This window comes from Rhamphochromis longiceps, linkage group LG15, assembly GCF_057381845.1.
Source record: "Rhamphochromis longiceps isolate RC_006_pf linkage group LG15, R_longiceps_female_GT1.1, whole genome shotgun sequence".
Taxonomy (NCBI): Eukaryota; Metazoa; Chordata; class Actinopteri; order Cichliformes; family Cichlidae; genus Rhamphochromis; species Rhamphochromis longiceps.
The window spans coordinates 26635325-26778803 of record NC_140571.1 but is presented as its reverse complement, the minus strand read 5'-3'; the positions used below and the strand labels follow the sequence as shown (position 1 = coordinate 26778803).

At 42.3% G+C, this 143479-nt stretch overlaps 5 protein-coding genes and 1 pseudogene across 16 annotated transcripts; 3 read left to right on the top strand and 3 right to left on the bottom strand.

Moving 5' to 3' along the window:
• Positions 1–44218: 44218 nt before the first annotated feature.
• Positions 44219–53394, top strand: hey2 (hes-related family bHLH transcription factor with YRPW motif 2). Its single transcript, XM_085382798.1, has 5 exons — positions 44219–44742; positions 46721–46799; positions 46884–46967; positions 48368–48449; positions 51490–53394. The coding sequence occupies exons 1-5, from the start codon at positions 44657–44659 to the stop codon at positions 52125–52127; spliced, it is 969 nt and encodes a 322-aa protein (XP_085238924.1). The 5' UTR covers positions 44219–44656; the 3' UTR covers positions 52128–53394.
• A 2213-nt stretch (positions 53395–55607) lies between these two features.
• LOC146652798 (lactoylglutathione lyase-like) lies at positions 55608–58851 on the bottom strand (annotated as a pseudogene).
• Positions 58852–59061: 210 nt separating this feature from the next.
• Positions 59062–75651, bottom strand: bub1 (BUB1 mitotic checkpoint serine/threonine kinase). 2 transcript variants are annotated; one of them, XM_085383140.1, is made up of 24 exons: positions 75577–75651; positions 73952–74011; positions 73322–73463; positions 73015–73211; positions 71453–71493; positions 71264–71340; positions 71128–71177; positions 70380–70564; positions 70196–70287; positions 69605–69969; positions 69113–69153; positions 68917–69036; positions 68610–68720; positions 68354–68435; positions 67569–67653; positions 67288–67465; positions 67106–67169; positions 66235–67022; positions 66022–66122; positions 65696–65857; positions 62511–62668; positions 62184–62361; positions 61239–61345; positions 59062–61149 (listed from the first exon to the last, which is right to left on the bottom strand). In XM_085383140.1, exons 3-24 carry the CDS (start codon positions 73412–73414, stop codon positions 60951–60953), a joined length of 3474 nt encoding a protein of 1157 aa, XP_085239266.1. In that variant the 5' UTR covers positions 73415–73463; positions 73952–74011; positions 75577–75651; the 3' UTR covers positions 59062–60950. The 2 variants fall into 2 exon arrangements, with proteins under 2 accessions (XP_085239266.1, XP_085239265.1); XM_085383139.1 differs by lacking the exon at positions 75577–75651 and adding an exon at positions 74165–74368.
• On the top strand, positions 74931–86177 carry LOC146652796 (heterogeneous nuclear ribonucleoprotein Q-like). 7 transcript variants are annotated; one of them, XM_085383148.1, is made up of 12 exons: positions 74931–75087; positions 75690–75849; positions 76874–76992; positions 77105–77326; positions 79637–79813; positions 80201–80336; positions 80461–80666; positions 81825–81974; positions 82051–82172; positions 82265–82646; positions 84350–84431; positions 84610–86177. In XM_085383148.1, exons 1-11 carry the CDS (start codon positions 75085–75087, stop codon positions 84386–84388), a joined length of 1716 nt encoding a protein of 571 aa, XP_085239274.1. In that variant the 5' UTR covers positions 74931–75084; the 3' UTR covers positions 84389–84431; positions 84610–86177. The 7 variants fall into 7 exon arrangements, with proteins under 7 accessions (XP_085239274.1, XP_085239272.1, XP_085239270.1 ...); XM_085383146.1 differs by having other exon boundaries at positions 84571–86177; XM_085383144.1 differs by having other exon boundaries at positions 84347–84431.
• Positions 86178–90852: 4675 nt separating this feature from the next.
• LOC146652795 (sorting nexin-14-like) lies at positions 90853–116202 on the top strand. 5 transcript variants are annotated; one of them, XM_085381436.1, is made up of 29 exons: positions 90856–91391; positions 93061–93181; positions 93300–93373; positions 95568–95646; positions 95743–95786; positions 95882–95969; positions 96611–96695; positions 96836–96992; positions 97386–97461; positions 97760–97804; positions 100193–100282; positions 100771–100885; positions 101121–101276; positions 102823–102947; positions 103642–103700; positions 104001–104042; positions 105045–105177; positions 105269–105455; positions 105660–105743; positions 106034–106134; positions 106322–106430; positions 107338–107378; positions 108703–108819; positions 109495–109609; positions 110165–110329; positions 111229–111324; positions 112332–112423; positions 113933–113989; positions 116048–116202. In XM_085381436.1, exons 1-29 carry the CDS (start codon positions 91255–91257, stop codon positions 116072–116074), a joined length of 2817 nt encoding a protein of 938 aa, XP_085237562.1. In that variant the 5' UTR covers positions 90856–91254; the 3' UTR covers positions 116075–116202. The 5 variants fall into 5 exon arrangements, with proteins under 5 accessions (XP_085237565.1, XP_085237562.1, XP_085237563.1 ...); XM_085381437.1 differs by having other exon boundaries at positions 104019–104042; positions 116045–116201; XM_085381435.1 differs by having other exon boundaries at positions 116045–116201.
• Positions 116203–122778: 6576 nt separating this feature from the next.
• Positions 122779–133539, bottom strand: nt5e (5'-nucleotidase, ecto (CD73)). The gene is made up of 9 exons (XM_085382766.1): positions 132814–133539; positions 130648–130870; positions 129452–129640; positions 127753–127950; positions 126223–126377; positions 125821–125929; positions 125519–125668; positions 123895–124095; positions 122779–123816 (listed from the first exon to the last, which is right to left on the bottom strand). Exons 1-9 carry the CDS (start codon positions 133138–133140, stop codon positions 123641–123643), a joined length of 1728 nt encoding a protein of 575 aa, XP_085238892.1. The 5' UTR covers positions 133141–133539; the 3' UTR covers positions 122779–123640.
• Between the last annotated feature and the right edge of the window lie 9940 nt (positions 133540–143479).

Genomic DNA, 143479 nt, shown 5'->3' with positions numbered 1-143479 from the left:
CAGTGGAACATGAGTCTGATCATTCGGATGAAGAGGAAGGGTACACATACAGCCTGAGAACTATACCTGTGTATCAGTGGAGGAGAGTTAACCCCAAAAGGCCTCAGCCGAGACCACACAGTGAACTGAGAGCTGTAGCTCCTGAGTTTCAGCCAATAAGACACGAAATGGAATCAGTGGAAGTGCAGCAGGGAAGTGCAGTCCCACCAGCTGTATCTACAGAACCAGCAGATTTCCCAATGCCTGTTGTTTCATCACCAACTGTGGAAACCCAGGAGGAACCTGCAACTGAGGATCTTATGGAGGACACAGGGTCGGAGAGCTGTGTGGATAACAGGGACCCTGCCCCAGAGACACCAGAATGGGATGTGCCACCAATACGGAGGTCGACCAGAGCTGTGAAACCGAGAGAGGTTTTTACATATAGCCAAATGGGACAGCCTTCATATCAGCTCTGGAGACCTGGAGCAAACATGATGCTTGCATATGTTCCCTGCCACATGCCACTTTACCCAGCTGTTCCTGACTGTTATTACCCCACACCAGTATGGACATGTTAGACTGGTGACCAAAAGACCTTTTGACATTACTCCTGGAACTGTAATAGTTTTGACTATTAGACTTTAAAGACTTTGGGCAAACGCCATGAAGTGTGTTAGTTTGGTTCCAGATGTCCGGAGCCATCTCTTAAAGCAGGGGAGAGTGTAGCAGGTTGAAAAAAGCTACATGTTTATTTTTGTAAGAAAACCAATTACCCCCTTATTTTTTGTTTATTATTGTGACTTATTTTGACATTGTTATGTGTTGTTATATTGGTTATATTTCATTATGCCAGTAGATGGTGCTCTTGCACTGCTGTGGAACTACCAGAGAGACTCTAGCTATAGGCTCTGCGCATGCGCAGCTCAGAAATAAATGAGCTCCGGCCTGAGCAAGACGCTAACTTCGGTGTCCTCTCTATTAATCCACAGGTACTGACAAACAAACTTTTATGTTACCGAACTGGTTCTAAATGTCATGTAAGTTGAGTAACAACTGTTCGGCTATATTTTGAGATGAGAGTGATGATGTTGTTTTGTGGTATTTTGTTGTAATGAGTATTAGTGTATCATCGGCATAATGCTATAATGCTACGTAGCACTATAAGTATATGCTATGACAGTGGCAACCTGCGACTTCCGAAAATGTGTTGTAGTGTTTGTTTTAGTGTTAGCCAAGCAGTACTGAGTACATGTATTAAGAGGAAAGCTTTTTGTTGGTGAAACAACGTTGCAGTCGTCTGCCGCCATGTTGTGTTGCGTTCAAGGGACGCCATGTTCAAAAGTAATAGCGTATATGGCGCGAATGTGGGGAAAGGTTGTGTGAATGTGAGATGGGTTATTTTGGTATGTTGTTATGCTTTAACTGTGAGTGTTTTGTTTAAGTTGTGAGTATGTAAAGTCATTTTGAATTAGTTTGTATTTATTTTGCTTTTGAGAGAATGCTTTTTGTAACTTTATTTTTGTTTATGAACTCTGTTATTTTATGGGAAGAATGCATGGTCTAGTGTGATTTGTATTGTGTATATGTGCAGAAATAAATGAGCTCCGGCCTGAGCAAGACGCTAACTTCGGTGTCCTCTCTATTAATCCACAGTTTGCTCATATTTGGCTACGCAGTGCTCTCTAGCCTGTGTGCCACTTGCTGCCGGTCCAGATTCCCCTAGGTCTGGTGCCGGTAACACTAACATGGATATGATTGGAATCTGGGCCTGTTCAACCGGTGCTGGTATCATTGTTGTTTCTGAGACTTTCCGAATCTTTACTGGATAAAAACGTAGCAACTGATGGATTTAACATTTAGCGCTCAGACTGTCCCAGAAAATCCATCTTTCAGATGGATGATTTTCATTGGGACTGGCTTTCTTCTGTATCTGATGATTTTAAGGCACGCTGCTTGTTTTTAAAACTAACTCAAATTATTTAAAGCAGGGGTGCCCAATCCCGGTCCTCGAGAGCTACCGTCCTGCAGCTTTTAGATGCATCCCTACTCCAACACAGCTGAATCAAATGGTTTGATTACCTCTTCAGCATGCCATCGTGTTTGGCAAAGGCCTGATAACAAGCCATTCATTTGATTCAGCTGTGTTGGAGTAGGGATGCATCTAAAAGCTGCAGGACGGTAGCTCTCGAGGACTGGGATTGGGCAGCCCTGATTTAAAGCCTCACACGCCTTGATCCTAAACACCCAGATAAATCTTCTCTTATTGACCTTTTTTTAACTAATATGCTGCATAAGTTTTCCACATCTGCAGTTTTTGCCAACGACCTGAATGATCACTGCATAGTTGGTGCTGTGAGAAACACTAAAATCTCACGCTCCGAGCCCCGCATCAGTTTTAACTGGGGTCGTATTAAACAGGCTGACAATGTCAGTTTGGGAATATTTACAGGAGAGTTGTATCTACTTTGTGGACAGACACGCCCCTTTTTGCCAGGTCAGGGTGAAAGGTCGGGACAGGCCCGGTTTGGTTCAGTACCGGCTGACCTCCTACATGAGAGAAACCAGGCCTGGGCAGGAAGTCTGGCTCTGATGCTGATTGGCTACGTTTTCATTAGCTGTGTAATCGGATTACTGCCTCCATCATCAAGATCCAATGTGACTATTTTTTACTTTAACGAGTGACAGTACAAACGACCGTAGGAGGTTTTGGCAAACTATAAAGTGTCTCTGCCAGCTGTGACTCCTCAGAGCTACCTCCACACTTAAATATCGACTCCACTCCTGTGTCAGACAAAACTGAAATGTTGCTTTAACAAACACTTTGTTGCTTCTTGTTCTTTGTTCAGCACAGTATCTGATGGTAAACCTCTTGCACACAGCTCTGCTCGTAGTTCCTCGTTACTGATACCTTTTCCTTCACACCTGTCACAGTAGAAGAGGTTTGTAAGGCTTTGAATAGCCCCAACACCAGAAACACGGTGTGGAGCAGGGAAATTATTTTACTGCTATTGGTACATAATCATCATCATTACTATTGCATTAATAATATAATCTGCAGCATTGATATTGTATTCAGAGGTTTAAACAGTGTGTGTCTTTCAGAAAGACTAAGTTGCAGGAGTTGACAGGAAGTTGCAGAGAGTTTGCAGAAGTGAAAGCAGAGTCTAAGTTATTCTGAGGAGCAGGTTAGACGAGGCTATTTGAATTACTAGGTTATTCAAATTGTCTGTTATACTTTTATATTCTTTTATTAAGCTTTTAGTAGAAGTTCTTGATTAAAACATTTATTCAACATAGTACACATAGTTTCAGTTAGGTTATTACACATAAGGATGAGCCTCTGGTCTGGTAAGAGGTCAGAAGTGCAACGGGTGAATTGAGAGAGCATTTGAGGACGACATAGACACACACACACACACACACACACACACACACACACACACACACTCAGAGAGAATCATTTATAGGTGGAAGTTTAATCATGTTTTGCTTGGGGTTGCAAAAGAGCAGTTTGTCGCAGAACTGCTGCTGATGTGTCAAGATGACAAGAGAGCATCCGGCAGTGACAGGATGTACCAGCCATGAAGATAGAAGACAACGTTCTTTTAAACTGTGTTAAAAGTCATTGTGGTTTTGATTTGACGTATGTATATATTCTGTCTGTGACGTATGAAGGGGCGTCGTTAATTCAAACCCTGATGCTATAAAAATCTGTGTATGCTTTGATTAAGTCGAAGATTAATTCCTGTCTGCGTACAGACTGGTCTTCCCACGCGTGTATTTATTAAAATCAATTGTTTGACCAAGATCTTCTGGACCTGGTTGTTTGTACTCTCCTTCCTCAATTATGTGAACCTTAACAACGGCCTGTCCTCACAATCGTTCTCCTTCCTTCTTGCACTTGGCTGCAAATATCATAGCTGAGCCAGTGTCTTATATTTTTAATCTTTCTCTACAACAGAAGGCTTTACCACAGATGTGGAAGTGTGCCTCTGTACTCCCCCACTGACAGCTGGTGATTCTTCAACAGTTATTAATTACAGGCCAATTTCCAAACTCTGTCTTATCTAAGGTTCTTCAGAGGCTGGTAAATAATCAACTTCAAAGTTATCTGGATGAAAATATGATTTTATCTCACTTCCAGTCTGGTTTTAGGAAACTGCACAGTACTGGAACTGCTTCGATAAAAGTTTTCAAAGACATCTATGAAGCGCTGGATGCAAAGAACGACTATGCAGCTCTTTTTATTGATCTATCAAAAGCCTTTGACACTGTTGACCACAAAAAAAATCTTCTGGCACAACTTCACCTACTTCCAAGGTGCGTGGAGAGGATGAGGATCTAACAGCACAGGAACTCCAGCAACACTCAGTAGCAGCTGCTCCCAGTCCCTTGGTTTATGAGCTGAGCTGCTGACCACAGCATTTTATGTCATAGATTACTGGAAATAGGCCTTTCAGACCGAGCAGCTGGCTGGTTCTTTAATGTTCTTTTGGATATTAGCAGTGCGTTCAGCTCAATGGTCTCTCTTCCAGCTTTTTAAATGTCACTAAACGAGTGCACAGGGTTCTGTCCTGGGCTACTTATGTCAACGGTGTGGCACAAAATCTAGATTCATCTGTTCATTTTATACCATCAACATAGTTTTCAAACCATTACAGCAGCTGTTGATAGTATTCAGTCTCAGCTGGCTCAGACTGGCTTTAAAAATACCAAAGTCATGTTGTTCACAAACAGAAAGAGGGTCCGGCTTTATTTCCTTCTCCTGTATCTGCTCAAAGTATTTCTATTGAAACTGTGGCCTCGTACACATACCTCAGTACTGTGATTGATGACAGTCTTTCCTATAAGCCACACATTGAACATCTAATAAAGACACTGAGGCTGAAGTTGGGCTTCTCTTCCAGGAACAGATCATGTTTCACAGGAAAAAGCTTGTTGCTGCCACCTTTTTTTTACCTGCCCTGGATTACAGTGACATGATTTATATGAATGACTCTGCTCGCTCTCTTCATCTGTTGGATTTTGTCCATCATGGGGCATTAAGATTTATAACTGTCTGTAAACCTTTAACACACCACTGTACTCTGTGTTCTCTGGTTAACTGGTCCTCATTGGTCTTACACACGATGGTCCATTAGTATCGTTTTATCTATAAATCTGTTTATCTATTTATCAGAGTACATGTTAGGCAAACAGTTTAGTCATAGCCTGCAGTCTCAGGACATCATTACATTCACTGTTCCATCAGTTCGTGCAGAGCTTGGGAAGAAGGCGTTCTCCTTTTCTGCTCCGTCTTCATGGAAAACATAACCGAAGGATTTAAGGCTCTCTCAGTTGATTTCACTTGCAGACTTCAAAAGACGTACACATGTTTTTGTGAAACCATCTCTGGGAACTTGTTCTCGTTATTAATATGACTGAGTACATTACACAAACTTTTCTTTTATTGTTGTAATTTTAATATGTTTGTCTGGAACAGGTCTCTCTTGTAAATGAGACATTGAGTCTCAATGAGCCTACCTGTATAAATAAAGATTAAATTACAAAGTCCTTTGTTTAAAAGTTCCTTCAGCTGCCAGTGGGACGTGCTGTGGCACTATCGGTTGCTGAGCCTTTATATTGTTTGTTAGACTACAAATATAATGGCTCACTGTATTTCAGAATCAGAAAAACTTTATTAATCCAGGAGGGAAACTGAGTTGTCATAGCACCAAATATACAAGAAACAACAAGCACTCATATAAAGTGAGTGTAGAAACAAAGTTATGATAGATAAATATTCAGATAAATAGGGAAATATAGGTATAAATATACATACCAGTATAAAAGGACAAGTATGTGTGCAAATATATTGTGGTGTACAAAGTGACAGGCTGCACTGAGGTGTGATTATTTCTGTTCCACATGTGTGGATCTGACCAAGTGGATGAATTGAAGAGTCTGAAGGCAGCAGAAGGAACGATCTCCTGTAACGTTCCCTCAGACAGCGGGGTTGAAGGAACCTGTTGCTGAAACTGCTGTGCAGAGTGTCCAGTGTATCATGGAGGGGGTGAGAGTCATTGTCCATGATTGACAGCAGTCTGTCACAGATCACCTCCTCCAGGGTGGAGAGCTTCATGCCAACAACAGACTGATAAAACATATAGAGCAGCTGCTGCATATGTTGAAGGACCTCCCTGGGGGTGGCTGTAGCTCAGGTTGTAGAGCAGGTCACCTACTCACCGGAAGATTAGTGGTTTCATCCCAGGATCCTTCAGTCTACATGCCAAATATCCTTGGGAAAGATACTAACCCCATGTTGCCCTCCGATGCATCCATCGGAGTGTGAATGCAAGTGAATGCAAGTGTGAAGCACTAAAAACCTTAGATAAAGTGCTTGTGTGAATGGGTATGATTGGGTGAATGCACAAGTTGTATAAAGTGCTTTGAGTGCTCAATGAGAGTAGAAAAGCACTATATAAGAACCAGCCCATTTACCATCTGAGCCTTCATTGAAAGTAAAGCTGGCTCAGACCCTTTTTTGTAGGCAGCGTCCATGTTGGCAGACCACTCCAACTTGTGATCCAGATGAACTCCCAGATACTTAAAAGGATGTGACTATTTCAACATAATTCCCACCAGTGCAGACAGGGGAGGGATCTGTTTCTGCCAAAGTCCACCACCAGCACCTTTGTTTTGGCCACAGTCAGCTTCAGATGATTCTCCTCACACCACCTCACGAACCGACCAATCAGTCCTCTGTACTCCTCTTCTCTTCCCATTCCCTCTTTAATCCAGGATCTCAACCAGTTTGTTATGTTCTCTCTTATAACTTAACTGGTAAAGTAACAACACCTGTTTGGTTGTTAGTAACTTACTTTATTAACAATGTTGTGGAAAGGCACAGGCATATCAACGCGCACATACACCACACTTGGTGTTCTCTACTTTACACAGAAAGTAGTACCACAAAATTATAAACTGATTTTACTAAATGCATAACAGTTTATTTTTAAGGAGGTCAAAGTAAACAGCTTTCAGTCCATTTTTTAGTATATTGGATCAAATGTTTCTTTTTCATGTAGTGAGGTTTATTTCTCCAGATAAAATGAAAGTTTATTTGATTAATAGCTTTTGTTCATTTATCTGGAATGACATTAGTGTGCGTTGGATTGATACATCTTGGTAAACTTTCCATTTTTGTTAGATAAATTCGAGAGCACAGGAAAACACAGGGCCTATATACACAGGGAAGTAATCAGGGAAAGAGAAACGGGAGGGAGACACAGCTGGGAGGTAGGGATGTGTGATATGACCAAAATCTCATATCCCGATATAAAACATCTATCGTCCGATAACGATATAAATCACAAAAAATGTTATATTTTCTGTAAATTCTGTGAATCTCGGGTAGGTGAAGTGTTTCCAGCTGGGCGTCGTGTACCTGGAGTCGAGTGTTTTAACCGATGCATGAAACTACACATTTTTAGACATAGGTTGTAACAGCCGCTGTTTTCTTTGTGAGTATTTATTACACGGCGTGCTGCGGAGAAAAGCCTGTTCTAACGTTTGAGTCTAAGGTTTATTTTTTAGCACCTGACGACTCTTTTTTTTTGCTTCTCATCCGTCAATACTCTGCATACTTTTTCACGTGATTCAGTTTAAGACTGTTGAAAAGTCTCAACAGGATCTTGAGCTTTATTGTGAAAGGTTTATGTGGAAAATAAACAAGCGGACATGCAATGGTTTTACCGTCGTTGTTGCTAACGACAACCCATAAAAACAGGCGCTTGTCCGTCCGTAGTGTGGTTATATTAAATATAAGAGAAAGAGAGAACTTTAAGAAATGAATATAGCCACTACAGTGACCATAAAAAAAACGCTGAAAAAATATTGCCGTAAACAGTTTATTTTCCGACACCATGAAACAAATGATAGCGTAAAATGAAACGATAGATGTTTTTATATCGTCATCTGATATATATCGTTATATCGAACAGCCCTACTGGGAGGGTTTGGGCTAACGAGACACGGGGGAGCAAAGCTAGACACACTGACATGAGACAACCCTTCACAATAAAACAGGAAACAAGAAACAGACGCAGACTTGACACTGAACCTATACTAAACACGAGACACAACCTAAGAACTAATCCCTCACTAAGAATAACAGAAACATAGAATACCAATAAACAAAGCATAACAAAAGCATCGGGATACAAACCATAATGCAAAGTAATATAAGAACTGAAAATGCTGGGTCAAAATGACCCAGAACCGTGACAAAAGCCCAGAGTTCAGTTTGGTCTTGAATTCTTTTAGTTTCTTCTCCACGTTCAATGACCGATTTACTTTTTGGTCCTTTGTGAGATGAATTTCCAAATATCTTATTTCTGATTTAACAGGAATGTTACAGAAATCTTTTTCTAGTTTATCATTTATGGAAAAGAGTTTATAGTTATTAGGATTTAATGTTAATGAAGCTGTCTTGAAGAGTTTTTACATTTTTCACTAGTTATTGGAACTTGATTTTTTTTATCTTGAAGATGACTGTTATAAAGAGTGTGTGTGTGTGTGTGTGTGTGTGTGTGTGTGTGTGTGTGTGTGTGTGTGTGTGTGTGTGTGTGTGTGAGAGAGAGAGAGAGAGAAAGCGCGAGAGGTTGCGTCTTGATTGAAATCGAGTAGTTAATAGTAAGTGACTGGCTGTTCCCGTATGGGATTAGAACGATGCCACCTTATCCCATAGTCCATGATGCGATTCCCATTCGTATATACGCAGCTAATCAACGTGGTTGACAGGCTATGACAGCGTCCTTAGGTGCCGACACCGGTGTTTTAGCTAGCAAAGCGGCGTGGCTGATGTGGAGTGATACATCTCCTGTTGTCAGGCCTGCAGGTATCAGGCTGTTGTTCTCCTTTATCTCATAGTGGACAGAAATTATTTTTTGCAGTGGCACAAATAATTTGTGTGGCATCAGATTTGATGCAGAACAGCCGATTGTTCTGTAAATAGTTTGAAATGTTTATTTTAAAAACGCCTTGACTGCATTTTTAGGTAAACAGCTGCAAAAAACTTTGTTGTTTGCATAACTCACATATCTCATAACTCAAACATCACAAAATCCAAACACTGAACTGCACCTATGCCACAGAGCTTCATTCCAACACATCAAATTAATGACGTTCCTTTCAATAAACCTCGGACACACACAATTAACAGGAGTAACATCCCCCACTAATCTGCCTGTTAAACCTAAATAACTCAGCCTAGTCTTCCGTACATACTGGCGATGGGTATTTATGTATGTTAGATTTGTATTGTTGATTGTCATTTATGCTTAGAAACATTTACCCACATATGCTTAGAAGTGTATAACCATTTGTAGATTGAAAGAATGTCTCATCCTAGGAGGTCTGTAACAGCTCTGTGTAGCATGAAGGGGGAGTGCGTTCACTCCCTCTACAGAGTGTTCCGGCGTAGATCACACCTCCTAGGAGAGGTCGTATCTTTTCTTATTGATTTATGGTATAGCAAGCACACGTATATCTGTTTAAGTATAAGAGCCTTTTGTTCAGATGGACCGCTAGACTCCTGGCACCAGCTTTGGGGAGTCTTCACAGGGTCACATCTGGACACCACACACACACACACACACACACACGCACACACACACACACACACACACACACACACACACACACACACACACACAGTATTCTTTGTTCACATGTATACCTATGTAAGATGTCATATGTTAATGACCCTATGCATATTCATGTAACCACAATAAAAGGAGTGCTATGGGGAGCCTGGCTGAGAGTCTGACGGAGGTCAAGTGGTGGAACGACACTCGGTTCCAGCCAGGTTTCCCTCATGCATGAGTAAAACCAGCCTGCTTGTGTCTTGCTTTGCAGTGTAACTATATTGTCTTCAACGTTCCAGCGGATAGGTACAAGCTACAAACCTATCAATGTACCTCCATACCGTTAGGTGTGAGGAAGACAAACTGTCTTAAACACAAACTGCAGCGGTACTCCCAAGCCAATGGCTTCAGCCGCCTGATGCACAATAACTAGAAAGCAAATCAGTACAAAGCCTAATGCAGGTGAAACTGCTGAAACCTAACAGGGGAATAAGACTCCTGATTGAAACCAGCTGTGTGAAGCCACAGGCTTACTCTAAAAGGCAACAGCGAACCATAAAACTCTCACCAATAAAACTATATATAAATAATCCAATAAAACCTACAAACTCTTCTGTTGACAAGTTGTTGTGGCTCCTCCAGCAAATGGCCGCAGCAGGCTAAACATGAGGACGCTGATGATGACAACAATAAACACATGAGATGGACTTCTGCACTATTTGCTCCTTTAATTCCACATGTTACTGTCCACTATACAAATCAGCACATCGAACTATTAAACAAATGCACAGACTGCACAAACAAAATGACTGCAACTCACAAAAAATTACACCAATTACTACACCAAACTACAACATTGGCCTATGGCATCAATTAGTGCATAAAACATACATCAAGTTACAGTCAAAAATGCATCAAAATGACTCAAGCTGGGGTCAACAGGTTTCCCCTCATGCTCACTCTACCTTTCTGCTCAACACGCCCACGAGTCACGCCCCACACCTGTGCACCAATACAAGGTGTGCATTTAAACCAACCCTCTTAATCCAAAGCAAAAAGGAACAACTCATATGGCTCCTACACTTGTGCTAAAGAACTCAGTCCTATATTTTAGGTTATTCTGAATAAATCGTTCATGCCCTCTCTTTGGAAAGAAGCTGTCGTGGTTCCTGGTCCTAAATCTAGTCATCCAAAAGTTCTAAACAACTTCAGGCCTGCTGCCCTCACCTCAGTCTTTGAAAAAAATCATCAGAAATGTGATTATGGAAGACACCGAACTTCAGCTTGATTCAATGCAGATTGTACATAAGCCCAATAGAGGAGTGATTCTACTTCACCTGACTGTCAAACATGTAGAGAGTAAAGGACTTCAGTTCATCAATTTCTCTTCTGCTTTCAATAACACAGCCCCATATTTCAATCAAAAGACTTTTAGAACAGTTTGAAATCCGGACAAACCTGAGCAAGTGCAGTCATATAAATATCTTGCGGCCATTGAGTCTGTTTTATCATGAGAATGATGCAGGACAAAGTCTTATAAAAGCAGCTTTGTCCCTGCTGCCGTCACTAAACTTAATAACTAATAACTGTTTTTCTGATTTGATTCATCTCGTCTAATTTCCAAATATGTGTCTGTCAGGTTTAAATCGATGTGTGTGTTTGTGAAGGGATGACAAATGCTATTATTTTTCTGTGAAGCAAATTTACCTAAAAGTAAAGTAACCTTGATATCTCAGGATGTAGATGTCCCACCCAAAAACGTCATCCAGCCCTGAAACATCGGTACTGTTCAAGGCAGCATTGCTGTCCACACGTCCATCAGATTGTTAGAGGTGGCTGTCACGGATGTTGCAGTCTGCTCTCTGTTTCCATGAAACAACCACACTTGAAAGGATCATTAAAGCTACCTGTACTAAAGGAAGCTGAGAACATGGCAGATGTGGGACTGACTGTCATCAGACTGACGATTGTTCTTGAGCAGATCTACAGGTCAGCTGTTCCACATCATGTTTCTAGGATGGAGCCGTTTGGAATAATGCCGCCCTCTGCTGGACAGATACCATGTTGTCCCTGAGTCCTTCTGATCCTCAGCACTTTCTATCAGGAGACAACGCACTTTTGACGTTGACCCATTTGACGTTGTTCACTTGATGTTCTGAAGCCCAGTACGGACCTTAACACGGGCTCCATTTGGACATATTAGATTAACTGTTTTTTAAGACCAGTTTCTTAAATTACATGACGGTGTGATTTTTATTTTGTGCTTTTAGTGCAGAGAGAGTCTCTGTGGAGGTTGGATGTTCTCCCCGTGTTTGTGTGGGTCCTCTCAGGGGACTCTGGCTTCCTCCCACAGTTCACAGACATTCAGGTAGTGGGGTTAGGTTAACTGGTGAATAAGTGTGAGTGTGAACGGTCATCTGTCTCCTCACCCTGTGTTAGCTGGGATCGACTCCAGCTCGTACATGCCCATCAGGCACCATCCTCATACCTGTTCTGGTAAATCCAGTCCTGGAAGACACAGCTCACCTGGAATCTGTGTTCATGTTATAAAATGTTACATTTCATTAGAAGTTGGTTGTATTCCAGTTTTATGTTGCAGTTTTCACTTTTGAAAGGGAAGGTTAGTCCTGCTCAGTCAGATGCTGAATGCTCTCTTTCAGTACGTTGTTGTATTAAACGATGACTCAGCAGACGACACATTGTAGCCATGTTAAAAATCATGCAACAGACCCTTGGTCACGATGTCATTGTGGGGATGTCTAAAGGCTGGCTTCCTTCTAATAACCGTAACAAGTGTGATGCTGGGTCAAAGTTCAGCCTCTGAAGACCTCGACGTGTTTGAAGTTATCGACAGGGTGCGAGGTCCACTTCAAAGGTGTTCTATGTTATATGTTGGTCAGGTTAATCAAAATGGAAACTGTTGAACATTTCAGAAGTTTACACAAACTTTCGTCTTTGCCAAAAGCACAGCATTACAAACAAGAGCGGAACTTAAAGTAAAGAATCCATCTCAGCAGCCTAGTATTGATTCGATACCGATGCCAACTTGGTATCGATACAATCGATATTTGGATCGATCTGCCCACCACTATTGTTCACTCCATCAAAGAAAATCACAATAAACAGGATAAATAATTTGTATTTGTTTGTTTGTTTACTGACATACTTCTTTGGCCAGCCTGCCCTCGAGTATGTGTCACACACCTGTTTACAGCCAGCATGGCGCCTGATGTGAAATCACTGAAAGAAAAGAAAACCTACAGCGTCCTCCTTAGGAGCCATTTGGCTCACAAATGGGACAACGACCTAAAAAAAGTGTGGTTGCCCAGTGACGGCACGGTGAGTTTTTTCTCATTTGGGGACCAATTGGAATTAGTTGCAGCGACCAGCTCATTACGTTGCTGGATGGGAGGCAACCTGTCTCCACGCAGTTGCAGGTTGATTGGCAAAGGTTTGCAAATAATCATTACCACTTACAAACGCAGACAGAATGGACGAAAGCAGTACGCAGTGCAGCACATCAGACAAGTGCAGCTCATCTGCAACTTATCTCTCTAAAGTAGGGGACTCCACTCAACTGGTTATAGTTATAGTTAGAGTCCTGTATCAAAGGAGGCTGCCGAGCATCAGTGTTGTTTGTGGAGGAATTTCAGTTTCAGGCCTATGAGTTTCTGGCTGAATGAAAGTGGTTAATGTGAATATCTGTGTATGTAGACAGCAACAGATAATCAGGTATATAACCTGAGATGATTAGTTAACAGGTGATTTTCAGGCAGTCGCCACAAAAGTGCCATCTTTAGTCAGGTCTACACACCATAGAGCAATTCTCTGTGTGAGAAAGAAAACATATATTTCATCTGCACATACATAATCATATACATGACATGACAGTCTGTCTTCTGTCTATGTATCTTCATAATTTTAACTTACAGTCGTGATTTTTCTGGACTTAAAGGAAGAGAGAGTCACATGTTTTTTCTGCTGATCAGGAACAGTTCCACTGTGACGTCAAGTCGGTGTTAATAATGAGAAACAAAGCCTTCAGTCCTCGAGCTACAGTACACGGAGTCAACATCACGGTTTCGCCTTCCAGAGTCTTTCTAGCTTGACGTGGTCTCCTTTGGTTTCTTCGGTGAGCTGTTGAAAATAAGTCATGTTAAACTTTCAAAGATAACCCTGAAGCATCATGTGAACTGGAAAGTAAATGTCATTTGTACAATAAAGCTGTGTGACTGCACTTGCATGTGAGTACTGCTGCTCAGGAAATAAAACATGAAAGAGTCCTTTGAAGACGCAGCAGATACAGAGAGGCAGGGTGTGTCTATATCTCTGTAGTTACATGTAAGGCTTTGACTGACAACCTGACAGCTTTTGTTCTTTTGTTGTTTGCGTGAGTCGTGGCGTATGTTTAAACGAGTCTCCCGCTCGCACAGTCGGCCGCAGAGCTGCAAGAAGCAGCAGGACGCAAAGGTGAGCTCTGAGTCCTCCTGCGGCTCAACCCCAAGCAGGAGATCTGCCGTCTGTTTCCTGTTAAATGATTGTGTTTCTTTGACCACCACAGAAAGGGTCATCATCACTGCAGTTAGACCGACATGTACCTCCAGGAGGCAGCATCCCTCCCAAATTGAAGCCCTGTACTCTTCGAGACCCAAACATCAGAGTTTAATGAAGCATCACATGTTCCATGTGACGCAAAGTTAACATAAAACATGTTTGGCCTCTTAAACAGTCCAGCAGAATAATGTTTTCTTATTCTAACACTGCAACAGAGGCGACTCACAGCTATTGGTCCGATGGATCATTGTAGAAAGTTTCATTTAAAATAAAGAATATTGTGTTTTGTTCTTATGCTTTGCAGAATGTCCACATGAACACAACAACTCAAAGGTTTTATTACAAAGAGGAAAGTACTTTATGAGTGTGCAGGCTGGTTTTCTGGTGAGAAACCGGCTGAACGTTAAACCTGAGAGCTCAGAGTCTCGCGCTGTGCTGCAGTTACGTTCAGCTCTCCACACCGCCGGCTAACGTCTCTGAGCACTGGCTGATCTCATAGCTCTGCTGGTTTGTGGATTCAAACATCACAGTGATGATACAGAGTGTTTTCTTTTGAAGCGTCCTCATGAAAAATAGACCCACATCCCTTTATACTGTCCATCTTCAGGATGAACTTTTTTTTTTCTCTCATGTTGTTCTGTTTAGTTTGGACAGAGCAAAGCCAGGAGGCCAAAATTTACTAGGATTAGATTCATTAGTTAATATTTATAAGCAAATGAAATTCTGATAAAGTTCTATGTGAGCTGTGTTATGATTTTGCAGTGGGCCAGATTTGGTCTGTGTGCCTTGATTTAGAGAAGACCTGCATACAACATTGGATAAGATGCTACACTATTACATTGACACTGTTAGCTCCTTATCCGCTAGGATGTCCTCCAGCGCTCCATAAAGTGAACAACACACCTGCCATGTGCAGCGAAACTCAGTCAGATGTGGGTCATAATAGGGCCAAACACATGTGGCCCTCAGAACATTTTACAGGGGCCATAAATGAGCTGTAAATACCAAAAGCAGCCCAGTTAGACCCAGATTTTTCTGCGATCTGGAGACTATTGTGATCTCATGAACAGTAAGTTCACAGATGGTTAAATTCTGTGTTAATTATGGTAAATCACAGAAACAGGACAAAGCAGGCTGCAGACCACCCGTGACCCCAGAAGTCAGTGATTTTCCCAGCTGGTAATCGACTTTTAAGCTGCTTTTATGTGAGCGACCGTATGAACATGATCAGGCCAAAATCGAATTTTTATATTTAAAGGTCAGCAGCGTGTTCCCTCACAGTGGACGATAGCTTCAGTGTTCTGCATGTGTGTTTTGTTTCCTATGAGAAGCTTGCACGCTGCACCCACAGAAAAACATAAAATAACCTACTGAAGTTATGCTCGGGTTACAGACAGCGTAGCACACACAGTGAGCTGGGGAAATCCCTATCAGTTTCTCAGACTATTAAATAAAGCAGCAGGGGTCAAAGGTCACCAAGGACTAAAAATAGACCCAGAGGTCACACAGGCAAACTGGGTAGCAGCAGGAAATCCCGAAAACATGGACAAACACAGGGATGTAGAGTCAGCTATGTACAAGCTGAGCTGAGATCGGTGAGCAGAGGTGCAGCGAGCAGGCAGCAGAGCAGGCGTGAGAGGCCAAGATTCATTTTAAGCCATTATGAGAAATATGATTCGTCAGTGAGAAGTTATTTAGAATTAAATAAAGAAGTGTAAATAAAAATAGAACCAGAACCTTTAAAAACTCACGCTGAACTCTTTTTATAGCCCCCCAGTGAATTTTATTTTATCGCCATAGTGTTAAAGGGAAAAGGAAAAAAATATTTTAACTGCTAACAATTAAGCTTCCTGGTGGACGTGTGTGTGTGTGTGTGTGTGTGTGTGTGTGTGTGTGTGTGTGTGTGTGTGTGTGTGTGTGTGTGTGTGTGTGTGTGTGCGCGACATGTCTGTGCGATGTGAGCAACCCAGGATGTTGGCAGTGTCCTGGGAGTAAGGTGATGAGGGGGAGCAGACGCACACACCTGTATGTAACGCAGCCCCAGACAAGGCTGAGAAATGGGTCACCTTTTGCCAGAAGAGATGTGATTACACCCACACACACACTGACACACACACACAGTATGTGTAGTATTCTTTTAAAGGGGTTACTTCCTTTAGAAGACAAAATACTGCATATTTACAACATTTGAGGAAAAGTCCACACTCTGCAGTAACACGCCCTGTGACTCACATGCATGCTGTTATCGTGCATGAATCAGCTGTGTGGTTTACAGAGAACGTGGATGCAGCTATGAGGAAAGAGTGACAGAGTTACAGGGGTAAAGGTAAAGGAGACCGGTGACCTGTTTATTCCAGCCATTGCATCAGGTTGGAGCAGAGAGTCGAAGCGGATGCTGGAGCCGGTTCGTGTCCCATAGTCGTCCCCAGTGGCTTAACTGTTTGCATGTTACTAATTAAATCACATGATTATAATAACAGGCTGAAGGTGAAACTGAAGAGAATTGAAAGTGAAGACAGTTGAACGAAAACAGGATGACACAGAGACACCTGAAACATCTGATGGACTCTGAACTCTGAGTTTTAACAACTTGATCGATAACGTTTCAAAGATTCAAATATTTCACTATTAATATCCTGTAAAAGTGTCACTACGTAGTGATACATCCAATATGCTCTATACTGTTGTTAGCTTAAACACTGATGTATATAATGTACAAGTTTCATCAGCTTATGACTGCTGATTGAACTTGAGTGTTGATGTTATGAGCACAGGTGTGACAGTGGGTAACGGCAAAAAATCTAAAAACCTCCTACAAATTCTGGAATTCTTAGAATGATGCGGACTATTATTGAGTCTTCAGATGCAATAATGTCACGTAAGCTGATCTTTGCTGATTGGCTGGTTCTTCACGCTCACAGTGAGTCACGGGGAGGCCAAATCTGGGGCCTATTTAAGTTACTAAATATGGTTCCTGACCCAGAAGTTCCAGAGGAGACTGAAGAGGTGAGAAAGGAAAGTGTTAAAATGTACTTTAAAGTTAATTAAAGAGATTAAAGTGGCGATGAAAGACAAGTAGACACACTCACACACTCGCAGTGCTGACTAGACACACACTCACGCACGCAGTCAGGTGTCCACATGACTGTCCCACAGAGATTAAAAGCAGGGAACGTGAGGAACGCCGGGAATGTGGCAGGTGACAGTCTACAGTGGATACGTCAGCCTATGTGCGCACGTGTGTGTGTGTGTGACAAACATTGAACAGAAACATCCTGAAACACCCACAGACTGTATATCAAAGATGGATGCAGCGTGTGAGTCCTTGGTCGGTAAACCAATCAGAAGTCGAGCCTCTCTGCGTGTATTTAAAGCACTTTGGAACTCTGAGCCTGAGAATCTGACTTCAGGGACTGAAAAAAAACAATTAATGTCGAGCCGCTCGCTGCCTGAGTCAACAAACACGCCAACGGCAGCACATGAACACAAACACACTCCAGACGCCGTGCACCACTTCCTCGCTTTCTGCCTCTCCAGGATCCTCGCAGCGCCCTCGGTCCCGGCTTCTCGGCCTCTCGCTCTCTGATTAATTACCAATAAATCACCAACAGTCACGACACGACGGGCAGTCTTTCTTTCTACGAGTCCTTCACTCTCTTCCTCCTTTTCTCCGACTTCCCTCCTTCTTCTGTGCCATTTCAGATGACCCTCCTCCTCCTCCTCCTGCTCTCATTGTTCTGGACTAAAGTGGAGGATTGCTCACTCACTGGCGCTCAACTTGTTTTTCTCCAAATTTTATTAATCCAGGGCACCGACGGCCTTCTTGTCTTTGCAGTCATGCTGCCTGACACGGCTCAGGGTTTAGCCCTGAGCTACAACACAGGAAAATACCAGCACAAATAAATAAAGGTGCAGTAAAGGTAAATAATGGGAACCGTCCCCCTGGGTGGGATTGGGCAGTTATTCCGAGAAACAATGAAAACCTGTGAGCCCATAAATGTTTTTAAATGAGCAGTTTTCCTGGAGAAAAACGCCTTATCATCTGTTTGTCCGTGTGACCTCTGCTAAAGAATTCCACCCTGAACTCTAGTGACTGTCCTCTTCCTACTCCTTTAGTTTGGGGTGTCAGTTATGAAATGGATGCTGTTACTTTCAGTGGGTCACAAAGTCAAGCTCAGTCTCAGTCACAGTCACAGCGAAACATGTGATGTTACAGCTGACCCCCTTCTGTACAGTTCCAAACTGCAACTCTAATTTCAAGTGCAAAATTTTAGCTTCATACAGCTACTACATGTGTGCAAGCTGCTTTGCAACCCACTCCACTCCAGCTCCTCCTTTTCATGCAGGCTCTGACTCAGTCGCTGGGGCCTCTCAGGGGGTCTTACTTCTGTTTTACCCACCACTAATTTCTATGTGCGCACATGGACTAACAGGGAGGTGGCAGAGCAAACTGCCATCGTGCCAAATAAAAACGGCTGCAGACGGAAACGTCGGTCTTTTATACGATAATGTCGCTGCTGGAAAGTTGCTGGTATTTGTTCAGTCTTATGCAAACAACCAAGAAACTTTTGGAGGTTTCTATCTGAAGCTGGTGATTTTATTTGCAACCAAAATGTTTACATGAGTGACAAAACAGGGGCAACTTCAGTTTTTTCTTCTTCTTTGACTTTTCAAACTAGCTTTCAATAAGCCAAGCATGGTGACAGAGGATGATCAATAAAAGTGTAAATCATTCTTGAATAACGGCACAAACATTTTAATATCAGAGTATCTAAAGTATTGCACAAAGGCTGTAAACCATTAGTCATGACAGCCTTGTGGGCTTTCCTCTCATGCCCATCTTTACATTCATGAAGTCAGAGTAAAGTTTAACACAACACCTCATTACACCGTGTGTGCGGTGATCCAGGTGAGGACGAGTGTGTGTTCACGGCAGTGTGTGACTCTGTTCTGCTGGTTTTCCCCTTCAGTCACCACAGAGGCCTGAGAGGAAGGGTGTGTGTGTGTGTGTGTGTGCGTGTGTGTGTGTGTGTGTGTGTGTGTGTGCGTGCGTGCGTGCGTGCGTGCGTGCGTGCGTGCGTGCGTGTGCGGCGGGGTGTAGCAGTGTCTGCAGACTGTCGAGGATGTGTGTGAGTGTGTGTGTGATGGTGGGAAACACGGGAGTGCTTTCTTATCTTGATAGTGTTTAACAAGGGTGGAGGGGTTAAAGCGTATCGCTGCTGTGTGTGTGTGTGTGTGTGTGTGTGTGTGTGTGTGTGTGTGTGTGTGTGTGTGTGTGTGTGTGTGTGTGTGTGTGTGTGTGTGGCAGGCCTATCGTTGTGCCCATCGCCTACAACAACAGTGGGAAGTGGTTCAGAGCAAAGGCCATTGTAGCTGCAGTGCTGTGTGTGTCCTTTATACTTGAAATGCAGCAAACTTGAGGAGAACAGAAGAAGAACGCAGCATGCAACCTACGAGCACACACTGGTACACGGGTGTGGTCACATGGTCATGCAGCGTCCACGCCACGTGCGCAGACTAGTATAGTAAGAAAGACTGTTTTAAAAATGACCAACACTTTTATGCCAGTTCAGCTCCGTTTGCTTGACTGTGATCAAATTTATAACAACATTAGAAACTTTTGTGTCTGCAGATGTTTAGGATGAGGTGTGACGGCCCTCCTGCATTCACTTTACCTGTGGAGTCTTTCAGAGCTGGTCGACTGAAGCTTTGCTCTCTCCATCCCAGCACCACGTTTGGTCTCCCCCCAGCAGGGACGTGCAGAGAGGTTTAAAGGGGCGGGTGCTCAAAGTTAAAAAGGGGCACATTGAACCATGCTGAATAACAACAACACACATTCATCAAGAATCTAATATGGGAAGGGCAGGGCTGTGTTGATCTGAGACTGTAGACATTAAAAAGTCCACAGGAGAGATGGTAGCTGATTAAACAAGTGTCATGAGATAATAACAAAATGCAAAGATTGGTGACAGCGCTTGGAACCATAAGGCAACAATAAACTGTGAGAAATAATTCAGGCTCTGCCTGTGAATCACTCTTTGCTTCTCTTCTTCCATCCCATCATTTCATATATCACTCTCCACTTGCTGTCTATCTGAGAACAAGGCACAACTTGCTATTGCAATAAACTATAATCTAATTATCCACACCTAACAACTCTTGCACTTAATCTATAATAAAATGATGACAGAAAAATGTTATAGCACTGCATTTAGTAGCCTCATACAGCTCCTACTGTTTCCTCCTCATGTCCTTACAAGCCATGTCTGCACAATGTTATATCATGAGTAATATTTTTTTAAATCCAGCTAAATAAAACACACACATGCACACACAGTGACATTTTAGACCTTCTTCAGAATACCGTATATACCATGGGCATCCTTACATTATTATTTATTACTAGAGCTACAATAATAAAGCAATGAGGAGGGGGAAGTAATAAATATGAAATAATGTATTTATGATGATTCCATTTGTTTCACTATCCACTCTGTGCAGGGCAAAGCTTATTACATTTTTAAACTGTAGAGATACAATCATTTTACTGCTGTAAAATCCAACTTTTGTCTTATTTAAAATATAAATCTAATATAATCTGCTTCTTAATGTATGTTCTTTAAAATACAGCGTGTGTTTTTTAATATATTATAATTATAATAATTATTATGTGGACATGCATATTAGATCGTTTTTTAGTGAAATATAATCCCTCCAGAAAGGCAGGAAATGCCCAGAAACTTACTTTAAAACTAAATATGTTCCCTAAAACGGTGACAGAGCTACAGACCCATGACAGCCTTACACAGGTAGCCAGCAGCTATGACCAGCACTACCTGTGCAGTTAATAAAAGGACAGGTAATGTTTGTCGCGCTGTTGCACACACAGCACGCTCGTTTGTTTCAGTTCGTCAGTTGCAACAAGACAACTTACCAACGTGTACGTAATAAGCTAATACTCCAGTGTGCTACACACTACAGTGTACGCTGTACACCTACTTACTGGTTTTGTCGCATCAGTCTGTGTCTCTGAGTTAACTTGTGTTTCTCCTACAGCTCCGGACCGCAAAAAATGCGCGTGCTCTTTGTGAGCTCGTTCCCGGCTCGTAACCAGCGCGTTCTGCCGTCGAGGGCGATCATTGGTTAAATGTGATCATGTGACTGATGCAAGCCAGATCCTTTTATTTAGCAAAACTATGATTAATAGTTAAATATTATTGTTGAGGGGCACAGACAGGACTCCGCACGCACACACACATAAAAAGAATAAATAAATAAATAAAAAAAATTTAAAAGTTGCCTCAACAAAAGGGCACTTTGGGCACTCATCAGGAAAGGGGCGGGTGCTCAAGCCCCTCTAGCCCCCCCCCCCCCCTCTGCACGTCCCTGCCCCCCAGTGTTTGTCACAGTTGAAATGTGGAGTTTGCATTAAACAGGCTGAATTTTCTCAGTGCCTCAAAACTCTAAAGCACAGCTGCTGCCTGGGTTCATTTCGAGTACTCTTTATTTTATTGCATGTTTGTTTCATGTAGCATGCTTTCATGTTCCGTGAATATGAATATTCGTGATTATTTCAATTTGTTGTGTTTTCAGCTGCACACCTCAGATCAGTTTGTTGGTGTTCTGGTTCAGCTGCTGGCAAACATTCTCCTCTTCAGGAACGTGACCCAGCTCAGCATGACCTCCCGACCCCACACGTTCCACTGAAATTGGCCGCGCTCTGTGTGTGTGTGTGTGTGTGTGTGTGTGTGTGTGTGTGTGTGTGTGTGTGTGTGTGTGTGTGCGTGTTTTGACATTTGTGGCACTTTCTAAAGAGAGAAAGTGGGTGTGGGAAAGACCTGCTCGCCCATCTCAGACTGTCCAGGACGCACACACTCTCACACATGGTCAGCTGATCCCTGACTCCCCCAACTCTCCCAGCACTTTATCTGTGTGTGTGTGTGTGTGTGTGTGTGTGTGTGTGTGTGTGTGTGTGTGTGTGTGTGTGTGTGTGTGTGTGTGAGAGTGTGAGTGTGTGTGCGTGTGTGTGTGTGTGTGTGTGTGTGTGTGAGAGAGTGTGTGTGTGAGAGAGTGTGTGTGTGTGTGTTGCCTTGTAGCAGAGCTGCTGGGAAAGTCCCCTCGTCTACAATAATATTTTAATGTGAGCAGATTCTCAGAAACATCACATGCATTCATGTTTGAAATTCTTTCTAGATTGGTAAAAATTCTAACTGTAGAAGTATTTTATTCTGAAAGTCTTTCTGGTGATTTTATTTCCTGTGTTTTATAACTTCCATTCACGGGTATAAATTATTAATATGAACTTGGATCACTGTGTGTGAGCTGTAGTAATTATGTTATTAATGCTTGTCTCGGTATGGAGCTAATTTGTGGTGTCTGGAGCAGTTTATTATTATTTTATATGTTCATGTGTTGTTTTACTGCAGGGTCGACATGTAAAGTTTTGTGACCCCAGGAAGAATCACTCACTCTGGACTATGAATCTGCTGCTTTGCTTTGAAAGTTGAGAAATATTCAACATCATCAGTGTTCATCCAATCAAATCACTCTGCAATACTTAGAAATGGATCATTTGAGTGAAAAATCATCAGGGTTTGGAATCAGGCTTTTATCAGAGCTTGCACAATCATCAGTATCCGGTTGTTAAGTGATGACGTATGAACCCTGCTTCCTACTCTGCGTTTATTAAAGTTGTTGTGTTTAAAACATGTTTTAATGCTTCGTATCCAGTTCCATTTAATCTGAACAAGCCCCTAAAAAAAGTCAGTGATCACTGTTGGCCTCTCTCGGTTTTTATTACCACTATTCATTTTAAAGCTCTGTTTTTAAAACCTTACGATGTAGTTACAGCCCAGCCCATGCAGCAGTATATTAATGACGAACCTCATATTGTGGATGGATTATCTTAGTTGTTCTCCTGACTAAAGTTTGGTCCATTTAGCATCCTACCATCCGATTGCATTTGTCCCTAACCATCGGGAAACCTCACATTAACTTTTATTGAGTGGAAAAAGGTTAGCGTTCATCCTCCAGCTTCAATGTGTTTATATTATGCTAACTATAGCTGTGTAGCTAGCCTCCACGTAGCACATAATTATATACCAGCCAGCCCAACTTCAGTAACCCTACAAATGTCATTACTGTTTAGTTTTGTCTTCATTTATGTCAGAAGTGATAGCAGAGCTGTACATTTTAATTTTTCAGAAATCCCTCCATCAAAACATGGTATATCATCTTTAGATGAAAACTAGCGAGCTAACTCTCTGCTAACTTCTAACTCTGTTAAATATCATAAATTCTCTTTTCATGGATGCCTGGATGTTAAACTTAATCGTTACACCTGGTAGAGCAGCCACACTGATCATTTTATTAACGATGAAAGCATTTAGACAGTCTGTAACTCTCAGTGATGCTGCACGTCACACTTAAAAGACTGAATTCAACGTGTCATGATGACTGATCAGAGGCAGCATGGTGGCACGGTGGTTAGCACTGTTGCCGCACAGCAAGAAGGTCCTGTGCGGCAACAGGACCACCTGATGGTGGAATTGAACTCAGGACCTGAGTTCAGAAAGTTCAGGTCTTTGAGTTCAGGTCTTTCTGTGTTCAGAAAGACCTGAACACAGGTCTTTCTGTGTGGATATTGCATGTTCTCCCTGTGTTTGCGTGGGTTCTCTCCGGGTACTCTGGCTTCCTCCCACTGTCCAAAGACATGCACTTAGTGGGGATAGGTTAATTGGTTAATCCAAATTGCCCATAGGTGTGAATGTGCAAGTGAATGTGAGTGCAAATGGTTGTCTGTCTCTGTGTGTTGGCCCTGCGACAGACTGGCGACCTGTCCAGGGTGTACCCCGCCTCTCGCCCTATGACAGCTGGGATAGGCTCCAGCGCCCCCCGCAACCCTGAAAAGGATAAGCGGAAGCGAATGGATGGATGGATGGATGATCACTGATCAGTAGCCACGAGTGCTTTTCACAGTGAGCTGAATAACACCTGCAAAATGACAGGCTATTTTACTCAGACTGAAACCTCCATCAGTCATGGAGGATATTTGAAAGAGAGGTGTACTTTACTTGCGACATGGATGAGCGCGCATAAGGCATACATGCCAACCCTCCCGATTTTTCCAGGAGAATCCCGAATTTCAGTGCCCCTCCCGAAAATCTCCCTGAGCCACCATTCTCCCAAATTTCTCCCGATTTTCCACCCGGACAACAAAATTTAAAAACCATATCCCAGATTTCATATCGCAGCCCAGCCAATTTCAAACAATGGTGGCAGCTACTTAGTTTCAATATTACTCTTATTACTCTTTCTGGGTCGTAAAACAAACTTTTAACAGATTTTCAGTCAAGAATGTAGCTGTGTAACCTTCAAATATCTGAGCCAGCAAGAACAGCGAACTCCCAGCTAGGGATGGGTATTGATAAGATTTTCACGATTCCGATTCCCTTTTCGATTCTGTTTAACGATTCGATTCTTTATCGATTCTCTTATCGATTCTTTTTAAAAAAGGAGAACACTAAGGTCGATTAGCTTAGAACTTTGTTTTATATCTTCTCGCTGAACAAGATAGAAATTTAGGAGTTATCTTAACCTTCCTGCCTTCTTGGGACCTTTTTGTGCCACTGCTATGTGTTAAATGGCTGCCATTTCCACTGTGTTCAGTGGAATATAACCAAACTTGCCACAGGATAGTTTTTACCTGTCAATGTTAATATTCCAGTGTGAATTCCTTAAATCAGCCTAAAATGGCTGAGCAGCAGAAATCCCCACACCCATCACCCTGGGGACCATTTTCTGCCCATTGACTTCCATTATAAACGCTATTTTTCAACCCCAAATTATCATCATATGATTTTATTTTTTCTTCTTTTCTTGGATGTCAATGAAGACTCAGGGCCTTGAAGTTTTAATTTTTAAATTGCAAAAAAAATAATGGCAGGTCAAAATGTATGTTGGTGCCAATCTTTGGTCCATCTAAAGGCCTACTTATAATGACAATCACATATTACTTCAACTGGTTTTTTGTGGAAATATTTAGTTTCGTTTTTTGGTTTTTGGGGCTTATAACACAGGGCGCTCATGTAATAACACTGGGATTTGAAGGGTTAAAACAACGAAAATATAATTAAAACTTTACATGAATATTTCAGGGAGAAGTAGTTTTACAAGGTTGGCTAATTTAAAGTGGAATAAAATATGGATATATGGTCTTTTTATGGCGTGGCTGAGAATGGTCCCTAGGGTGATGGGTGTGAGTTTTTTAAAGGATGGCAGGAGGGTTAAGTGACTTATATATAGACGCTACCGGTAGACTGCAGCAACAACTGCCAGCATCTGAGCCAGACTCTGTCTGTCTCATCATGGTCACCTAAATGCACAGTAATGGCAGGTTTTGTAATAAGGCAGATCGCACTAACATAATATGCACTGTTAGTTGATTATTTACCTGCCGCGTTAACGGGAGAGGACTTTCAAACGTTACCGTTGCTGCTGGGTGAGATTCACGAGTCCGGAGCGGAATTAAAAACACGACATTCAGTTAAGGTCATCGCGTGTTTTGTGAGCAAATGCTTTTGCATATTCATAGTGTTTCCTCCCTTAAATGAAATAGCTACTTTGCAAGTATTGCAAGTTGCCCTGTTGTCATCCATTCTCGTAAAGTATAGCCAAACTTTTTAGCGTTTGAGCCGCTTACACGCCGTGTTTCCTGCCAGGTAAATGACGCTCCGCAACGTGGTGACGTCATTCGGGGCGACTGGAATCGATAAAGGAATCGTTTGCAAAAATGGCAAACAATTCCAAGGAACTGAAACAGTGGGAACCGGTTCTCAACAAGAACCGGGTTTCCATACCCATCCCTACTCCCGGCACATCGTTTGCAGACCGCCCGCGGTCTTTAACTAGTCAGATTAAACATGATATATAAGTCACTTAAGATAACTTAAAAATGTTATTGTTTGGCTTTTTTCAGTGTTTTATTTGTTCGTGAGTAAATCGGTTTGGCTAAGATTAAAGTTAGTAGATTAGATTAGATTAAATATAACTGTTTTAATCCCTTGGGAGGATTACTCTGGGGTTTTCACACAGCTGAATAAACATGGATGGATGGAGGGATGAATAAACATCAAACAGAAAACTGATTAAACAGAAGTGTGAGATGGTCGAGAATTTACGGCAGCGTACGGTCATATTTTAGATAGCAAGGAGCAGACGGCAGAGTTTCACTCCACCGAGAGAGCTTGTGACGTAATTCTGAAGGGTAGACGGTCAAATTTCACAGTCGCTCACTTCCGGCCTACCCGGCTTTCGGAGGACCTGGCCCACGTAGACCACAAAGGCCAGGTCCTCAGGAGGATGCAGCCTGAATTTGGACATCCCCGCTGTTTCCGGCTGGACAGTAATAACGGCGACATTAAGCTTATTTTATCTGATAAATAAACACTGTAAAATTAACGTTACTAACAGGCTAATGCTAACAGCTAACCAAGGTTCAACTTGCTTGTGCTGTGATGATGGGTTATTATTGATGATGTCATCAGCAATTGTAACAACCCTTTTGGGTTATAGCACCACTGGGGGGGGGGGTTGCCCTACTATTGTAATAGCTTTGGGAGTCTCCTAGTGGGTGTGTGTTGTTAGTGGCAGCCACTCCATGCTGCTCGTGTTCCATTCTCAAAGAAAACCTTACTGTTGTAACAGGCTGGCGCCGGCAATACGGACGTCCTGAATATATGATACCATACAGCTCTGGGTCCTTTCTGCTTACAGTACTATTTTGGTGGTTAACAAATAAATAAATAGTAGAACTTCAGAAACCTTTGTGGGAAGTATTGTAATGCTTCAGTAAATTCTGTTTTGTCAGTTTGAATTATTAATTACAGTATAAATATGTAAAATTGGCAGCTTTGGGTTGAGCAACATGTGGTTAGCTTCTAGTTTGGAACTCGGCGAGGGAAAAAGGTCTTCTGAGAAAGAAAGAACAACAAAAAAGAACTTTTACATTAGAAAACGTCCCATTTCTTCCTTTTTCCCATCCATTTCTATAAATACTGAACATGAGAACAGCTTTGATGGTGACTAACACTCACATAGAGAACAGAGGAGGTTTCTTTGTGCGAAAAGTTGTTCTTTAAGTGAATTAACATCTTGACCGATGAAAGAAAGACTGAGAGAGTTTGAGGGAGCTAGTGCGGTGGATGAAGAGAGAAAAGGATAATTGTGTGTCCCTGCAGTGAAAGACTGTTATTCTTTGGTGCTGCTGAGAGGCGGTCATTGTTTAGTGGAGTTTACAAGTGGGACCGGTCATGAGAGATCACACATCCCGATAGTCGCCCTCAGACCTGACATCCACGAGCTGCCGGAGGAGGCTTACCCAAGATTATCTCCCGGATTCGACAGGAAACTGCAGAGAGATGAAGCCCATCTGGTCGCTGTGTCTTTATCTGTTCATTTATCATCTGTAATAGCCCAAAACATCCGAACCATTATATAAAATTCCAGGTTTGTGCTTTTTGTTGTTTGGCCTGGTCCAGTAAAAGGAATCTAGAGAATTAAAAAGCTTTTTCCTAAAATCTGCCTCAAGGTTTGTTGATGTTTTATTTGTACACTTGGTCTCAGAAATCTGATTGAGACTAAACAGAACATGAAGGAAACTTGCAGTCAGCTCCAAACGTATTTGTATAACCAAATTTAAACCATTTTAAACCAAACAATCCAGACGTAACTCCAGTTCAGTCACCAGATTGCTCCAAATGTTCCAGCCTTCGTTCGTGCTTCCAGGGGTTATTTGTGTATGGCTACTGCCCATTCTTGACCCGTGATGTTGTCTGCAGCTTGACTTCTAATGCATTGTGTATTTTTGGATTCTGTCCTTTGCTTCCCCGGTTGCCTGCGTGCGTGTCGACTCACTGTTTGCTTATTGAACTAAAAATGCTGGACTTCAGTTTGTTGTTTTGATCCCTGCTTCCAAGTCCAGTTTGGTCCACGGCCATTACAGTGTTTACGAAGTGGCTGAAAGGAAGGAGTGGTTGGCTTAATCTCCGCTTACAGCGCCTCATTTTGTGTGGTTGCTGGTGTTGTTGACTTGATTTAAAACATGTTGCATACATGTGTATGTAACATACATAAATGGCTGATATGATGCTGGTGTTAATGCTCGAGCTGGTGCATTATGTGATATTTACTGTGTGATCGTATCCCAGTGTTTCATGCGTGGTGCCAGCTGACAAAAATACATTTTTCTGCATAGCTGGTTACTGTGGAGTTAGGTATGTGGTCCCATGAGGCTGGGGCCTAACTGGGGATTTATGCTTCAGATAAGTACCTACACGCCAGGTCAACGCTGCCTCTAGCTGGCCTGTTCCCTACCATTGATTCCTCCTGTTCATTTCTGGCTACGTTTTCATTCAGGAAATAACAATACATGTGTCACTATATTAAAATAATAATAACTTCAGTATAAGGACTCACAAATGTGGCACTGTCACTTGGTTTTTGCTCTCTCTGTAGTAGAGTATCACTTCCTCTTCCTGTTCCAACACACAGTGCTGTTTTTCTAGCAATTAAATTAAAACCCTTTAGATAAATTCTTATTTCATAGTGTAATCCTCACGTGCTTCATCAGAAGCACACTTTTCATGTACTCACTCGCTAATTTACAGCCAAAGTATTCACTCACCGTGTCTTTATTGTTTTGCTAGCTTAGCTTAGCTCATAGCCGACTCGCTAGCAGCATGGCCTCTTCACCTGTACCCCCTGCACTTTCCTTCTCATTGTGTGAGATGTTTAGTTACTCCTCAGCCTCCTTTAGCAGTAATGATACTTATTGCAGGGTTTACCATACAATATAAAGCACCTTGAGGTGACTGTTGTTGTGATTTGGTCCTGTATATATAAAATTTAATTGAATTGAATTGTTGTCGGACATCTCAGGATACATTACAAAAAAACATGAAAATATTTTTTAATTTACTAAAATCAAAAAATTTCAACCAATTGAAACGATTCTGTGAACTTGAAAAACTGAAATAAAATGAACAGAGGAAATGTCCTTAGTTGTAGTTAATTTTATTACAGCTTGGCTTACGAGTCAGTGATGGACATGTCTGACTCTACACGACTGTGACTGACGGCTTTCAACAAGTTCACCTTAGAATCTAAATCAGCCCTTGAAGGATGCGATTGGAACGGATGGTTAATATAAATAATGCGCAGCACATAATCTAATGTTACTGAAACATCAAACATGATGCTGGATTTTATTACATTGGCAGTGCAAGCAGGGATGGTCAGCCTGTGGTGACTTCAAGGTTTTTCTCAAAAAATAGGCGAGCGACTTGGCGCTGATATTTGGAAATATCAGCACTGAATCATACTTTGAGACGTGACTCCCCAGCCTTCTTCAAGTTCTATTAAATCCCCCTCTCTCTCCTCCGTTGCCCCTTCCCTTCCCTGTTCCCATGGTTTTCCCAGGCCTGCTCTCCCAGGGTGTTTGACCTGACTTCGTGCCCCTCTATGCCCTCTTTCTGCCCCTTTTGGTGCTTCCTGCCCCCTGCTACTGCTACACAGGCTCTTATTGTAACAGAGCCTACGCTGTCACTGCCCATCGCACATCAGCACAAAAAATAAATGCACACGACACATACAACGCACACATGCACACCACAGCAGAGAAACAGAAGAGGAGAATCCCGATCACCTGGAGCTCCACGGCCTGTCTGATTTATCGGACAAAGGTGCTGCTGAACTTCATTTCCCACACATTCCAGTTGTGAACACTGTGTGTGAATGTGTTCTTATACGCATGCATGTGTGTGGTGTGTGTCGTGTCAGTCTGATGGAAGTGCCCGAGCCTCCCGAGGTGAGACTAATGCTGAACAGGACGTCGGAGAGAACAGAGCAGCTCTTGCTACAAACATCAGCTCTCACACCTCCCGACATGAAGACAGGAGGGTTTTGTTTCAGTGATGGGGGGCGAGGTTGATGGACAGCATTTTACTCTTTAAATGTTGACTGAGGGAAAATAAAATAGTTACCAGAAGAAGAAAAGGTGCCGAAACTTTGAGCTTTCAGCAGGCTTGTCACGTTTCTTTCTTTTGTAAATACATTTAAATGTAAATCAAATTAATTAATTAATCAGTAAAACGATTAAATTGTACTTCATGTAAGTGGAAACATACTTATGTTTCATCTTCATGTCTATATTTTATTTCTTTTGTACTTAAAATAAGAAAAAAAATGGATTTGGATGCAGCTCTGTCCCTAAAGATCGAAGGAAGAAATGACCCAAACACCAGCCACAGAAGTTCAAATATTCTCACGAGGATGGAGGATGATGATGGTGTGAAGCACGCTAAAGTCTCAGCAGGCCTGCGCTGGACTAATAAAGAGTTTATAAAAGCACTTCAGTGTGTGTGAATTTCCAGACTGGGTGTTGCCTCTGATAAGTTCAAAACCAGACGAGTTGTATCAGTGCAGAAGGGACGACTGTGGGCGAGAGAGATAAGGAAAGAATGGGAGAAATCTACACCAGCTCTCTCTTTCTTTTCCCAACATGTGATGATGGTTTAATTAAACTTCACACAGAATTACCGTCATTAGAGAAAGAACACGTCCGCTGAAGGCTCTGCAGACACGTTTATCCACACAGCAATACTCACCTCCAGGTGTGTACAGTATAAATCACCTGGTTATATTAATAGACTATGTTCAGTTTAAACCAGTTTAGTTTAAATCATACAGCAGCACTCCTTCAGGTGATTTATGTTGTAAATCTGTTCAAAGCAAAACTGACTTGAGTCCTTTTTTATTTAGATTGGTTATTATTTCCAATGTTCTAAACACAATTAGATAACTAAATTTTATATATATGTATATATATATATATATATATATATATATATATATATATATATATATATATATATATTAGGGGTGCAACGATACACAAAATTCACGGTTCGGTTCGATACTTTGGTGTCACGGTTCGATATTTTTTCGATACAAAAAAAATGTTCATGCCTTTTTAATTTGTCATTTATTAAAATTATAAATATATATTTTAACACAAAAGTACAGTTTTTAAATTTAACCCTAACCCTTGTGCGTGTTGTTTTTTAGCTCGTCATATTGCAGCCACAGAAATTCTTTTGTCCATGAAACCATAAAGCTGCACTTTCTTTTTGCCTTATAGTCTGATTTGTCATAACTTCTCCGTTTTGTGGTAAGCTTTTCTTTGGCTGTCACTTCTTCACCCTGACCTGTCTTATTTGGCTCAGCAGAACTAAAATATATATCTGTCTGTGAAGGTTCTCAATCATCCAGGTCATCGTAGTGAAATATATATCCTGCCGCACTCACATAAGCTCAGCGATTCTCTGCGCGATCAACCTCTCACATGTTTAAGCTGCGGGAGATTTCACTTGTCATGTTTGCATAGTAAGCTAACAATTAATAAGACGATGTCAGAGGAATTGGTGCACAAATTATCATCACTCACAGATCAGTGCTGTCGCTCTCTATACACAGTTCGCGCGATTGCAAAGTGAAAGCAAAAAAACAAGCGCAAATTCAAACACGATTTCAATATGTCACATATTGACAGTGGCTCACCCAATGACATAATTACCCAGCTACATTTCTGAAAGAATGCAAAAGCATTGACATATATTTTTCCTTCCTACAATAGCCCGACAGGCAGGGGAGAGATAGCCCCGGGACGTCGGGCTAGCGATATTGCGAGCCCTGTATCTGATTGAGGAATCACTCATCTTTGGAAAAGAGAGTTTATTACAGAGAAATGTCTCTTTCCAAAATAAAAGCTATACTATCCGCTTCTTCTGGGCTATATTCTCAGCAGCATATTAAACATATCAGGTCTCCATAAGGAGAATCCTGTGCTAACAGCTGTCTAAATGACTCGGCTAAAGTTTGTAGCATGCATGCTTGTTGTTTTTATCTTTGCACTAGGATGATGTCGGCGTAAATGTGCAGTCATATTCGTTGTGTTCCCACTAGTGCTTTCAGGTTAATCTCGTTGAAATAACCTTAACGCCACAACACGGCAAATCTCCGTTAACGAGCTACCCTATACAGAGGGGCTAGACGGCCAACACGTTAACGAGCTAACTGCGCTAACACACTAGCTCCCACCCATGTAATTGAGCATTGCATGGCACATCCAACATACTGTTTTACTTTAGTCCATGACTCGCTTACCTTCAGGGTCATACGTCACATGAAAACCAAAATAATTCCAAACGCCAGATCTGAATGAGGGTGGGGAGGTCCACTTCTGTCTCGCTAGCTTGCCCTGCGCTCTTCCTTCTGACCATGCTGTCTGTGTTGAGTGCTCAGTGAATCTGCGTTCGACTACTCCGCCTAGGCTGCACTCTCGAGCCTAGGCGGAGTAGTCAAATGCAGATTCACTGAGCGCTCAACACAGACAGCATCGTCAGAAGGAAAGTTGATAAAATAAATTACAAATTTTGTATTGTTCTTTTTTTTTCTCCCCTTTGGTTTTCTTTCTTTCTCTCCCCCTCTTTCTTTCATTCTTTCCCCCTGTCCTATCCCACAGTCATGTCTGTCCCGTTTGCAACTGAAAATAAAATAAATTCATAATTATAATAAAGGTCAATCAAATGGACCAATATGATGATCCACTTAAAATAAATCCTCTTGGCATCTTTCTTGGCCTCAAGACAACAATTCTGATGGCTATAGATCCAAACGGGACACAAAAAAAAAATTGAAAAAAAAAAAAAATTGAAAAAAAAAAAATTGAAAAAAATTGTATTGTTCGATACATATGCGTACCGAACCGAAAGCACTGTATCGAACGGTTCAATATCGATACGAATATCGTTGCACCCCTAATATATATATATATATATATATATATATATATATATATATATATATATATATATATATATATACACAGTGTTGGGGGTAACGCGTTACAGTAACTACGTTATTATTGTGGTAACGAGCACGGTAACTAGTTATTATGCCAAAATCAGGAACGCGTTAATCATTACTGGGATTTAGATAGGCTCCTTATTCGTTACTTCGTGTGGTGGCTATGGCGGAGCTTCCACAGATTCAGTAACATTAGCAAGTGGTGGAGGCCAGCAGGTGGATGAGGGAAAGGGGAGGCAGGAGGAGGAGAGACCCGAAGCGGCTGAACTTCAGGTAAGAAGTTATGACCTGCAGTCTATCTGGGTCAGATATAAACCAAGTTTAGGTGGAGTTTATTTTCGTTGTGCTGACTTTTTATAGTCAGTTACATTAACTCGTACTGCGTACTAGCTAGCATGACAGAGTTTCTATACAGCTGGGTGGGTGCTATGATGTTACTGATACTGAACTTTGTTTTATTCATAAGGTTAATTATTAGAGTTGCCAACCGTCCCGTAAAAAATGGAATCGTTCTGTATTCAGAGAAAATATTACGCGTTTTGTAATATTTTCGTTTCGTATTGAGGTGAAAAGGAACACAGTTTGTCCCGGACTTCAGCTAGAATGAAAAAGACACAAAGCTGTATTTATTCTGTGTCTTTGCTGCACAGCTGCCTCCTCTCCTCTTATTCTCTCTCTCCCCCGTTTCTACTTCAATCATGAAACTGATCAATGATCAGCTGATCAGCTTTTCTCTCTTGTTTGTTTATCGCCCACTTCGCGCCAGAAAGAAGAAACCAATGTCGCGCTAAACAACAGCAGCACGTTTAAGCTGTTGTTAGAATTTATTTAATATTAATTTCTAGTATCAGCTGATGTTTGCTGGAGCCACAGCTGTAAAAGCTGCTGGTCATGATATGGTTTGGTTATGTGGTGAGAGGGAAACATGAAGATGAAACCAGGAGATGTCCTTACTGAATCATCAGAGCTGAACAGGTGATGGAGAAACAGGTTTACCTTTTAGGTGACATGAATGAGGTGAAGGGAAGTTATGAACTGTTTCTGAGAGACAAATAACCCCAGGATCCTTTTCTATGTAGCTGACAGCTGGTAACTGTGCAGGGGCGGGTCTAGCAAAGTGTTGCCAGGAGGCCAGTTAGGGCGTTAACAGGGAAAGGGGGGCACAAAGAAATACTTTTTTCTTATTCTCATTTAAAATGTCTAGCTTTTAAAAAGTAATTATCTGAATCTTACAACAAACGATTGATACATATATACCATCAGAACAGTGTACATCACTGTCACAACAGTGTTTGTTTTCATTCAAAGGCTTTATGATTTTTCCTATAATGGAGGACCGGTCAGTCAAAACGCCCGGGCCGATTTTTTTGTCCCAGTCCAGCCCTGTATGCAGCTCATCTGCAGTCTGGTGTTACCTACATCTTCCTATTCAGAAGGAAGAATTTCCGAGCTCTGAGTACAATCGAAAGCACCACGACTGCAGTTTTCGTGTTGGTAGAAGTAACTAGTAATGTAACTAAGTTACTATTTTAAAGTAACTTCACCTTCAAGTGCGGGATCTACCAAGGAGATGCTCTGTCCCCACTGCTGTTCTGCATAGGCCTGAACCCCCTCAGTGAGATATTTGACAAGACTGGCTACGGATACTGGCTACGGATACTGGCTACGGATACCGACTACGCAACCGAGCTTTTGTCAGCCACCTCCTGTACATGGATGACATCAAACTGTATGCCAAGAGTGAACGAGACATCGATTCACTGATCCACATCACCAGGATATACAGCAATGACATCGGGATGTCATTCGGGCTGGAGAAGTGTAGTCGGATAATAACAAAGAGAGGGAAGTCAGAGCGGAGGGGATCAAACTGCCAGAAGGCAACATTGCAGACATAGAGGACAGTTACAAGTACCTGGGGATCCCGCAGGCGAATGGGAACCATGAAGAGGCCGCTAGAAAAGCTGCAACCACCAAGTACCTGCAGAGGGTCAGGCAAGTCCTGAGGAGTCAGCTGAACTGTAAGAACAAGATCCGGGCTATCAACACCCACGCCCTGCCCGTGATCAGGTACCCTGCTGGTATAATAAGTTGGCCAAAGGAGGAGATAGAAGCCACTGACATAAAGACAAGAAAGCTCCTTACCATGCATGGAGGGTTCCACCCCAAGTCCAGCACCCAGAAACCCAAGAAAGAGGAGGGAGACGAGGAACCATCATGGAAGGACAGGCCCCTGCACAGTATGTACCACCGGCAGATAGAGGAGGTGGCTGATATCCAGAAATCCTACCAGTGGCTGGACAAAGCTGGACTGAAAGACAGCACGGAGGCACTAATCATGGCAGCACAAGAACAAGCTCTGAGTACAAGATCCATAGAGGCTGGGGTCTATCACACCAGGCAAGACCCCAGGTGCAGGCTGTGTAAAGATGCCCCAGAGACAATCCAGCACATAACAGCAGGGTGCAAGATGCTAGCTGGCAGGGCATACATGGAACGCCATAACCAAGTGGCCGGCATAGTGTACAGAAACATCTGTGCCGAGTATAACCTGGAAGTCCTGAGGTCAAAATGGGAGATGCCCCCAAGGGTGGTGGAGAATGACCGAGCTAAGATCCTGTGGGACTTCCAGATACAGACGGACAAAATGGTGGTGGCTAACCAACCGGACATAGTGGTGGTAGACAAACATGAGAAGACGGCCGTAGTGACCGATGTAGCGGTTCCGAATGACAGCAACATCAGGAAGAAGGAACACGAGAAGCTGGAGAAATACCAAGGGCTCAGAGAAGAGCTCGAGAGGATGTGGAGGGTGAAGGTAACGGTGGTCCCCGTGGTAATCGGAGCACTAGGTGACTCCCAAGCTAGGCGAGTGGCTCCAGCAGATCCCGGGAACAACATAGGAGATCTCTGTCCAGAAGAGCGCAGTCCTGGGAACAGCTAAGATACTGCGCAGGACCCTCAAGCTCCCAGGCCTCTGGTAGAGGACCCGAGCTTGAAGGATAAACCGCCCGCAGGGGCGTGCTGGGTGGTTTTTTTTTTATATACATATGTGTGTGTGCGTGTGTGTGTGTGTGTGTGTGTGTGTGGGGGGGGGGGGGGGGGGGGGGTATAAACATGCAATAATATAAGCATATAGTATTTATATCAATAGATCTGGTTTTAAAGTGCTTGATAAGTGTGTCATTTTGCTGCATGTAGCAGAGTAACACAATGAAAAGCACAATTTAGCTAAATTAAAAAAATGAAAGTCTCAAATTATATACCTATAAAAATATTTTATAATATTTTGTATTGCATATCAACAGTGACGGCTAGGCAGTGTGAGAGTTAGAAAATATGTGTTCAAATTCTGAAAACACTGAAATATGGAAATATTGCATAGTAACTGTTGAAGGAAAGAAACATTTATTTATTCTCATTGCAATTTACTGAAACAGACATTTAAATAAAACAAAATCATAATTATCCAGTTTTAGAAGTTTTATCAGAGCATTGAGTTTGTTTGCATTGTTGTAAACGTCTTTTCTTTGTTTCAGAGCTTAAATCCTAGTAAAAAGATTTTAACCCCGCGAAGCCTGAGCCGTCAAATAACTGCCAGAAAACTATAATTTTGTCTGGCAAATAAAAAAAATTACATTTAAATGTCGGTTTATATTTATAAAATACCTTTGAATTTAAATATGTTTTTGTACAATTTATTGCTTAAAATTGTATGCAAACATGCAAATATGCAGTTTATTCAAGGGAAAACACACACTGATGATGATGACTAAAAAAAACCCATTAAATTTGATGCACTTGGATTAATTACTGCTTTCTATCATTCTCACTTTTTAAAATGATGAGACATGAAAGTCCAGGTACGTGTTGGCAATATAGGAAGGTGTGTGTGTGTGTGTGTGTGTGTGTGTGTGTGTGTGTGTGTGTGTGTGTGTGTGTGTGTGTGTGTGTGTGTGTGATGGAGCTGCTGACAGGTATTTTCTCCAGCCTGGACTGTAACAACCTCACCTCTCACATATTTACTGCAGATTTTCCGGAGAGTTCCTGAGTGTGTGATGAGGTGTTTGGAGATTAGAGGCTTAAACTCCTTCAACACTCTTCCACCTTCATCTCTGCTGGGAACTTCTCATCTTCTCCTCTCAGTTCTCCTCCTCTGCTGATAAAGTGAAGGGTCTTCAAGGGTTCTTCGCTGAGCTGGGAGGTTATATTTACTGACTTATTCCAAGTGCATGCGCATATCTGACAAGGTATAAAAGTTCCAAAATGAACTACAAAAAAAATCCACAGGACTAAACTGGACTGTTACTACACTCGTGCTTCTGAGAGGAAGTCCAGTTCTGCTACAATTCCTGCTCATAGTGCATAGTGCTAATGATTGTTGTTGGGGGGTTTTTGAGCGTCTTAAGGCGACTGCTGTTGTGATTTGGCGCTGTGCTTCTCTCCTTCTGTTTCTGTTCTTGATGAGACAGCTTCTGCTTAACTTAGCTTTTCTTTTCTTAGAGGGGAGGTGGAGGAAAGGTCAGTGGTCAAGTGAGTGTTAAAATGACCCTAAGAGTCAATAACGGTCAGCGTTTACATCTCAGTCGCTCTTCAAACACTCTCTGTCATGTTTTAATACCACAATCTCTGCGAGACATTTAAACACAGCTGATTCACACACATACACACACGCACACACACACATCTGCATCGTGTCCCGATGAGAAACACAGGTCAGGTGACAGGAAGGAAGCGGGGTAGTGCTGCACCTGCAGGTTATTCGTACCGCACGGCTCCCAGAGGACGCGTCTGTGAGCTTCCTTCATCACAACAATGGAGCATTCTGTCCTCAGACAGCAGACATTCATACAGTCTGTGGGAGTGCATTAAAGCTGCTGATAAACACCCCTCAGCCCCACCTCCACCGGCATGCAGACGTCCTGTAAAGGTGTTAAGAACGCGCTTCAGTTTTTCGCTTTGAAAATAAAGAGCTCTCACATATAAAGTGGTCAGATGTCGTTTCTGCATCTACTCTTTGGTTTAAAGTTTCGCCATCGATGTGCTGATGTTTTAATATCTGGTACTGCTGGTGAGCATTTTCAATTAAATCTACTTCCTATCTGAGTGTCGGCAACACAGCACACGATCATCAGCAATACAAGACACATGTAGAGGTTTAAATAATTAAATAAATTGTAATTTTATTGTTGTTTTGGGGGAAAGCAGAACAAATGTGTCAGACTGTTTTAATGCAAGTACAGAATTCACATCTATCCATTTTTCTGAATGCTTATTCTACTCAGGGTCAAGGAGGCTGGCTGGAGGTTGGGTGCGCTCAGAACGGGTCACCAGTCTGTCCCCGGGCTAATTCACAGCAGGAATGTGAAATAATCCAACCACCGCAAAGAATAAAAACATGAATACGCCCTCTAAAGTGTCAGCATATTCATTCCACACCAAACAGAATGTGGTTGGTGCTGTATCGTGTTCTTTTACACATCGGCCATATGTATATGTATTTATAGAGAGTATTCAGGACTTGGAGAATTCAGGACTCGGAGGTGTTTCAAGAGATGGTATCTGGGCAGGATGTGTCTGGCTTGGCTTTGTCCAAACACCAAATCACAGGAAGCTGCTAATAAAAACATGTCAGGCATCAATCACTCAATGTGTGTATTCACAGAGAAGCTGATTTCCTTTTACCAGAAGAATCCACAGATCTGCTGTTTCAGAGAGCATCCTCAGACAGCAGGCAAGTTATTTACTGTGCACGTTCCACCACTGTCATGATGCTGTTTAAGATCTAAATATAAATACAATGCAATGCTAATCTCATGAATCCAAATTTCATAGACAATAGAACACAGAAACACGTCCACATCCAGACGTGCATTTCATGGAAGGCCTGCATATTTCAGCAGGAGGATGCTAAACCACAGACTGCATCTACTCCAGCAGCACGGCTTTGTAACAGAAGAGTCCGGGTGCTGAACTGATCTGCTTGCAGTCCAGACCTTTGACCAGCTGAGAACATCTGGAGCATCATGAAACCCACAACAGGACAAAGCAGTGGCAGGACTGCTGAGCAGCTAGAATCCTCCATCAGACCAGAACGGGGCAACGCTCCTCTGTTAAAGTTTACAGCTACTCTCCTCAGCTCACAGATGTAGACAGAAGAAGACGGGATGCTGTGCAGTGGCAACAAGGAGCTGCACAGTTCCTACAGAACAGCGCATCAGCGTTCCAACTGGTTCCACGTTCAAATTCTGTCTGTGAACTGATGCAGACTCAGTGTCTAGGTGTGGTTGTGTATCATTGGTCTGTAGATTTTATATATGTGTACATGCTGCAGGTTTGTAAGGTCACCAGGAGGCAGGCTAACAGCAGTGATGAGCTGTTTTTGGTACTTTGTCTCCTGCGGATGAGACAGACGTGTGAGGATACCAAGAGTGTCTCTGTGCTGAAAGTGAAACTAAGGAAATCGGTGAACACTGCCCACTGCATCAGTCATCATCTGAGCTTTTAACGTGTGTTTGATTTGTTTTTAGCTTCTTTGTCTTGATGAACTTTTCGAGCAGTTAGCATTCGATGTACACGGCTACATGCTGTTAGCTATGTGGTGCGGATGGATGGATGGATGGATGGATGGATGGATGGATGGATGGATGGATGGATGGATGGATGGATGGATGGATGGATGGATGGATGGATGGATGGATGGATGGATGAACAAAAGTCCCACAATCTCTGCAAATTCAACGACCCACATTCTACGTAAAGGGTCAGGCAGCAAAACTCAAGGATTTCTGTACCAGTCGTGGGAGTGCTCCAACGCCACCATCTTCATCTGGAGCTGATGAACATCGTCCCCATACTGCTCCGCATCCATTATAAGATTTGCACTAATGGACCCCAGCAGCAGAGGAAATGCCATGTAACTGTGGAAAACTCAGCTCTGCAAACAAAACGGTCCTGCTGTGGAGGAGACAAAGGAGAGCGACACAAAACTGAAAGAAAAAGGATCAAACTCCAGACAGCTGCAGATGCAACACCCTGAAAACAGGCAGAGAGGCTGAAAGGGTTTCTGCTGCATGATTTGCATGTCCATGGTGCTGCTTGAGTCTCACAGGTCCTCCCAAAATTCAAAGGAGTTGTGAGGTGAAACAGCATGAGCTGAAACTGCACAGAGGACTCTGAAGCCTCTGCGGGAGGCGCATACAGCAGCAGTTATCTGCTCAGACACGAGCCGTGCTCCATGTTGTTTCTGAGCACACTGCCTTACTATAAAAAGTGATGTGTCCAAAGCAGTGCTTAAAGCCTGAAGGAGTCTGAAACCATATAACGTCTGTGATTCAGCCCAAGGAAAAGATGTTTAACTAACTGTGTGAGGGTTCATTGAACAGTCTGTAAGGACACTGTAACATGATAAGCCTGATAAACATAAAAAAGGAAGACAGAAAAGAAAAAAACGTATTATAATCACTTTAACAAGTTATTGCAATAAAAATTGAGTTTCTTCTTATTTTCTGGAAAAAAGATGACAATTATGGTGTGTGTGTGTGTGTGTGTGTGTGTGTGTGTGTGTGTGTGTGTGTGTGTGTGTGTGTGTGTGTGTGTGTGTGTGTGTGTGTGTGTAATGGATGTCCTGTGGGAACGAGGGGTCGAGTGGTGTGAGGTCCGAGGCGTCGTAACGACGGACGGGCGGCGAGCACCATTTAACTGAGAATAATACACCATTTCCTCCCATTCTCTCTCTCTCTCACACACACACAGTGTATAAACAGACACACACACACACCTCCCAGTCATGTTCCCTTATTCCAAAAGGATTTCCGACTCACGGCCCAGCACTCTGGCTCAGCGCTCCCTGAGATATTACCCTCTACACACAGAGATATTCCTCCCTTGACACGCTGCGTTTCCTGCTATAGGATGGCCCTGCTTGTCCTCTGTGACCCCCGACACCAATAAACCTCTGATATCATCAACACACACAGAACCGGGAGTGCGTTGGCAGCAGCTTCTCTTGTAAAACAACTTTAACTGAAACTAACTGTGTTTAATTGACATCTGAGTTTCTGCTCATTTATTTTCGTTTGTTCGTTTGTTCCTTTGTTTTCCGTCTCAGCTCAGAAGCAGAGGTTTTCTGACTGACGCCGTGTGAGGCTGCATGAACTGAGCTGTGTTAGTTTGTCCCAGATGCAGTCCACAGCTGAACTCTGGGATAGTTTCACCTGAGCTCCACAGCTGCAAGGCAACACCTTGGAGTGAGACTTTTCAGTCCAGCAGAAACCCAAGCTTCTGTTTCTGTCAGTGTTTGGTGCCACTCTAACTAATATAACAGTTATTGTACTTTGTTTATCTCCATGATGGGTGGATGGACAGTCAAATATTCCATTTCCTGTGTGCTGTCTCACACGTCATTCATGTGGGAGATGGAACTAAAACAGCAGCTTGAGCTAAAACTTCTGGACCATGCTCAGTGCCACAAAGTGACAAGAATGTGACGATGAAGCGCAAACTCAGCACAACCCCAAAGCTGGCACTTTATCTGAGCTCCTCTGTGAGCTTGGCTCTCAGCTTTGTGGTAATAAAGAAAGATTTTCCTATTATGGTACGGGTTTGTGTAGATACACTGTGGACTTCATATGAATAATGCTTAAGTGATGTAATGAGTGTAGCTCTTCTTAGAGCTTCACAGAGGTCTTCTTGGAGAGGTTCATCATCCCTCTGTGCTTACTGCAGCTCTGCACATCAGCCTCATTCTTGAAAACATGCAGCAACAAGTGAAATAATGCATTACTTTTTCTTTTTCTTTCTTAAAAGTACAGAGTAATGCGTATTACTTTAAGTCACAACTCCCAAGTTAGAGGGCGAATACGAGCCTCATAAAATGAGTCAGAGTTGTTCCAAACTTTAGCTTTACCAAATTTAAAACAACAGAAATGAAGCACAACAACAGCAAAAATCATAACTACGGTTTCACCGGGCGGCCTCATCAGCGGTGCAATGAGAGAGACCTGCAGGATGGATATATGAAGGACCATCACAATCCTAAAGCATTTTATTTTGAAAGTTGATGGGTTTAGTTCACCTCCTCTCCTGTAAGTCTTTTGTCCCTTAGACTTGACCTTCCAGGAGAGCGAAACCTGAGGACAGCTGACTGCTTCATTTTTGAAGTGATGAAATAAAAATTCTGATGTTCTCGGAATGTGTACGGACTATTTGACTCCAGCTAAATTAAAGTTGTTACTCGACTGGTAATTTGTTAGAAGTGCAGTACTGTCATTTCATGACTTCGTGCAGGCACGCATAAAGTAAGCAGACCTTTTAAGATTCAAAAATGTAATTACTGATTTTTAAACTGAGTCAGGATTCATCACTCATGTCTTGGATAACACCTGGAGTTCTTGCTGTCTTCATTAACTGACCCGCAGCAGAGGTTTCCATCCCGCAGGAAAAATCTGAGATTTCATTGCATTTCAGATTTGAGCTTTAATGAAGGCCTTGCTGTGTAGATGTGTAGACAGACTCACTGTTACAGTAATTACCCGGACAGAAAGAGGAGGAGCTCAGCCAATGAGAGGGTGCTGACAAGCCCACTTGAAGTTATCAGAACGAACGGAGAAACGGTGGGGGTGGGGGTCCTGTGTGAGTCTGTGTGCTTGTGTCTGCGTCAATGTGAGGACCAGTTTGGTTTTAGTCAGTCCTCGCAGTGAGACCAGTCTGTGTATCAGTGTGTGTATCAGTGTGTGTGTTGGTACAGTATAATTCCTGCATTAAATCCTTGTTGCACCGCTAACAGATTAGCAGGTGTGAAAAGACAGATGCTTCTGTGTGTGTGTGTGTGTGTGTGTGTGTGTGTGTGTGTGTGTGTGTGTGTGTGATATTCCCACAGCTCCTGGCTGTGTTCACTGAAACCCAATCATCGTGTGAGAGAGACCAGACACACACACACACACACACACACACTAGCCTTTTTCTGACATGTCATACGTAATGTTTCTGGCTAAAGCATCTTTCCGGCATGGCAGCAAAGGATTGGTGGATGCAGGTCCAGTGGGTCAGAGCCTCATTTTAAAGTGAAGATTGAATCTGGTGTAAAAATCAATAAATGGTAAATGGCCTGCATTTGTATAGCGCTTTTCTAGTCCCTAAGGACCCCAAAGCGCTTCACACTACATTCAGTCATTCACCCATTCACACACACATTCACACACTGGCGATGGCAAGCTACATTGTAGCCACAGCTGCCCTGGGGCGCAAAAGCAAAGTAACATCACATACACAAAACACAGTTCAGACTCACAGACAAGAACTTGAAGTAACGATTTGGTGAGTGACTTCTCTCGGTCAGGACGTTTGGCCCTCTCTGCTTCATGTCCGTCAGCTGACTGTGGGTGTTTCGTGCTCATCTCTCCTAGCATTTATGTCAAGCTGAGGTCCAACATCTTACTGTGTCTTGAGATACAACTCACCCCTCTTTACTGCACGATGGTAACCGCTGATGTCTGTGCATCAGTCTCTTTCATCCTGCACAAATCCGGCCAACGCTTCCAAGTTCATGTCGTTTTTCCTACTGACCACATTCAGCTTCCTGACCATCTCTCCAATGTCCTTCTAGGATGGAGTGTTAGAGTTAAATGGAGTGTTAAAGAAAATGTTATTATTGTTTTGAGGGAAAAAAAAGATATTTGGACCAAAATATTTGATGTATCTCTAATTCCATCACACCACAGAGACCAACGCTCAAGCTGCAGGTTTTCACTGTTAAGACGTGCCTGAGGACGCTTGGTCACCACCTTCACTGACCTCCTGGCTCCAGTGGGCTGAAGCTGAATGTACCCAAAACCTTCATGATGCCATTTCAGCCTTCTGCTCTATCAGCCTCTTGCTAAAGTGCTCTGAGCAGTCAGTAAGACGAGAAAAGTACTTTATAAACTTTTTTAAAAGTATTTTATACTATGGAATAAAGCATCAGTGGGGTGAGCTGCTGGAAATAAAAGGACCTCAGAGCTTCAGAGGACCTCAGGTTTGCGGTGCAGCAGTCACTCTCAGACCTGCTGCCTGATATAATCGTTGTTTTCTGATGGCCTCGTTCCCATACATGCACGCATGCGCACGCTCGTGTACGTGCGTACTGCCTCCGAACCAGACGCACCTCACAGTGTGTGTGTGTGTGTGTGTGATTCCCAGGCTTCGTGGGAAAGCTCCAGCGGCAGAGGAGGAGGAGGAGAAGGAGGAGAAGGACTCACCGGTCAACAGTCCAGTCTGCAGCCGACACCCAGGCCACCTGTCCCGGACTTCTGGCCGGACACGCACCGCTGAGAGAAACCGGAACCCTGTGAAACTAACGTGACTTTTATTTGGAGAAAACGTTTTTTGTCTCAGGAACCTGACCCCGTGGATTAACCGCATACGCTCTTAGGGCACATTAACACCAGATCATCAGGACCCACCGGGTTTCGATCATTCATTCACTCCGGTCTGATCTCCGGTCAGCAAATTCGCAGGAGTAAAAGAAGTCTTTGAAACCTTCGCGTCTCCTCCCGGGACAGACGGCCACATTTCCCCGCCAACAACGCGCTATGAAGCGGCCGTGCGAGGACAGCAGCTCCGCGGAGAGCGAGGTAGAGGAGACCATCGACGTGGGCAGCGAGAACATTTATCCGGGGTGAGATTTCACACACGTTTCTCTTTTTCTTATGACAGAAATGAAAACATCGCAGTTCGTTTAGCTTATGTCTTTATATTTCACATCGTTTCAACCTAAATGTTGACGCTCACGGAGCTCTTTATTACTGATGTGTCTAAACAAACATTAATCGCCCTAAAAATAAATGTGAGGAATTTTAGCGGTTCATAAAATGTCACAAAAGATTATTGGCAAACCTTTCATTTCTAATCAGATTTTCCAGTGAATGAGACAAAAAAGGAACATAAATAAGACATGTAAATACAGGGACTTTGTGCTTCAAAAATGAGTCAAACAAAAACGTTTGCTAATTCAGCAGATCTCCTAAAAACCGAGATGGGCACAAGCTTTTAATTATTCCTGAAAGAAAAGGCAAAGGAGAATAAACATGATGAAAACTGCGCTCGTTTTTACCGAGTGACGTCACTGAACCTTAAAATCCGCTCAAAGCTGGAAAAAGTTCAAAACAATAAAATTTTACTTTCAGCTAATTTTCCCTCCAAATTACTTTTCATGGTTTGTTTGTTTTGGTTTTGTTCAGTTTTGTATTTCTGAATTTAAAAGTGAATTTAAAGGGCTCGGTTTATTCCACATGTTCTACTATTTATATTTTACTTTATTCCTGCACAGCTGGAGTGGAGCACCCACAATTTCGTTGTACATGTATAATGGAAATAACGGGCTATTCTATTCTATTCTATTCTATTCTATTCTATTCTATTCTATGTTCACTGTTGGTGAAATGCTCAAATACTTCAGTAAAATAAAGGTACTGCAGATTCTAAATACACCCTTATAAATACCTTTAAAGTGAACTGGTGCAGTCAAATGCATGCATTTAATAGAAATCCATCAGCGTGTAATCAGCTGCTTTTATCTGCTTTTAATACGATCAGTTTAGTTGAGCGGTTCCCAAGTTAAGGGTTACTCCCCATTCAAAGGATCGCCTGATAAACCTTCGGTGTCAGAAGAAGATGAGAGGAAAGGAAATCAAAACCAGCTTCGTCTCTCCGAAATCTTGTGTAGTAATTTGCAGAGTTTAAAGGAGCTGCTTTTTCACCGGAACAGTTCAAAGACCACTGTATAAAGAAATCACGGCATACATTTTATTAAATGTGTTACAAAATTGTTACAAGACTATTTCTGTAAAACTGAACAATCTTTGTCGTTATCTAAATTTAATTGTCGCAGTATTAATATCTTAAAGGTGGTGAAACGAACAAAGCATGAAATGGAAACAGTGAAGTTAAATACGTCAGACTTACACTCTAGTAAATGTCTTCTGTAAGAAGTAGATGCGGTGCTCGTTTATTATATGTTAATATAAAATTGGGCAGTTTAGTCTAATAAAATCTACTATATTTTATCCAAGCATGCAGTGTTATTAATATTCTACACTAAGTGGGGTGATCTGCAGAGGAGTGAGTGGATGATGGGTTAGAGATAAGAAATGAAGACAAACACATGATGAAATATAAATAAATATAAAAAATCTGTCACACAGATTTTTGCAGCGTTTACTCTTCTCTCTCTAACCTTCATCTCTCATAAATAAGCAGAGGAATAAACTTTGCAGTCCCGGTGTTCACATGTTTATGTCGACACAGCGGCGCTCAAACTCTGGGGCGGGTCCCCCTGGTGGGGCACAAAGACACTGCAGGGATCTTTGTGCACCACCAGGAAAATTATGCAGAGAGACTGAGGTGATAATTTGTGTGTGTGTGTGTGTGTGTGTGTGTGTGTGTGTGTGTGTGTGTGTGTGTGTGTGTGTGTGTGTGAGAGGGGGGGGGGGGGGGTCACTGATGATTTCCTGACATTATTTTAATAAAATCTAACTTTTTATTTTTAGTTATTCATAAAAAATTTCTTGTGTGCATCATGGGCTTCTTTTCTTCTTCTGAGCATGCCTGAAAAGGTCTGAGAAAACCAAATTCCACAGTTCGTTTATTTTCCACAGACACATGAAAGAATCTTTGGTAAGATGTGGCTCTCCAACCACGACGACGCAAGTGATGGCGAGGAAGAAACGCAGAGGGGTAAGGTCACTGTTTCTGTCAGCGGATGTGTACAGGAGTATCCAACGGTGATGATTTCAACTGATTTTAATATTTTTTCTTAAGATTATCGAGAAGAGACGCAGAGACAGAATCAATAACAGCCTGTCGGAGTTACGGAGACTTGTCCCAACAGCGTTTGAGAAACAGGTACCGACTGACAGTCTCCTGTTTACCTGCTGCGTGCTCAGTGGGTGTGTCTCAATTCAGGGGCTGTATAAACCAAATAAAAACCAAAAAAAATCCAAACAATAACATTTTTAAGTTATCTAAGTGACTTATATATCATGTTTAACCTGAGTAGTGAAAGACCACGCGGGGTCTGAAAACGATGCGCCGGGAGTTTGCTGTTCTTGCCGGGCTCTAGTGAGCCTTCATCACCCAGTCAGCTATCAAGTTGGCGGGTAACAGACTTCTCCGAAAACGACAGAGCACTTTTGGCGATATGTGATGTCTTGATAAACCGAGCAGATATTTGAAGTTTACACACCTACTTTCTCGCCTGAAAATATGTTAAAACTTTATATTGTGACCCAGAAAGAGCAATATTTCAAACTCTTTAGCTGCGCTCCTCCACCATTGCCACATTTGACAAGAATTTTATATCATTATGAAAATACTAGTATTGAAAAGAGTAATAAGAGTAATATTACAACTAAGTAGCTGCCGCCATTGTTGGAAACTGGAAATGGCTGGGCCACACTATGAATCCTGGGATAGGTTGGGCCACTAAGGATACATCGACCCATCTTTCAAATTCGGGGAAATGAAGGACGCATTTGTCAGCCTAATTTGGAGCAGCCTTCTAATAGGGACATCCTTTGTCACGTCGCTTTGACGTAATCAGCCTTCAAATGCGGCCTCCGAAGGATGCAGTCCCTGAATTGAGACACAGCCACGTGTCTGTGCAGCGCTTCCTCTCCACTCCAAAATACATTTGAGTGTCATCTGCAAAGAAATGTTTTCTTATATGGGAAATTTCAAGATTTGACCTTAGAAGTAGCAGACAGATGGATTAATAAATCATGAGGTCTAAAACTAAACACTAGACAGGTGAAGTAGGCAGTGAGGAGTTTCACGTACATGCGAGAAGAAACCTGAAATAATCAGCGTAGTTGTCTTGAAAACATTTATCGCAGCGTGCATGTGGGCTTGTTTACAAATTGTTGCTCAGTGCATTAAACTATCGCAGTCTTAATGGATTTTACAAAAACACAGATATAATCTACAGCAGTTTGTATTTTTAGATTACTAAGCATTAATCACTTGGATGTTACGCTCCAAGTGGAAGATTTTACAGATGATGCATTACATGACTTTTGTTTGCTTAGCAGTTACATTTTAATCGGACTTTTGATCAGAAGCTTTTGTGCATGGACAGCTGCAATAAACTCACTCCAAGTGTGCTGCAAACATGGTTTTTATTTCATGTAAAACTTCAGTACTTGGTGAAAGTGGATCAACCCGCAGGCCTGGTTTGGAGTCACCCTCAAAAGAGGATGTTTTACTGGAATCGGTGTGAACTGTTATCTGTCGTCCCTCTCTGTCAGAGTTCAGCTAAACTGGAGAAGGCAGAAATCCTCCAGATGACTGTGGATCACCTGAAGATGCTGCAGGCCACAGGAGGAAAAGGTACCCACATTACTCCATACTACCACAATATGATTTTCTACGCTATGGTAACAACAGCTGATTGGTAGCTAGGCCATGACTGATCAGGGTTTGGATTTTGTTCTGCTGACCTCGCATAAAAACAGAGTTTGGGTATGTACTGGGAGGTCGTCAGTGTGGAAGTGATGCACAGTCAGGTTTTGGAATATTCTAAGTTAAGTAGGCAGAAAGTGACTGAATGTACGTCAGTGTGATGTCCTCTGAAGTGATACAAACAGGACTGTGTGTGTGTGTGTGTGTGTGTGTGTGTGTGTGTGTGTGTGTTATTGAGAGAGAGAGAGAGAGAGAGAGAGAGAGAGGGCGGTGGTGAGTCCATGGGAAAACGCTGGAGGGATAAAAGTAGTACTTGACCCTGAGCAGCGCTGTTTGCTTTCATAAAGCGGATTGGTGGAGGTGGGGGGCGGGCAGTGTTGGCTGCGTTCACAGGCGGTCTGTGCAGCATTTGTTTGGGTTTACAGCAGCAGAGACGGAGCTGAGAGTACGTCTGGCTCTCACAAACTGAAATCTTAGTGCAAACGTTTCTCTGGAAGTGTTTGGGAAGCAATGACGGCCGTTTGTCACGCACAGTGAAGCTGAGCGTCACTTGAAAGTGTTGAATATTGTCACTCCACAGGCTTACATCACTTCCGATCTTCACTCCACTGCAGACCTTTTCAGTAATGAGATGCGTCACAAAAAGAACGTGTCGGGTTTCTGGGATTCAGACTCAGGCCACTTTTGTTTTAATGCTCCTCAGAGCTTCAGACAAACATAAATGAACCAAGCCACAGTAAACGCAAAACTTATGCACAGTACTTTTTATGTTACATCTGAAGGGATCATGCCTGCCTCCATGGTCAACATTTTTTTAAAGAAATTTAGGCATCTCTGCTGTACTGCATGCTTCAAAGTGTGCAGCGCTGATTTTGGAAAGTGCCTGCAGCCAGTTACCTTCCAGTCCGCTCCTGAAGAAAAGCCAAGGTAAATAGAAGATGAGACTTATTTTCCTGAATTACTGCAAAAACAAAGAAACAAAATACAGCTCAGGCATAAAGACGTCTACAAATAAATCAATAAATAAGAAAGAATGAGGCGGAAAAGTCAAACAAAAAGAGGGAGCATGGCAGGGAATACAGGGGAAGGACTATTTATACACACTAGCCTGAACATCCAGCAGCAGTGCAACAAGACAAAAGTAAAAGCAGTCACACACACACACGGGAGCAAAGGTAACACAAGACATGAACAAGAAATAACCAAAGGAAACTGAAACAGACACAAGAAGACCCGCAGTGAACACAGAGACAGTGACAGAAAAACAGGACTGACAACCTTAACATCATCATTAGACTCCAAAGAGAATGGAAACAGAGGACCGAGACAGAGAAGAACACGAAAGCTCAGATTATTGGTTAATCCAGAGCACAGGTGTTGAACTCCAGGCCTCGAGGGCTGGTGTCCTGCAGGTTTTAGACACGTCCAGCTGATTTAAATGGCTAAATTACCTCCTCAACATGTCTTGAAGTTCTCCAAAGGCCTGGTAATGAACTAATCATTTGATTCAGGTGTGTTGACCCAGGGTGAGATCTAAAACCTGCAGGACACCGGCCCTCGAGGCCTGGAGTTTGACACCCCAGATCCAGAGGTTCCCAAAGAGGGACAAACAGTATCCCACATTGTGGAATTTTAGTTCACAAACACTTCTTATAATGACTAACTACTCCTGTCATTTTGGAGATGTCAGCTCTTTAAACAGTAAAGTTACAGTGGGATACAAATAATATCAGGGTGATCCTGCCACGATTTGTTCCCCCGGTTCAAATCACAGACAAACAGTATCCCACAGCTGTTTATGTTTTTGCACAGAGAGGCATTTTAAAAAAAATGTATTGATAGCGATGTTTAATATTATTACACAGGAAAAAAAACAACTACACATAAAATAATTACACCATGACGCCTCTGCCTCTCTAAATAGAGGGACAGTAACTGCGTGTGTATATGTAAGCGTGTAAAAATTGCAGATAGTCAGAGTAACAGTAACAGTATTTTATCTCTATCCGCCATTGTAGAAATTCGTCTCATGTAAACAATAACGTGGCGCACAGCGTGACGTGAAAACGGGCACATACCTTTGACGTTGCGTGACGAACTCCGTATTCCTGGTCCACAGTTAAACGCAAAAATCTCCAACCTGACAGGAGTTTTAAAAAAGTCTCAGTTTTCGGTGATTCGAAACGCTGTTTACGTGTGGACGAAAGGGCCAAACGCATAGAAACGGCTGCGTTTTCAAAAATACCTGTGTAGGTGTGGACGAGGCGTAAAAGAGTCAGTAGTTTATTTTATTGCTACCTGTAATTTCTTGCAGTTTACTTTTATTTGTTTAATTGTTTACTAAATGTTTGAGGTATGAAATGAACCGCACGGGATTTTGAAAACAAAATATGTCTGTTGTGGTTGGAGGTTGTGATTGTGCGGGGGGGGGGGGGGTTATTCTGTGCGGTCACATACATGCTCAATGAAGACATGAGCAGACTTTTATTTCATAGACATTTTAATGTGTAACTGATGTCAGCACTGCTCTGTGTGTCCCAACATGACACACAGGCACAGTGTTTGCATCACCTGCTCAGGTGATCGACTCTTCTTTGTTGTCTTCTACTCTTTTTTAAAAAATTATTATTCTAATTTTACTGGCCAATTAACAAACCAGTTTACAGGTGCACTACTGCTACATTGCATAGATCCCAGCATGGTGCATAAATAGGAGACTGATCAGACACTGAACCCTGAACCTTCAGCTTCACCTGTGCTCACCTGTCCTCCCACAGCTGAGCTTAAACCAACACCCCGTCACCCCAAAGTGACTGAGGGAAACCTGTTTAGTGTTTCTGGTGACGTTTGTGTTTCTGGTGGAGTTTGTAATGACTGGCTGCCCTCATAATTTTTCAATTTGATTTAGAATCTGATTTTAAGCCCCGCCTCCCTCCATGATGTTAACCCCACCCTTTTCTGCCTGCAGGTTATTTCGACGCCCACGCTCTCGCCCTGGACTTCCTGTCTCTGGGCTTCAGGGAGTGCGTGACTGAGGTTTCCCGCTACCTGAGCGCTGTGGAGGGGCTCGACTCCGGCGACCCACTGCGCTCCCGTCTTCTCTCCCACCTTGCCTCCTGTGCCTCCCAGCGTGACGCCGCCGCCCTTACAACTGCCTCCCATTCGTCACACCACCCCCAGCAGCCCCACCCCCTGCCTCACCCGTTCCACCACCCGCACCATTGGGCGGCTGCTTTGGCCGCCTTTCGTCCTTTGCCCTACAGACTTAGCGGGCTGGTTTCTCCAGACGTTGGAGGGGGCGGAGGCTCCCAGCGCGGTGTTGTCTCCTCCTCCTTTTCTTCCCATGCAGACTCCACCTCCTCCTCGCCTTCTTCCTCCTCTTCCTCATCCCTCTTGCTCCCCTGCACCCCCACCCCTCTCTCCACCTCCCTGCTTTCCCTCTCAGCGTCGTTTCCCATCGCCCTCCACGGAGGCATTCCCATCCTCCCTCACTCCTCCTTCACCTCCTCTGCTGCCAGTCCCCCCGTCTCCTCTTCCTCGCAGACTCCACACAGCAGCAGCGGTAAACCCTACAGGCCGTGGGGAACCGAGGTCGGAGCTTTCTGACTGTGTGCTGCTCACTAACCTCTGCTGACAGTTTAACAGCCTGGAAATGTTTGAGCTCCACGGCTGGTGTTAGCATCTCGTTATTAACTTCTTGGGGATGTTTGTGACTGACTTCCACCTGCTGCTTTCACACACTGGCTCGATTCAGAACAGGAACGTGTGGTTTGTCTCCTCTGAGCATAGTTTTCATGTTTCAGCTGCTTCAAACTCACAAAAACTTTGTTGTTTAACCGAGATAAGTCAGGTTAAATATTGTTTATTACTAATTTACCTCAACCCCACATATACAATGCTACTTGCCCAAATGCTCACTAAAAGGTGAGATGTGAATGAGTCTGCCACTGAAAATAGGTCCCAACAGATGCCCAGTTTCCTCCTGTTTGTTAAAAACTAGCCTATTGTTCCAGTTTTTAAAACTGAGAAGCTACCGACAAGACGCCAGGTAATGCTGCTTATCACATCCCATTGCACCGCCACACACCAGGTGTTTTTTCACTTTGATGCACCTGCTGTGCGGTCCACATCAGGGGGCAGCAGGGCCGGGGTAGGCACTGGTCTCATGTGTCAGGTTTAACAGCCAGCAGGCTGTGGTTGGTGTTTCTACTTCTGCTTCCTGTATTTAAAATACAGCCCTTCACAGCAGAAACCCTGTACGCTGAAAAACGGCTGTCAGCGTGAGGGACACATAACCAAGCCGCACCACCAGCTTACTGTGCACCCAGCCGGGACGCTTGAGTTTGACTCTTTGACTCTCTCAGCTGCAGTTTGATGGTGTTAAAGAAATCTGTCCACACAGGTATGAAGCTCCATCTACAGGTGATTAACCACAGACTCCAGCACACCAGCGTCTTTTAAAGCAAACCTGACACAAACTCACGTTCACGTTTAACCTGACTAACACAAACAGACTTCTGTCGTATTTGATCGTTTTGATGGAGAATCTATGAAGTGACAGAAAAGTGTTCCCCAGCAGACTTCAGAAAGCTCAATATTAAATAAATAATATTGCTATTTGATTATATGAAATCTTCTTTAAAGGTTAAAGGTGAACTGTCACTGAACTTTGAGCCAAATGTCTCTGATACCTTGTGTGCCTTGTACAAATAAAGACGACTAAACAGATTGCTGCTGTAGTGAAAGCTCGAGTCGTGACATCTTTTTCTTATTTTACTTATTTATTTTTTTTATATCTATAATTAAATTATGAACCGGGCTCTTTACCTGTTGCTCTACTGCAACCCGAAACAGCAGCTCTGCCGCTGTTTTTGACTCTGACGTGTCAGGCAGCGTTGAAGATTTTTCTGCTTCATAAAAGGTGTTTTTTTGTGTACTGACAAGCGTCTCCGATATTTTTCCACCATCATGTGTGTTAATATGGTGGACAGAATATTCAGAAATGTGTTTGCAGTAAAGAGTTTATGACTATTTTTTAACAAAAAAATAAGAAACAACTCTCAGCAGTTACTGAGGGTTAGTGTTCAGAGAGAGATCTCAGGTAAGGCATGAGATCTCTCACAATGTAAATGCCACCTCATAACGTCATAATTACCACAGTAATGAGGTGGCAATTACATGCATGTTTCATCATTGTGTTTCACTGAACCATAAAGAGACTTACTGACAATAAAAAGACCAGACAAAATTAAAAACGATCACAAAATGTAAAAAAGTAACAGAAAAATGTCCTTAAATAGACACAATGACAAACACGTAAGCTACCATGAGAGAAATAATATCCTTAGTTATTTGACAGAAAAAGGCACAAAGACAAAAGAAAATGACCACAAAAAGACACAATGACTATAAAATGACCAGAAAGTAGCAAAAACAATACAAAAAGACGCTTTAAAAATTCCAGAAACAAATCAAAAAAATTGGCCATAAAGGGCAAAGTACAAAGAGACCGAGCTGCAAATATACACCAGAAAAACAGCAAAATGACAGAAAAATGCAACGACAAAAACAACACTTCTACCAGGAGTCACAAAATGATGGTAACCAAAAACAAAGAGAAAATTACTCCTTTCACAACATGAGATGAAAAAGTTCAGAGAAACCAGAAAGACACGAGGAAAGGACCGTAACAAAACAATCCTGAGACAAAGTGACATGAATACAAAGACGCACAAAAATGAGACAGACTATCTTGCAGAGACAACACTACAGTGAGGGGGGAGGGGCTTTTACATGTGTGAGACCAGGTGAGCTGACTTCACCTATTCAGTCAGGTCACGTGATCTTCCTCAGGGCTGGACAAAACAGCAGGTCGTCCACCACAAGGCAAACGTTTTTACCTCAGTATGATGGCATGTGTGACCAACCACACTGTACACACATGCACGCACACACACACACACACTTGTCTTTGCCTTCGTCTTGTGGCTCAATCGCCGTTACAGCCGGTAAATCCTCCCAGAGTACAAAACAGTGTCACTTCCAGCTCAGTGGAGGATTAAAGGCCGACAGCCCTGGGAACGACGCTGCGGGCCGTAAATCTGCTCCGGTCAGCCGACATGGTTCTCACGCTGCGACGCGGCTTTGAATCAAGCGGCAGTAAATTAGGTGACATGATTCATGCTTTATATCCTCACAGAGGGAGAGGACGGATTACAGCGAGGAGGACGTGAGCTGGGCACTGTAGTGAGTACTTACAAACTGATGACACATTTTCATCTCTTAAATTCATCAGATTCCATTTACTGCTCGGCTGTTTGACTTCAGTTAAAAGTGCAAATACCTCACAATAAAAATACTCCATTACAAGTAAAAGTACTGATAACTGTATAAAATACACAGTGACAGTTTCGGAAGTCTCAAGCTGAACATGGTCTCCGTCTACCATCTTTAAACCCTCCCTCAGATCAGAGCTGAGACCTGTTTGCTGACGCAGGAGTCGCCCTCTGCTGGCCAAGACAAAGAACACAGGTTTAAGGTGCTTCAGCCTTATTTTTCAGAGCAGGAAATCTTCCATCTTTTATATACAGACAGTGTGTGCTGCAAACATAATTCTGAAAACTGAATTTGTGCAAAAACAAGTAATTTGATCAGAAATAAATACAGTAAGCAGGATGTCTATGTGCGTGCAGCTCTGTGCACTCATACAGATGTCTGACATGAAAAAACACAGCTTAATATATGTATATCACTCTTACTACATACCATTTCAAATAAATGTCATGAAGTAAAAAGTATGACAGTTACACCCAACATATAGTGGAATTCAAGTAGAAAGCAGCATGACATAGAAACACTCAAAGTCAAGTGAGTTTATTTCTATGGCACATTTAAAAACAGCTGTTCAGCGAAGTGCTGCACATCTGGAATAATGAAAAAAACAGCACAAACAGTGAGCAGGTTTGACCATCTGTGCTTTTATCCATTTAAAGCGTAAATGTGCCACATTACTTTATTATATCCTTTACTGTTAACATGACATAACGTTCATAACGTACAGTCCTCCTCTGTTTCAGTGATGTGACTCTAAGACGACATGAGGGAGAACGTGTTGTTTGGACTTAAGATCTCGATCCTGAACAAAGGCCAGACCCTTCCTTCTACCTGCGACAGCAGAAACAGACTGTCATCAGTGAAGTTCAAGGATAGAAGCTGACTTCCATCCACTCCTTGCAAAGTACAGGCCTCAACTTAAACAGGCGACCTGACCAGCTGTGTCTGTGCGCCCCCTGCTGGTACAGATGTGTCAGCAGCAGAGCGCAGACGAGGTTCTTCAAGACTGAGGAAGATTTTTTTACTTTTTCAAACTTCACAATGTTTAATCTAATCACCAGTCACAGAGGCTCAAAAGCTTTTTCAGTTTTAAAAAAATCAGTTAATGAAAGGCCACCTGCAGGACAGGTAGGGGCTGATTGATGAACAGTGGAGTTTGGCTTCACTATGGTGGTGTTTTGAGGCTGGACCGCTGACTGAAAAACTCACCTGTCTCTGGTTTCTTGACAAACCTCACTCCTTGCTCTTCAAATAACTTGCAGGCAGCGTAAACATCAGGAACAGCAATGCCGATGTGACCTGCGTGGAAGCAGGACAGCAGTGACAACCACAACAAGTCAAGCATTGAGAAGCAAACGAAACGGTCTGAACGTTGAACAAACAAGTTCTCACCAAATCCTCACGGCTCATTGTTCCCGTTGTGGTACGACAGATCTGCATCAGACTCCGTGCCCCAGTTACTGACAGGTGGAGGAATATTATTTATTATAAATAATACTCATATCGAGTTTAACTGTTGAACTGGTTGTTTCCATACGTACTGCGTGAGCTCCAGGGTGGCTCTGCGGGAAAATGTCCACACTGTCCTCTCCTTGACATCTGCCGGGGTGTCCACCTTGTCCTCGTAACCCAGGGAGTAGAAGGTGAAGGCAGAGCAGCACGGGAGAAGTTTGGGATCAGACTGAGGAATTACATCATTCCCAGGATTCGAGTGTAGAAGTCCAGTGAGCGAGCCGGATCTTTGACCCTCAGCATCGTCTGCTGCAGCATGTAGTCCTGCAGAGAGCAGGTGGGGGAGACCAAAGCAGAGCTGAAAGAAGGGTAAACACTGGACTCCTCTGTGCCTGTGCACTTCAAAATAAGAGCAGGAAACACAAACCAGAATCCTTCACATGAAATTTGTCATTTCGTGTCATCCAGACGTCGTTTTATGTCACTTTGTATCACTTTTGTGTGTTTCAGTGTAACACATAGGAGGACACGGAAAATGAACTTTAACATGAATGCAGTGAGATTCAGGATAACACGACGGGCGAGTCAGGAGCAGCGCCCTGACTCGCTCTGACCAATTCAGTTCAATTCAATTTTTATTTAGCAGCGCCAAATCACAACAACAGTCAACTTATATTGTAAGGTAGACCCATACATATGAGAAAAACCCAACAATGTCCCACTATGAACAAGCACTTTGGCGACAGTGGGAAGGAAAAACTCCCTTTGAACAGGAAGAAACCTCCCACAGTACCAGGCTCGGGGAGTGGTGGCCGGTTGGGGAGAGTCACACACAGTGACTGGCTTACAGCTCCCAGAACAGGCTGTGAATGTGCTGTGGCATCAGTCTGTAAGTCTGCGTACTCAGGTACATTCCACAGGTGCTGGTTGGGGATGGGCAGGACGCCTTCAGTCTGATGGTGGAACGATAACAACATTTTCACATAAAACTGCAGCTTCACATAAAGCCCTTAAGATAATTTGCGATTATGGCTTTTATACTCATTATTTTAACAAACCTCTCAACTTTACCTGAGTTTCAGGTGTTTAGCCTGCCTGTGAGTGTTGCTGTGGTCTCCTGCATGTTTACACACAGCCATTCAGCGATCAGTCCTGACTTTTGACCCTGTGCCCGAGCTATAGAATCAAATCTGAGCTGTGAGGTTTGAAGCACTGACTTTAGTAAGGGCGTGTCCCTCTGAGCAGGCGGTAGACGCAGCCTCGTCCATTTCTCAGATTCCACTGATGAACGCCATCGGCGGAGCGGGGGGGTAGCTTACTGGGCTAAACAAACACTGATCGGTTTCAGTTATTTACTGATGAACACAACAATGGACATAAGGGGCTTCTTTCAAAGAAAAAAACTCAAGTAGATGTTATTTTATATATTATGCTTTGTATGTTGTTCAGTATATTTCTATGCAAAACAAGAGGAACTTCAATACACAGCAGTATATTCACAGTTGAAACCAGATATTTACATACACTTTAGGGAAAAACATAAAAACCTTTTTTTTTGGTAAACACCAATTTAGAGTAAACTTGTTTTGGATAAATAAATATTGAAAGATCTTTTGAATTAGTTAAATGTCGGAATAAAGAGAGACAGAGCTGTCTATTTTTTATCACTTTCATCAAATGTAGGAGCACATATACACTAAGTTTATTGTTAATTAATAAGAAAACTGCAGACGATTCCATTCTGAGCTGAAGAAGCTTCTGATGGGTTAGTAGAGTCCATGTGAGTAAATTGGTGGCACAGCTGTGGATGCATATAAGGCAAAACACAGAGCCTGTTTCTGTGACATGGGAAAATCAAGAGATGTCAACCAAAACACCAGGAACAGAACTGTGGAGCTCCATAAGTGTGGCTCAGTTTTGAATACAATTTGGTGCCATTTACAATTAAGAAAACAGATAGTTTCTCTCTTTACTCTTAAAGTTAACAAATATGTTTTTATATTTATCAATCTAAAAAAATAAACATTTAGTCTGATTTGATGTTACAATTAAAAAAGTGTTTTTATCTGAAGAGTAAATATCTGGTTTCCACTGTATGTTTGATGATGTTGATGTTTGGCTTGATTGTCAGCATAAAGAGGGAGAGAGAGCAGGTGAGACACACATGTTAGTCAAACGGTTGTTTGCCAAAACTCATCAGAACATGTATCTCGTACCTAGTGTAACTTTTTAAATACCATTTGTTACTTTTCAAATTCTGTATTTATTAAGTTCTGCAGGCTTGTTTGCACAACAAGGCTAAATAATTATATAAACTTTTCTCAATCTAAATAGTGGACTTTGGTAGAATTAAAAAATAAGTGTAGTGCAGGTCTATGATGATTTTTAGTGCTACTATCATCTAGTTCTGATTCTGGTTCTGTCTTGGTTAAATCCTAAGTAGTTCTGATTTTGAACTGTTGTGTCCTGTTTTAATTCCGGATCAGTTCTGGGTCTGGTTGATTTGGGGTTTAGTCCTCGTGTCGTGATGCAGCCCTGATTTTGTTCTGCCTTGCTGCTTAATTAAAAAACTAGTTTAAGGTGTCCTGCATATGTGATATATATTTTTTCCTATATGAAGTCATTCTTTTTTGAACAAAACTCAAAACACTTCACTTCAACAAATCTTTCAGTCATTTCTAAACATGAAACACACACGCTGGGTAAGTTTTGGGGTTTTTTTGTTGAAGTTGAGACTTTAAAAAAGAGAAAAAAGTTGTTTTAAAATTTATTTTAAAAGATGAAATCATGATGTCTCTATAAATAAACATGCAGGTGGTGAACTGGGGGTGTGATTAAAAAGCCATTTAAAGTAAAATGCATAGTTTGAGATTATACAGTACACATTAGTCTCTTTAAAGTCTTCATTATCTGATGATAATCCGAGCTGAAATCACCAGATTCTAAAAAGCTGGGACGCTGTGAAAAATATCCATAAAAACAGAATGTAAAGATTTGTAACTATTCATCATAAAAAGGCAGCGACACGTCTCAACGGGGCAGCAAAAGTAACATGACTGGACAGAAAAACAAAAAAAGACTTTAAATATGGAATCATCTACAGTAAACACACTCCTGATCAAAAGTCTAAGACCACTTGAAAAATGGCAAAAAAAATCATATTTTGCATGGTTGGATCTTAACAAGTTCCAAGTACAGCTTCAACATGCAGCAAGAAGAAATGGGAGTGAGACAAAACATTTAATGAGCATGCAATTTACTGAAAACAAAGCTTAAACTGAAACAGGCTGTTTTACAGCTGATAAATTTAGGAACACACCTCCAAAAAAAGAGTAATGAGTAGCTCCACCGTTATTGTTGATCACTTTAAAAATTCATTGCGGCATGCTTGATGCATGAGGTGAGTGGGAATATTTTTCCAAGTGGTGAAGATGGCCACACGAGGGGCATCTACTGTCTGGAACTGTTGTCCATTTTTGTAAACTTCCCCAAAGGTTCTCAATTCAGTTATTACTGAATCATCAATATCATCATCACCATCCTTTAGTTATGCTGCCAGACTCAGGCTGCTGCAAGACTTCCCATGATGCACTGGGAATTTTATACGTCACCACTCCCTTTCATTAACTTGATTTCTCTCTTCTCAGGTTTGTTTCGTTCTCATCTCTGCTCCTATCAGAAGATTGCTGCTTGTCTGTGATGCTGGTTCTGTCTCGTTCTGCTAAAAGGGAGTTTTTCCTTCCCACTGTTGCTGATAGGGGATCATCTGATCAGAAAAGTCCCCTTATCTTTCATTTAAATGTAAAAATATAGACAAAAAATGAAGCTTTATATATGAAATCCATTTTCGTTCAACATAACTTTGACACAATTCTCCTTCTCAGTGAGGCATGCTTGTTATTATTATTAAAATTATTATTACACCTGCGTCAATGACAGAAAGATAAAAATAAACGCCGTTTAACAGAACATGAAACATTACAACTTGTGTACAGTGAACATAAAACACTCACAGGTACAAATATCTTTACATGTGACTGATAATCCAGAAATAAACCCATGAACTACGACCATCTTTCCACTAAAATCACACAAAAACATTTTGATGTTTAATGTTTCTCATCATAAGATGAATGAAAGAAGCTGAATTCAATGCTGTTTTTAAAATTTAGAATAAAAGCAGGTCAACATTTATGCTTTATCAGTTTATGTTTGTCTCCTGCCATCTTAATCCCTGTTTTCAGGCTGGGACATTTACCAAAGTCCCTGCCTCACTTACTTCCTGAGATTGTCAGTGAGACAACAACATCAAATTTTTATATGTTTTGATTTGTCCGGTTGTTTTAATGAGAGAAGAAAAAGGTCAAAAACAAAACACTGAAAAACGTGTTACAGTGAAGCTTCAAACAGACTATCGTTTGTTTTTCAAGGGAAAAAAAAACAAAATAAAATTGTTTCACAAAATGGGAACAAATTCAATTTAAAAAGTGACCTAAGAGAAATATACATTTATGCATTTGTACGAGCTGAAATGCTTCACTCCTCCCGCGATGCGTTCACAGTCCGATGTGTCAAAGAGTGTGCGCTTAAACGAGTGCAAACGGAGGATAAACAGCAGCCTTTTTTCAGAGCGAGGCATATCCGTTATCTCCGCACCGTCTTGCGGTTCTCCAGCAGCAGCACCACCAGCCGGCTCTTAAGCGTGGGTAGTTTGTTGCCATAGTTCTCCTGCAGAACCGTGTTCATCCGGCAGCGGAGGCTCCGCAGGCTCGGCAGCGAGCCGGAGTCTGGAATGTTCAGCAGCGTGTGAAACAAGTCCAGCCACAGGTCGCTGTGAGGGTTTCTGGGGGGGGGGGGGTTTACCATCAGCACACATATGCACAAAAAACGAGGTCAAATAAAGACAAATGGGAGCTTCCTTTGAGCACTCACCTTCTAAACACGCCGTTCGTCTTCCACACGCCTCCTTCGTTGGTCACCTGCATGTACGTCCCAAACAGCATGCAGTACACGGTCCCCGCAATGCCAAAGTAGTCGGTCTGAAACCCAAACAACAGTCAGACCTTCAGAATAAAACTCGTTTTCCATCTTTAAAAGGAGTCTTCAACAAAATCTCCAGATGTTTCTTTCTATAAAACATGTGGGGCTCCAGATGTCGTGGTTCACACATCGGGTGACATGCAAAAGCTCTCTGTTTGAGAACAGAAGGCGACAAGCCTTTTGGCTTTGTGTCAGGAAATGATCGGCTATATGAAGGCACAGCTGAAAATAGCCTCCTATTAACCATCAAAAACAGTCATCAGGTCATGAAATGTGTTCATGACACTTCCCGGTGTTCCTCTGAGTGTCTGAGGGACGCCTGAGAGTGATGATCAGCTGAACCCTATAATCCCCTTTAAATCGAGAGAACTCGGCTCATACAAGATCTACAAGAGCTACAAGATCATTTCCCATAACATCATGCTCTTTTCATTCAGCCAGCTGACTGAGTGACCTGCAGAGATGAAACTCATCATACAAAGACACAGGCTACCATCACAAACTATCAGCTGTGCAAATCTAAATATGAATTATCGCGAGGAAAATGAGACCAGCAAGACCTTTTTAATGAACCTGGAAACTTGATAAGCTGAGTTTTGGACTTTCCATTAGATTAACAACACTACAAAGTTTCCCGTACACAACTCCAGGGACAGAAACAACAAACACTGGGCGCTAACCCACAGAGACATTACTCTTAGCTCTCAAACACATACAGAGTATGAGAGAAGCTGCAGCTCAGGAAAAACCGCACTACTGTCCAATGCTGCTGAAACGTGGCAGTGTTCGACCCTCCCTGTGTATGTTAATGCCTCTTCTTGTCCTTGCTGTGCTCACCTGGTAGTTCCACGGTTTTCCACTCAGCATCTCTGTGCACTGGAAGCCCGACGTCAGGCACTTGGCAGTGAATGCAGTGCCTGCTGGGAAGAGCTCCATGTCGATGCTCTGCCCGAGGTCGACAAGGACCAGGCCGTGGTCCGTGCTCTCTGAATCAAAACGCTTGTTCTCCAAGAACCTGAAGGACACGAGTGATGACGAGGCGTTTCAACAGAGCCTGAAACTGAAGTGTCGCGAGGGGAGGACCGGGCCTGCCCGCCTCACCTCTGACACTTTTAAGCTGCAAATACGAGCAGCACAGAGATAAAAGCAGCGTGTGATTGGTACCTCTCTCCCAGCAGGAAGTTGTCAGGTTTGATGTCGGCGTGGATGATGTGGATCCTGTGCAGCAGCTCCACCATGTGGAGGATGCAGACGGTGAAGTACATGACGAGGGGCTGAGGCATCACTTTGTCACTGAGGGTTCTGTACATGTTCACAGCGTTCTGCAGGTGGAGCAACAGCATTACAGTGAAACAGAGAAGCTTTAAACCGACCGAATAGTCTCTGCAGACTCCACAACAATGGTTTAAACCCTCATAACAACTTATGGGGGGGAAACTGTTTTTATTATTAAGGCTTGTATTTGTAAAATTTGATACCAAATAGGCTGCTTGGCTTCAATTCCACTAATTAGAGCCCCTGAACTGGACGTCTGGACTGTGTACTGTTTTAGCCTTTTTGGAGCATTTTTAATGACATCATCTGACGAATAACAAGGCTGCTGTGAGGTTACCGTGCCAACAGACCGACCCACATGTCCAAGCTCAGCTGTGGCAAGCAAAACTCTTTGAAAGTAAAATCTCAGCCCACACAAATATATCAACAACAGTGATCACAAAACGGTGTATAACTGAACACAGTAGTGCAATTTTTAACCAGGTCTTCCCATTAACACCTGACCTGCCCAGAGGGTCAGTCAATGAGCTCGTCAATAGCTTCAATGCTAACATGTTAAATGTAATGGACACTATTGCTCCCATTAAGGTGAAGGTTATCTCTGGAAGGAAAAAGTCTCCATGGAGAAACTCCACACTGGTGAAAAATGAAAAAAGAGAGTGTAGGAAAGCTGAGCGCAGATGGAGAAAAACAAACCTCCAGGTTCATTATGACATTTATAAAGAGAAACTTCACAATTATAATTTACAACTGAGGAATGCAAGGAGGTCCTACTTCTCTGACATCATCACTAAAAACAGCCATAATGCTCGGGTCTTATTTTCTACAGTTGACAGGCTAACAAACCCTCCTGTGTCAGTGGCAGCTGAACTTCATTCGACCATGGCCTGCAATGACTTTGCCAAATTCTTCACTGAAAAAATCCAAAAAATTAGACAAGCAATTGGTACATCAACAGCAGATCCAGGATATGTACTGTGTCCACCAAAAAACTGTTTAAACACCATGAAACAGTTTCAACCTATTAACAGCAAAGACCTGGAGGACATCTTAGGTCAACTGAACTCCTCCTCCTGCTGTTTAGATGTCCTGCCAACAAGTTTTTTCAAAAAGGTCTCAAAGACTTTAGAGTCAGACCTGTTACAGATCGTCAACTTTTCTTTATTATCAGGTGTGTTTCCAGAATCACTAAAAACTGCTGTAATCAAACCTATACTGAAAAAGGACAATCTTGACAAGACACAAATGAACAACTACAGGCCGATCTCAAATCTCCCGTTTTTAAGTAAGATCATTGAAAAAGCAGTTTCTCAACAGCTCAGTTACTTCTTAAAACAGAATAATTGCTATGATGCCTTCCAGTCAGGTTTTAGACAGAACCACAGCACTGAAACCACTCTGACCAAAGTGTTTAATGACATATGTCTGAATACAGACAGTGGAAAAATGTCAGTCCTAGTTTTACTGGATCTCAGTGCAGCATTTGATACAGTTGACCACAACATATTACTCAAACGACTGGAGAACTGGACAGGTCTTTCAGGAACTGTACTAAACTGGTTCAAAACATACGTAGAAAACAGGAAATACTTTGTATCAATAGGTAACTTCACATCTGAGCAGACAAGTATCACATGTGGAGTTCCCCAAGGTTCCATCTTGGGACCCCTTCTGTTTAACATCTACATGCTCCCACTGGCACAGATTATAAACAACAACAAAATAAACTATCACAGCTATGCAGATGACACACAAATATATATCACAATGTCACCAGGAGACCGAGGCCCTGTACAGGCTCTTGGTAAATGCATTGAGGAAATCAATGACTGGTTGTGCCACAATTTTCTCCAGCTAAACAAAAACAAAACTGAGGTAATAGTCTTTGGCGCCAAAGAAAAACGATTACAGGTCACCAGAGAACTTCAATCTATACATCTAAAAACCACAAACCAGGCGAGAAATTTGGGTGTAGTGATGGATGCAGACCTAAACTTAGAAAAACACATTAAGACAATAACAAAGTCAGCTTACTATCACCTCAAGAATATATCAAGGATAAAAGATCTGATGTCTCAACAGGACCTGGAAAAACTAGTCCATGCATTCATCTTTAGTAGGCTTGATTACTGTAACAGCATCTTTACAGGTCTACCTAAAAAATCAGTCAGACAACTACAGCTCATTCAGAACTCTGCTGCTCGAGTCCTCACTAAGACCAAAAAAGTGGACCACATCAGTCCAGCTCTGAGGTCTTTACACTGGCTGCCTGTCCGTCAGAGGATAGACTGATAGTTCTGATGCTGGCCTATAAAGCTCTGAATGGTTTAGGACCAAAATACATCAATGACCTCCTGACCCAGTATGAACCTTCCAGATCCCTCAGGTCATCTGGATCCGGTCTTTTATCAGTTCCCAGAGTCAGAACCAGACACGGAGAAGCTGCATTCAGCTTTTATGCTCCTTATATCTGGAACAAACTCCCAGAAAGCCTCAGATCAGCTGAAACACTCAGTTTATTTAAATCCAGGTTGAAGACTCACCTATTCTCAGCTGCATTTGAATAAAGCACCAAATCCACACTTTAAGCTTAAATTTCAAAACTTACATTTAACTACTGATTTTATCTACTGTTCTGATTTTATCTGTTTTGATTTTATATACTGTTTTGTTTGTTTGTTTGTTAATTAGTTAGTTTATTTGCTTGTTTTAATCAATTTTAAATCATGCTTTTTATTTGTTCTTGTTTCTAATGTCTCTGTAAAGCACTTTGAATCACCTTGTTGTTGAATTGTGCTATACAAATAAACTTGCCTTGCCTAAAGTTTCTCTTCCTTCATACTGATTAACAGTCTTTGTCATCCATGTTATGGATTCATTATGTGCTCAACTTATTGTTTAATTCACTGAAAAGTGACCACTAGAAAATTCTGTAACAAAAGTCAAGTTACGTAAACACAGATCAAATCCGAAATTATGGCGCAAAAACTAAGAAACCAACAAATTACTGGATTTTAAAAACATATATACAAAAGTAAATTCATATCCATAAATCCACACTGACGGTAACTGACCAGTAGGGTGCCGTAGCTGTGAAGCTCACCGAGCAGCACGCTCCCGTTATGGAAGAGGTGAGCTGAGTGCATACTGCTGTAGAGGTGACGGACGTCGGGCCTCAGCCGAGCGTCGAGCTGGGTGTTGATGTAAAACTCCCAGGGATTGGCCGGCTTCTGAACCTGCAGCGAGGACACATGTGAATCCTGCGGTCATGTCCAAATGTCTCTGAGAACACGGTTCATTTCTGAGATGATTCAATAAGATTTGTTTCACCACTACATTAAAAAAAAGGAGCTGAGTAACACAGAGACAGGGACGCGGCACTCTTCATCCGCAGCCTCACCTTTAAAACGGTCTTCTCTAAGGTCACGGGGTTCGTGGCCTGGTAAACTGTCGCAAAGGCTCCCTCTCCAAGAACGCAGTCCACTCTGAGGGACTCCTTTCCTGTCACGACACAAACATTCATCGTTTCAATCAACACAGCGTACAGTTTTTCTCTGCAGCTGGATCAAAGCCAGACTTCCACACCTAACGGAGCAGGCGCTGCAGATCTTACCCATGCTGATGGTCATTTTTGGAGTGATGTTCGGTATGTTGCACTGCCAGGTGGTGCAGCGCGGATGTGTGGCGAGAGGCGGGCTGAGTCCAGACAGCAGGCTGGAGATCAGTTCGGTGTCCCAGGGATCCGACATCAGCTGGACTGCCCCCGTCTGGGCTTTCTGCGGCGTGTCACTGTTCATTGAGATGTCAGCGCTCAGCCTCAGCCCCCTCTCTGGACTCATGGGTTCATCCTCCCTGCTGATTGATGTCGGGCTCATGGGCACGTCAGCACAGAGCTGTGGGTGCCCTGGACTCATGGGGAAGTCCAGATTCTTGGGCTGATGGGGACTCAGGAAGGCATCCAGGTCTGGCTCGGCCATGGCCTCTGGGCTCCTGATGGCTAGCCAGTCTGGTTTGAGAGCACCCTCGGGGTTCATGGGAACGTCACAGACCTGATTCTGGGCTTGCTGGGGGCTGCTGGGGGTCTCTAGGTCCTCCATGATCTGAAAAGGTTCGCTCATGGGTCTGCCTGAGATGAAGGAGGCCTGTTTGGGTGGCTGCTCGGGGCTTGCATACACCTCCCAGCCGGGCCCCGCTGTCCTAGAGGAGTCGGCAGGACAGAGCGTCTGGTCCCTGAAGGAGAGCACGCCGGGAGGAGGAGGCTGCACCATGGTGAGTGAGGACGCAGTAAGGCAGTGCTGGGCCGCTGCAAACTCCTCTCCCACGATGGTGCCCTGCCTGGCAGAGGAGGGCACCGTCTGGCCGACGGTGCTTTCGTCGGTCGGACTCTGCTCCAGGATGGGGCTAACAGAGGAGAGGACACATCTGTGACATCTGCACTGATAACAGTGACACGAATGGGCAGTGGATACCTGAAGACTGATTACCTCAGCTTTTTGGTCTGACGCCTCAGGTAAGCTTCTTCATCAGCTTCCCCCTCACATTTATTCTCTGTGGGGCAGAAACATTTATTATTTAGGGAAACTTTAAATTACTTTCAGCTTGTTGTTAAAATGAGACAGGTGCGGAGGCTGCGGGAGGAATAAGCCGCAGGTTTGGCTCCTCTTACCTCGGTCCTCGAGGAAGTCGCTGCTGATAAAGGTTTTGCAAGTGAATGGCGTGGAGACGAACTGAGCCAGCATGGCGAAGTCTGTGGTGCTGTTGGGACAGGCGGCGAGCGAGTTGAGCGAGTTGTAGCGAGCTCCCCACATGGTGCTCTCATCTGGGATCAGATCTGAAGGAGTCTCCTGATGAGGATAAGAAAAACACGAGGATGTGAACCTGAAACAAACACACCAAACACTCGTCCAGAAATCTGGAATTTAGCTTAACATGAGTAAATTCACTCACGTTGGGTTTGTCTGCCTTTGACACCGGGATTTCAGCCAGAGCTCTGACTCCTTTAGGCTTCTCGGCATCAGCAGGAGCAGCGGCACTAAACAGCACAGAGACAAAAATAACAGGAACACTTGGCTGTCATGAAGATGCACTTCATTTTATCCTCAAGGTTTCACGGCAGCACAAACATTAAGATGAACTGATCTACAAAAAACATACGACAGAATGAAATGTGTGCCGTTCTGCACCTTGACCCCAGCAGCTGAAAGAGTCCACGACAAACAGGAATTATTTAAAAACGGGGGTTTGTGGGTTTTTCTCATAAAATAAATGAAAAATATGTCTGTGTTTGTTTTAGCAGCCTTTAGCAAACACCATTTCCCAGAAGCCTTGAGTGTTTGTGAACTAGGTCTTTCCTAGTAATGACATTTAAATCTCAGTGTGAGTTCAGTGAGACCTGAAGCTGGAGATCACATCAACATCTGAGTGGAAATCAAAAGTTAAATCCTCCTGAAAGCTCTTTTATTGCATTCACTACACGAGCTAACAGAGTAAACAACTGTTAAAAAAAAAAGTCTATAAATTACCACCTTTATTATTCATATTCAAAATTAAAAGCACTAAAGTGTCCCCGAGTCTTCTCAGGCTGAAGCACAAAATTCTCTTATCCTGGATAAGCAGAAGAAGATGGATGGATACAGGACATCCAGCACAGACAAGAATATCACACAGGTTACATGGGAGTGTAACATCACAGCTGGGGTTTAGGGTGTCCACAGTGTGGGGGCCATATTTACCTGCCGTTTTCTTTGTTGTCGTCATCCTGAAAGATGGTGAATGGAGTCGTGGTGGGAGGCTTAGATAATGAGGCTCCTCCTGCTAATCATCAGAGACAGAATAATTAGGTTATCTGGAGCGAGACCAAGAATCAGTCTCAGAGGTTCAGGCCTGAGTTTGCTTTGACTCAAACAGGAGGAACATTAATTTTAAGCACTGGTGACCGGATCCAGTTAGATTCTGTTATTATCCCGACTGTGTTCAGAGCCTATTTACCGCCTATCCAGAATCCGGCTTCAGACTCCTTCTCGGCAGCGTGGAGGACTGATGTGCTGCTGAACGGTTCCTCGAGTAAGGTCGGAGCCTGGAACATGTCCATGATCACGCCTGAGTCGACACAAAGAAGAAAAGAACTCAGTGAAGGAGTTTTTACCACAGCCGCCAAAGCCTGAGCAGCAGTGAAGAGCAGTTTGATTAAAGGACAGAGACATAACATGAAAGTAACTCTTTGAATCCAAAAACATTAAATTTGATATAAAAACACCTCTGACGTGACCGCAAAGAGACAAACTGTCGTGCTCACCCAGCGCCTCTCGTGTGTTGACAGTAGGTGATGGCAGCACCCGCGACGGCGTGGCCTGAACGAAGCCGAGCGAGTTATTAGGAGTGACGTGAGACAGGTTAGCTGTGGCTCCCTGCGACACTGAGAGGGACAGAGAGGGCTGTGACTACATCTACCAGAGACACGCAACAGCTCGACAAAATAAAAGCACACTTACCATCAAGCTTGTCCTCAGGCTCTGCAGGCAGACCCACATCCCTGAGAGAAAGACAAGATCAGTAACGCATCTAAAATCATTTCAATCAGCCATCGAAATCATCATCATGTGTGCAGGAGAATTTCTAATAAAATCGGAATACAATTCATACACTAACTGACTAAAGAGAAAGCTGCTTATTACTCCATTACTTATTGTCACAAACTTTATGGCACAGGCATCATGTAGTGATGAGCCCATCAGCAGGGCTTGAACTTTAACAGAAATCAGACTGTCCAATAATAAAACGATGAGGGACAGAAAAATAAAAATAAACTTGTGTGGGAAACACGGGGGGGGGGGTGTGTTTCCTAAAAAACGTCTCTGTAGCTGTTCTTACATCTCGCATTTTCATGATATTAAATATTAGGTTCAATGTTTTCCTTGCACAACCAGAAACCTATGCTCCACAGAGTATCAGAAGCAGTGTCGAGGGAGTTAGAAGGTACCCACGTTGCATTGTTCTCTGGGGGTGGGAGCCTGTCTGTGCTCTCAAAGCTCACAGGCTGATGAAGTGGCGTATGTGGGACCGCTGAGGCCCAGGGGAGCGGCTCCCGATCTGCAGACTTCTGCAAACCCATGTCCCGCTCAGCTGGGACAGAGGGATGATGGGATGCCACCGAACTTAGCGTGTCAATGTTCTGCTGGTGAGGAGGTTCGGGAATGCTGGCGGCGGCCTCTTGGATGAAGGTCGGCTCGGTGTTTAATCTCAAGCCAAGAGAGCGCCGGCTGCTCAGACGGTTTGAGGGCGGAGGTTGCTTGAAGGAGGGTTGGGTAAGACTCGGGTTTACATCGGCAGCAGTTTCTGCTGCAGGCGGCTGAAATAAAGAAGAAGAAAAGCCTCTCAGACTGACGCAGTGAACCCGATGTGCTTATCACTCACTGTTTTCATTCTTGGATGCTGCTAGAGCAACTTTGCATGATTCGCAGCTCAGACTAATCCTTATTTGTCTATTTTTGCTGGCACTTTGGCTTTGAGCCTGAAGCTTAGGGCTCTGATGCACATTCAGCACAGCCTATTGCATCAGGATGCTTTTGTCTTACCTTTTGAGATGAAGTCTGTCTGATTTCAAGATCGCAGAAAACTTTCTCCAGCAACCATTTATTCCTCTCCTCACCCTCGCTCAGTGTCAGCGCTGACATGAAAACAATAAAAAGGACATTTACTAGAAATCCAGACAAGTGTTCGCAGCACGGATTTATTTTAGCTGCAGAATTAAAAACTCACTGAAGTCTGTCTCGTCTTTCTCCTCCTGCTCAGGGAGCTTGCGGAAGTAATTCTGAGCTCGGGCCTCTTCGAAGCATAGCTCAGATTCGTCGCAGACGAGATCTTCTACCGTGTACTCGGACACGGTCTGAATGCCAGAGCCCTGACTGGTGGGAATTGTCCCGGAAGTCTCAGAGCGAGAGACTCTGTGAGCGACAGAAGAAATCAGGTGACATCATGCTGTTAAGATCCTCGAAACTGTGCGAGTGTAGATGAATGTAAAGTGAAGCTCTTCTGCTTCTATTCTCTGTCACAGAAAGCCCATCCCAGTACACGAATTTTTACATTAACTGGAAGAAATTCCACATGAATCAATCCCTGTGAGCCCAAAGCCATCATCAGGCAAAGCTACTCTAGGATCAACAGCTGACATTTGCCACATTATGAATTTCTAAGATGCTTATTCCACCTTTGATTAGATAAAGGAAGACAGATTTAAAAAACAGAAGATCTTTTTCCAAAAAATTCCAAATAAAACAAACAAACCCTCCTAAGACACTTTTATTTACTGTTCCTGTGGTTAATGTAAATCTAATTTGCTTCCAGAAACACAGTTAAAGGGTGACTTAAACTCTTTTCCCCCCCCTATTTCTGTCTTTGAGCCTCTTCCTTTTTCATCTCATGGCTGTAACATGTTGTGTTGGTACGAGCGCACTCTGCTGACATCAGAAACAGGAACCCCAAAAACTGAGTTCAGTGTTTCACTTACATGTCGATGAATTTACTCGCAGGTGGTTTGGAGGGACAGTCCACAGACATCTGTGACAGAGGACGCACAGTGTGAATGGAAAAGCAGAAAATGGCATTCATGCACAATTAGGATGAAAAACCAGAGATAAACACACCTTGTTCTGAGTGACAGGCTCTCTGTGGGGCACCTGATTGGTTAAATTGGAGTTCTGCAAAGGGTTTCGACTTCCTCCTTCATAAAATAGACATATAAAAATAGTCAGACAGTAGAGCAACAATAAAAATTTCTAAAGAAAGAAATCCAACATTATATAATAAAGGAACTTTTAAATAAACCATCTTACCGGACACTGCCGTCTCACTTCTGGTTCTGGTCTGAAACTGCCTGCAGATCAGAGTTTCTGTTAGCCCACAGTATATAACATGCAGCACAGTAACATACCGCTGTCACTGCATGTGTAGAGTGACTACACACAGCCAGATATCATTCACATTAGAAGGCCAGATTAATATCCAGGCTTCAGTTGTTAACACAGACTTTAAATTCTTTCACTTCTTAATTGCACCATCCCTAAAAGATTACAGCAATATTAGAGTTTCCATACCCCAGATTATGTGAACGTCCTGCCCAGACGAGAGTGACGTAAATGCCATCATCAGAGGGTGAACGCGAGGCTCAGAGCAGATGCTCACACTTTATTACTGCTGGGGCTTTCCATCACGCTTCCTTTAGACCAGGAGTCTCAAACTTAAATGAGCTGTGGGCCACTGCTGGCACGGTCACCTCATGCAGGGCTCTAGACCAGGGGTGGGCAACTCCAGGTCTCGAGAGTCAGTGTCCCTGCAGGTTTTAGATGTGTCCTTGAACCAACACAGCTGATTTAAATGGCTAAATTAGCTCCTCAACATGTCTTTAAGTTCTCCAGAGGCCTGGTAACGAACTAATCATGTGATTCAGGTGTGTTGACCCAAGGTGAGATCTAAAACCTGCAGGACACTGGACCTCGAGGCCTGGAGTTGCCCACCCCTGCTCTAGACTAACTTTTTGCCGTGGTTGCACTGGTGTGCCTAACTTTTTTTCTTAGGTGCACCAGCACAAAAGTTAGGTACACCCAAACTTTTCAACCGGCTAGTCGCACCGTGTGTGACACAAGAATTTTTTTTAGTTGCACCACTGAGAAATTAGGGCCCCGGAACGTCTTGCTCAGACCAGAGTGATGTAAATGACGTCATCAGAGAGTGAACACGAGGCTCAGAGCGGATGTTCACACTTTATTACTGCCAGGACTTTCACGCTGCTTTCATGCTTCTTTTAGACCAGGGGTCTCAAACTTGGGACTTGGGACCAAACTTGTCTTTGACAGCTGCCTATGTCTGCGTACAAGTGTAATTCTGATCTTAGTCATACAAACTGAAGAAACTATATCCAAATACCAAGACCACACCAGTGGTGATGCCTGACAGATGAACATCGGCAAATCTCATGTCCTGCAGAGCTGATGGCAGATGTTCAGCGTTCTAGAATTCAGCGCTTTCAAGAGCACTGTAAACTCAAACAAATACTACAGTATCTGATGTCTGCAGGTTCCTCAACTTTTTTAGTAGTTACACTGAAAACAAACCACCGGCCACCATGATGATAGCTGCCCACTAGTGAGACCACATATGTGTGTGTCGTTTTAATACTTTTAATACAGTAACAGGCTGGAGGTTGGTTTAACAACAGCTACACCACAACACAGAGGTTAAACCACTTCCACACATTTCAACTGGCATACTTTCTCTACAAAACACTCTGAAAGGTATCTACATAGGCCAGACTCCCACCGACACTGGCACAGACAGCTTTGTATTTAACCGTCTGAGGTTACCATGAGAAACTTCGTCTCACTCTTCAAATGCTTACTTGTATTCATGGAGAACAGTGCTGGCTGGATGAGCTTGGTTCTCCAGCGCTTTCTGGTATACTGCATCAGCCTGTTCATGCAGTCCTCTCTGTTCAAAGTGCTGAGCCCAGGCCACATACAGGCCAGCTGTCCTGGTGCCGACGCCCCTACTGAAGACCTGACTGTACAGGGAAACAGGGTCCACGTAATAACTTGCCTGTAAGACACAGTGAGGCAAGAAAAGAGCTCGAGTAAGACTTTATCCAACTTAAAAAGATACAAACTATGGAGACAACTGTAAAAATACAATGTTTTAATCAGACTTACACATTTGATGCAGTAGTTCACATATCTGATGTCATTCGCGTATTGCTCGACATTCAAAAATCTCTGGATGAGACGCTCAAACACCAGCAACATCCCTCTGCCACCATCTGTAGGTAGCCTCTGCTCCAGGTACTCCACAAACCTAAAGAAGCACCCAGAGAAACTTGCCTTCAGTACTTCTCATTTTGTGTGCATCTTTTTGTATTAAATCATCAAAAAATGATTCACAATATTTTTAAGACAGACTATTATTGTATTTTATTAAGATATTACGCAGTTATTTATCTTTGAGGCTGGTTGGTTTGCTGTTTTGTGTGCTCTGAGACAAGCAAACATTTGTGATACATATATTCAGCCTTAATATCCAAAAGTGTTATTAAATAACCTAAAGCTGGAAATAGACGGTAAAGAACAGGAAGTGTGACTTTGAAAAGTAAATCCAGGTCTACTTCCGACGTCAACACTCAAAAATGAAATAAGCGGACGATCATTTGTTATGTACCTCCTGTGTTAAGGCTGTCTCTTACACTCTTACAGGTTTCAATATGATTTCAATGGCTGCAGGACTAATAACTTTTCCTAAATTACTATAAAACATTACACATCAATGAAAACAGTCGAAATTCTCACTTGATCCAGGCGTCCAGTGGGTCGTCACCTGTGTATGAGGTCAAACTGTTTTCAAAACGCCTGAAGGGTAGAAGTATGAGTAATTAAAACATGTCTGACAGCTACGTTGTTTATGAATTAGTTATAAAAGATCCATACATTCATGTTAGCACTGAAGCTAACCCCTTCAATTGAGCTAACAGCGGCTAACGTCCATGTTCCATCGTGACTTACTGTAAATACGAGGCGATATCCATTTCGCTTTAAGTTAAAAAAAAAAAAGTTCTCCCAAGAAAACCGATAGTAAACTTTTTTGTAGCACTTAATTCCTCTGGTTTGATTGTTTGCTATCTAAAAAATTCGCATATTTAGACTTGTTGTTGTCCTCCGAGCCGCTAACGTTCCCCTTACATTTCAAATTTCGCGCTAAGCCAATAGCGTTTCAGAGGGCGTGGGAAATCCACGCCCATAACACGTGACGCACAGGCGTAAAAAAAATTAAACAAAAGGTATTAAAAACTAAAAAAGATCACACAAAGTGCCGTCTATATTGCCCTTTCTGTGAGATTCAGTTTATTTTACTGAGAAAACAATGCTAAGTTTTACTATTGAAAATTTGAAATGGACGAACGCCATGATTTTAATTTACAGGTTCTCCAGTTGAAGGATCAAAGTAAATAAGACTTTACTTCGAAATAATCCGGAAGCACCTGGTGTCTATGTGCTTAAACATCTTCATAATAAAATTGCAAGAGAAAAAATAATCATCTGAAATTAATTAATTTACTCTAAAAGCAGTGTTACATTTACACGTACATTGTATAGAATATACATTTAAACAAGCAGTATATTTAAACTAAAATACAGACATCTCTTTGTTGTAAAATAAAATAAAATAAAATAAAATAAAATAAAGAATCACTGGTTCAACGCCACCGTTCGAAGCCCCAAAGTAGCCCATGAAAAGCAGTTTCAGAAGCCCCGTACACGCAGGGGGTGGGGTGGAGAAGCGGAGTTTGCGACGTTACGTAGCCGCCATTTTGTTTCACCGGGAGTAAAGAAGCCAGCCTGAGAGCCCCGGCGTGAAAATTTCCCCTCATTCGGACTACCTAAATTACGGCGGAGCTGCATCGTGCACCCAAATTCAGATTCGCATGGTACGTACGCTCTCGAGGCAACGAGAGGGGATGTTAAATTCGGCTATTAACCTGCAGCTTTCTGCACTCTAATGTTCGATGCATTGCACGACCGGGTGCTGTTAGCATAGCAGCTCGTTTTCATGGCTAGCCGGCATTTTGGAAAAATAACGGGCCTGTTTGCATATACTAATGGGAAAATAAATGTGCTCTACGTTATGAGTAATGGGCCAAACACACGGAATCACCACAAATTGCACGTGCTTGACCTTTGGATCTTGTTTAACTAATGCTAATCTCGTGCGTTTTGCACTTCCATGCGTACCGCGCTCGGTGAGGCCTGTGATCTGTACGAGCCACAGATGTTAGCTCACAGACGCGTGGTGACTACATGGATGCCGCCTTTTCTGCTCACTGCTTAGCTGCTTGTTTGTGTGCTGTTTGGGCAAGTTTGTTTTTCCGCTGGCGTCTAACACGTGGTGTTAGTTTCGCAGCGTCTGCAGGACTTGCCTGTAAACCAAGTGGACGATGGCGCCAAACTGCACGCTTGATGTTGTTGTCCCACTTTAGTCCGGCGAGTGCGTTGCTGCTGGTGGTAAATGTTTGCTCACTTCTCTGCGCAGATGTCTGAAGACATGGCCACAGATCACGTTAACGGGAACGGGACGGAGGAGCCGATGGACACTACAGCCGAGGTGACCCACTCGGAACACTTCCAGGCTTTACTGGAGGCAGGTTTACCTCAGAATGTCGCTGAGAAGCTGGATGAACTTTATGTAGCAGGTAAGAGAACGCCCTGCCTCCGTTTTCAGCTCACAGTGTGTGCACAGATAAATCCACCCTCCAGCACACAGTGTGAAAGTCAGTAGTATCTGAAATTTGTGAATGAAATGTAGTACAGTACCTGGAGAGGTGATGCAAACATTACAAACACAGGAGTGGTGTGCTGGTCTAGCCTGCTTGAGATGACATGGGGTAGCCCATGAACCAAAGTTGAGTTTGACTGAGTTAAAATATTTGTCATGAACTCTTTGAAATCCTCTGCCACTTTCTCCTTTGTTGTTCAGGTATGTTTATTAGTGTTTAATTACCACTAAAACCTTCCTGCTCCTGAAGGAATGTCAGCACAAGTTAATGAAATTTGTAATTCAGAGCAATATTAACTCTTTTTCGTGTCTTTACTGGTTATTTTGTTAACCAGTAATAAAATAAAACGATGACAGTGAATTAAGCAACACCCTAAATGAACAACAGTGAACAGGGAGCTGATTCAAAGTAGTTAAACCAGTCGTATCAGCTGCTGACAGATGGCTGAGGGAGCATCAGATTGATCATTGTCACACTGAAGTATAGAAATCAGAGCAAATGAAATAACTCCTGTTACTACAAAGGCCTGGGTGAAGGTAGATGGAGGCCAGCTGGCAGGAACAAAAGAGCAGCTGTGTGTCCACGGCAGGTCAACAGGACTGTCTGAACCTCCAGCAGATGGTGACAAACACTGAAAGGAGACCTCAGGGCTTCTTCAGCCTCCTGAAACCTGGCAGTATGACAGGAAAACTTTTATGTCCATAATAATGAAACTACTTCATACCTTCAGCTGTTTTACTTTGCTTCCTTTTGGATCACATTGATGATCCATCCTCAATCCTCTGTTGCACAACTGCACGAGTCCCACTGCCTCTGTGAACCTTCTCACCTGTGCTGAGTATTGATGAAGTTGATCGGGTTTCTAAAGTTGTATGGGGGTGTTTCTGGTGGGGTCATGTGCGTTTGCCAGTTATTTTGAGGTGTGTTTTGTGTCCGTCAGGCCTGGTAGCACACGGTGACCTCGATGAAAGAGCTATTGAGGCTTTGAAAGAATTCAACGAAGATGGAGCCCTGCAGGTGTTGGTGCAGTTCAAAGAGAGTGACCTGTCACACGTGCAGGTGAGTTTTAAATCATGCGAGACATGAAGGGAACGCTCGGCTGTTTATTTTTACCCCCTAACGGCAGCTAAATGTCCAGGTTTCTAATTTTCTGTTGTTTCTTATTCCCCAGAATAAAAGTGCCTTTCTCTGTGGGGTGATGAAGACTTACAGACAGAGAGAGAAACAAGGGACTAAAGTTTCAGACTCCATCAAAGGACCAGATGAGGCTAAAATCAAAGAACTCCTCGAGAGAACCAGCTACACACTCGATGTTACAACCGGCCAGAGGAAATACGGCGGACCCCCGCCAGAGTCCGTGTACTCAGGTTCTCAGCCCCCTGTCGGCACAGAGGTACTCCTCGTCAATTCATAGAAAATAGGGTCTTGTATTATTTCCTGAGATGTTACATTTTCACATCATGTCATTGGAGAATTTGGTTGTTTTGAAATTAGGAAGCTGTAAACAAAAGGCAGGCACAGACAGAGGTGCTTTAAATGGTTAAACCCACGATCAGAGTGGCGTCAAGATTCACTTCATTAGCTTCTGTGAAGCAGGAATCACTGCTCTGCTGAACAGGCATAAACGTAGCTAAAGTAAACTTACTTATATTTAAGATTTTATAAACCACCACCAATGATTTTGACAATATTTGGTCTGAAATTTTATTCACAGAGGTTTTAAAACTGATACATCAACACTGAGTTTGATTTATAAAAAGTGTTGGGAAGAACATGAAGCAGAAGAAGAAGAGTTTCTTTTAACGAGGTGAAAATTATGCGAGGCTTCAGTTTCTTACTGCTGAGAAAAAAAGATGTATAAATTAAACTCTGAGGACCTAACGAGATGTACTTTGAGTTTTAGCTGCACTGGGGTATATATTTGGTGTATTCAGATATGCTGACTTCGCTGTGACAGGTCTCGCAATGTGATGTGGGCTTTGGATCCGTAGATGTTGATGTGAATTGTTTGCGTGTCATTGGCCTCACGTGGACGGGGGGAACGAATGCACTGCTCAGTTTATCCTGTCATACAGTCACCTAACGGTGCAGAACAAGGAGCATTTCTTTGCTGGATTAAGTGGAGATTAGTAAAGTTTGGGCTGTCAGTTCTTCTATAGCATGAACAGTTTCAGCATTCTCTGTAGTTCCTGTGGTCCGATACTAGCACCGGTTAACTCATCTTAACAGATGAGGCGTTTGTGCAGAAGGCCCCTGACGGTCCAGCTCAGTTATCCGGTTGTTCAGTGATGACGCGACGAATCCTACTTCCGGGTCTAAAGTAGTCTGCGTTTAATATGACTTTTATGTTGTTAACATGTTTAATGCTATGTATTTTCTTCTATTTGATCTCAAAAAGCTCCTAAAACAGTCAGTGATCCCTGTTGACCTCCCTCGGCTTTTATTACCGCTAATCATTTATTTAAGTTCAGTTTTTAAAACCTTAGGATGTAACTACAGCCCAGCCCATGCAGCAGTATATGAATGACTAACTTTGTATTGTAGATGAATTATCTCAGTTGTTCTCCTGGCTGAAGTTTGGTCCTTTTACAGCATCCTGCCATGCGATTACATTTGTTTCTGACCACCGAGAAAACTCACGTTAACTTTTATCGAGTGGAAAAAAAGTTAGCTTGTTTATATTATGCTAACATAGCTATGTCGCTAGCGGTCACGTAGCACATCATTATATACCAGCTAGCCAAACTTCAGTAACCCTACAAACGTCACTGCTGTTTAGTTTTCTGTCTTCATTTATGCTGGAAGTGATAGCAGAGCTGTACGTTTTAATTTGTTTCCAAAACCCCGCAGTCAGGACATGCTATATTGTATTTAGATAGAAGCTAGCGAGCTAACTCCCTGCTAACTTCTAACTCCGTTAAATGTCATAAATTCCGTTTTCATGGATGCCTGGATGTTAAACTCAATTGTTACACCTGGTAGAGCAGAACGCTGATCATTTTATTAAAGATGAAAGACTTTAGACAGTTTTTCAACTCTCAGTAATGCCACAGTGATCGTTTGATATATGGACCTGCAGCAGAGTTTAGACCCAGACACGGCTAGTGACGTCAGACTGAACAACCGGATTCCTGCCTAGTTTTTCCCTTCAGCTGTTTTTACGTGGGGTTCTCCACACAGTGTGGTCACCTTTACCTCCTCACATGTTCTCCTCCTCAATATCAGTATCTCACACGAGGTTTTTCTTCGCTTTTCATGAGTTATGGTGCAGTAATATTTGTTTCGGCATTATCACAAGACTGAGCGTAGCCAGTTTTAAACTTAAAGTGTGCAGCACAAGCTAACCCGACACTGTCTCAGTGTTTACCAATGTCAAAATGCAAGGATGCATAAGACTGCAAATATTTCTGTGCATATTTTATATCAATATAACTTTACTGAGCTTTTTAACATGCACGTGTTTAAAAAGGCGTAAAATGTGATTTTCCTGTTGGGCAGCGTTTATAGTAAAAAGCTGTACAGACATGAAGTGTTTTCAGTCCACTTCACTGAAGCAACTTTAAGAGTAACTCCTAATTAACATAAACTGCACTTTTGAAATGAAACCATTTTCAGCTGGTTAACTAATAAATATTCAATAAAACCAGTTGCTTGTGGGTGTTTATATTTAGAATATCCTTCTTTCTTTTTTGTCCTCTTGTAGATCTTTGTTGGGAAGATTCCCCGTGATCTGTACGAAGACGAGCTGGTTCCTCTGTTTGAGAAGGCCGGTCCGATCTGGGACCTTCGGCTAATGATGGATCCGCTGAGTAGCCTGAACAGGGGCTATGCCTTCATCACGTTCTGCAGTAAAGAGGGTGCCCAGGAGGCTGTAAAGCTGGTGAGTTTGTCAGGAGCACGCGGCTGAGCATGTCGCTTTTCTAGAAAGTGACGGCGTTCAGGAGACCTGTCACTTTGTAACGGAGGAAGCTGTAGCTCAGGAGGTGAAGGGGGTTATATTCTGATTGGAATGGGTTTTGCTGGTGGTTCGATCCCTGCTCCAGTCTGCATGCCAAATATTCTTGGGCAAGATGCTAACCCCAGGTTGCTCATGAATCTGTGAATATTAGATATAAAGCACTTTCGCATGAAAACCATAGAGAAAAGTGCTGCATGAATGCGTGAATGAGGCGTGTTGTTCTGCTCTATGAGAATAGGTTACCTCAAAAACCTGTGTGCTGGAAAGGTTTTGAGTCTAATGAGAGTCCATCGGCTTTATTTTTTGCAGTGCAATAATCATGAGATTCGCCCTGGCAAGCACATCGGGGTGTGCATATCTGTTGCCAACAACCGGCTATTTGTTGGTTCAATTCCCAAGAGTAAAACAAAGGAGCAGATTGTTGAAGAGTTTTCCAAAGTCACAGGTAATGCTTTCTGACAGTTTTGTTTTTCTAAGAATGCCCTGCTGTCCTCGTTATTCTGCTCAGGAACACCCAGACTCTTAATATTGAACCACAGGCAATGTTTTTGTTTTCTTTCTTCACCCAGAGGGCCTGAGTGATGTCATACTCTACCATCAGCCCGACGACAAAAAGAAGAACCGAGGCTTCTGCTTCTTAGAGTATGAAGACCACAAAACGGCCGCTCAGGCCCGTCGCCGGCTAATGAGCGGCAAGGTGAAAGTTTGGGGCAACCTCGTGACCGTGGAGTGGGCAGACCCCATCGAAGACCCCGACCCAGAAGTCATGGCCAAGGTGAGCATTGGGAATCTGAAGTGTTCTTCAATCTTTAAGCCATAGGTGTCAAACTCTGGCCCGCGGGCCAAATTTGGCCCGCAGCCTAATTACATTTGGCCCGCGAAGCCATACCAAATGACCATTAGAGCTGGCCTACTGGTATTATACAGCTAACATAAATATAGTTTAGTATTAAGCTTTGCTTGTTCCATATTCAGTTTTTCAGCAAAACTTGTTTGAGTCCATAAGAAAAGATTCATTCTTATATCTGGAGCAATAAATATATTTCAATAAATATTAATGTTAGCCCACGACTTTGTTCCAGATTTGAATTTTGGCCCACTGTGTATTTGAGTTTGACACCCCTGCTTTAAGCCAACCACCCATGAACTTAATCCCACCTCTCACTTTAAGGTCTGAAAGGCTTTTGTCCAATTAGTGATTAAAAGCTCCATTAAATAACCAGTAACTAAAAATAACCTAAAGCTGTGGGATTTAAAGATTACAAGTTATTCCCCCCCCCCCTTTTTTTTTTTTTAAATGCTGAACTCGTTTCTATTGAAACGACAGCAGAGCCAGAGTTAAAGCTGTTAATGAAGAAGGAAAATGTTAAGATCAGATCTCAATCTTTGGCTCCTTTTGATGATCGGATGTCAAATTCTTGCATTTGTAGCTGACTCTCCAAAGCAAACCATGTCTGTGTTGCTGATTCCAGTAGGAGGCCCTGCACTGGCAGCAAAACATCAGTGCTTATGCCCTTTGTGCTGTCTTTGTTTTTTGTTTTTAAACACGAGATAACAAGCTAGATGACACACATCAGCATTATAATGAACTGTTGTATTTTTAAATGTGACGGTGGGTTCATAAAAACTGAATCTTGCCCTTTTTTCCCCTCTTAATTCAGTGATGCAGAAAGTGCCGTTAAACAAGCAATACCACTGAAATCACAAATCTTTGCCATTTCTCTGTATAATTTTAAGGCAGGTTATATAAATAATAATAAAATATTAACATTTAACTACATTCGTGTTGTTGAACATAAATCTGTTTGTTCATATTGTGACCCTTTGTCTTCTTTAAATCAATCAAATTTTCCAAAATATGTGATTTTACTGCCTGCTGATAAATGTGCAGGAGGAGATGAGCTGATTAAATCTGAGCTTTACTTTGTTGCAGGTGAAGGTTTTATTTGTGAGAAATCTCGCTAATGGCGTCACGGAGGAACTCCTGGAGACGTCCTTCAGTGAGTTTGGAAAGCTGGAGCGAGTGAAGAAGCTCAAAGACTACGCCTTCATTCACTTTGAGGAGCGGGACGGTGCGGTGAAGGTATGTGTTACCCTGATGGTTGGCGCTGGATTAGAAACGAGGTGCAGAGACGTTAAGTCTTGTATTCTGTGTCCAGGCACTGGAGGAAATGAACGGGAAGGAGTTGGAGGGAGAGCCAATCGAGATAGTGTTCGCCAAGCCGCCCGATCAGAAAAGGAAGGAGCGCAAAGCCCAGAGGCAAGCGGCTAAAACGCAAATGTAAGAAATGTCTTCTCGAAGCATTCTGAGCAATCAAAGCTTTGTTTTTGTCAGACCTGTCTTTCTAACCCGTGCCGTCTTACTCTCATCAGGTACGATGACTATTACTACTACCCTCCCCCTCCCCACATGCCCCCTCCCAGCAGAAATCGGGGTCGAGGAGGGAACAGAGGCGGCTACGCCTACCCTCCTGACTACTACGGTTACGAGGACTACTACGATTACTACGGCTATGACTATCACAACTACCGCGGTGGCTACGATGACCCCTACTATGGGTACGATGACTTCCAGGCCCCAAGCCGGGGGCGGGGCGGGAGCAGGGGCGCACGGGGCGGATCCTCCCCGGCCAGAGGACGTGGCGGCTCGGGGGCACCCAGAGGGAGAGCAAACTTCTCGCAGCGCGGCGGGCCAGGACCAGGTCGTGGCGGGCGCGGCGCAAGAGGAGGCGTGCAGCTGAGAGGGCGAGGAGGGGTACGTGGTGCACGGGGTGGCCGCGGTGGAAATGTAGGAGGAAAGCGCAAAGCTGATGGGTACAACCAGCCAGATTCCAAGCGTCGCCAGACCAATAATCAGAACTGGGGCTCTCAACCCATTGCTCAGCAACCGCTCCAAGGTGGTGATCATTCTGGTAACTATTCCGGTTACAAATCTGACAACCAGGAATTTTATCAGGATTCTTTTGGGCAGCAGTGGAAGTAAACCCCGTAGTGCTTTGATAACAAAACCCGTGTTTGTTTTTGTCTTTTTATTTAGAGACTTGATCTGATTGGCCCTCAATCCCATACGGTTGCCTGCATTTTTTTTCTTTTTGTTTTCCTCAAAATTGGTGACATCTGGCAAGATCTCCTTTTTGTACATATTTTAATAATCCGCTTGGACTCGTCTTAGTCACACTCCCACCTGTTTCTGGCGAACTGGTTTTCTCTCTTCCTTTTGGGGTTTTTATTTTTTATTTTTTTTAAAACGACGAAAAGAGAAAAAATACAATGGGCGTTTAAAAGATTTTCCATAACGGAATTTGAAAAAATTTTTAGATGCAAATGTGCTCGAGCTGTCTATTTGGCTATAGCTTTATGTCTGTTTTTAGAAATTCTGGTTACCATGTTTTAAGTAGCTAACGGCAACAAAGCATATGTCTCCTAAACATGTATTTAAATCCAATGAATACGATTTGTATTGTCAAAAAGTAATGCGTGTCTTGTTATTGAAAAGAAGAAAAAAAGGACCATCGTAGTCCTATGGTTTTTCTTTTTTTGGCTTTACATTTTGGCTTGTATTCTTTGCTGTTTGTCTGCTTTAATAAACATACACGCACTCGTGTACAAAACTTCAAATTGTGTTGCAAATTCATGTTTCGGCAAATTCTCTCTTCAAATTACCTTCAAATTTAAGGCTCCTTGTGGAAGAAAATGGACCAAAGGTTTGCCAAATGTTTGGCCACGTGCTACAGTGTCACCTTGCATGCCATCAAATTCAAATCACCTTCTGATAGTCGGCATCTCTCAAGTGCTCTGTATGTGTAGTGACATACTCCATCCTTATGAGTTTCTCTCATGTCCAAAGAACATTGTTTCACAAATTGGTGTCCGAAATTCACTCTCAGCAGCGTCAGGGTTAAGCCCCGCCCCCTACAAGTCTCTTAGTCCTTGTTATCAGCTTTGGTTGGGGGTTTTTTTGGGAGGGGGGGCATAAAAGCACAATTTGATTTGTTTCAAAGTGAAGCTTTTCCTTGTCCCAGAAGGATCTACTTAGCTGTTGAAGGCCTGGATACTAATCTTGCATGTTTTACTCTGGAGGTCTGATAATTGTGCTCTTGTGCATGACCTGCTTCTAGGTGTTTTGTTTTTATTTTACTCCCCTTTTGCTTTTACTGATAATGATGGCTGCTCTTACCCCCCCCCCCCCCCCCCCCCCCCCCACCTACCCCCTTACCTTGCTCCCCCTCCTCCCTCCCTCTGTCTGTCTTGAGCCGCGTCTCACCTACTGCACCTCGGTTTTACGTTTAATAACCGGCCCGGCTGACTCTGCTCGCCGTCTTCTCTTTAAGGCATTGCCATGTGCATGTTAACGTCTGAGCTTGTGCGTGTGAGCTCCAGAAACTGTAAATGTGTGTAGATGTGATGCGATCCTGTTTTCAGTTCTCTAATTGCTTCCTTTTGTTACCTGACTAGCAGGAAAAAGGGGGCGAGGCTGGTCCTGATGTGTTGCTATGAGGACTGACGGCGACGCACGCTGCGGGCTTCGGTGGATGAAATGGTAAGGTCAGCTGACTCAATGGTCCAATGGTTGTCCAGCCTTTTATTTTATTTATTTTTTGATTTTTTTTGATTTTCAATGTAAAGGAAGGTTTTTTTTCATTTTGTTTTTGATCATCTTCGAACTGCCATGTTTGAAGATGATCAGAAGAGTAAACCCCACCTCCTCCAACCCTAAGGCAGCCATGTGAGATGTACTGAGGTCACGGTGGACATCCTTCTGGAAAAGGCTTTGCACTTTTTTAAATTGAGGCTTGGAGTGGTGCAGTGGGACTTGTTGTTTCTGAGTTTTTGGACTGAGACGTGTGAGGTGCCGACACCTGGGTCTCGCAGGAAAACTGGTTCACGAGCTACCTCGGTTTCACGGAAACGCCTCAGATCATCTACTTAAGGAAACTGAGACAGGGCTCGAGCCTCTCCGGCCTTGCAGCAGAGCACTTGATTTAATTGAGGCTCTCGCTGAGACCTGGCACCGGCCGGTCCTGTGGGAGCGAGCCTGAACATGCCTTTTTTTGCTGTCTTTGTACATGAACTGAGTGACAATGAAGTTAACGGACAGATTGTTTTGTCTTTTATTTGTAAGGCTTGAAAACCACAGCCCTCCTCTTCTTCATGTCTTCCACAGCCTGACCCAACAGCTGTCTTAACTACAGATTTAGGATGTCATGTGACATCCTGCCATGTCTAAGAGGGTCTGGAAGAAAATGGGTTACATGTTTTGCATTGTATGTATGCCTCTGTAGACTATCATGCCATGTATGTATGTGCTTATGAGAAATTTACCTGTGGTGTTGACTCATGACTTCTCACTGGTGCGAGTGTAAAGGAGAAATTTACTGCTGGCTGCTCAGTATTTGGAAGGGTGGGAGTTTAAGGCTTGTTTTGATTGAGAAGATGACCAACCAAAGAGCCTAAAAGTAGTTTTAACACTTAGTTTTATACTCCTGCGATTTAAAACTGGTTAAAAAGAGTAAAAATATAGTCAGACATGTTAGAATGAGAGTAAAACATTTTAACATCTGTCTGTTCTTTCAGCGTTAAACGTTGAAGGGAAATGCAGACCTTGATCTGTGGTTTTATTTGAATCAAAAGGAGATAATTCTTCAGAAAACAAAATTTAAAACAAGTTTTTATGCTCAGTGTCAGATAAAAGCTTTTTCTTTGTTTATTTATTTTTTTAACCCTGACAGATAGGGCTGTGCGATATGACAAATCTCATATCCCGATAGAAGACATTTATCGTCCTGACAACGATATAAATCACAAACGTCATATTTTCTGTAAATTCTGACTCTCGTCCAACTCGACTTGCATGAAATTTTTCCAGCTAGGCGTCCTTTACCCTGATTCGAGTGTTTTAACCGATGCATGAAACTATACATTTTTAGACATAAGTTGTAACGGCCACCATTTTCTTTCGAAGTTTGAGTCTAAGGTTTATTTTTAGCACCTGACGGCTTTTTTTTTTTTTTTTTTTTCTTTCTTCTCATCCCTAAACTCTCTGCATACTCTTTGACATGATTCAGTTTATTTTGAAAAGTCTCAACAGGATCTTGAGCTTTATTGTGAAAGGTTTACGTGGAAAACAAACAAGCGGACAGCGGAGCCACGCCATGGTGTTACTGTCGTTGTTGCTAACGACAACACGTAAAAACAGACGCTTGTCCGTCAGTAGTGTGGTTATATTAAATATGAGAAAGAGAGAACTTTAAGAAATTAATATAGCCACTACAGTGACCATCAAAACGATGAAAAAATATTGCTGTAAACACTTTATTTTAGGACACTACGAAACAAACGATAGCGTAATAGGAAACAATCGACGTTTTTATATCATCTTATGATATATATCGTTATATCGAACAGCCGTAAAAGGCCACTGCAGTTTTGTCGTCAAGCCACTCGAACAAGGCTACTTACAGGGTCGGCCATCGTTTAAAAACATTTTAAAATGGGTTCTGCAGGAATACTCGTAACTTGTTTTCCGCTTGATGTTTCTGTTAAAATACTATATTTGGAAAATATTTAGTAAAAGGGGTGATGCCTCCCCCCCTTCATCTTTTGTAGAAACACCCATAAGTCAGTGTTTTTAAAAACACTTGTCTCTAAACACGTACTCGTCCTTTAGAGCTGAAATTTTAATTATGTTGCATCTGCTCTTGTGAGAGAAATGATCTCTGAGCATGAAAGTTGAAATGTATGCCGCTATGACATCGATAAACGCCAGTTTGACCATTTTGAATAATTTCAGAACTTTTAATAATGACAATATAATGAATGAATAATTAAATAATTTTGTTTAGAAACTTGTTTGGAGGTAAATGGTTTGGTCGCTAGGTTTTGGTGGTGTTACCCCCACCATGACGCTTTCATCTTTGTTCTACCTCGCAGAGAGATCAATCACTCTGATCGATTAGTAGAAAGAAAAGAATGATCTGTTACACGTCCCTTTAAAGTAGAGGAATTCTGGGAGATCGGCGGCTCCAGAGTCACTGCATTGTAGCCTTTGGAAGGACAATGTGAGGTTGGATTTCTCCTTTAAGCTCCTTTCAGTGCATTTTTGTGTCTCTGCCTTGTGTTGTGACCTTTGACCTTTGACCTTTGACATGAGCCCAGAGGCTTGGTCTCATGTTGAGCTTTGTCCCATCTCTGAGGGCCGTGCTGCTGCTGCCGCCGCCGCCACCTCCTCTATGGGGAAAAATAGAGCCACATTAGTGTTTGTTTCCATGTTAGACCAGACTTGATTTTATGGGTCAACAATGTGTTTTTGTTTGTTTTTGCTAACGAGTGTGTTTGCAGTTTGCAGATGAATTGTTTTATACTGTACAGCGAGGTGACGTAAACCTATTTTTCTAATAAAGCCATGGACTTTGAACTCGGCTCTGTCTTCTTCTATTTTGAATTTTGCCAGTGCATAATCACATTTCAGAGAGCCTAGAAATATATTGGTGATGTTTAACATTTATTAAATGCCTTAGCTCAACCCAAGCTCAAAAGAAAGAGCAGGGGTAGGCAACCTTTCTGATGAGTGCCATCTAAAATTTCCTCAGAAGTCAGTGTGCCATATGATTGCATTAGCAATAAATTTACTTATGCTCTATATCAATAGTTACACACTATATAGAACAACTTTATACAATTATATTTGTGCGCAGATGTTGGCAGCTATCAGCGACTAGTTTTCAGCTATTTTGAAACAAAAAAGACTTTTTATCCATAACAGCAAATGAACTGTACAACAGAAAATGCAAATGCTATTTATGGTCTCCTCACAACAATGATAAGAAAAAACTGGGCCAATATGGCATGTTTGTTAATACAGAGATACACATGTTAATGTGATCTCTGGTCTCCCACTCAGAGACACAGGTCCCTGAGTGTCCAGCGTTCAGACGGCTACCTGAGGACTCGTGTGAGAGAAAATCTGCTCACACAGATATGTAGAGCCAAATACTGTCAATAAGGCATTTGCAATGTTCTGAAGACAGTTAAACTTATTTTTAGCCAATTACAACCTGAATCTGATAGTTGGGGTTGTTAGCTAAGATACCGTCATTAAGAAGCAGCACAACTGTTTCTATGCGAGCTAATTTGCGATGTGCACCGCTGGCCCGACCATTTATTTTTTAATGCACCTTCTCAGATTATTTCACTGCGTGTCGTGCCCAGAGTTGGACTGGGACAAAAAATCGGCCTGAGCATTTTGACGAGACAGACCCACCAGGTATTAAAGCCATAAAGCCTTTGAATGAAAACAAACACTGTTGTGACAGTGATGTACAGTCTTGTTGGTATATGTATGATTTCTATACATTTTATGTCAGATAAAAACTTTGGTTGTAAGATTCATCTAATAAAAGCTAGACATTTTAAATGCGAATAAGAAAGAAATGTACTTCTTTGTGCCCCCCTTTCCCTGTTAACACCCTAACTGGCCCCCTGGCAACACTTTGCTAGACCCGCCCCTGCACAGTTACCAGCTGTCGGCTACATAAAAAAGGATCCTGGTGTTATTTGTCTCTCAGAAACAGTTCATAACTTCCCTTCAACTCATTCATGTCACCTAAGGTAAACCTGTTTCTCCATCACCTGTTCAGCTCCGATGATTCAGTAAGGACATCTCCTGGTTTCATCCTCATGTTTCTTTCTTACCACATATACAAACCGATATCATGACCAGCAGCTTTTACAGCTGTGGCTCCAGCAAACATCAGCTGATACTAGAAATGAATATTAAATAAATTCTAACAACAGCTGATCAAGCTTAAACGTGCTGCTGTTGTTTAGCGCAACATCCGCTGGTTTCCTCCTTCTGGTGCAAAGTGGGCGATAAATAAACAAGAGAGAAAAGCCGATCAGCTGATCATTGATCAGTTTCATGATTGAAGTAGTAACAGGAGAGGGAGGGGGAGAGAATGAGAGAAGAGGCAGCTGTGCAGCATAAAGACGCAGAAAAACCCCAGCTTTGTGTCTTTTTCCATTCTAGTTTAAGTATATTTTCTCTGAATGTGGGACGATTCTGTATTTTACTGGACGGTTGGCTGTCCTTACAAAACGCTTAAAACACACACAAACGTGATGACAGTATTTAGAACAAAGCATGGCTTATATATATTATCATAACTCTGGATTTACTGGCCTGTAGTTAAAATTTAAAAACTTTGAAGTCCGAATTTTCAATGTGGGCTGAAATAGAAACTCAGCGTGGCTGCAGCTTGTTGCTATGTCAGCTTACATCAGTCATGTGATTTGGAGGTGCAGCGTGTCCGTGGACCACAGAGGGTTAATAACACTCACCTTCCTTCCATTTCCAGAGTGTAACATCCACCCACCTGTGTAAAAAGCGAAATTCCCATGGTGTGGTTCAGAATGTGCTCTGGCACAATCATAAGCATCGCTTGCTACTGAAAACAAGAAAAAAGCCGGTGTTGTGCCAAAAACTGATTTTCGGTATTTGCCAAAAACTGATTGCTCGTATTTAAACTGCTATAAGTAACTTGTTGGGCTATACTATGTGAAACATATGTCAATTGCATCCCTTATGGATGACATAAAGTCATCTTGAGCCACAAACAACATTCGTGTAACAAGGTAGAAGGCGCAATCAGTTTTTGGCAGTGACTTTTATATAACCTTTATTTATGCAGTTAAAAAAATCTCATTAACATTAAAATGTCTTTTGTAAGAGTAAGTTGGCCAAGAGCACAGCAGAAATGGCAGCAAATATTACAATAGTTCTGTAAAAATATTTTAAGTGGTTATAATGTAAGTACAATAACACAGAGTTGTAAAGATACTTGAAAAATGGATAATTTTTTAATTCTCTATATAACCCCTTTGTAAACCCTGTTCACCGAAGTCTATTTACGAATATACGTAAAGATATCACACATAAAAAATACACAGAAACATTGGAAATCAGTTTTTGGCAGACAATCACTTTTTGGCACAACACCTGATCCTGCTATGGGCTGAACCATTTGTTAATGGTGGAGGGGGGGTAACACTATGCAATATTTTCAATTTTAGCATTTATATTCACTGTTGACTGTAACTACGCTCAAACTGTTAATGCTATCTTATTTTAATAAACAGCACTGTCATATGCAAAACTGGGGTGGCACTTGGGGTGGCAAGGGATCATTTTAGGGTGGCACTTGCCACCCCATGCCACCCTTCTAGATCCGCCCCTGCTGTAGATACCCAAACAGTTTTGAATATCCAATTTAAATCACATCAGAAATGAGAATGTCCTGTCCCCCTGAGCATTAAATTATCGCACAATAAACTTGTTATGAAAAGCCTGATCTCAGATTATTTACTAGTTAAAGAACAGAAACTCGCTTTCTAATGATCAACCCCCAACTTATCAAAACAAACCGCCTTACCGGAAGTGGCGTTGCTTGGGTCAAGGGTTGCCATGTCTGCTGAAGAAGTTACGGTTTCATACAGTTACAGTAAAATGCTTTACTCAAGAAAGATAATCAAATCATTTTTTTTATTCAGCTAATATACAGATTAAATCACGTGACCCAAAGTAATTCACAGCTCGATGTTTAACTGATTTATAAGCAATACTGGGAGTCCAGTGTTTCAATAGAAAATAAATATACAATAATTTTGTTTCTTGGCATATAACTGACTTAATCAGTATATTCTATTAGTATTATTATCTAATTTTGACATTTAAACTAAAAAAAAAAGATAAGTAATGCTAATATCAAAAAATAAAATTCCGACTGTCCTAAAATCAAAGTAACTAGATGAATCTGATATTTCTTTATTGTTTACACTTTAAAGGACACTTCTTTGTACACACGTAAATAAAATAAATAGTAATCCCTGTTTACTGACGTATCAAGTGGAAAAATCCCACCCTCAGCTTCAGCTGACTGTGCTTGAAACGTGTTTATCTGCTGGTCATGCGCCCATCAGAGAGCCTTTAAAGAGGCGGGTACCGATAATTTTTACGTTTTTCCATAGACCTGGCAACTCGCGGTGCGATTACAACTCTTTCCATCTGTTGAGGAAGTGTGTCAGACGTCGGAAATTATTCTGAAACCACGAAGTGAAAACTTTATAAAGTGAAGAGAGTGGATTTTGTTCGGGAGCAGAGTGCGCAGCAGCCTCGGCTCGTGCCACGGAGCCTGTTTTGTGGCTGTTAGAGTCACGGCTCTGACGCTAAGCGCTACGTTCAGGCTAATGCCCGCGACACCCAGAGGGTCAGCCGTGTACTGTCAAGCTGTGCGGGAGAAAGTCCGGATCAGGCCCGAGCCGTGCCCGGCTGTTTCTGATCATGTCCGAGCTGCCGCTGCTCTGACCGGATGGCGGGAATACTAACGTGTGTGGAGGACGTGAAGCGGCGGCTTAAAGTGCACGTCCTGCGGGAAGCCGGCCGTCAGTATCCGCTCACCTGCTTCGTCCTGGTGTCTATGCTCGCGCTAACGGTGCTGCTCAACAGGTGAGCTCACATGACCCCATTCACCTGGAAGATTCACCGACGTGCAAAGTGTCAGGCGGTTCGTGTGTAGCACTGTGACCTGCACCTGGTCAGTCAGTAGACCAACGAGCAGGCGCAGGGCAGAACCTGCCTGAGAATATTTAGTTTTTAAGCTTTGTTCTCTGTCAGAGCACCTCCCCGACATATATCTGTACAACAGAAGTCACAGAACAAACAAAGAGGTGCCAAAGGCAAATTCGGCATACTTTATTTCACAAAATCTTGACACTTGAAATTTCCTCAAACACCACAGGTGGCAGTTTATTAGGCAGGTCTTTCCTGTGTATCTGCCTTTTTTGGTTATGGGTTTCCTCCAAAGAAAAATCAGATTTAATTTGCTTAAGTTTTTCTTAGAAATGACCAAAAAGTAAAATGGGAAGTGCACAGGCATCGGCAAAGCCAGGTAACATACACTCTTTGCCTAAACTAAATGCAGTCCAGTCATGCTTAGGTGTACAGCGTCCCCCTCAAAGGTCCACTGTAAACTAGTAAAACCCCTGTTGGGTACAAATCTTCTTTAGAGGTCGTCACAGTGGACCATCTGCCTCCATCTCACCCTATCCCAGCATCCTCCTCTGTCAACCCTCTGCCTGTACTCCTTCATTACATCCATGAATCTCCTCTGAGGTCTTGTTCTTTTCCACCTGCCTGGCAGCTCTGAGCTGTACCTCTGATCGACTCATTTATATTCTTTCCATTTCCATCCTGGTCACTCCCATAGAAAATGTTAACATCTTCAACTCTCCCACTTTCAGCTTGAACTCAGCTGTCTTTTTATTCTTGGACTCTAATGAAATAGTTTTGTATGAGTCTGTCTTATACTGGGCCTTAATGCAGCCCCTTGGTTCAAGGTGTATCTAAAACAAGCTGTTTAAGCTCCACTTTTAAGCCAGCTTTGTTCTGATTGGCTGTCCCCTCATAAACAGAAGGTTTGAACAGCAGATGGGTGGAGCTACTCTGCCTCAGATGTTTGTTCTAAATTACATGGATATTTACAATGGGAAGCATGAGTTTGCTCTGTCACACATAAATTATGCAAAATAAAAGCTAGAACCAGTTTCTACTTTTGTTCCTTTGCCATGTTTTTGTTTTTCAGATTTTTAAGCTGAAACTATCAAAAACCTTACTTTTTCTTTACTTGCCTGAAATAGAATATATGACCCTTTGTCTGTGGAAATCACGTCCATTGCTGCAGTTCACAGGGAGTGAACACTAGGTGGTAAATGGCCTGCATTTGTATAGCGCTTTTCTAGTCCCTAAGGACCCCAAAGCGCTTCACACTACATTCAGTCATTCACCCATTCACACACACATTCACACACTGGCGATGGCAAGCTACATTGTAGCCACAGCTGCCCTGGGGCGCACTGACAGAGGCGAGGCTGCCGGACACTGGCGCCACCGGGCCCTCTGACCACCACCAGTAGGCAAACACGGGGTTAGTATCTTGCCTAAGGACATTTGGCATGCCGCCAGGAGGCAGCCTGGGATCGAACCGCTGACCTTCAGGTTAGTGGCTGACCTGCTCTGCCACCTGAGCTACAGCCACCCCTGTAGCTCAGGTGGCTAGGTGGTGCCCTAGTTCATCTCCTCATTCACATGGAGAGTCTGTGTAATGCTCTCCCTGCAGGTATATTCACATCCTGATGGTGTTCTGGTCGCTCCTGGCTGGTTTTGCCACTTTCTACTGCTCCCTCAGACCAGAGACTCTCCTTCCCAGCGTCCTGTTCACCGCGAAGCCCAGGAGCAGAGTGAGGCACACACCTTTACCTGAGAGGCTCTGACTGAATGATGATTTCTGCACACAGACAGGTTTTCTGTGATGAAGTGTACATCTTTACTGACTGATGTTTCTCTTCCTTTGCACAGCAACGGGAGCAGGAACTGTTTCCTCTGGGTCACAGCTGTGCCGTGTGCGGGAAGGTCAAATGCAAGCGTCACCGGTACGTTCACCTGACCTCTGACCCCACATGTTCAGACTAGAAAATGTTTAACAGGGGTTAGTCTGAAAGATTAACAGTACTGTCGGCTGATTGGTTAACAGCAGAAAAGATTTGGTCTTAATCAAGGAAACGCACTTCACGATCAAATAATCAAACTTTATTTGTGGATTTTTTCGAGAGCTTCGCAGAGATGGCTGAGCTCTGAGATGTTTCAAAGTAAATCAAACTGCAGAGAAGAAGTAATAGTTCTCAACTATTGTTATTGTTATTTTTAAAAATCTGGCAACATCTTTAAATGCATTCACAACATGAAAACCTCCACTTGTAAATTCCTGTGTGGGGCTTGACACTGACTGGTTAAACTGAGAAGATAACCATCATTTTTCAAACCTCAGAATAAGCCAGATGATAACTGTACCTCAATTCCTCTGCAATTTATTTATGTACCAATTTAACTAAATACATTTGATTAGATATTAACATACAGTTTGTGCCGCCTGTCTGGGCTCTACATGGATATGTTCACCTTTCTGCACTCCTTCCTGGCTGAAGAATTGTAAGTTATAACTACTGTTATGGATTGCTGGCCGTGACTACACTCAGAGCAGTGAAAGTACAGCCACTGACACCTTGTCACGCACGCTGGTCTCTTATCAGTTTACTGCTGTCAGATTTTTCCACAATGCATGTGCAAACCGCCAGAAACAGGCTTCTGGCCTCTCCGCTTGCCCAGCTCCAGTGATTGTTGATGGGAGATGGACACGCCCTTTAAACAAATTCTATGCGATTTTTAAGAAGCTTTCAACAACAATTGCTGACTGCTGCCACAAGATGGCAGCGATTTAAAGCCTGGATGCATTTGTTAATCAACAGGTGAGGAGTTTTATGACAGCGCTGTCTGAGATGAAAGGAGAGAGGTCGCTTTACTTTGGTACATTTTAATTTATGCCTATTTTTAGATCTGACAAGGCCACTGCATGCCTTGCTTGTCCTGACAGATTCAGTAAAAGGACTAGATGTTACAATCCCTGATAGTGCATTGCTTCAAATGGAGAAAGTACGGTGACCCTGAGAGGCCAAACGGAATGCCACTTAAGAAAACACCAGCAATAAGAAAAATGCTGCAAAAGCACACAAAACACAACAGAAATAGAAAAAACAAAACAGAAATAGGAAAAAACACAAGGGAAGTGTTTCTGGGGAGACAATAACCCGACGGACCAGTTGCAGGAACCCAAAATATGATAGGTGTGTTTTATCATGATTCGTATAATAATGATGATGGATTTTTAGGCTAATAGTCAGGCTAACACACTTACCTCTCATCTTTTCTCTCCTCACAAAATCGATAGATCCTCCACTTCTTTTAAGTGTCTCCCAGCGCAATTCTTAGCATATTTTGGTTCCTGCAACTGGTCCGTCAGGTTATTGTCTCCCCAGAAACATATCCCTTGTGCTTTTGGAAATCAGTTTTTTTTTCCTATTTATGTTTTCTTTTTTCCTATTTCCGTAAGAAAGTCTTGAGGGACGGCTGTTATGAGGAAAGGCATCCCAGAAAGTTAACCAGTGGGACACATCGTTGTGTGCCTCAACTTCACAGGGTGTTTCGCTCTTTTATCCCAAGCTATTCTACCATTTTTTTCCTTCCTTGTTTAGGTTTAGGGATTAAGAGATCCGATCGAGATGATCATATTAAAATCATCTCGATCAGTAGTGGACCTTGGATTCATCGGGTGTTTTTGCCATTATCACTAGACACCCTCATCTAAGAAGGCCGTGCCAGGGTTGATCAGGCCCCGGGGTGTGTCACTGGTTTATGTTAAATTGTTATTTCTCTTCTACTTTCTTCTGTTTAGTTTTCTACAATTTATTTTCTTCTATCAATTCACTGCAACTGAGAAGTAATATTTACCTCCTTAATATTTATGGAGCCTGACTTCTTCAAAGGAATAGAAAAGGTGATAGAGAGAATTTAGACAAAAGAGACAAGATAGGAGAGAGCAGAGAGGAGGGCTGGAAGGAGGCGCCTGATCTGGCATCCCACACCTCCCCCACCGGATCAACTTCAAAGATCAGAACAATCCCCACAACTGAGCAAAGATTCGTGCAGCTCCATCAGTCTTTTTGTAAAAATCCTGCAAACAGACGAAACAATCAATCATAAACCTGACTGACTTTCTTTCATTAACTGCAGGCCGACACTGCTCCTAGAAAACTATCAGCCATGGTTGGACCTGAAGGTTCATTCAAAGGTGGACGCCTCAGTAGCAGAGGTACCTCAGCTCAACAGCTGGACATGTGCTTAAGTGAAACATCCAGATGTGATTATGTGGTCCTCTCTGACCTCTCTACTGCCCCCCCCCTCGCAGGTGTTCGAGTTAGTCCTTGAGAACTTTGTGTACCCCTGGTACAGGTAGGAGGACAGCTCAAAGCATGTTTTTACCCATGTACTGGTAAAGACGTTTGTGTTTTGTTTTTGTTTTTTTAAACTGCCGCCTCTGGTTTCAGAGACATCACAGATGACGAGGCGTGTTTGGATGAACTGAGGATGACTTTTCGCTTCTTCGCGTCGGTGCTTGTCCGCCGAGCTCAGAAGGTGATGTTCTTTCTCACAAAACAAACTGTGAGGATTACAGATTTGCTCCACTGAAAATGAGATCAGCAGCTGGTTTAGAGTGAAATCCAGTTTATAAATAGTATGAAATAATATTAAAAAAAACCTTCAATGTGTTTCCAAAGCCACAAGTTTTTATGACATTGTTTATGTGGTTGATTTTTAGAAATAAACAGAAGTATAATTCCTCGCTGTAATTCCTCGGGCCTTAAACTAATCAGCTTTGTTTTAATTACTTATCCAATTACAGGTAACGTGTGAAGTTTATTTGATTATAGCCGAGCTGAAAGACAGGAAAAAAATAATCTATATAGTAAAATGCTACATAATAATAATGATAATAAAGATAATAATTAATAATATATTTAGTAACAAAGCTTGTTTGGCTCTATTTTGTTGGAAGTGTCAGTGAACTCTCCTGGAGCCGACTGTCAGTTTTCTGTTTGCTGCAGTGAAATTAAATCAACTGGATTACTCAGATTTCCGTTCAGAAACATGTTCCAAATCTCAAACGGATCGGATGCAGTGCTGTTTTTAATGATTGCCACCCGCCGTGTCTGGTGCCTATTTTTGATGATTTTTGTGTTAATCGTTACTTTTTGTGTGTTTCTCACTGTTGGCAGATTGATATCCCTGCTGTGTTTGCAGACAAAGTGATGAAAGCTGCGATGAAGCACATTGAAATTATTGCAAAAGCCCACCAAAGAGGTATGCACGTGTCCGCTCATGCTTCATTTCTAATATGCGTGTTATATTCAGTCGTCTGTGGGAAGCATGCTGGCTGTGGTTGTGTGGCGTGGGGTTCACTCGGTGCAGGGTTGCACCCTAATATTTATGTCTGTTTGTAGTGAAGACTGTAGACGGCCTGCAGCAGGCGGCTCTGGACGAATATGGCGCCGACCTCCACGTCGCTCTGCACAGCCGGAGAGACGAGCTGCTGTACCTGAGGAAGCTCACGGAGATGCTGTTTCCCTATGTCATGCCTCCCAAAGCCACAGACTGCAGGTACAGAGACGACCGAATGAAGTGTTTTTCTGCATCTGAGACTTTTTGATATTTTCACACCTTCATCGTTCCGCCGTACAGAGACGATTTCTGTTCTTTCTCTTAGATTTCCATTGTAGCTCTCAAACTCTGAACAGGAGATTTTCAGTCCAGTTTCCAGCCATCCATCGATTTCTTCCACTTATCTGAAGTTGGTTTGCAGCTGGTTTCTTCTCAGACACCTTCAAATGTTCTAATCTGTCCATCAAGTTCCAAGTCGGTTGGATCTAAAAAACCATAAACCTTCTCTCTTGCCTCGTTAGGTGTTCTTATACGACTTTAATGCATCGCGGGAGTCTCAGGCAGAGTTTCTGATAAATTTCTGAGCTTTGGTTTTTGCTTCATGTGGTGCAGGTCTCTGGCTCTGCTGCTGCGGGAGGTGATGGCTGGATCCGTCATCCTACCAACCATGGACTTCATGGCCGACCCTGTAAGTAGCCACATGATCGCGTTGGTCTGTATCTTTGGTGCATCAGAGTTTGATTTAAAAAAAACAAAACAAATATGTGTACGTAAAATCCCCAAATCAGTTCAGTGTTTTGAACTGTTGAACTGCATTTTCTCAATCACATAAAAATATATTAAATTAAAACAAAATTAATCAAGATTATCTGTTAAATTGGTGAAATTATAAATGTTTTATACAATATGAATCCTAATGTGATGATGAAACGCTGTGACAGTATAAAACTTTTTTTACATCATGTCCTGTTTCTCCTCCTTTTCAGGATACAGTGAACCTCATGGTGCTTCTATTTGTTGATGATACTCCAGTAAGTGAACCGCCTTCCTTTTATCTGCGCCCCACAAAATTTAAAGGTCAAGTGTGGAGGAGAGCCGACATTGCTATGAGAGACCGTGTCACAGTGTAGATTCAGGAGGCTCATTTTAATCCAGTTATCTCCAGCTGAATTAGTATTTAGTATTTAGTATTTATTTATTTATTGTCATTGTCAGAGAACAATGAAATTGCATTTGGGGCTTCCGTACAACCCGTAAATAAAATAATGAAGAAAATAATAAATACCGCTTAAAACCCAAGTGTAAATATTTAACCCAGTGTGACTCCAGTGCAATAAGACAATCCTTAGCAACAACATGAGAACATGACAAGTAAACATGAGAACCTGACAAGTAAGTTCAGTGCTATTAAGAAGTTGGATATGGTTATTGTCTGTGAGAGGGGGGCAGAGAGTTCAGGAGCCTCACAGCCTGTGGATACAGGCTGTTGGCCAGTCTGGATGTTCTGGCCTGTATAGACCTGTACCTTCTCCCTGAGGGCAGCAGGTCGAAAAGGTGGCGCGCAGGGTGATGTTGGTCCCGCAGAATACTGTGCACCCGTCTCAGACAGCGAGTGGGGAAGATATTACTAATCTCTGGCAGACTTATTCCAATAATTCTGCCAGCTTCTTTCACCACCCGCTGGAGTGCTTGCTGATCGGCCTTGGTGCAGCTGGGGAACCACACTAGAAATCCATACGTCAGAACGCTGCTGATGGCACAGTTGTAGAAGTTCAACATCAGAGATCTGGGAATGTGTGCGCTCCGCAGTCTCCTCAGGTAGTAGAGGCGCTGTTGGGCCTTCCGTGCAACTGAGGTGATATGGTTGCCCCAGGACAGGTCCTCGGTCACAGTTACCCCCAAGAATTTAAAACTGCTCACCCTCTCCACCGCCTCACTGCCGATGAAGAGAGGCAGATGGTTGTTATGACCCTTCCTCCGGAAATCTACAATGATCTCCTTGGTCTTTTTGGTGTTTAAGACCAAGTTATTGTCGTGGCACCATGACTCTAGTTGTTGCACCTCTGTCCTGTAGTTTGTCTCATCGTTGTTGGATATAAGTCCGAGCACTGTGGTGTCATCGGCAAACTTAACAATGAGATTGGACGCGCAGGAGGAAATACAGTCATGGGTGAAGAGAGTGTATAGCAGAGGGCTCAGAACACACCCCTGAGGGGCACCGGTGTTGACCACAAGGGTGGAAGAGGTGTTCTTACCCACTCTGACACTCTGTCTGCGATTAGTGAGGAAGTCCACAATCCAGTTGCACAGAGAGGAGTTAAGTCCCAGTTGGTGGAGTTTGGGACGGAGTTTGTATGGCCGGATGGTATTAAAAGCCGAGCTGTAGTCTACAAAGAGGAGCCGTGCATAGGTGTTCCTGTGTTCCAGGTGCTCCAGTAATGTGTGCAGCACTATGGCGATCGCATCCTCGGTTGACCGGTTCTCCCTGTATGCAAACTGGTACGAGTCCAGGGATGGTGGAAAAGCAGCTCTGATGTGTTTGATGACCAGTCTCTCCAGGCATTTGGCGGGAATGGGGGTGAGTGCCACAGGTCTGAAATCGTTCAGACATGTGACATTTGACTGTTTTGGGATGGGAACGATGGTTGCTGCTTTGAAACAGGATGGTACCAGTGAACAGGACAACGAGGTGTTATATATATATATAGAGGTGAAGACATCCGCCAGTTCTGCAGCACAGTCTTTTAGCACCCGGCCCAGCACTCCATCTGGCCCGGCCGCCTTCCTGGTGTTAGTGCTCCGGAACACACGCCTCAGCTCATGAGTGCTCAGGACTGGAGCAGGGTCGGTTGAGGGGAGAGGGGACAGGACAGGGTCGGTGTTCTCCCTATCAAAACGGGCATAAAAGAGATTTAAATCCTCAGCCAGAGTAGAACTGTCGGCTGAGGGTGATGGTGTTCTCCTTTTGTAGTCCGTGATAGCCCTGATGCCCTCCCAGACCTGCCTTGGGTTTGTGTTGTTCTCAAACCTGGCCTCGATACGCCTCCTGTGCTGCTGCTTGGCAGTCTTGATGCCTCTTCTCAGGTTGGCCCTGGCAGCACTGTATGCCTCCTGGTCCCCGGATTTGAAACCAAAACCTTTCACTTCAGCCTGTCAGCTCCTTTATAAGCTCCGCGTTGAGGTTTACCGTTATGAACAAAGCTCTAAACATCAGACCTGAGTCCAGCCAGTAGGTGATCTAAATCCTGCACAGTGGACCTATAACATACAATGTGTCCAGCATGGAAAACAAACACATTAAAGATGAAGAGTCTTTTTTTTTTTTTTTTTTTTTTTTCACTCGTTTATACTCAAATCAATTAATTTAATTGTAGTCAAGTGTTCTGAATTAATGGCCTCTTTGAATCTGTCCTGTCCAGCCGGAGCCAGCCACAGAGCCTCCGTCTCCACTGGTTCCATTTTTACAGAAATACGAAGAAACGCATCAAATCAGAAGCCAGAAGCCGTCTGTAAGTACCTCAGAGTGCGACAGGGCAGGAGAAAAGCTTTTCCTCCAGACTGCTGTGACTTCAGCAGCTCAAACTAAGAATGAAGGTCTGATCACACTTCTCCTGATAGAGCTGGGAATTGTTTCTATTTAAAGCAATTTAAGTCAACTTAAACAGCGCTTTCCCAACTTCATAAATGTAATAAGTAAATTCAAGTGTATATACATTTACTGAACTGGTGTTTCTAATAACAATAATAATAAACCTTATATGGTAAATAGCCACAACGTTGATCCCTAAAACATGATCCCCTTTTGTTCTTAGCCTGAATAATAATCGAGGGTCTAATTTGAGGTCTGGAGGCTGGTGTAAGGTGTTATTTATAAGTTGTATAAACATGTAGTGATTTATAAAAAAAATAAAAATTTTCTGATCAGTTTCCACACAGTGTGAATGTGGCGCAGATTTATTTTTGAAGCTTGTCTGACCCTCCCTGTGTGGTGCTACAGGTGCTGAAGCTGGAGCTGAAAGAGATCAGGGAGCAGCAGGATCTCCTCTTTCGTTTCATGAACTTCCTGAAGCAGGAAGGAGCCGTGCATGTGCTGCAGTTCTGCCTCGCCGTCGGTAGGAGTCCATACATTTGATCTCCTCATACAGCTCATCCTGTAAACAGTTTTGCTCCACTTACATGCAGCAAGCATGAAAATGTTTCTCTGTCAAGCAGTTTGTAACTTGATTAATAAAGTTTTTTTTTTTTTTTTTATCATTATTATGAGTTCTAAGACATGCAGTGAGGTCCCTGTTGGAGCCTGTTATATAAATGTGTCGGACTGACTATATAAAACTTTTTTTCCCCCAGAGGAGCTTAACGATAAGATCCTTCGTCCGGAACTGAGCGACTCTGAGCTGCTGCATTTGCACGGCGAGGTGGTGCACATGTACGAGACGTACTGCCTCGAGGAGAGCATCGACAAGATCAGCTTCGACCCGTTCATCGTAGAAGAGATAAGGAACGGTGAGAGTTGCTGTTTGCATGATCGTTACCTCGCCTTTAGGCTTTAACACCTGTCACCTGACCTGAAGCTAAATGTGAAAGCTCAGAGATGAGCTGTGTTGTATGATGCTCTGTAACTGCAAGCGGCAGATTGTGAACGATTTCATTCACATTTCTGAAAATTTAATTGTGAATTTTCTTATGAAATATTCTTCAAATTCCATCAAACTTCTTGATACAGAGTGTTTTGGAAGCGATTAATGTCCAATTCTACACAAGTTTTTTTTTTTTTTTTTTTTTTTAAATCCAGTAACAAACTGTCACTGATTTGACCTAAAAAAAAAAAAGAAAAAGAAAAGGTCACCAAAAACTACTAAATTATTGCAAATTCACTGCGTTGGCCAGTTTACATAGCATTGTTGTTTCTTGGTTAAATAAGCGTGGTCCAAAAGTGGTCCAATGAGCACGATTACAGGTCTAAACACCAGCCAGTCGGTGCCATATGTGGGGCCATCACATTTATCACCATTGTTATTATAACTCAGGTGACTGATTGTGTGAGATTTTCCCGACAGCAGCAGGGCGAAGATGGAAAGTTTTGTTTGCATCGTGGCTCCATTTTCATCCAAATGGTGTTTGATATCGAACATCGTGAGACCCCCTGAACCTGCGCTGGTGAAGATGGTGTTTCATTTCACAGCTTATGGATCCACAGCTGGTGTTTGCATCAGTTTAAACTGAAATATTTTAATATTAATATTTTGTTTCGATCATTAGCTCTGATTATTGACCGTATACACTGCTGGCCATGCAAACTCTTCTGGCACTCAGTTTCTGGGAGTGTAAGCTCATTGCATCAGCTGTGTGCACTGACTGTGTTTTCATGCACATTCTCCCCTGTTAGCCTGTGGGGATATCTCAAGTTTCAAGTTTTATTGTCACGTACAGATAAACAGTGTAGCCACATTTATCATAATGAAATTCTTTGGCTTGTGCTCCTCAGCTTTACATGAGCATGTAGAGAGTGTGCAGTTATATTAAGAAGAAAATAACAGAATTTAGCAGCATAATAATAATAATAATAATAATAATAATAATAATAATAATAATAATAATAATAATAATAATAGGAAAAAAGAAGAGAAAGTATTAAATATGAGAGAATTGAAGACTAGTTGGTATTTACAAGTCTGTGCAAGAGTACACAATGACGGCTGAAGTGTTGGTATATATTTAGTTAAATCCTGTGTTTACTGAGTTGGACACTTTAAATATTTCTGTTTATCTTCTGTGTTTTGCACACGTTCTGGTTATTCTTACAAAGAAAAAAAAATCTGTTTGTGCTTCGTGCGCATAAAGATTTTGGAACCTTGTACGTGTGGACGCTGTTGGAAAACAGCCGCTCAGGTTTAATCTGATCCAAAATTCAGTTCATAGAAACTGTGAAACATGACTGTTACGATGGTGTTTGACGTGCCTGTGTTACCTATGTATATAGCATGTTCTCTAAGCTCTGTAACTCAGTAAGCGGAAGCACGCAGTGACATCAGCTCGTGTTCTCTGTCAGTCGCCAAAGGTCCGTACACTGAGGTGGTGAAGCTGCAGCAGATGCGCTGCCTGTTTGAGGCGTACGAGCATGTCCTGTCTCTACTGGAAAGAGTCTTCACGCCCATATTCTGTCACAGCGATGAGGTAAGACCTCTGCAACCAGACTGACCCACACAAACGCAGCACATCAAAGCACAACATCACAAGGTCACCAGTTTGTGCTTCAGCTGCTAGCTGCCTTGTTTGTTCCACTTTGTCATAGGTGCACGGGTTAACCTGAGCCAAAAGCCCAGCCTCCTCCATACTCTCAGCTTAAGAGCCGATATCCCTAATATGGTTGACGTTACGTTTGTGAGGGGCAGCCAATCAGGAGAAATCAGAAGAATCAGCTCAAACACAGGGACCTAAAAAGTTTTTTATCATATTAACTAAGGCTCTGCATCCAAGGTCCAGTGTGTGACACATAAAGATTATTCTGAACTGTGAATCATGCAAAGTTACTCTAGAGTCCAAGAATAGAATTCTGGAGCCGTTAGTGAGTTTAATTTCTTATTCATTAACAGTGTTGAGGTAATAGCTATATATACACGAAGCTGTAAGTTATATAAATGAAGAGGAAGTTGATCTGACTTCTATTTGTTACACTTAAAATACTTTTTTACAGGATTATTTACAGATTCTTTTTCACCAATTTGTCCAAAAACGTACCCGATTTAAATTTGACTGCTCTTCTCCTTTTCTCTGAAATATTTTGATCACACTCCATCGTACATTTCTCAGGACTTTCAGAATCTCATATTAGTCACTACTTATGTACCTTTTTCTCTTCTCCGTGCAGTACTTCAGACACCTGCTGAAGGGGGTGGAGTCTCCAGCGAGGAGCTCGAAAGTCAGCAGGTTTGTGATTTGCACTAAACTTCACGTGTTTGTTTTGATAGGTGTTTAAAATTAAAAAAAAAAAAAAGTAACAATGAAAGGGGTGGGGGGGAAGCATTTATTCTGAAAACACAAATTTGTCAACACGTGCATAAACACAAACACGTCCGAGTAATTTGGTTTGTTCCTCCTCATTTTGAGCGTTGTGTTCGCAGTGACCACCGTAAACCTTTCACTGTGAGGCAGCACACAATCAGAGCAGCTCACTGTGCTCATGTTTATTTCTTTGAGGTTGTCTTTTGTCCAAACGCCCGTCTTTAGATGCGCTTCTTATTCCAGAAGCTTCAGCTGGGACGAGACCAGGTAAGCACTCGAGCAGCATGTTGCTCGTCTGCACTGAAACTGCCTGCAAACAGCACACGGTACGATGCATGTGGATAGAGCACTGCTGACCGCAGATTTGTTTGCGTGATGCTCGCTCAGCGATTTTAACTTCCTGCTTGAGAAGATGGAATAAAGATGCTGGAGAGTCATTAGAATTTCTCCTTGTGGTCGGATGAGCAGCACTGAGTCTTTGCATCACATTTGCATTTTTGCCTGACACTGATTTTTCGTTTTTAGTCACTGTTCTTGATTCAGGACTCAGCAGTCGTGCGTTTAGTGCTAGAAAGGCAAACAGATTTTCCCCAGATGTCCTACTAAATACAAAATTCTTGAGGAAGAAGTACAGACATGCTGATGCTGGCTGTCCTTTCTTAGTTCATGCCTGCTGCATGACTTGTGCACCACACAACACGTTTCCAAAGAATTGAGGGCAAAGAACTGTCAATAATAATGATAATATAATGATGAAAAAAGAATGCACTCCTCTGCAAGTCATTTCAAACCTGTGTTACATAAAAAAGATACAAACCCAAAATCTAATGACATATCTTTAAAAAAAATTCTGGCACAGGCTGGAAAAATCGTGTAATGGTTAAAAGAAGAAGTTAATTACTAAGATGATCGTGTATGAAGACGCTTTAGAGAAGTAAAGGAGAGCGAGACCGCGGGAAGTTTATGATGATTTAAGTTTGAGTCCAGATATGAAAACATCTGGAGTGCTATGAAAGCAAACTGAGCTGTTGAGTCTAAAGAGTGTTTATCAAGTTTCCAAGCGCAGACCGAGTGCTGTTAACGGAACGGTGATTCAGCAAAGTGCTCTTTTGTACTTAACTTCATACGAGTTTGACATGATTTGCAGATCATTGTATTCTGATTACATTTTACTTACACGTCCTAGCGCACAGAGAAATCCTCCGTGTGAATTTGTCCTGCAGTAAATGGAGTCCAGAGAAACGAGATGAAATATTCTGTTATCTTTAGAAACACGTCCAAAAGAGGGGAGTCGTTCGGTATCAGAGGAATTGGCAGTAAAATCAAAGGCGTGTTTAAGAGCACGACCATGGAGGGCGCCTTACTGCCGTCCAGCGCCATGAATGACGTCGACGACGATATGGTGAGTGCAGCGGCGTTTAAATATAGATCGATGGTTTTTCCACATCGGTGCTCGATGTCTTAGTTGTGAGTCTCCTCTGTCCGTCCTGAAGGTGGAGGAGGCCACAGTTGTGATGGAAGACGACTCCCCCGACGAGCCGGCCATCCCTCCTGAACCCCAGAGGAACCTTCTGGCCTGGAGTATCACCATCCCCTACATCGACTTCTACGACGACGACATCAAGAAGGAGCGGATCCTAGTCTTCTCCATCCACGTCGAGCGCAACGACAAAAAGAACGGTGAGCAAGCGGAGAGGAAGGTTCAGGTTCTTCCTGCACAGACGAACCTGAAGATGTTTGTAGGAAAATAACCTTTAATGAGGTTTTATTTGCTCAGAGCAGACATTTGTTTGTTATATAATCAGAAATAGTCCTGTGAGGTAGCCCAGACTCAGTGACTCATCAGTCAGATGATGTAATGGCTTTTGCTCTCGTCTACTTTAGCTGATCACGAAGCAGACAAGTGGTTGGTGCAAAGGAAGTACATGGAGTTCTACGTCCTGGAGTCAAAACTCACCGAATTCCACGGTAATACAGTGTTTACAAAACCAGAGACTGTATATAAGAGATGGACTCTGCTGAAAAAGGGCTGAAAGGTAAAAGTGGAAAGTGAAGTTCTTTGTAATGGCCAACAGATGGAGACTCTGTGATGGCTCTTGCATCTGGTTTTAATGTTAAAGGATTCCACAAACCACAGGCTGGCTATGTCCTTTCTTCGTATACAGTCTATGTACCTACCTCACTTTATCAAATGACCGTGTTATATTTCAGCTGTTGGTATTTTACCCCGTTTTTCCCCCGCTTGACTTTGTTCTCAGGCCCATTTGAAGATGCACAGCTTCCATCCAAAAGAATCATCGGACCAAAGAACTACGAGTTCCTCGAATCTAAAAGGGAAGAATTTGAGAAATATTTGCAGGTATTGGTCAGTCTATAAAGCATCTCGCCCCCAGAAAAACAAACCTAAGAGAAGCAGTAAAGTTATCAGTTAGTCTATGCACCGCTGCTTGGCCTGATGACTTTGAGCGCTTGTTGTATTTTTCTGTAAGTCTTTATTTGAGAGGTGAGCATCAGTCTGACTCTTGGCTCTTTGTGTTTGTGCGCAGGCTCTCCTACAGCATCCGGAGCTCAGCAGCAGCCAGCTGCTGTTCGACTTCCTGTCTCCTCTTGTGGAGCATCAGTTCCTGGACAGGATGCTGCCCGATGTCAACCTGGGTACGTAACCAACGCATCACACATGCCCTCTGTTTTTTTTTGTTTTTTTTTTTATGTGACTATTTCAGAGTAGCTGCGCTAATAAAGGGTGCTGTTAGCTCACCTGTAGCCGGTGGAGACCTGGTCCATGTGTCACTACACTGATCTCGCCACAGCTGCAGAGCAGAACGACCACCATCAGAAACTGCAATCTGCTCCATTATTTAATGTTGCAAAGCAGCATGATTATGAAGTCAAAATGAAGACTTTGTGCTGCATGTCTTGCACACGTGCAGTCTAAGAGAGTTCATCTTCTCCCACTAAAGAAATAAGACAGTCACTGTCGGTTATTCTGGTTCAAATTCAAACTGACATTGTGGATGGATGGCTCAACGCCATGACTGAAGTCATCTCTTGCATGAAGTAACAAAGCACTCCACCTTGAAAGCTGGCGGTAGCTGCTGGTTTACTGGTAAATGGGCTTTAATCAGCTTGTACTCACTGACTTTTACTCACAGTGAACATGCCTGACCTTTTTCTACTTCGTGTGATTAATAATCAGACGGTGATGCCATCATGTCTGTCTTTACTCAACATTTTCTTTTGCAAATTAAAATCTCTCATTATTACTTTTTTCTTTTAAAATAATTTTATTGTGAAACATTTGTATAAAACTCAGACTGACTTAAGAAAGTGATGAAATAACTAAATAGCATTGGTGTCAGTGGCCGTGTCATGCTTTTATATTAATTGAATTTGTGCACTGTTAACATCAGTGCTTCTGCATTGTAACCTGTATAAAGCAGTTAATGTTACTATGGGAGCAAATATCATAATTTTTCATTCAGCGCTCGCTGCCGCCATCTTTCTGTGTTCGGTTTGTGACTAAAGTGTTTTTGTTTGTTTTTTGTTTTGTTTTTTTCTACAGGAAAAATCTTCAAGTCTGTTCCTGGAAAGCTGATAAAGGAGGTGAGTATCTCTTCCTGAGCCGGGGATCTTCTCTGTTTTTCTTTTGACTTTGCGAAGGCATTATCTCAGTTAATGAAGCAAACGTCTCCCGTTATCTGGAGTGATTTTAGAAGCGTGTGAAAGTGCAGCTTCTCTGTGTCCCACCTTTAAAAGCCACGTCTTATTGGTAAGCTGATATTTCCCTCTGCAGACCCAGAATTTCACTGTGAGCCAAAACCAGAAAGCAAAATTACTCACGATTCGTTTTGTCTAACCTCTAGAGTCGCAGGCAGTCACAAGCATTGGGAATATACACACAGATATACAGAAACAGCCGGAAACATGGCAAACCCCACAAACAGAGTCTGTGATCAATGACATCTGGTGTCATGCAGCTGACCCGACCTCTAGGACAAATTCACAGGGTCTCGAAGAAAAATGATGTCTAAAAATACATCTAATCGTTTCCTGTTCCTGATGTTGTTGCCCTGGTTTTTTCATTTAAGGTGGAATTTACCCACAGAGTAGAGCTTTCTTGTATATTCAAGGACGGAGATGCATTTTGGTTATGGTTGTCTTGGTTGGCAGTGTATATAGCTGTAAGCTTAAAAAGTCTGACCTGGGGGCAGTGCTTGAACTTTTTCTTTTTTCTGTGACCCACAAATTTTGCTGTGTCCCACCATACATGAATAATAAATGAATATGTAATGAATCTCGAGCAAATGAGTGGGAAATATCTTCAAGTAAAACAACTGTTTCAGTTAAAAAAAATAAAATAAAAATAAAAATTTGTGTTGAGAAAATCGTGAGAAGAATTTCAGGAACCGATACGACAAACATCCTATTCATCAGTGCTCCTGCACTGACGGCCAGAGGGAAGCAAGTCAAAGTCATTGTGAAGTGGATGCTTAAAACAATTAACAATAGAATGAACCTTCCTCACATACTTGTTATAAACGGCCAAAACTCTGTCTTGCCAACTCCCTGAGAATTTGCTGGCAGTTTTCACCAAAAGTCCCAACTGATTCTTGTTCTTCAGAGTCATGTTACCGAACCAGGCAGTGATACAGAAAGAAATAACAGGTTCAATAAAACTCCTGTAAAATAAGGACAACATTTCAGATAAAAGATCTCATTTTCCGTAAAAAGAACAGTGTTTGGTGAACTTAGTGGCATCAGCATGAGGTTCAAAACACAGTTTACGGTCTATAAAAATCCCTAAATACTTGTAAACACTCCACAATCTCAATATCAGCAGCTTTAATGATAGTAGGTGATAAGCTATAATAGACTTTCTGCAGATATGTTGCACATGTTGTGAAACTCGCTGACGTGTGTTTTGCAGAGAGGACAGAACCTGGAGCGGTTCCTTCAGTCCTTCGTCAACTCGTGCGAGTCTCCCAAACCCAAACCGAGCCGGCCCGAGCTGACCATCATCAGCCCCACAGCGGGGAACAAGAAGGTAATAAACATCTGTCCTATAAATGCATATGGAAGCTTTAACGCCATGTCTGAGCCTCAGTCATATCCTGGCATTTAGTCATGAATACTTGTAGAAGCCTGGTTCAAAGAAAAGAAGATATAATCAGTCAATTCACTTTTTTTTATACAGCACCAAATCACAACAACAGTCACCTCAAGCTGTTATTGTAAGGTAGACCCTACAATAGTACATATGGAGAAAATCCCAACAATCATAGGACCCCCCCATGAGCAAGGACTTTGGCGACAGTGGGAAGGAAAAACTCCCTTTTAACAGGAAGAAACCTCAAGGAGAACCAGGCTCAGGGAGGGGCGGCCACTTGCCGCAACCGGTGAAAAGGAAAGTTTAATCCTAATCTCAAAAGTACAGATTGTGTCTCCTGAATCCAAGATGGGAGCCTGAAAACTGAAGGTTCTGTGTCCCATTCTATTTTGAAGTATATGCTCTATGAAAGTAACACGGTATTGTGGGGTCACTAGGATAAGATGGGGCCTGATTGTTCAAGACTTTGTCTCCTGTGTGTTATGAACTAAAGATCCTCTGCAGGTACTCGTCTGTAGCTTAGCCTTGTTTTTTCAATATTTCTTCGTGTTTTAAATTACGTCGAGCATTTTAATCGTTACGAGGTAACGGTATGTGCTCGTTGTCCTGCAGCTCGTTAGCAACCTGTTCAAGAACAACGGCAACCTGTCGGAGAGGAAGCACAACCCCAACTTCTTCGCAGAGACGTTCACTGTGGACGGCATGTACGACTACATGATGTATGTCGGTGAGTGAGCCCGAGGAGCCGTTAGCAGCCTCTAAAGGCAAGATCACAGCTTTACAGGAAGTCTGTACAGCCTCTGTCACAGTGTCCGTGTAAGTAACCGAAGTCAGAAACACGACGATGACGGGACCAAATCGCACACATGTGGAAATGCTGGAAGCTGGAATTTCTTGCAGTCAGAACATTTGAGGGAAAAATTACTGCAGGAAAGCATCCAATGATTTCCTTTCTACGTTTCACTCCTCCTGCAGCAGATACTGTGGCCTTTAATGGTAACATGATACACGTTGTACTGATAATCAAAGCAGGGATGAAGACACTTGCATTAATCACAGACCCACAGTTTAGCTTAGAAAGCAGCCATCGTGCTAACTTGTCCCACCGAAGCTCTTTTTACTTTCGTTTCTTTAAGCAGAGATTTTGCTTTGAACGCGCAGACCTGTTATGATTAGAAGACTTTAGATTGGTCACCTAAAGCCTCTGAGATGTTTCGATCTGTGTTTCTTGAACTGATTCGGGTCTGACTGTCTGTATCCGTCTTGGTGTTTGAACTCGCAGGCCGGGTGGTGTTTCGCATGCCGGACTGGCTGCATCACATTCTGTCTGCTGGGAGGATCTTGTTGAAGAGCACATTCGAAGCCTACATGGATCAGTACATGCAGTTGAAACTGGAGCAGATCCTTCAGGAGCACCGCGTGGTCTCCCTCATCACCCAGCTCCGAGGTAGGACGCCACCCGCACCGATAAAGTCTTTTCTTATTTCCGGCCTCAGTATCGCTGCTTTTAAGATGATTTCCAAGGTGTTCGGATTGTTTATGACCCCAAAAGAAGCGTCAGTATGTGGAAAGGTCTTTTCTTGCTTTTTAAATGTTACACAAAAAAAAGCCTCACGACTCAACCTGAGCATCATTTTAAGCTCCTGCATCACCACGATAGCTGTTCCTTGATCTGAGCTGGTAGGAGTTAAACTTATCGAGCTCAGGATTTGAGTCAACAGTGAGTGAACCGGAAAGAAAAGAGAGTCTGAGTATTTTATTAACGTTCAAATCATAAAAATGCAGATCTGAATCCTGTCAGCAATATAAACCTGCAGTTAGTACATCAAAGGTTTTTGTTTTTTTTTATTCCAGAATGATTCCTTTTATCCTTCCTCATCCTGCAAAGGGCTCAAAAGGCTAATCAGAGAGAAGGTTATAACTGCACATAAATCTCAGAAGCTGCATCTGATTTAGGTTTGGCAGATCTCCCATCTCCTCAGGTGTGCCCAGACAGCTTCCAGCATGCTGCCATCATTACATTCCTGCCAGGAAATTGAATTTCTGGGAATTGTCAATTCCTCACCAAACCCACTGCCTCTAGGCAGTGCGTTCGGTTGATGCCACTGAACTTCTTAACAAATCTTCAGCTGAGGTGAAATCGGAGCACTCAGCACACGTGATCAGCAGCGATGTGTTGATGCAGAGAACGAAGCACCTTTTTAATTGGACAAAAAAACTTGTTTTTGAAGATGATTCATCTTGTGTGACCCTACAGAAAATCTCTGCTTCTGTGCAGATGTTTCAGTTTCCAAAAACAAAGGAGGAAACATTAACTCTGTGATTTGTTCCTGTTCATTTCTGCAGACGCCGTCTTCTGTGAAAGCAGCGAGGAACGAACAGCAGAGGCCAAACAAGCCAGAGCCAAGCAGACGTTCGAGGAGATGATGAAGTACCTGCCAGGTCGGGTTTTAGTTCAGTCACAGTAATCATTAATAATCAATAATCATCTCCTGGTATGTTTCACGTTGAAGTATTCAGTGAGGCTGTCTCTGCAGACCAGGCCACGCCGGTTTATGACGTCACATCCTGAACTTCCAGCTTCAAAACTCTGACCCGAAGCTGTGCTCAAAGTTTATCTGCTCACTCGGAGACATTATAATTAATAATGGCTGTGCATATCAGCACAACATCGCAGTATACCCTATCATATCAGAACATCAATAAAGATAATAAAGTTTGTTACTGTATCCGTGTTAAAATCCGACTCTTCTAAAGTGCCAGTGAACATCTCAGAGCCTGTTTTAAACACGTCACAAATCTGATTTAAAGGGGGTAATAACATTTAGTTAGCTGTGAGCGTGCAGGCAGTTTCTTTTGATCTGTGACTTTAAAAGTAAAAGTGGAAATGAAACCACAAGACCTTTGAGGTGTTCTCACTTCCCAGTTTGCCAGTCATACTGGATCTAAAGTCCCAGTTTAAACACTGGCATTGTCCGTGATGCTTTTCCTTTTGTCATTCACGGTACGGAAGAGATTCATCTGCTTTTAAAGACACAGAGGTTTTCTTACAGCTGGATTCCTGCACAGAACGTAGCTGCTTTAACTACAACCTGGAAACGAGAGCGCCACTTTATCTCCTTCCTGTTATCAATTTGAGTATTTTGTTTCTTACATCTAAAGTTCTGGACTGCAGTTCCAGGTTGCTCTGCTCAGACAAGAGTTTCCAGTGTAATAATATGAATAACTTGTATTAGCCTAGCACTTCATAAAACACACAGTCACAAAGGGCTTGGAAGTTTGAAGAGTGTCTCTGCCGACTGTCCTCCAACTCTTCTACTCTGATCTTATAGACAAACAGTCCTGGTCTTTGCTGTGTGTTTTTAACAGGTTTCGGGTCAAACTCAATAAATCTGCATGCTTCACATACTCATGGCTTAATAAAGCTGGACGATGTGCTTCGATTTCAGACTTTGTGGTGAAGTGCATCGGCGAGGAGTCGAAGTATGAAGGTATCCAGCTGCTGTTTGACAGTTTTCAGCAGCCGTTGCTCAACAAGCAGGTAAACAGTCGTTCTCCTAATCCACGGTTCAGCTCAGCATTTACGAGAGCTTCCTGTATGTTCAGGCAGGTTCAACGGTGATGTGTAATGTAATGTTAGGGTGCATTTTTCCATTAGCATCAGGGTGGGTCCAAAGTTTGTGTTCTCCATTCTTTAAGCATCGTTTCAAAAGTACTGATTTGGCACCGGTATCGGATAAAACTTAAACGATACCCTTCCCTATGCATGACGCCTTGCACTAAGCGCTTTCACTTTGTAGAAAAGTGCAGAAATTGTTTGATAGCTTGATTACTCTGATGCAAGCAGACCTTCATCCTATCAGAGAAGAATTTAAAGACACTAACTAACAGGAAGTGTTTAAAACCACTGTGTTAGAAAATATACTTTGTGTCGCTGGCTCTTATACTCAGAAATGTTGGCAAACGCCACGTTTGGACCCACTCAAGTAACTTAGAGGGGCTGTAACTGAAAATATTCATAGTACAAAGGTAAAATCTTACATGGATTAATTCAACTTGTCACTGTTACTGTAAATCAGCTGGTTCTAAATGAGTGGGGTGGGAAGTTTATTCAGATTGACTTGATTTTATACAAAGCTGCAAAAGACAGAATCACTGCAGACCTGCAGCCTGTGTAGGCTGTGCTCACAGCTGTCCTGATTTACATGTTTACTGGTCCCAGCTTTTTCACTTACATGTGAATGTTTCCCTTAATTCCCTGTCAGTCCACGAAAGTTTTTAAGTTCCTGTGAGCGGTCCTGAATCTGAGCTTCAGTTAATCACACTTTTCTTCCAGTGTAAATGCTGTAAACATGTGTTAAACGACCACCGCAGCAATGCAAATTTCTGTGCATTCATGTTGGATTTTTCTATATCTGTTAAACAGATGAGTTCTTCTACATGTTTGCTTGCGAGCTCTGCTGCATTGTGTAGTTTGTTTGCACATAAGTGCAGACACATGCACACACAGTGAAAACAGAAAACACGAGGTTATTGAAGTCAGGTGCCTTTTTTTTCTTTTTTCCCCCCCCACTGGAAGTGTTCTTTTATAAAGCGCGCACACACACACACACACACGCACACGCCAGTACTTGCTTAATGCCACACTCTGAGGATGCAAGCCGATGACTTTCAGTTGAGCCTGTCCTGTTTTCAGCTCATCACTGTGCAGCTCTTCCCACTCACATTGTACTTAAACACCGCTAAATTATTTCTCAGGGATCCTCTCAGGCTGAGTTTACATTAAACTGAGTCATCACTGGTTTATGACTCGGGGATAATTTGCTGCTCTTGCCAATGGTGATGTTTGAGTGAGCAGAAAGACTAAAATGCATGTTTTCTGAACTATAAGATAAATTAATATCTGAAATCAGGAGTGTTTGGATGTTAATTTTCAGTACTGACATACTTCCTGTATGTTTTCACTTTGTCTTACTGGCACAATGAACAGTCAGAGGAGATTAACGTTTCCCCTCTGACTCTAACTGGCCTGATCATTTCTCTTCCTCAGATGACGTACGTCCTGCTGGACATCGCCGTGCTGGAGCTTTTTCCTGAACTCAGCAAGGTAAACAGCTGACAGTGGGGAATGTAAAGAAATAAAACAGGATGAGCTGGAAGTTAAGATAAGACGCCATTCTCAGAATATATCAGGCAGGAAAAGACCTGTTCAGGAGTTCACTGTATGTGCACGTGTGCATTTCCAAACATGAGTTTTTTTTTTTCCTGGTCAAAACAGATGTTTTACTGCACATTTAAGTGCACGTGGTCTGCAAAAGCAAAAAGGTCTGTTTGACCTTCACCGACAGACATCTGTGCATCTTGAAAATACAGTTTTAACAGCAGATCCTCATTGTGCAATCTTTAACTGCATTTTTTTTATCCTGTCATCCACATAGTGATGGAAATACATTTGAAGGCATTTAATGGATACTTAGGGAATGCTGGACTTATTTTGTGTGTTAGTGAGCAGATTTGTTGCTTAGACAGGAAATAAACTGTTGTAAGCAGCTCAGATTCTCAGTGAGTCTGCTAACCATTAGTGCTGCTGGCTACAGCTGTGGAGGCTCCTGTTGGCATCTACACTAAGTGCTTAGTGCTCATTTAGCAGTTTATGATGCTCGAATCAATATCTAATTAACGATGATGAACGACTGAGTGGATTTGTTCTGATGAATCAATGTCGTGATAGTCAAACTGAGGCTGCAGATTTCTGCAGCTGAGTGTGAATAAGCAGAGAAAATCTACAGATAGCAAAGCTATGCATTAAACTGAATTTTAATTTGACTTATCGTTATTAAAACATGATGATTGAGATAAAAGGATTGAGTAGTGACCAAAGGAACCAGGATGTTGCAGATACATGTGGAGGAAACTGGTATAAACTGTTGTCCGCTTCCATAGAAACCTGACCACAACAAAGAGCGAGGATGCAGGAGGGAAAAAATGCCCAACATGTTATGTTTCAGTCGGCTGACACTGGGACACAAACACATAGCAACTAGCACATAATGCACCATCGTGAGCATCAGTAGCGCCAAGGATCTCTCTACTTAAGTAGGCGATCTCGTACCTTTAGAAAGATTTCCTGCAGGAGATCAGATCAGGCATTAGAGAGAGGGTAAGGAGTTCAGTCATTTGAGAGTGGTTTGGGCATCTGACAAGGATGCCTCTGGGGGTTTCCTAGATGAGGTTTTCCAGGCACATCCCATCAGGACATGCTGGAGAGATTATATCTCTTGGGCTGTCCTGGGAATGCCTTAGTGTTTCCCCAAATAAACTGGAGGAGGTGCCCGGGGACAGGGAGATCTGGGCTTCTCTGCTTAGGCTGCCCAGACCTGGATAAATCAAAGAAAATTAATGGATGATTTATTGTGTCACGATCAGGCTTTATTTTGTTTTTCATCCCCCAAACATTGATTTTGTTGCTTCTAAAATCAGCTTCTCATAACTGTTCATTTTACTTTAAAGCCAGACTAATTTCACATTGTGAGCAGAGAAACGCATCTCCTTTCACTGCAGCTGTGACGGGAAACCAGGTGATAAGGGATTCAGGCTGGTTTCACCTGAAGCAGCTCTTCAGTTAATGCTACGTTTAGTTAGCATCTTTCCTCCATGTCCCAAGCAAGTGAAACGAAAAACGAAATGCTTCCATCAGCCCTGATTTTTGTTGTTGTTGTTGTTGTTCTTCCTTCTTTGTTGTAAAGCGTCTTTAAAGCTAGTAACATAGGCAGAGTTAGTTCAGCTGGATTCAGATGCAGCCGAGAGCCTGGAACTTTCTCTCTGTGAGAAACCACAGCTCACATGCAGCTCACACGCCCACACCTCCCTCTCCCCAGCTACCTCCTCCAAATCTCCTCAAGCCAGTAAATTTCATCATCAGAGAGTTAGCGTGAGGGTCCATGTGGACATCCACACCCCAGCTAGTTTTCCGTGAGCACATGACACAACTGTGCTTTCATGCTTTCCACAATAACACACTTCTTCGTCATGCCGACCTCGGTCCTAACCCTGAATGCTGTGATAGTTTAGGGTGATATTTTAGATTGTCACAGATCGGGCGGGCCTCGTTCTCTCAAACACTCGAATGTGACCTCACAGGTGTTTTCTGTTTCCTCCTCAGCAGGGGGCGAAGGAGGCGTTCATCGTGTGACCCGGATGAGGAACCGAACTCCATGCTGGAATGTGCAATACTGTCAGAATATTTCCAAAGGCTCTGAGACCATCTCTGCATTCCGATGTACATTAATGCACTAATAAAGAGATATTTATTGATATCACACTGCCAGTCGTCTTCTCTGCAAACACCAAGGAGCTCATCTGCTCATCAGAACTTTTTGCTGCTTCATCCCAGCTCAGCTTCACATATTTTCACTTCTGCTTTAGCTGAACTGTAATGAAAGGCTTGCTTGGTCTGTTTCACACTGAAACAAGCTACCTTGCTCTCTTTCAAACCCAGCTAGTTTCAGTTGATCTGTGTTAGGAGTTCAAACCTCAGCTACAAACTGGCTAGTTTCCAGTCTCTACGGACCGTGAACTGCCAAGTTGTTGTAAGCTGCAGGAAGCCATAAGGTATAACTTTAGGATAGTTCAGACTTTTTCCTGTTTCCGATTTCTGTGTGCAAACAGAAGAAGACAAAACCATCTGGACAAACAAATATATGTGCAAACAACATAAAAGTGATGGATTCTGTAATAAAGTTATTTATTACATTATTGCCTGCAGAGAGAAAAACATTACATTTTCTGCCTTGATTTAAATTCACAAAGCTCTGTGAAGACTTCTAATGCACAACAATGTGCCAAAGTGAGTCAGAATTTCCATAAAAACAAGGTCAACGAATACAAGAATTAAGCAACAGAGTTCGTTTTTTTGTTTTTTTTTTCCATCTGTGGGTGGACCTTCAAATAACACTCCTTAGATAAGAAACAGTTACTGGAAACATTCTGGCTGGCAATCAAAGAGTGGTGATTATCATCCTGTCTGTATGAGTTTACAGTTAGAGGACCACAAACAGACCAACATGAGTTCGGAGAATCCCTGAAAGCTCCTTTCAGGGGTTCTCCAAAAGTAAAAAGAAACATAAAACCTGTCCTGAGTGTGTTTCATTGTCGGCTGCACTCTCAAAGAACGCAGACAGAGAGCAGTTCTGCGGTTTTAATGAGCTTGTTTTCCAGCCTTTGGCAGCTTGTCCTGGTGCAGGCCGGAGCCAGCTAAGTAGATGTTCAGTGCAGCGACTAATAAGGTGCTTCCAACATTAGCAGGCAGCGAGCGTTGTTTGAGAGATCCCTGACACAGAGGAGGCCTTGTTTAGGGTATCGCTGGGAAGCTCTGGTTAAAAAGGAAAATGAGAGAAGTCCTGACAGCCACAGGAATTTCCTGAACTCTGCTACAGGACAAAAAAAAGACATGAGGGAAATGGCACAGCCTATTTTCTACCCTAAAAACAGTCTTTGCACATCTTTGATTTTTTTGTTTTAGGGGCAAAATTAAAGGGCTGGCAGTAAAATCTTCCTTAAATACTCATGCTAAACGGAGACAAAAGGAAAAAAAAATGTGGAAAATGTAACATTTCCGTGACAAAATAGGCAGTTTCATTAGGGAAAAAAAAAACAAATTTATGACAAATGTAGATTTTGAAAGAAAAATTAAAACTAAGGAAAGATTATGAGAAAACTGGCAAATTTACAAAATACTTTTACATGTGTTGTAGCTTTCAGTAATACTTTAAATGGCTCAGTATAATGTAAACACTTTTAAAACTTTTAACTTGAATCCAAAATCCTGTTTAAATATGTAGTATATGCAATTCATCCATCATCACAGGTGTGGTTTTATTAGCTCTAGCTTCATATTTACCATTGAGACATGATCTGTAGAGGTTTTAGCTTTGCTTATTTCAGCTTTTCTGATTTTGACCATTTTTGTTTTTATGCAGAATTGTGACGTCATGTGATAGTTGAGTTCAAATACTGCAGATAAAGCAATTTAAACATTTTGCAGGACCGATTTTTTTTTATTTATTTTTTTATTATTATTATTAAAAGGGAAGAGCAAGCAGGCAGCATTTGTGCTCTGTCACAAATTCAATTAACAAAGCTAAATCACTCCAGAGCTTTGCATAAACTCTGAGTCAGGACGGCGTAAACCAACCGAACTGTATGAAATTCACTTTACTGCTGCTGACACTTTCATCTTTAACCCTTGCAAACATTCAATTCGCCTTTCAAATCATTTCTTTTTAATCTGCACAGAGGAATCTGAGTTTATTTCAACAGCTTAATGTTAAATTTACCATCTTTCATGCATGTAGTAAGAAAGTTAACTACTCAATCACTGCAGTGAAAAGACGTCGCTGAGCTCTTTAAGGGTTTGTAAACTACTTAAAGTTGAGTGGAAACATCTGTGCAACACATAGATTTGAAGGTCACAATTATCCGTTTACTGTTTTTACATATTTCATTTTGAAATTAAACAACCATTTCTGCCAGCTTCCACACTTCAAAGGCCTAAAATTCCCAAAGATGTGGAAACTTGGCTTGACTTTCCTTGAAAGAAAATTTATCTGCAAGTTGGAGCATTTAGATACAGAGACGTGAAAGGAAACCCCACAGTGCCAAGTATCCAAACAGAAAAACAGGAAAGGCAACATGAAACTGAATTTAAAGTCTGAGATGGGGTTATAGACATGACACTGTAAACCAGCTGTTATTAAACCCTTGTTTCGTGAGTTTAAAAGTTCTGAACCCCTAAAAGCTTATGAAGATTTTAGCTGGTTGTTAATTCATTTTTCTCTTTGGCAACTAAAACACACTTTTTCACAAGTCCTGTGACATACACCTGTCACACACCTGTCAGCGGTTTATCCCAGCTGTTGCCTGTGACAGCAGGGATAGGACACCCTTTCACAGCTTCAATCCCACATGATGAAAACACTCTTTAGTGCGTTTAAAAGTGGCTCACTTTAATCTCAGGCAGGCTGAACCAGTGAAACTCCTTTTTCTGTTGGTGCAAAGACTTTGATATAGAATATTTAATCTCTGACATATCTTAATATAACAAAATGAAGTGCAATTTCAACAATACCTTTCAGTTTTCTGCATGACTAATGTGTAAAGTAACAGGAAGTACTCTTGCTGCAGCATTTTGGATTAGCTGAAGGCTTTTCAGCGAGTTTTTAGGACATCCTGATAATAATGAATTGCAGTAGTCCAGCCTGGAAGTAATAAATGCATGAACTAGTTTTCAGCGTCACTCTGAGACAGGATATTTCTCATTTTAGAGATGTTGCGCAAATGGAAGAACGCAGTCTTACATATTTGTTTAATATGTGTGTTGAAGGACATGTCCTGGTCAAAAATGACTCCAAGGTTCCTCACAGCATTACTGGAGGCCAAGGTAATGCCATCCAGAGTAAGAATCTGCTTAGATACCATATTTCTAAGCTTTTCAGGGCACAGTACAATAACCTCAGTTTTATCTGAACTTAGAAGCAAAAAGTTAGCGGCCATCCAGGTCTTTATGTCTTTAAGACATTCCTGCAGTTTAACTAATTGGTGTGTTATCTGGCTTCATGGACAGATAGAGCTGGGTGTCATCTGCATAGCAGTAAAAATGTATGCTATGTCTTCTAATGATACTGCCTAAGGGAAGCATGTATAATGTAAACAGAATTGGTCCTAGCACTGAACCCTGTGGAACTCCATAATTAACCTCAGTGTGTGAAGAGGACTCTCCATTTACATGCACAAATTGGAGTCTATTAGATGGATATGATACAAACCACTGCAGTGCAGTACCTGTAATACCTACAGCATGTTCTAATCGCTCTAATAGGATATTATGGTCGACAGTATCGAACGCTGCACTAAGGTCTAGCAGGACAAGCACAGAGATGAGTCCACTGTCAGAGGACATAAGAAGATCATTTGTAACCTTCACTAAAGCTGTTTCTGTGCTGTGATGAGCTCTGAAACCTGACTGAAACTCTTCAAATAAACCATTCCTCTGCAGATGATCTGTTAGCTGTTTGACAACTACTCTTTCAAGTATTTTTGATATGAAAGGAAGGTTGGAGATTGGCCTATAATTAGCTAAGACTGCTGGGTCTAGAGATGGCTTTTTGAGTAAAGGGTAACTACAGCAAGCTTGAAGGCCTGTGGTACATAGCCGATCATTAGAGATAGGTTGATCATATTTAAGATCGAAGAATTAATTAATGGCAGGACTTCTTTGAGCAGTTTTGTAGGAATGGGGTCTAAAAGACACGTTGATGGTTTGGAGGAAGTAATTATTGAAGTTAACTCAGAAAGATCAATTAGAGAAAAAGAGTCTAACTTAACATCAATGGTACTAAGAGTAGCTGTAGATAATATTACACCTGTGGGATGATTATTGGTAATTTTTCCTCTAATGATAAAAATTTTATTTGTGAAGAATTTCATGAAGTCATTACTAGTTAACGTTAAAGGGATGGTTGGCTCAACAGAGCTCTGACTGTTTGTCAGCCTGGCTACAGTGCTGAAGAGAAACCTGGGGTTGTTCTTATTTTCTTCAGTCAGTGATGAATAGTAAGATGTTCTGGCTTTGCGGAGGGCTTTCTTATAAAGCAGCAAACTATTTCTCCAGGCTAAATGATGATCCTCTAAATTTGTGACACGCCATTTCCTCTCCAGATTACGAGTCATCTGCTTTAGGGTACGTGTTTGAGAATTATACCACGGAGTCAGGTACTTCTGGTTAGAGACCTTAGTTTTCACAGGAGCTACAGTATCCAGAGTCGTACGTAGTGAGGAGGTGAAATTATTAACAAGATAATCGACCTCTGTTTGAGTAGCGTTCAGGTAGCTGCTCTGCTCTGTGTTGGTACAGGGCATTGAAGATGATAACAGTGGGTGGATTATATTCTTAAACTTAGTTACAGCGCTTTCAGAAAGACATCTACTTTGATAAAGTCTACTCTCCACCGCTGTGTAATCAATTATTGTAAATGTAAATGTTATCAGGAAATGATCAGACAGCAGAGGGTTTTCAGGAAACACTGTTAAATGTTCAGTTTCTATGCCATATGTTAAAACAAGATCTAGAGTGTGATTAAAGTGGTGGGTGGGTTCTTTTACATTTTGAGAGAAACCAATTGAGTCTAATAACAGACTAAATGCCATGTTGAGGCTGTCACTTTTAGCATCTACATGGATGTTAAAATCACCCACAATAATTATTTTATCTGAGCTCAGAACTAAATCCAATAAAAAGTCTGTGAAATCAGAGAGAACTCTGTGTAAGGCCCAGGTGGACGATAGATGATAACAAGTAAGACTGGTTTCTGAGTTTCACAGCTGGGGTGGACAATGTTAAGCATCAGGCTTTCAAATGAATTAAAAGTCTGTCTTGGTCTTTCATTAATTAATAGGCTGGTGTGAAAAATTGCTGCCACACCGCCCCCTCAGCCTGTGCTTCGAGATTTCTGGTAATTAGAATGACTCGGGGGTGTTGATTCATTTAAACTAACATAATCATCCTGCTGCAACCAGGTTTCTGTAAGGCAGAGTAAATCAATTTGTTGATCAATTATTAAGTCATGTACTAACAGAGACTTGGAGGAGAGAGACCTAATATTTAATAATCCACATTTCACTGTTTTACTCTTTGGTTCAGATGTGGATACTGTATTGTTCTTCCTTTGTGATTGTTTATGTTTAAGTTGTTTGTTGCTGGTTTTTAGTTTGTCTGTTTGGGAGCTGACACAATCTCTATGGAGATGGGTTTTTGGGGGGTAGCAGGAGGAGAGAAGCTGCAGAGAGGCGTGTAAGACTGCAAGTCTGCTTCCTGGTCCCAACTCTGGATAGTCATATTTTGGGGGGTTTAATGAATTTGTCCATATTTCTAGAAATGAGAGCTGCTCCATCCAAAGTGGGATGGATGCCGTCTCTCCTAACAAGACCAGGTTTCCTCCAGAAGGTTTGCCAATTATCTATGAAGCCCACATCGTTTCTGGGACACCACTCAGACAGCCAGCAATTTAAGGAGAACAAGCGGCTAAACATGTCACTCCTGGACCAGGAGTGACATGTTTTTCTTTTTGCAGGTGTTTTTCTTTTTGCAAGTGTTTTCTGAAGTTGCAGTCCGTTTGGCCTCTCAGGGCCACCGTATCAATCCCTTTGGGTTTGATTATCATTCGGGATTAATAGAATGTTTAGTTTTTCACTGATTGAATAATTACTTGCAGACATATCAGTATAAAAGAATGTGCTGAGGCAGTTGTAGACACGATGACTGGTGCCTGATATCCATCATAGCCACTTCTTAGCTCAGGGCCTGCAAAAAACAAGCAGCTTCATTCCACCAGTTTTAACTGGTTAGATAGATGCACATTCTCATATAAAGCTCTGTGAACTGCTAGGGAGGCTAAGCTCTTCTGGAAAGTTGGCTGCAGCGAACTGTCTTAATCATTCAATGCTTTGATAAATAATCAAAAGAAGTGCTTCACTGGTGATTCTTCAAGGTGGATAAACAAACACTTTATCAGTCCGCAGAATATTTTCCCAGATGTTTGTTGGCAGATATGAGACGAGTCATTGTGATCTTTTTGGTCAGCAGTGGTTTTCTCCTTGAGTTCTCCCGCGGAGGCTATTTTTGGCCAATCTCTTTCTCATTCTTGAATCATGACCTCTGACTTTAACTGAGCCAAGTGAGGCCTGCAGTTGTTCAGATGTTATTCTGGTTCTCCTGTGACCACCTAGGTGAGTCATCCATGTGTTCTGTTGAAGTGATTTCTTGAGAGGTCTGGCAGTAATCAGGTCTGGGTGTAGCAGTGAAACTAAACTTTTTCAAAAAATTTTCTTTATTACAGTCAATTCATGAATCATGGGGGGACTTTTTTTTACATGAGGCAGGTAGGTTTGGATAGCTGTTTTTCCTGAATAAATGAAATCACAATTTAAAAACTGTTTGCTCAGGTTATCTTTGTCTAATGTTAAAAAAAAGTTTGATGATCTGAAACATCTAATATATGCAAGTCCCCACCACCACACCACACAAACACACACAATCTCTGTATTTCACTCTGGTCCATTTTGGTAGAAAGACCAAGTGACCAGCTTTCCACCAGCTAACAGCTAAACACTCAACACGCACACTCAGTTTTTACCATATGTTTATTATGAAATGGCGGCACTGTCCAGCTTAGCAGTGCAATACCCGTCAGTACCCAAATGTGCAAAATATTAATACCACTGTGCATCTGCCACAGTAGGCAGGTATTTGGCTAATGGTGTGGTGTGGGGGAGTCTGATGGTTCCTCCGGATCTCACAGTTAGCAGAGCTTAAAAAAGATCAAACACAAAAAGCCTTGTTGGTGCTGATTTCATTTTGAGGCCAAAGTATACGGAAGACGAGTTATAGCTACACACAAAAGATATTTTACACTTTTTCTTCTGACCACAGCACTTTTTTTCCCCTCGAGGCTGCCAGTGATTACTGGAGAAACCGCAGCACTTGTTTCAACTCTTGGCTGCGTTTTTTGCACTTTTGTCCACATTTGTTCCTAGAGGGAAGTGAAAGGTATTACCACACTGGCTTCCCTTTTCGTTATAAAAAAAGTATTAGTCATTAATGTCAGGGTTTTATGAAGAAAGTTTTCCCGGTCCTACATGATTACATCAGGGTGTTATTTTAATCCGTCGTGGTTTCACTGTCTTTGAAAAAAGTTTTTAAAAGTTAGATGTTTCCACGGAAACTCCAGAGAAGCACGAGTGAAACCATAAAAATCAGGGAAGCTGTTTGGCCCTCAAGTCCAGCAGCTGAGTTGTACAGCTTGATGCGTCCTTCGACAGAGGGATAAACTTGTTTTCTTTGTGTGATGTATCTGGACACGACTGAAATGTCCAAATCCCCTGGAAGCAAAAGAAACAAGTGTGAAAAGAAGCGCTGGAAAAACATTAAACCAAGCGCAAGACTAACAAAACCCTCACCGCTGTTATGTTTGAGGAACCCGTCTTTGATCATCGAGAATCCATCGCCTCCTGTCACCATGTATGACGGCAGCACCACCTTGTAAACCATCTCATTCTCGACGGGTTCATAGACAGGAACGCGGCATTTGGTGCAAAGGATGCTGAGGCTTTTGACGCGATGCTGCGGTGGTTTGGAGAGGTCAAATTCTACACGAATTCCTGTTGGAGGAAACAGAGACACTATCAGTCTGAATCAGATGTACTGTACGGGAAGCCGGAGAGTAAGAACAGAGAACGTTCTCTCCAGCTCCTTATACATGAGGAATATGTATAATGTGGTGAAAGAGTCTTGACACAACAGAGTACTCAGGTTCTCTCTGGTGCTGACTAATTCCTGGGTCAGATAGATCCTGATTGAAACCAACCAGATGATGATATTTTTAAGTTCTTGCCCGGTTTCTAGTACTTGGACAACATTTGAGGCACGCTGTGCTTTTCAACACTGGATTTAAGTAAGTAGGGTACAATCTATCAAATGTAGCTGATGTTCTGTACATCCACGTTATTCATAGCTTCAGATTCTGTTGCCTTGCAAAAGACAAGAATTTTCTTTAAGTTTTCTCAATGAGGCAAATGTTGATGGCACAATCTAAAAACTAAGTAATGTCACCATCTACATGTACACTGAGTCCATCTTTCCAGGTCAAACTTTCACAGTTCTTCATCTGAATGAAGAAGACTGTAACTTTAAACCAGAATATCAATGATGCAGTAGCTCATGTGGCTCAGGATCCTTTACAATTCACAGGTTTTTATAAAACAAAAAAATGTGGCCAGTTTGGGTGAAAACCCATTTGGTGAACACTGTATAGAAGTTGATTAGATTCTGACCAATAATATAGCAGCGGGCGCCACTGTGAAATTTGGAGAGATAGTCGCTTTGAAATGGCTTAAGCTCATTGTTTCTTTGGCCGGATGAGCGAAAAACTGTTCTCATAAGCTGAACACAAGCAGGTATTTTAAAAAGGAGAGCAAATCCAAAGCAGCAGGAATGGGTGGGCTGTGGAAATGTTATCGAATGGTTTTATTATCTAAAGCAAACCCAATGTTCCCACAAAGATTTCTTCCTACTTCAGGGTTTCTCAAAAAAAGTTCAGGTTCAACAGATTTAGATGCTTTACTGAACTCTTCCCATCCGGTACCATCGTCATATTAAAAATTGAATTTGTCCAAAATGAGATGCAATCGATCAGACCCAGTTCTGGATGTAAAGAGTAAAAAGAATGCTTATATAAGTTTAGCTCATTTACTCTTTGTGGAGGTGTACAGAAGTTGTACAGAGATACACAGGAAGATGATGTTGAAGGGGAACATCAGAGAATGTATGGCTTTTATAGTGACATTGAGTAACCTATTGAACCTCATATTGGACCACCTGAAATTATGAAGTGAAAGCGCTGGAGGGCAATGACATAAGTTTTTGTACCAACAAAATCACAATTGTGCACTTCAAAGCTGCACCAGAGTAAAAGTCAGAAGATCACATGGTTCCACTGGACATCAATTAAAATTGTGTGCCAAAAAAAACGCTGATATTTCTGTATGAACCAAATAACCAGAGTAGATGTAAACGTGCAGATACCGGACACTTGAAGGAACTCTCCGGTGCTCTGGCCGTATCGTTCCACCGAGTGTTCGAAAGCTTTCCTCAGCGTGGAGCCCTTTAGCTCCACCAGGTCAAAGGTTCCGCTAAAGGGTAAGACGGCTATCAGGTCCTCCATTGTGATTGAACCTACAGGAAGTCCATCACAGAAAACAGTTTTATAAAATCCTCTTGACACAAATCAGAAACTGCTTTGAAGAAAAATCCCAAGTAGTCAATAACAGGTTGTCCCAATGTTCTGACTCTGCACATGAAATACAGCTCTGTTTATTTGACTTCACCATTCCTCGTGTGCTCGTCGATAGATGCCCGAACGCCTCCTCCGTTCAAGATGCAGGCGCTGACGTGGTTCCACTGGACATCATTTGAGAAGCTGATGTAGTTGTCGAGCTGAGGAACAGAAACAGGAAGCAGATTTCCTCGGTCACACGTGGATCTATGGCATGTTGCTACAACTTCTCCACCTCTGACAGATGTATATGCTAGCCGTTGTTATAGTGCTTTTATACTGTTTAATTCATAGTTCTGGAACTTTGGAACAGATAGCACTGCCTAAACTGCTAAACTGGAGTTAGTCTGAAGTTTGATTCATGGAGATGATGCTAACTGCTAACCCTCAGCTACAAGCCTCTGAGAGCTAGGAGGAGGAACATAATAGTAATAGTATTTCTCTAAAGGCTCACCATGGCGTCGCAGATGAGATTTCCCAGGTTGCATTCCTTAAAGCGGCAATCCTGAGTCGAGCCGTTCAGGAAGACCAGAGTCTTTCCCACCACCTGAGCCGAGTAGTTGGCCAGATTCTTCTTCCATTCCTCCACATCAGCCAGCACCTCCGAATCTGTGCAAGACATTATTCAGTTTTAAAAACAGTCAAGCAGTTAACAGTTTTAAATGCCTGCGTTACTGCTTTGACACCAAGCTCCTAATCTACACATCATTTACATAACCCACTCTGCCTGACCGACTAAAATCCACTCCACTCCATCCAAGCTCCCTGCTTCTGTTTTACAATCTTCTGATATCAAAAAAAAATAAACAATCTGATAAAAAAAAGATGTCTGTTTGCAAAAAGCAGAGCTTTGGTATATGCACATGACAGCAGCTAATTTTATTTGCAAGCATACACAAGGTCATAATGTCTTAATGTTGGTTTAAAATGGAGCACTGTAACAAAAAATAATTTCCCCCAGGGATCAATAAAGTATTCTGATTCTGATTCTGATAAAAATACTTCCAGACAGAATCCTCGGGTTAATGACAAGATGAGGACTTTAAGTGTGGATCCTCAGAGGTGGTTGTAGCTCAGGAGGCGGATCAGACCACCCACTAATGTGAAGGTTGGTGGTGGCCAAAAAGTATCTTTGGGCAAGATACTGCCTGCATTCATTAGACCGTGAGTGTTGGATAGAAAGACATAGAAAAAGATGCTACATAGAAACCAGCACATTTAATAAGTCCTTACTCTCCCCATAATCCACAATTTTCAGCATAGCAAGTATAAAAGATGGACATAGAGACTGGATCTAAACAATGAAGTCAGTATGGAAGTGCCTTTAACCTGGATTCTTGCTAATGATCAGCAGGGGTTGCAAAAGACAAATATCTCCCTTATCTGGGACCTTAATGACTTTCCTGATGAACTGATGGTATCATATTGTAGCTTCAAATTATACTGAATACTAAAGAAGGTTTGATATTTGATTGCTATGTAAATTACGGCCAACATTACACTAATAAAAGACGGCGGCGACAGTGAGCGCACTCATCTTTTATACGCCTTCTGTAGCACAGTAATAGAAATGGGTAGAAGCTACAATTTTAATGCATAACAGCATGTTCTTTTAACATCAACAGCTGTGCAGCTTGGAGGGTGTCCCAGGGGCTTTTGTGCTATTCATGAAATTTAAAATCAGAACCGTAGCACAAAAATGGCAAAATACATTCAGAGAATGTGAGCTCTAAATGTGACAGCCAATCAGATTTGTCCAATTTGCACCAAGTAGAAGATAAAAGATCCCACAAACTCTCTCAAGGAACATTCAGATTTCAGCTGCTGAGGCAAAACATCCACAAAAGACGCCAGAGATCCCTCATGTGCCCTGTCACCCTGTGACAACTACAATCAGAAATCCTCCAACAGCACAAAGACGGCACTAAGAATCTGGTAAAAAACAGAAAACGAAGAACAAAGATGGCAGACTCTGCTTCATTACCCTGTTTGATGGTGCTGTCCAAGAGGATGGGGTTTCCAGTTGACTTCACTACATTCCCAGCATCATCAAAAGAGACCTTCAGGTAACCCAGATATTTTCCAAAGGCGTAGGCCTGCACAACAGGAACCTTTCGCCCTTCCTCTGAGGTCACCATGTAGGGATATGTACCAACTGGGACTTCAGTAGAGGGAGGAGTTCCTGGAAAAACAGCAGAAAAAAAACAAAAGATGGAAAGTAAAAGACGATAAGTTTTCTGAATATAAACTTGAATTATTGAAGTCATTGAATATAAACTACACGCAGATTTTTTTCCCCTACGACTAAAACATGTTCACCACACTTTTTAAAAAGCAGTAATTCACATCATAAAGTGTAAAGACTGTTGTCAGCTGGTCTTCCATTAATGGTCTAAACATCTCATCACTTAATCACGCGGCAGTTTCTCAAAAATGAAGGATGAAACTGCATCAAATGAAGCTTTCAGAATACCTGGAAGTCTCCAGGAACCCCAAAACATTCTCAGCTCTTTGTGTCAAAGGGCACATTTGAAAAGATTCATCCTCCACGGTAATCTTCCTGGAAGGAAGCCTCAAAACTACAGCACAGAACGGGCCTTCTGAAGTCATGTGACCTGGGCAGGCGGCTCAAAGAGCTTCTTCTAGTCTGATATCAACTCAGTTTGATGACATCACTCCGAGACAAAGATGTGAAATCTGCACTTATAAATATTCATTCATTCAATGAAATTCCAAACAGTTCTCTTTTTTACTCTCCTGTTCTTCAGTAACATCCTTTCACTGTCTGAGGTCTAATCTGTGCATTCGTGACACTTCCAGGGGAATGTTTACCATCACGAAGAAGCTAAAGGCTAAAAAGAGCAACGTTTAGAATATCCACTAACCAACGCTGATTAATGATGCTTGGCTGTCTAAACACAAGTCCAATTCGCTGTGCAGGTTTATCTGCACAACATCAGCACAACAGGAAGACTTCAAGGACTCTCTTCCTTCCTGATCCCCAAATAGTGATGAAGCGCTGCCCAAGCCACTAAGTGAAGGCAGTTCCACACTGCAGGAAAACATCTGTGCAGTTAGAGGTCCAAACCTCGTCCTGCCCATTTACATGCAACACTTCAGAGTTATTTATAAGAGGCTCACTCGCACAGACAGCCTGTTTACTCCAAAGCGAGCCAGAGGGATGAAGACTCAAAGTTTCCTCCCATGAAGAAACAAAGACATGCCTCACAGAGATGGACTGCGGGAGAATGAAATGCATGAAGCAAGATGTAAATGATTTTGCTCATGAAGATGCATGAAAGAGCAGAGCCACAGCAGCAGATCAAAAAAACAAAACTAAGATTGGTTGGATGAAAAATCAGGTCACTGTTTTTACCGCCTGACCATTAACAGGGCAAAATCAGCTGAGGTATGAGGAGGATTTTACCCGTCTAAGTAAAATCTGTTGTTTCGCCTATAATGCTAATCAGCATTGTAGGACTTACAACACTGACAGACCACTGAAAGAGATTACTTAAAAAAAGAAACATAAAAACAAGCAAAATAAACTTTATTTAAATGCATTAAATAACCTGCTGATCAGTTTAAATCGTTAAAAACTGCCTGAGCCTTCAGTAATAGTGTGAGCCCCACAGTGTAGGTGACAGATGTGGCAGATGTGACAGCTTTATCCGCCTTCCTACCTGTATACAGGAACGTGTTGGTGTGTCCGCCGATGACGACGTCGACCCCACGGACCTTCTTGGCGATCATCTGATCTACAGTGAAGCCAGAGTGACCGAGAGCGATGATCTTATTGATCCCCAGAGTCCGAAGTTTGTCCACCTGTACCTGTAGAGAGGTCACCTCGTCCAGGAACTGCAGGTGAGGTCCTGGGGAGAAACACTGGCACCGGTCAGTTTGTGCATGTCTGTCTGCTTTTCAGCCAAATCCAAAAAACAGCACAGGCACTATTTTCATATTTATATCTGTGATTTATCATAAGTAACAGTTATTTCTGCTGTGACCAACAAACTTCTGTGAAGAGGAAGAAGAACAAAGTATTTCTATGTCCTGTCCTTATTTCAGTGTTCATGTAGGCCTGAAGACCATTTGGTGGCCAACAGACAAGGATGTTTTAACAGCTCGAGTTAGACAAAGTATATTCATCCCATTGTAAGGAACAATAAATGTTGCACGTTCCAACACCTGGGACCGGCCGTCGCAGCTCATTCAAACACAGAAGTCTTCAGTAGCCCCAAAACATCGCCAGCAGATCTGCAGTCTTCGTGTCAAAGGCACATCTGAACAATTCTGACCTCCACGGGAAGCTTCCTGGGGAAATAAATACTCGACTACAACACAGAATGGGCCTTCTGAAGTCATGTGACCTGGGCAGATGGATCAACGGTCTTCTTGTCTGGCCACAGCCCCAGCTGGCTTTTTTGGAAACAAAGAGCTTTAAGAAGAACTTCACAGCAACTGTGAAGCATGGCAGTGGAAATGTTCTGCTGTGGGGTTTCTCCACTGTGCCAGGGTGCAGTCATTACCAGAACACATCTAAAATGCATTGTACTTTAGATGTTTTATTTGATGGTTGTTTCCAATCTTGTCCAGTGAAACACTTTGTAACCTGATTTAAAAGGATCTTAATAAATAAGATGAATGGAGGATTATGGAAAGGCCCAACTCAGAGCTTGGGTTTTAATCCTCATGGAAATGCTGTGGTGTTATTTTCCAAATTAAAGCGTGATCCCAGTTCCCGATACCAGTTACTTCCTTTCACAGGAAAACACTACATCCACTGATGTATTTGTTCATTAATAAACCATTAAACAGTTTCCATGGGAGTTTTTTCACATTACTATAAATGTGTCAGAAGCTCAGAGGAGCCACTTACCAGGCTTGGAGAGAGCCGGTGTTTCCTGTGTGGTGTACCCCACCACGCCCACCTTCTCTCTGCCAATGGTAAATATCTTATAAGGTAAATAAGTGATCCCAAACGTTGCGTTCAGAGTGTGGTCCGGTTTGATGTTAGCACTGAGAATGGGACACTTGATCTGTTCCAGGAACGGTTTCATGAGTCCTTCGACTCCATTATCAAACTCATGGTTCCCAAAAACCTGAAAAAGAAAACAAGGAATGAAGAGCTTGGAGACAAAGAACGAACTGATCAGCAGAAGTTGGTTGTTACTCAAAACACCCCACCAACTAAGCTCACGCTCTGTCCTTCAGTTTCTTCTGGTTTGGACCACCATAACTGCCTTCACATCACCCATGGCCATGAAGCCGTCCACTCACCAACTAAAACCACGGAACCTTCTCAAACATTGCTTTCATATGAAAAACCTTCTCTTGCTTTTGAACCTGTTCTGGTTATATAGACAGAGTTTCTTCTGAAAATGTAATTATTTTCTTGTTTCAGTGTTTGGGGCTAAAATAAAAATCCTGCTGCAGCTGGATGGTGTAGTGGTAAGAAGCCGCAAGTCAGATTCCCTCCCAGTATACAGTAAGGGTCCTGGCTAGGCCCCCCATGCCAAAACACCAAGCCATGGAATGCCGCGGCTACGTCCGCAGCTCGGACACGACACATGTCACTGCATGTTGTACTCTGTATGATTTCGTACGTGATCTATAAAGCTCCTTTCTTCTTTCTGTGTGCACTTCCTGCGCTTCTATAAACTCACCACAGACCTCAAACCTTCATACAAAGAAAACGTTAACCTTGTTAAACTGCGCTGGTGTAGTTTCTGTTTCTGGTGATCAGAGTTGAGCAAACAACTCGGAGACCAAACAGCAGAGTTAGTGGAACCGGCCACATTTAAGTCTGGAGGGGGCTCATTTAGGAGTTTGCCGTGCAGGATTGTACACCTTGAATTCAGCTGCTGAGGTGACACTTTGTGCAGAAACGTCTAGTAAAACACCCTGAAGCCTCTGAAGGTGAACGATGACAGGAGATGAGCTGGAGTTTCCAGGCCAAACCAAAAACCTTTGACGGGGGTAAAGATGACCTTTAAATTTGGATGGTGTGAGTTTAAGTGGGCGTAGTGTTTCACCAAGCCGCAAATTGTTTTGCCTTATGGAAACTTGCTTTGTTGTGTACTCAGTGAGGTCATTCATATTTTCACATAAATTAATTAAATGTAATGTGTTTTTATTTTTCATTCATGAACTTGTATTCAGCTGTGTAACATTTAGCTCTCTTGGCCGCTAGAAACAAATCCTTCTTCCCACTTTCACAATTTAAAAGACGAAATGTTTAGACTTGCTGAGCCAATAAAAACGTACTTTTGTTACCCACCAAAAGTAAATTAAATGGAGACTCTAAACTTGGATCTCTGATTCTGTCTGAGAGTTAAAAAGCAGAAGAGAGAAGAAGCTGAATAATTAGATGAATTAAAATCGAGTGCAGCCTTTAAACCTGAACCAATAAATCAAGCCTTTCACTGAGTGCAGTCCTGCGTCTGCCTCTCCCAATTAAAACCAGCACGATGATTGGACCCCACCATCTCTGCAGAGATCAAAATTGTGTTTGAGATGCTTATATTCCTGCTCTTCATCTTCATACTAAGATTTCCATAAAGCCCCTAAAGGCATAAAAGCAATTAGGATCTTGCAGTAATTTATTTGGGTAATTATCAGATCAGACCGTCTGAATGCTTCAGCTCTTACACTAACTCAGGGACAGCAGCACCATGCACTCGGGCTGTCAGATGTTCTGTTTCACCCCTCTGAGCTGGTGCACATGTGGCTGTGCTCTCCAGAGTAAGCAGCTCGCTCTCTGCCTGTTTTGTGCTTTTTTCTTCAAACTTTGGATCTCATCAGCTCAGAAACATTTTCTAAATTTCAGTCCTCCACTGAACTTCATTAGACCCCCCCCCCCCCATCCTTGTTTGTCTGGCAGCAGAGAGCAGATGAAGGAGGTGGATGGGGGGTCATGTCTGTGTGGGACGGGTAATTACGATCACTACCATAGAGAGTAATCTGATTACTCAGCATTACTCAGTTAACCCAGCATCTACAGGACCTGAACAGCGGAGCTGGGGAGGACAGGAGGCGCTCCTACCGTGGCGTCGTAGCGCAGCTTGTTCATGAAGTGTGCCGCCTCGGCCCCCTTGTAGACGTTGAACCACACGGTACCCTGGAACTGGTCCCCGGCGTCCAGGAGCAGCACGTTGTTCTCGGTGCTGCGGATCCTGCTGACCTCCGTGGCTCTCCGGGCCACGCCGGCGAAGCACTGCCCGTTAACGCCGCATTTCCCGGAATTAACGTCGGTCTCCTCCACACGAGCGTGTACGTCGTTGGTGTGGAGCAGCACCAGGTCCCAGACCGCCGACGAGGACACGGAGAATCCCAGGAGGAGGAGGAGGGGGAGCAGGCACACCGCTTCCATCGCTGCGCGCAAAAACAGTGCAGGAGGAGCCCGGAGAACGGCGGCTCCCTCTCCTCCTCCTCCCCGCCCTCAGACCCGCTACTTGCTCCCTGTGAGGGGGCAAACAGAGCATGAGAACCTGGAGCAAGTTTTTCATCTTTTTGGAGCTTCGCCTTCTTTGAACTGTGGGGCAGGACACATGCTCGATCCCTGCTTTTTTCTGAACTTTCTTCACATTCGCCTGATGTTTGTTCTGAAACACTCAGTGTGATGTTGAGTTCACGGACTTTGATAAACGTGCTGCATTCACTGTTTGAGAACAACAAACATTTCAGACCCAGTGCCCAGTTTTCTTAGAACGAACAGGTGTTCTGGGAATCCATCCTACCCGTTGTTTCTACGCATGCGCACAACACGAAATTAAGTGGCGAACCATCCTACCTTTGTGAATATGAGCTAGAAGCATAATTTTACAGCTAGAATTCAGTGGCAAATCATCTTACCTTTGTTAATAAGAGCTAGAAACATACTCTGACGGGTATAAATACGTGCCAAACCATGCTACCTTTCTGAATGGGACCTACAAGCACACTTTAACGGGTAAAATGAAGTGGCAAACCATCCTGGCTTTATGAATGTGAGCTACAAGCATACTCTGATGGGCAAAGTTAAGTGGCAAACCGTCATACCTACTTACATTTGTGCTGGAATGACTCTGTGACAGCAGAAATGTGCATAAACTACTTACGGTAGGATGTTTTACCAAAGTAGGAACACCGGCCACTCTCACATAACCTTAAATATAAGGATCAAACCTCCTTTTATCAGTCCTTATTATCCAGTCCCCTGGACACCAAAGTGCTTGTTCATAGGGGGTCATATGATTGTTGGGTTTTTGTCTGTATTATGTCTACCTTACAATATAAAGCGCCTTGGGGCGACTGTTATTGTGATTTGGCGCTGTATAAACTAAACTGAAATGAACTGAATAGCGATGTAGCAGAAAGCGGCATCTGGTCAGAAGGACAAACAACCAAATGTGGAAGAGTTTATTTGTCCAAAATGAAACATATCTGCGGTGGTCGGATGTGGGGTGATTGACGGTTATGGCCTCCTGAAATAAAGACGATGCATCCATCGTAGCACTTTTTTCCCCCACCAAGGCTTTTGGAAAGGGAACAGCAGCCGTGGCAGTGAAACAACAATCTAATAATCTCCACATTTATTGTCAAAATGATTTATATATTGGTTTCAACTGTCCAAAGGATTTTCTGGAGATCTGCACAGCTCTTTAGATGCTTTTTTGTGAACTTTGACCTTCCCACTCCTGAGTGTAACCAGCGGTTTGCACCTTGTTGTAAAGTCTGTGTATTTCATGAAGGCATTTCTTGAATGTAGACCTGGACAGTGATACTCTGGCCCCTCGAGCATCACTTTCGTGGGTTAAAAGTTATTTTTTTAAGCACAGAAATAATTCTGTCATCATGCACGTTTTCAGGCCTTTTGTTGTTGCCGAGCTGCTCAGTGACATTCTGATTTTTCCACCTCTAAAATGTTTGCTTTCTCTCTGGTTTATTTTAAATTTTCAGCCTAATGATGGCCTCCATCAATGCAATGACCTTTCTTTGGAGCTTTTATTTTAGAGTTTCATGGAAAGATACTAAACTGTAATTCCTGAGCAGAGATCACAGAGAAATGTGTCATTGTTCCAGAACTCATTGCCCTGTCTGTACGGTAGTTCCAATGAATGAATGAATGAATAATCCTGCATTCAGAGTCTTAGACAGCTACAAAAAGAAAATACAAAGAGAGGTGAGAAATTTCACTGTGGTGAGATTTCCGGTTTACAGACCAAGTGTGCAAACCCTGCTGGACAGAAAAGTTCCTTCTTAAGCAAGAGTGTAATCGGTCCCACAGAGCTCAGTTTGATCTTGTAGTGCATTCCTCCATTCATAAAAAAAAACCTGAGACTTCAAAAAAGACACCAAGATTAGTTTTTATTCCACATCTGACTTCATCCTAAAACCCACCATCATATTAGAAAACTTCATTTATACAGCTCTCCCCGCAGCACCCCTACCTGAAGCACGTTCCAATGGGTGTGACCTGCAGAGCTGAAAGATGTGCTAAAAAACTGCAGTTCCTCTAACGTCCACTAGTGTCCTCTAAATAGATCCTGGAGATCCTGGAGAAATGCTTCATGTAGCGTTAATTTCCCCTGATGGCACAGGTCATTTGAGAGCTTCTACCTCCCTGTTTTGTTTAAAGGTTTGTTAGATAATTGACAAGTATATCAAGATGCTGTCATATCACTATTAAAAGGGTATATCAGTGTTTCCATAAATGCTGGTGGTTAATACCACGGAAGAGAATGTGGAGGCTGAGAAGAGAGGCAGCAGAGTAATCCCAAAAGCTGAACTGGACAAAGGAAGGGTGAGGAAGGAGAGGATCTTGACGGAACAAAGTTTTGGCGAGCCTCGAAAAATCCTTCTTCCTGGTTCTCTCAGGCCCAGGCTCTTCCAGCAGCCACTAGGCCCAGGATCCTCCTGCTCCACCAGGCCCAGGATCCTGCAGCAGCCACCAGGCCCAGGCTCTTCCAGCAGCCACCAGGCCCAGGCTCTTCCAGCAGCCACTAGGCCCAGGATCCTCCAGCAGCCACCAGGCCCAGGCTCTTCCAGCAGCCACCAGGCCCAGGATCCTCCAGCAGCCACCAGGCCCAGGATCCTGCAGCAGCCACCAGGCCCAGGCTCTTCCAGCAGCCACCAGGCCCAGGCTCTTCCAGCAGCCACTAGGCCCAGGATCCTCCTGCTCCACCAGGCCCAGGATCCTCCAGCAGCCACCAGGCCCAGGCTCTTCCAGCAGCCACTAGGCCCAGGATCCTCCTGCTCCACCAGGCCCAGGATCCTCCAGCAGCCACTAGGCCCAGGATCCTCCTGCTCCACCAGGCCCAGGAGCGTTAAGATGCCGCCTAAGAGGAGCAACGTTAATGAGGAGGAACTGGAGGACATAAAGAAATCCCTAAACTTTATGTCTGAAGAAATAACAACAATTTCAAAACAACAAAAACTGATACTCAATTTAATGGATGATATTAAAGAACTAAGAAGGCAGAGCGAGGAAAAGGACAAGAAGATTGCTATGCTGGAAGGACGGGTGTCAGATCTGGAACAATATTCAAGAGTAAATGATGTGATAGTGACAGGACTGGAAACCAAGCATCAGACATACGCACGGGTAGCAGCAGCAGAGAGAGGGGAGCCACCCGAGCAAGAGCTACGCTCTTTGGAAGAGCAGGTAATGGCCTTCTTTAAAAGCAAAGGTATAGAAATGGACAGTAAAAATATTGAAGGATGCCATCCTCTTCCGAGAAAAAATCAAATACCTGCCATTATCATTCGTTTTGTTAATAGAAAACAGAAAAAAGAACTGCTCAAGCAAGGAAGAAAGCTAAAAGGTACAAATGTTTATTTAAATGAACACCTAATCAAGAAAAATGCAGACATTGCAAGACAAGCAAGAATATTAAGAAAACAGAAGAAAATACAGTCAACTTGGACGTCAGACTGTAAAATATTCATTAAGTTAAATGGAACACCAGAGCAGGCTAAGGTTCTAGTCATCAAAGAGATGACTGAACTAGAAAAATATAACTGATAAATGCAAAGCAGTGCTAAATATGATGTGACCGTCCAAGTGCACAACCAATGCAGATGTCTGACAATTTTCAACTAACAACTCATATAGATATTGAAAATAAGACATTGATGTATGACAGCAACATAGATCCTGATTGTAATTTCTTTAACAATAAGACAAATGAATGCAATTATTATACAAATGAGCAACTTAAAAAGGAATTCAAGGTAGAACAGGGTATAACAATGGTTCACTTTAATAGTCGAAGCTTATATGCAAACTTTCAATCCATCAAAGACTACATAACACAGTTTGAACAGCCATTCAATGTGATAGCCATATCGGAGACCTGGATAACTCCTGGAAAAGAAGAAGACTTTAAAATAAATGGATATGAATTCCTTCATGTAGACAGGATCAACAAGAAAGGAGGTGGGGTGGCACTTTACATTGATAAAAACCTAAAGTACAAAAGAATGGGAAGAATGACAACTGTTATTGATGGAGTGATGGAATGTTTATCAGTGGAAATAATTATAGAAAAAAGGAAAAACCTAATTGTCAGTTGTATATATAGAACACCAGGATCTAAGATTGAGATATTTAAGGATAATATGGAGGACTTATTTACAAATATAAATCAGAAAAGAATGTTTATTTGTGGGGACTTTAATATTGACTTATTGAATCCAAATCATAATAAGAGTACAGAAGAATTTATTGATTCCATGTACAGCATAGGTTTATTTCCACTGATAACAAGACCGACCAGAATAACATCTCATTGTGCAACTCTATTAGATAATATATTTACAAATATAATAGAAGGAAAGATAAAAAGTGGGCTGTTAATCAATGATATAAGTGACCATTTACCAGTCTTTGCATCGTATAATTGCCATTATAAAGTGAACAACGATGGACATAAGATTATTTACAAAAGAATAAGAACAGAGAAGACCTTAAATTGTCTTAGAAATGAACTTTTAAAGCAAGATTGGAATATTGTATATGAACAAACAGAAGTTAATAAAGCTTACGAAGGATTTTTAAGAACATTTAACACATTACTTGATAAAAACTGCCCAGTAATTGAAATCAATAGGAAACACAACTATGCAGGAAGACCATGGATGACAAAAGGACTACAAAATGCCAGCAAAAAAAAGAATACCTTATATCGAGAATTCATAAAAAAGAGAACAATAGAAACTGAAATGAAGTATAAAACTTACAAAAATAAATTAACTAATATAATGAGATCCTGTAAAAGAGAGTATTACATTAAAAGGTTAGAACACAATAAAGATAACACAAGAGATATATGGAATGTATTAAACAGAATAATCAAAAATGAAACAAGGAATAATGATTACCCTGGATACTTTATAGAAGGGACAAGAAGTATTAATAACATGGAAGAGATAGTAAATGGCTTTAATGAATTCTTCGTAAACATAGGGCCAAAACTGGCAGAAGAAATAAAGGTTGATGGAATAGAAAGGGACACTGGTGAAAATATTGAAAGGAATAGTAGCTCAATGTTTTTAAGAGCAGTGGAAGAGAAAGAGATTTATGACATGGTTAGAGGACTTAAGAACAAAACCAGTACAGACTGGAATGATATTGATATGGTAACGGTAAAGACAGTTATTGATGGTATCGTAAAACCATTAAAATATATATTCAACTTGTCGTTTCAAAAAGGAGTTTTTCCACAAAAAATGAAAGTTGCTAAAGTTATTCCCATTTACAAAACCGGTGAAAGACATCATTTTACAAACTATAGACCAGTGTCAATACTCTCCCAGTTCTCTAAGATACTGGAAAAACTCTTCATAAAAAGATTTGACAGTTTTGTGGAAAAATATGAATTAATGACAGATAGTCAGTATGGGTTCAGAAACAACAGATCAACAGCTTTGGCACTGATAGATCTAATGGAAAAGATAACGGAATGTATGGATAATAAGAGGTATGCGCTCGGAGTTTTCTTAGATCTAAAGAAGGCGTTTGATACTGTTAATCATGAAATTCTATTAAAAAAACTGGAAAAGTACGGGTTTAGGGGAGTGGTTTTGGAATGGTTAAAAAGCTATGTAGGGAATAGGCAACAATATGTACAAATAAATGAATATAAATCTAATTTGATGGATATAGCTTGTGGAGTACCTCAAGGTTCAGTACTGGGTCCAAAAATGTTTATTATGTACTTAAATGATATCTGCAGAGTATCGGAGATTTTAAAGTTTGTAATATTTGCAGATGACACAAATATACTGTGTGCAGGTGGGGAATTGCCACAGGTTTTGGAAATGATCACACAGGAATTAACGATATTAAAGAAGTGGTTTGATATAAATAAATTATCATTGAATCTCGATAAAACCAAATTTATGTTGTTTGGAAACCAAAAGAAAAACATCGAAGTAGAAATATGTGTTGACAATGTATATTTAGAAAGAGTAAATGAAATAAAATTTCTTGGGGTGATCATTGACCACAAGCTCTGTTGGAAGCCACACATTACTTATGTTCGGGGGAAATTGGCACGGGGCATTGCCGTCCTGGGGAAAGCAAAGCATATGTTGGATCAGAAAGCACTGCACATTTTATACTGTGCTTTACTACTGCCATATATGAGCTACTGTGTAGAGGTCTGGGGAAACACATACAAAAGTAACACACAAACAATAACTATAATACAGAAAAGGGCCATTAGATTAATAAATAATGTAGGGTACAGGGACCATACAAATGCACTCTTTGTCAAAATGCAAGCTATTAAATTCCAAGACTTGGTGAAGCTTAAAACAGCGCAAATAATGTATAAAGTCAGAAATAAACTGCTTCCCAAAGAAATCTGTAAATTGTTCATAGAAAGAGAAGGTGGGTATAACTTAAGAGGGAAATGGAATTTAAAAATACAAAGTGCTAGAACAACTTTAAGAACTATGTCAATCTCAATTTCAGGAGTTAAATTATGGAACAGTCTAACAGAAGAAATAAAAGACAGTCAAAACATAAAACAGTTTAAAGTAAAATATAAAAACCTAATTTTAAATAAGTATAAGAATGAAGAAAACGGGGTTAACCCAGGATGGTAATGTTGCTGGAAATGGTGTTGCGGTTCTTTTTTGGTTGTTTTTTTGTTTTGTTTTGGTTTGTTGTTTTTCCATAACTTGTGTATCTGCAAATATACACATTCTGTATTTTTCATATGAAAGAAACTATACTGTGGTGGGGCTTGCTAATTTCTTGTTTTTGATTTATGTATGTTATGTTTTGTTTTACTTCATATGTTTATATGTTTCATATGTTGTTTGTTTAATTTAAGACAAAAAAAAAATTAAATGAATGAGAGGTAAAACTTGAGGGGGTAGGGACAAATAAGTAAATACTTCAGCCTACTCCTTTTCAAACAAATAATGGAATGATATTTTGTAATGATTGTGAAGGCACATGTTTGAAATGTTTGAAATAAAAATGAACTGAACTGAACTGAACTAAATATCCAACTTTACAGCAGAAAGAAACCTGGGGTCCGTTCTTCGTACCTCGCTTACTACATCCAAGATCAAATCATCGCGCCAACTTTGAGCTCGCTATTCCGGTTCTCCGAACACACCTGTTGTTGACGATTAGTACAGCTGGATGAAGTAATGTGAGATCACTGGGTGGCTTAACAGGGGCTACGCATCGATAGTAGAAACATTGATCGGCAACCCTCTGATTGGTCGGCGAAAATGTCGAAGGAGCGCGCTCAGTATTTTTCGGCAGCAGAGCAAGAACTCTTGATTGAGGGATTTCAGGAGTTTCAGAGTTTAATTAAAACGCAAGGGAACACTGCAAAGGCTGCAAAAGCAAGGAGAGAGGGCTGGCAGAAAGTTGCTGACAAATTAAACTCGTAAGTAATATAATAATAATAATAATGGATTGGATTTATATAGCGCTTTTCAAGGCACCCAAAGCACTTTACAATGCCGCTATTCATTCACTCTCACATTCACACACTGGTGGAGGCAGCTACGGTTGTAGCCACAGCTGCCCTGGGGAAGACTGACAGAAGCCAGGCTGCCATATCGCGCCATCGGCCCCTCTGGCCAACACCAGTAGGCGGTAGGGTATTATATTATATTATATTACATTATATCATATTATAATATGTTATATTATATCCTCTTTCACATTAGAGCCACAACAGGACCCACTAGAACATGTGAACAAGTAAAAGTGAAATATAAGAATATTCTACAGAATGGTAAGATTTATCACTTATATTGCTTTTAGTCTCTTGGAAAGAGACCCTGAAATAATCTGTTTGTTTGTTCATAACAGCAACCAAGAAAAGGGCAGAGCAAAAAAAAAGACAGGTGGTGGTCCTGCACCCCCTCGTCAGCAAGTTGGTTAAGTAAATAATACCCTCACGGGAAAATCGATATCTCTCTATGAGCACACTGTCGCGCTGAGCTAAAGGATCCTGTCTATCCCGCAATATACGCTGAATTCTGAGGACTCTCCTTATCAATCTTGCACCTTCCGCAATGGGTGGCTCGCGTATACGGACAGGACATGGCTGCGACAGGCTTCCCAAATCCACCTTCGCTTTTATAGCCGTGGTCTCTCATCTTGATTACACGAAGTAATTTACTATTACTACTCTAAAATATGAATTACATCTGAAATAATCAAATACATGGAATAGAATGATTAATAGTACATTTCCCTTTTTTTAGGAAATGGCCTGTATGTATCTGTATGAAATCAATAACAGAATCAAATACTGCATTATCTTTAGTTACATTGATAATATTTATTTATGGAAAAACAGTGGAAAAATATCGCTGTTGCTTTCGTATAAATGAAGCGGACATACCTGAGTGGCCGCGATCTAATCCTGTTTACATAAAGTAAACCTGCTCCCGAGCAGGTTTACGCTTACGGATCTGTTGCTATGACAGCAAGTCCCGGATGAGCTTCGGAGAACCGAACGATCCAGGATCACGCGAAATCGTCAACAATCAAATCCAGCTAACTTACTTAGCGAGGTACGAAGAACGGACCCCTGTTCAATAAAGGTGGCCATCACAGCAAGTACATCCATCCATCTTTCTCCATCCGATTTGGAGAAAACCATCTGAAATCCTTACAGGTGTAAAGAGAATCTTCACTTTCATAAGGATCCATTAAAAAAAATAAAAAATAAAAATAAGCAGCTTTTCTTCCAACATTACATACACAGAACCATTTACAGCTCACTGCACAACACACTTAACTAAACAGCAGGAATGTTTGACATCTTCACGATTCAGATTTTGTTGATATATAAATATACTTTTCAAAGATTTTCATCCTGCTCTGTGATGACGAACAAACAGCCAAGCCAGCACGGAGACAACAGAGTTGTGAGCGTGACCGTGGCCTCCTTTTGGATGTCAGCATCATTTTCAGGTGATCTGTGAAACAGGACGTAATGAGGCTGCAGGGATATCACTGCACATCCATCAGGCCTGTGACCCTCTCTGCTCTCTAACTTCATTCAGCACGTCTTACATGAGCAGCTCAGTCCTCCGCAGTGACACGACCTTTAAATTTACCCACCTCTGCTCCTGTAAAACACTTTGACACATGCTGTACAAACACAGCTGTTTTACTGCCCCATACAGACATGAACCCTCTGTGTACACAGCACGCACACATGCACACAGTGTCCATGTGCAGAAACACACATAAAGCTCATCTATCCTCCAGCTCGCTTTACACTTGTTTATTATTTCTAATCGTGCACAAACACTTCAGTGAAGCTGCTTCACCTGCAGCGACGTTCAGACTGGAACGAAATGTCCTCACAGCGTTCGCTGATGGATGACTGAACTGAGATGGGGCAGGAAATAAACAGCTGAAGGTGCCGCGGTGTCGACTTACTTTATTATGAAACCAAAGAAAAAGATGAAAAAAAATTACAGATTGTGCCCAGACGTGTTTTGCTCAAAGTTAAAAAAGAAAGAAAGAAAAGATTTTATTAAAAATGTGACTCAGGGTGGTTTCATGTGGTGTACAGCAAGCCTGTTTGAGTTCACACCCGACATCAGTTGACAATAAAATCTAATAATGGTCACCCCGACGTTTGCATCAATGAAACAGTCCACGAGCTCCTTCTGCTGTTTCAGGAAGTCTCTCCAGCATAGTTGTGAATCCGCAACAGACACGTCTGTAAAATATGATGCTGAGCACAGAAAGAACAGAGCAGTCAGGAAGACGAGAGAAAAGAAAGAGAGAGCTGAAAACTCGGCAATGGTGGAGTAAGAATGGAACAGGAATAAGTCCCTGGACTTATGTTCATGAGTTCTGTTCTCTCCAAAGTGCATGAATCCCCCCTGTGGTGAGCCTTTAATGCTTCGTGTAACCCCTTCTGCTCATATACAGTCTGGTGGATCTTTGTGAGTGAGCATATTTGGAAAACCACCATCACCGATGGAAGAAACTTTGAGACATGCAGACAGAGCTTTCCCTCACAGCGTCCACGGCTTTGCTGAAATGGACTCTTTGTAAGCCACAATCTGTTCAGTTAGAAGTTCGATATGTGCCGCTGTCCCTTCGAACACCAGCACAGTGTCTACACATGAACCTGGGACAGCGGCTCAACGTGAAAAATGTTCCTATATGAGGCTTGAAGGTCAGTCTTTGGGTTCAAGTGGCTCCTTGAAGCATAAACACAGCCAGA

Excerpts from the sequence above, each read along its gene's own strand:
- hey2 (XM_085382798.1), top strand. The coding sequence starts at position 44,657 with ATGAAGCGGCCGTGCGAGGACAGCAGCTCCGCGGAGAGCGAGGTAGAG. Across the intron at positions 46,800-46,883 it reads CGAGGAAGAAACGCAGAGGG|ATTATCGAGAAGAGACGCAG; the intron begins GTAAGGTCACTG and ends TTTTTTCTTAAG. Across the intron at positions 46,968-48,367 it reads CAACAGCGTTTGAGAAACAG|AGTTCAGCTAAACTGGAGAA; the intron begins GTACCGACTGAC and ends CCTCTCTGTCAG.
- bub1 (XM_085383139.1), bottom strand. The coding sequence starts at position 74,187 with ATGGATATCGCCTCGTATTTACA. Across the intron at positions 68,436-68,609 it reads AGCCGGATTCTGGATAGGCG|CAGGAGGAGCCTCATTATCT; the intron begins GTAAATAGGCTC and ends TCTGATGATTAG. Across the intron at positions 67,170-67,287 it reads CGACTTCCTCGAGGACCGAG|AGAATAAATGTGAGGGGGAA; the intron begins GTAAGAGGAGCC and ends TCTGCCCCACAG.
- LOC146652796 (XM_085383141.1), top strand. Across the intron at positions 80,337-80,460 it reads AGAGTTTTCCAAAGTCACAG|AGGGCCTGAGTGATGTCATA; the intron begins GTAATGCTTTCT and ends TTCTTCACCCAG. Across the intron at positions 81,975-82,050 it reads AGCGGGACGGTGCGGTGAAG|GCACTGGAGGAAATGAACGG; the intron begins GTATGTGTTACC and ends TTCTGTGTCCAG.
- LOC146652795 (XM_085381435.1), top strand. The coding sequence starts at position 91,255 with ATGGCGGGAATACTAACGTGTGTGGAGGACGTGAAGCGGCGGCTTAAA. Across the intron at positions 93,182-93,299 it reads CCGCGAAGCCCAGGAGCAGA|CAACGGGAGCAGGAACTGTT; the intron begins GTGAGGCACACA and ends TCCTTTGCACAG. Across the intron at positions 96,696-96,835 it reads TGCAAAAGCCCACCAAAGAG|TGAAGACTGTAGACGGCCTG; the intron begins GTATGCACGTGT and ends GTCTGTTTGTAG.
- nt5e (XM_085382766.1), bottom strand. The coding sequence starts at position 133,140 with ATGGAAGCGGTGTGCCTGCTCCCCCTCCTCCTCCTCCTGGGATTCTCC. Across the intron at positions 129,641-130,647 it reads ACCGGCTCTCTCCAAGCCTG|GACCTCACCTGCAGTTCCTG; the intron begins GTAAGTGGCTCC and ends GTTTCTCCCCAG. Across the intron at positions 125,930-126,222 it reads ATCTCATCTGCGACGCCATG|CTCGACAACTACATCAGCTT; the intron begins GTGAGCCTTTAG and ends TCTGTTCCTCAG.